This window comes from Neovison vison, chromosome 1 (assembly GCF_020171115.1).
Source record: "Neovison vison isolate M4711 chromosome 1, ASM_NN_V1, whole genome shotgun sequence".
In the NCBI taxonomy this organism is placed as follows: domain Eukaryota; kingdom Metazoa; phylum Chordata; class Mammalia; order Carnivora; family Mustelidae; genus Neogale; species Neogale vison.
Window position 1 is genome coordinate 308,706,375 of NC_058091.1, and position 121,896 is coordinate 308,828,270.

General features: G+C 49.2%; 1 protein-coding gene across 1 annotated transcript; it reads left to right on the plus strand.

The window, feature by feature from the left end:
* The first annotated feature begins 54,956 nt into the window (after positions 1-54,956).
* Positions 54,957-120,207, plus strand: LOC122895945 (death associated protein). The gene is made up of 4 exons (XM_044233810.1): positions 54,957-55,126; positions 66,043-66,139; positions 116,684-116,726; positions 118,256-120,207. The coding sequence occupies exons 1-4, from the start codon at positions 55,072-55,074 to the stop codon at positions 118,367-118,369; spliced, it is 309 nt and encodes a 102-aa protein (XP_044089745.1). The 5' UTR covers positions 54,957-55,071; the 3' UTR covers positions 118,370-120,207.
* Positions 120,208-121,896: the final 1,689 nt, after the last annotated feature.

Sequence of the window (121,896 nt, forward strand, 5' to 3'; positions counted from 1 at the left end):
ATGCTAGTGCCCCCACCTTTGTCTCTGGCTCCACAAACCTTTCTCCTGCCTCTCCCCATGGCTGACAGGAGCCCTGTTAATGTGCACTTGGCACTATTCCCAAATTCATGGACAGCATAGCGATTCAGAGCATGGACTCCGGAATAGAATGTGAGAGCTCGAATCTTGGATCCACTTCTTACCAGCTGCTACTGAACCCCTGTGCCTCAGTCGGCCCATCTGTGAACCAAGGGAAAAAATAATGCCTGCTCGGTGAAGTCCTTGTGTGGGTTAAAGGAGCAAATACTCAAGAAGTGCTTAGTCACAGGGTAGCCATCGCTACATTACCTATGTAAGTCTACGTTAGCCATCACTGATTCATACAGAGCAACGGGACAACATCAGCCTTCTGGTCCAGTTTAATCTCCCTGGGCTGGCAACTAAGCCTTCACCATCTGCCCTCTCTTCTGGTCCCAACCCCTCAAACTCCCACACGAGTACATCTTCAGCCTCAGTGAACTGCCCAGCCAAGGGTCATGTCCTTGAAAGCAGGTTAGGTTCCAAAAAGCATCTATTCCTAAATCCATCAGTCTCCAGGAGCTGGGTGATCCGAGCGGATGGCTGTCGTGTCAACAGCTAAAGACCAGAGGAGCAGAGGCATTTTTCTGGATTCAACTTTGTGCACTCTGTAAAAATGCAAGAGTGGAAAGCTTACAGCTGGGGCACCTGAGACTCCCTGAGGAGCTCAAGGCCAGAGCTCTGTGAGCAGTGGGTCCTGGCCCACACTGCCATCTCCCCTCACTCAGATAATTCACACGTAGATAATATTCCCATGGTTTCTTGTTTATGTCAGCATTTATTATTTGTTTTATGTTACTGTTACCCAATTCAAGCAAAGAGCACATTTTCTAGAAGCTTCCCTAATTCCTCCATTCACTCACTCACTTGCTCACCAGTTCGTGAGATCCTGCGCTAGATTCTGGGGACAAGGAGGGGAAAGAGACGATTCTCATCTTCCAAGCATTTCCAGGCTGACTGGGCTGCCCCCTCCCTTCGGGGTTCTGGAAGCAGAATTTAAGGATCCATCCGCCCTACCAAGCTGTGAGTGCCTTCAGGTGTTGACATGCGCGACTTGACTTTATCAACAGGCATCGAGTTATCCTAGTTAACAGTTCTTCAGCACCAACACATGACACTTCCTCTGCTTTATGTGCGATGTTTTATGTAGCCGTCCTGACAATCCTATGCAAGAGGCACTATTACGATGCTCCTTTTACAGATGAGGCAACTGAGTCACAGAGCACTTAGTTAACCTCCTTAGGAAGACAGAGAATATAGACCCAGGGTTTGAGTGAAAGTCTTTCCAGTTCCAGAGTGAAGAGATCATCGAGACCAGGGTGTCTCAGCCTCAGCACCACTGGCATTTTGAGCTGGCTCCTGCTTTCTTGTGGGGGCTGCCCTGGGCACCGTAGGATATCAAACAGCATTCCTGTCCTTGGACCCCCACATCCAAGGGTGCAGGACTACGCAATCATGGCAGAAATGTCTCCAGACGTTGCTAATCATCTGCTGAAGGTAGAGGGGGCCAAAACAAAAGCCCCTTGATTGAGAACCACCACTCCAGAGTATTTTCCTATATCCCCAAACTAAAGGCTACAGCTCTGTCCTTGAATCCATGAAAGCGCCATCAGGAGATGGGCTCAGGGGTGAGGACTGCAGCTTTGTGGTGTCCACGGGACTCTGAGCTCTCTCTCCACCTCCATCCGGTAGGCTTGAAAGGAAAGTGGATCAGACATCATCTGATGATTCTACCAACTCTGAAATCATGTGATGCTCTTACAACATGGAAATAACCTGGAGGGCGGAGATCCAGAAGCGGAGTGTGTCTCTGAAGCACGAATTGCAGCTGCCTGCTCCACCATGCCCCTGGTTTGACAGACTCATCAAAATGGCCCCATAATGGGAGCCCCTGGAACAAACCGTCAGTGAAGCAGCTTGTTCATCCTCTCATTTGTACCCCAGTGAAGAGGCCGGCTACTCCCTAGCACCCTGTCAATTTACTCAGTACACTGCAACACCCAGAGGAACAGAGAGCAATAAACAGTATTATAGCACTCAATTATACTCGGAGGAGGCAGAGGATAACTAGAGAATTCTAAAACAGAACCTTTCTCCTTTGCCCGAAAGGATGGGCTATCTCGTTGTTTTTTTTTTAACAACATGAAATCTTTAAAGAAAAGAAATAGCTTGTTTTCTAAAATAAAATCTGTGTTAAATTTAAGTGTTTTTCCACAGACCTTTGAGGTTCTCAGAGCAGGAACACATAGGACCCTGTTCTGTGTCTATCTAGTATTTATACAGCGCTTTTTAATGGGTGACCTTGTTTTTTTACCTACATTTTAACTTCCCAGCACTGAGTTGAACAGAAATATCTGAGCTATTATCACTCTTCGGTGAAGAGCCTGAGGCCCGGAGAGTGTATACGCACTGCCTCCCGTCGCATGATAAAACAGTGCCAAGGGGACAGCCACCTCGGGACCCGGACAGAGGCATCCATCACTTGACAAAGAGTGTGCGTTGGCCTAAGAAGGGGTCTTCTCCATGTGCTCTGTGGTGCCCAGGTCTGCATTCAGTCGATGCCCTATTTCGAGACTGCTTCTCAACACAGACAGAGTTGGGTGTGGGGGAAGTGGTGGATTCTGGCTGAGTTTGAACAATGGGACCTAACAGAACACGTTAGAAAGAAGAAAGATAGGAAACATGGGGAAGATAGGCAGAACACAACCGTCCAGACAAAATCGGAATTAAAGAAAAAAAGAAATTCTAGCTACAACGAATATCCCCCAAATATCAACTCCAGACCAGAGTGAGAACACTGAAATCATGAAAGTTTGCAAATAGGGCCACAGTAAGCCCCGAGCAGACTTGTAGATGGTGCAGGGTCCCGGGGAGGATTCTCGGGAAGCAGTAGCTGAGGGACAGCTGGTAAGTCATTACCCACCACCCTTCCATCCCTGCAAGGGGGCCCACCCTCTGTGCAAAGCTTTGGCAGGGAATGTGGCCCCTGGTGTTCACTTTGCCCTCACGAACATTGGAAACGACATATTGCAGTGAAAAGGGCACAGGACTGCCAGTTAAGGTTGCTGCTCTCTGGTGTACTTTGCCATTGACCGGCCTGATGACCCTAGGCAAAGCATTGACCTCTGGGGGCACTTGAACCTCGCTTGTAAAATGACTGTATTGAACCAGCTGGCCTTTAAGGTCACTTTTTGCCTTAAACATCAATAAGGCAGCCAGGTGAAGAGAAGAGAGAGATGGATCCTTGAAGTTTGACTGAGATCCCTATCACCTCCACTTTTTCTTTGCTCCCCCTTTCTGTCCAAGCAGTGCCTCATTCTCCCCCAAATGATGGATCTGATTACAACATTTGTACCTTAGCGTGACACCTTTTATACCAACCCATGGTCTCCCGTTATACTTCAGTAACAAGTCGTTGTGTCTACTCTAATCGAGACAAATGGAGTTTCAGCTGAAGCTAAGAGTGGAGATTTGATGTGCAAAAAGAATAGTCTTCCAACACTTATTAAGCCGTGTCCTTGGACAACCTGGCTAGTCAGTTCAGAAAGTCAGAAAGTGTTTGGGTCAGAAGAGGGAATGTGGAACATTGCCCTTTTTCCCTACCCCCCTGCCCTCCCTTTCTCTGAATCCCCCTTCCCACCCAAAGGCTTGGGAGGGCGGGACATGTGGGTGCAGTTCTGGGCATGTGAAGAATCTCGTGTGGACCCTGAGCCTGCAAAGTCCACCATCCCTGGGGTCCACCCATCTGGGAGACTCGTGTGCTTTTCCATACACGCAGGAGCTAGACACATGTAGAACGTTCCCCTGCAGACAAGTGAACTTGCTGCACGGTAAATCTAATGCACCACACCCATATTTGGGCTTCATGATAACTGGGAATAAGCAGTAAGAACTCCACGAGTTTAGTTGCGTGAGTTTTGGTTAGACTGGGGCTTGCTTTGCTGGCTTTCCAGTCACTGGACTCCCACACCCCCAAACACACTCAGGGGACTTGCCTCCGTGCAGCAGGCAAGTCCTTCTGGAAATCTGCTCCATGAGATGATCCAGGTTCTCCCGGCAAGTCCCACCCTCCACCTGCCGGATCTCCGGAACCCCTCCCACGTGCTCCCTGTCCATCCTGTCGCCTGGAGGGTCCCTCATCACCACCTAAGCTGGAGGCTCCCCCACCCGCAGCGAGTGCGGGCTGTGATTACCAGGTGAAGAGGAAGGAAACAAGGAAGCTCAAGAGAGAGAAGGGAAGACCCCAACATTCAGAGACACAAGGTTCAGAGACACAGGCGCTCTCATTTTCTCTGATCTCTCCAAGGCCACTCCACTTCTCAGTTTATTTTACATCTCTCACTTTTCTTCTGAATACACTGGTTAAAAGTAAACGGAGGAAATCCCTAAAACAGAAACACATGAGTAACAAGAGCATGAACCTGATCCTCTAACTCCAGCATCTGATGATTCCTGTGAACACTGTCCCCAACCGCAGTCTCTTCTAGATGCAGTGGTTCAGCCTCACCGTGACGTTTAAAGCCCCTCACACTGGGTATGTTTCCAATGTCCATGAGCACGAGTAGGAAAGAAAAGGGATACAAGTTCACGGCCCAGATCAAGGGAGGTTGATCTGCAGGAAAACCATTAAGTCAAAAGAGAGAGAGAGAGAGAGAAGGAAGCTGAAATTTCAGGAGGAGGTGCTCTCCACGAAAGAATCGAGCAACAGAGCATTGACTCCCTTGTTCTGCCTCATTTCGAGAACTACAGTAATCCATGAGCCTGTGGACACGGCAGGTTGTATGCCCAGAAATCTTATCAATAAACAACAACCAAGGCTTCCTCGAAACACCAGTTTCTCCCTTCTACTAGAAATAGAATGTCTAGGGTCCCCTGTTTTCCAGCAGGAGAGAAGGGAAAGAGAGAGGAGGAGAACATGAATATTCACGCCACTTGGCCCCCCAGTGGGACGCCATAAAATGCAGCAAAAATATTGACTCCGTGTATTAGTCAAGGAGAGGAGCAGCCCACAAGCAGTTTCCCAGATAAGAGGTAGTTACGGTTACTGCGCTCTGGGAAGCAGGAGTGGAGGGGAAGGGTCGCTTCAGACAACTGCCGTGTAAGGAAAACAACAGCCTAGTCAAGTGGTAGCAGCTCCCTCACAGTTTAAAAACAGATGGGCCTTGCTACCCTGGAAGGAAGAATTTTTAGCCACACCGCAATTTGGAGAGTCTGTCATCTCCTTTACTGAGTCGTTAAAACTCTGAGAAGCTTCAAGAATGATAAAATTGTGCTCCAGGAACTTGGGTGCTCTGTGTCTCATGCTGTTAGTCCTAGAAAACCTTCATCACTTTCAAATCATGGTACAGAGAACAGACATTTGTGTATTTGCAAACTTTGAACAGGATTTTGGCTGAAGTAATTTTAGGATCTTTTTTTATTTTTTGTGTGATCCAGTATCTAGGATGCTCACTACCTGGTTAACGTGCCAGGGTTAGACCCTCGAATCTTACGTGTGTGCGGGCGCGTGTGAATTCCCAGTGCGAAATGTAGATTTCCTTCCCCCCACAGACAGGGCGAGCTGCCAGACCCAGTATGTCCAAAACCTTCCCCGTTTTAGCACTGGGAAGTTCCAGTTTCCTGGAAAATTTCTCAGTGCTAGGCAAACCAGGATGGATAGTTACCTTAGCCACAGGAGCCTTAGGCTCAACCCTTCAGACGCTGCCATAAGTGGTAGTAGAGTCTTTTTCCAGCTTTACCAAGATACAATTGACGTAAGTATTGATTTGATACATTTATACATGGCAATGTGATTACCACTGCAGGCTTATCTAATACCTCTATCTTATCACATAATTGCTAGTTCTTTTATGCAGTCAGAACATCTAAGATAGACTCTCTTAGCAACTTTCAAATATATAAACACAGTATCCCCATCTATAATCACAATGCTGTGCATTAGATCTTTAGAACTTATGCATCTTCTAACTGAAAGTTTGTACTTTGGGCCAACATCTCCCTATTTCCTCCACCTCTGGTAACCATCATTTCTACTCCCTGTTTCTATAAGTTTGGCTTTTTAAAATCCCATATGTAATCATCTTTCTCTGACATTTCACTTAGCACAAAGCCATCCATGACCATCTATGTTGCTCTTAAAAAATTAAAAATAGAATGACCATACAATCCATCAATCCCACATCTGGGTATACCCCAAAGGAAGTGAAGCCAAGATCTTGAAGAGATGCCTACACCTCCATGTCTGTCACACCATCGTTCACAATAGAGCCTTTTTTCTTGATAGAAGTGTCTGGCACCTTAAGGAAGCCATGCAAACCCATTTATCCCCTGTTCCTGACATAAGAATTTTGCTTACTTTCCATTTGGAGCTGGAAGCCAAACCACTGAAGAGAGAATACATAGTCCATAAACCAGTCCCACAAACAAACTTGGAATTAACAAGGCTTCTGAATGTTCCTTCATCACAGGTCCTGTAGGATGTTTAAGAGGCATGACCATAACATTTTTTTAAAAGGTGGAGGCAGCCCTGACTAGTTCAGAAGACCTAGGTTCCTGTCCTGCTGCTGCTCGGATGCACTGCCTAACCTTGAGAAGCCTTGAAAAACTTCACCTATGTGGTTGACTAGCCAACTGGTTGACCAGCCAACTGATAGGTTGGGTTGGGGTTCTTTTTCCAAGAGTCCAAGTCTTTGTATCATCCCCTCCCAGATGCATGCTGTTAACCCTGCTCCTCTCTAATAACCTTCCTAATCTTGTGTGTCTCAGATACTGGGCAACATGAGTCAATAATCTAGAGCTTCAATAGGACATTTTTCTTCAGGCTAGGGATATGATAAGATTAGTGAACAACAGTTTTCTAGAATAGTTACTCCCTGATAGGATTATGCCCAAACTCTGCCCAAACTCTGAAACCCTTTTAGAATTCCTACCACAGGGAAGTAAGTTACTAAATGAGACTACACTTTTATGTTAAGTAACTCATGAAAAGAGAACAATACAGCATCATTTGATCAAACTAATAGGTAAGATGCCTTTACAGGATAGAAGAAACTATGCTACGATTTTCTTTTTAAGATTTTATTTACTTATTTGAGAGAGGTAACGAGAGAGAGAGGGAGAGCATGAGCTGGGTGAAGGGTAGAGGGAGAAGCCGACTCCCTGCTTAGCAGGGAGCCCGATGCAAGGCTCAATCCCCGGGCCTCCAGGATCATGACCTGAGCTGAAGGCAGATATTTAATCGACTGAGCCACCCAGGCACCCCACTATGCTACAGGTTTTAACCTGTCTCCTTTAAATAGAGAGATCTCATGTATTTTATCAAAATGTTATGTGCTTCTTCCCATTAATATGTGATTCTCGGTTTTTGGTTGTTACTCCCATAATGGCATTTACTTAAAAAGTAAGATCTTTTCATACCCACATAGCCCTAATAAGATAATAAGACAACACTGCATCCATTGTGGCTCATTATGAAAGTTGCAGAGCCTAACACAGCAAAGCTTTGTCCCAGACTTAAGGAACAAATTTGTCTCCCTCATCTTCACCTTTTAACCCTGTAAGGCACCGTCAACAAGCCCAATTCTTTATACGCTCACATTTTTTTTTTGTGCTAAAGGGGGAGGAGGTCAGTAAAAATTAATTAAAAGAGTTGCTTGAGCAGAAAAAAGAAATTTACCGAGCAATTTCCCACTTCTCGGTGAAAAGCTCATCCCAGGCAACAGTGTCTCCTGAGCAAGTGGCTTTATTTGTGATTTCACAGTAGGATATTTCTTAGCTCCCTCATCCCATCTGCATCCATTTCACAATGACTGAACAAATGCAATTAGCTTGCAGTGAGCCAAGTAATGGTTTTCTTAAAGGACTGGGAACACTTTCTTAGACTAATATGTCTAAGGACGTCTGCCACAGCTGCTTCCAGACAGGCTCCCATCAGCAGCAACCACATGTGTTTCTCTAGTGCACCAAGGCAGGCGTTTTCTTATAAGAAAACAATGCCAGGACGTTGAAGAGCCAGAGGAGAGCGTGAATGGGGAGATGAGGGCCTCACTGCCATTTCTAGCTTGGGAGCTCTACCTGGAAAGAAAAGCAGCTAACATTCCTGGCATTCCTGCTCAGTGCTGGGTAGAGCCCGAAGGTCTTTATGTGCATTACGAAGCATTTACGTGCATTCCAGAACTTGAGTTCCGTCACAGTGGAGGCGTCATCTGTCTTGCTCACCGCTATATCCCTAGCACACAGGGGAGGCGTGCAAAGCAGAGAGAGTCAATTATCATATGGTTTCACTCATTTGTGGAGCATAACCAATAGCATGGAGGACAAGGGGCGTTAGAGAGGAGTAGGGAATTTGGGTAAATTGGAAGGGGAGGTGAACCATGAGAGACTATGGACTCTGAAAAACAATCTGAGGGGTTTGAAGGGGCGGGGGGGTGGGAGGTTGGGGCACCAGGTGGTGGGTATTATAGAGGGCACAGCTTGCATGGAGCACTGGGTGTGGTGAAAAAACAATGACTACTGTTTTTCTGAAAATAAATAAGTTGGGAAAAAAAAAATACTTGTTTGGGGAAGCGACCTGATGACCCTGTGGAGTCATCTCTCTCCATCCTTGGGTCCAGTAGAATCCAAAGTATTTTCTCCCTGCTGGGTGGTCCTAGAAACCACCTGGCTTCTCAGGAGTCATCATACCTGGGAATCCCCTGGAAACTTGAAGGAAGACTTTCAGAGTTAGGGAAGTGTGGAAATGTGTTCATGAGTACATTTCATTCAATACAGAGTCCATAAGCGGATAGTCCATGAAGGACCACTTACAGATAGAGTATTTGAATGGGACTATCAGTGTCCTCTAGAAATGGCCCTCTCTTTGTATGGGTTAAATTAGCTAACACCAATCTCTAGAGTAACCCGTCATCTAGAATTCTTCAGCCATAGCTCTTCAATCTTGGTCTTTAATAACGCATGCTTGAGAGCCTACTGTGGGTGCATAAGACACTGTGCTAGGGATGGTGGGAATTCCAAGCTGAGACAGACACTGCTGCGGTTGATGAGCTGGTCGGCATCAAGATTCCCGTATTCAAGGGACACCTGGGCGGCTCAGTCAGTTGAGCCTCCAACTCAGTTTCAGTTCTGGGACAGAATCCCATGTCAGGCTCCCTGCTCAACAGGGAGTCTGCTTATCTTTCTCTCCATTTCCCCTTGGTCTCCCAACTTTCTTTCTGAAATAAAAAAATAAATGTTTTTTAAAAAGACTTCTGCATTCCAGCCACTGATAATCGTATTTCAATAAATCTAAGAAACATCGACTGTAAGACATAGTCTCATTACAGAGATGGCATTTTCAACTCTTCTGCATCTCGTTCTCCTCTGCTCTGTCTTCTGTCACTACACTGCCACTGACACACACAGAGGATCAGGATAGGAAATCTGAAAGTGCTTGCTGGCTCAGGGCAGCCCTGGGGCTCCTCTCACTGGAAAGGATAATGTAGTGCGAACCCCATTAAACCCTTCATCCCAAGCCTCATGATCCTTCTAGTACCACAATCTATTATGTCACTTTCATTTAAATACTCAGTTTGCACACACACACAATTTAATTTGAATGGGAATTGACAGTAAAAATACATTTTTAATGACAAAGTGAAATGATATGAGAATTGGAAAAAAACAAATTCTTATGCTTGTATACTCTTTGGTAGATCCAGATCTAAATTCAATTGCTACACATTAAAAAATTAAATTTTTTTCATAATCAATGCGAAACTATTTGGCAGACTCAATTCTGCATGCTTCAAGTGTATCTCCAACTAGTTACTATAACACTCATATCTTCAGACTTATTTCAAAATGTGGAGCCAATATTGCTTTTATTTTTGGAGCCAAGAGGAACTTGAGCAAACAACTTACTTTAAAAAAAAAAAAACAAAAAAACAAAAAAAAAACTTAAGGACGCCTGGGTGGCTCAGTCCTCAGTCAGTTAAGTGTCTGCGTTTGGCTCAGGTCATGATCCCAGGATTCAGGGACTGAGCCCCACGTTGGTCTCCTTGCTCAGTGGGGAACCTGCTTCTCCCTCCTCCTCTCCCTCTACTCCTCCCCCTGCTCCTTCTCTCTCTCTCACTCTCTATCAATGAAATAAATAAAAAAATATTTTTTTAAAACTTAAAAGTAATCGTAAAAAAATCATTTCTATCTTTTTTGGTTTGGGGGAAGAGGAATGAAAATTCGCCATTACTAAGTAGATATTTCCATACAAGTAAATCAAGACTTCCTGATTGTAATGACTTCTAATGCCAAATCTTGGAGAATTTCTAAGGTATGGAAACTTGATGAGTAAAAAAACCATAGTTCCCTGGAAGACTTCCTGTTTGGTAGACTTACCAGAGCAAAGACACTCAAATAAGGAAGCAAATGGTATAAGTATGAATCCCTTGAACCATCAGCTTCCCAAAGGGAAGGGATGGATACCAGATTTCACCACACTCAGCAAGTAACAAGCTCTTTTTTTTTTTTTAGATTTTATTTATTTATTTGAAAGACAGAGATGACAAGTAGGCAGAGAGGCAGGCAGAGAGAGAGAGGAGGAAGCAGGCTCCCTGCTGAGCAGAGAGCCTGATGTGGGGCTCTATTGCAGGACCCTGGGATCAAGACCTGAGCCGAAGGCAGAGTCTTTAACCCACTGAGCCACCCAGGCGCCCCAAGTAACAAGCTCTTAATAAATGTTTATTCATTGAGGGGCGCCTGGGTGGCTCAGTTGGTTAAGAGGCTGCCTTCGGCTCAGGTTGTGGTCCCAGGGTCCTGGGATCCAGCCCCACATGGGGCTCCCTGCTCAGAGGGAAGCCTGCTTCTCCCTCTCCGACTCCCCATGCTTGTGTTCCCTCTCTCACTGAGTCTCTCTCTGTCAAATGAATAAATAAAAATCTTTATAAAAAATTTTAAAAATGTTTATTCCTCGACTAGACAGAGATACGGATGATCGGATGACTTGCAAGACCATGGAAGAAGCAGCTACGGTAAGCAAAGGACTCCAGGCCTATAGGACATTAATTAACAGCTCTAAGAAACCAGTGTGAAGACTCACTTAAAAGGACACACTATCTGAGAAAAAGTTAGAAAAGATGGAGATTATTGTTTGTTTCCAGCAGAGGTCACAGATGTATTCTAATCTGTAAAGCTAGAGAAATTGTGCATGTTTCCACAGAACAGGAGGCAAACTCCACCAGAGTCCAGATGGACTTTTTAAACTGGAATATTTTATGAGCTATGGAGCCCAGGTACAGTTCTGTTGGCTTCCCACTTCCCACTGTGGACTTCACAAGACCTAAATAGAGCTCCTGTGGATTACTTAAAAAATTGAACAACTTCCTTAAAAAACTGAATGACTCTATGAATCATTTCTTGGAGATTGTGCAATTTCCAGGCAGAATGCAGGGGCAGCAGACCTCAACCCTTGCATGTTCAGTCTATACCCAGAGCCGGTTCTCTAAAGCATAATGCTTTCTGGAGTCTCCAGCAGGAAGGCCAGGGGAAGGGCTGACAGATTTATGTCCTGAAAACCACTGGTACAGTGGCCGAAGGCAAACAGAGTGGTCATTTGGTCCAACACTTGCCTTGTCACATCTTCTTATCAAAGCGAGAGGGCAGATTCTGATATCTTTGAACATCTTTGCCCACTGTGATGGAAGCTCTTCCCCGCAGCCCCAGTGAGGTGTTGGGAGGCAAAGGCAGCCCAGGGAACCTCTTGCTTTGACTTGGGCTCTGCCCCAGCAGCTCCAGTGGCTGCACAACTGCTGAGCTGGTTTTTACTTGGACTCAGGTGTCCCTGGCAACGTTGTCGGTTGGGCAGGGATTGCTGAATCTTCATTCCTGGCAATGAGGTGAGACATAGCAGGTGCACAGCTGGGTTTTCGGGTCCCAAGTTGGGTTTGCGGAGGCTTAGGCTTGGGAAGTGGGGGAGTCATCTTTTCATGTACTAACTGAGTAGTCAAGCTGGAAGTCAAAATCTATAAAATCGAAGAGGAAATCCTATATTTTGTCTGTTTCCAGTTCTTAGATGAGGCTCTTCTTTAAAACAAAAAAAAATGGCAATTTTCTTTTAGTGATTATATGAAACAAGTGAGAACCTCCTCCCAAATAAAATTCACTGGATTTAAATAATTTAAATACAAATCTGTCTTCTCTTTATAGCTCTCTATAAACATCGTGTGAGTAGAGACTTGTCTTCCCCCTCATTTATGTCTCCGAGCGGAATTTATGGTGCCATACACAGGGCAGGAAGTGAAAAAAGACTTTTGGAAGGAGTGAAAGAACCCAGACTTAACACCACTTCACTCTCCATCAAGCAAAAATATGCAGGCCTGAAAGGAGGCATTAATGGGATGTTTAGAATAAAAACATAGCAACTAAAATATTTGGAAGGAAATACCCCTGGTAGAGACAGCAAGGACTTCCGAGTGAGAGCAGCTGGTTTCACATCCTGGCTCTACCACCTTCTCCCTGTGTGACCATCAGGAAATTAGCACATTTCTGGGGCCTGAATCACTGACTTTGCACGGAGGTTACAATCCTGTGAAAAACGTAAGTCCGATTAATGTCACCCCTCTGCTCTAAGACCTCCCTCCAACAGCTTCCCATCTCATGCCAAGCAAAAACCAATGTCCCTATGAGAATGTTCTTCCCACCCTGGCCTCAACCTTTCCTTCATGGAGGAGCAGAACGAAGATGGAGCTTATGTATTTTGTTGACTTATGTCATTTATTTTCTGTCTTCCTCCTACAATGTAAGCTCAGTGAGGACTGAGAATTCACACTTTATCCACAGCAGTTTGAATGGTTCCTGGAACTCAAAAAATATTTGTTAAATGAAGAGATGAGTTTCTAGCACAATATCTGGCACGTGGGAGCTGCTGACTAAAGGGAGATTTTTCACCATTATTCTTACCATCAAGCATCTGCAGGATAAGCTAAGTTATGTACTGTGTGCTCTACATTACACACAAAAAGCAGCCTTTCTAGGAACAAAGCCTTAAACATGTACAGTAAAAAGTTTTCATATAATATTTTTAAGACCTCATTTCCTGGGTGGGAATTTATTTATTTATTTTTTATTTAGTCCTAATTACACTCCAGTGTGTTCGCCAGTGGAATTATAAAGGAGAAAATGGGGAAAATAAAAGCATAAAACCAAAAGGGAGATAGAGAGAGAACAATAAAAGGAATCAGAGACACGGGCTGAAGAGTAAAGAGGGGCTGTGAGAGAAACCTGTGAGGGTTTGTGCAGGAAAAGCATTTCTGGATGCATGTTATTGTGTAAGAAAATGGGGCAAAGGACAGAGAGAAGGAAGAACCATTGGAGAAGAGCCATCAAGGAAGTGGGGGAAAAAACCACATTTCTGCAATGCCCAAGCCAACTTTATAACGTCAAGATGCCAGTTTTGAACACTTAAAAAGGTATATTTTCTTTCTTTGCAGATTTTTCCTGGTTGCCAACAAGTTGTGGGAGTTATTTTAATTCCATTTACATACTTCATTTGAGTCGCCCTCTCTCAGGGGTTTGGATTTCAAATATTTCCTCAGAGTGGTTAATATAAAAAAAGTTCACTTCATAATTACATATCTGGAAAACTGAAAAGAATCAAAGGAAAAGCTACTGTGACAATTAGAGATTTTGTAAAATAGTGGTTTTGTTTAATTAACAAAGGAAAATAAATACCCATTGCATATAAGCAAACACTAGTACGAAGATATAAAAGAAGACCCCATTCATGATAGCAAAAAGAGAAGAAAATATTTAGGCATAAATCTAGCCAAAGAATGTCCTAAACCCGTGTGAAGAAGACTAGAAAACACTCCTAAAAGACACCAAAAAATAGTGCCAAACAAATGGGAAGACATTCTACATGCTTGGATAGAAGATTTGGCATCAAAAAAGATACCAGTTGTCATTCAAATAATGTATAAATTTAATGTGGTTTAAATATGAAAAATTATCAGATTTTTTTCCTCTGGAGAGAGAAGTTGATTCTAGAATAATGAAGAAGCAAGCAGAACACTCTGAGAAAGAACAGGAATGGGGGAGGGGAGGGTGGGTCTATCCAATCTTAAAACACACTATGAAGCTTCTATGATTTAACAGCCATTCTAGGGGCGCCTGGGTGGCTCAGTTGGCTGAGGGACCAGCTCTTGATTTTGGCTCAGGTCATGATCTTGGGGTCCTGGGATTGAGCCCCGTGTCTGGCTCTGCGCTCAGCTCAGGGTTTCCTTGTCCCTCTCCCTCTGCTCCTCCTCCACTTGCCCTCCCTCTCTTAAATAAGTAAATAAATAATAAATAAAGGACTTCTATTGGTGCTGGAATAAATATTATGACGCAGGATAGAAAATCCAGCAACGGACACACATGAATATGAAAACTTAGTATACAATAAAGACAACATCTTAAGACAGTAGGAAAAAGATGGGCTTTTTCATAAATGGTGTTGGGATAACTGCAGAGCCATCTGGGGGAGAAAATTTTCTACTTACGCTGTACACCAGGATAAATTGCAAATGGTGTTTATTTAAATGTTAAAAAAAATAAAACACAGATCTCTAGAAGAAAAGATGGGTGAATTCCTTTTTAACCCCAGAGTGAATAAAACTTTTTAAATTATGATTTAAAATCCAGAAGCAATAAGTGAACAGACTGATTCATCTGATTAAAAAAGGAAAAACTTTTTATATCAAAAAAAAAAGCATAAGCCAAGTGGAAAGACAAATGATACACACAAAGATACATTAGAGAGTCAGTAAGTCTAATGCATAAAGAGGTTCTAAAAACAAGTGGAGGGAGGCCAACAACTCTACCAAAAAGTATTCTAGGTGTATAAATAGATAGTTTGTGGAAAAATAAATGTGACTGACTCTTAGACAAAAGGATGTTCAATCTTGCTTATAATAAGGGAAATGCAAATTGAAATTATACAGAAATACCTTTGGATTTAAACACATCGGATATGGTTACATCTATATGTTCATAACGACACTTACCGGCAAAAAGTCTTCCCTGTTCCTCCCTAGAGGATGCCTGAGAAGCAACTCATTCTGGAAAATACACAAGCGAAGAGAAAGAATCAAGCATTTATCCTGCCTTTCCTAAGTGGACTGTCATTCAATATAATCAAAGAACTGATAAAGGGAATTTTCTCTTTACAGAACCATCCCAACTAACACATGAAGAATGATGGAACTGAAATACCACTCTTTTGCAACCCCTAATGAATTAATGTATTGGCAAAATTCCCAAACCGGACAATCTGTGCTTCTCCTTTACCCGACCTATCCCACTCTTAGGATCTAGCCCAATGATACCCTGACAAAAATTTGAAAACTCTATTTATTCATTTCAGCACTATTTGTGAGAATGCGCAAAACTTGGAGGATCTCAATTGTCCATCAGTTAGATGCAAAGTGAATTAACCAGGTAGATCTATAAAGCTTTAGGATACTCTGCAGTATTAAAAAAAATTTTTTTAAATGAGGAAGATTTCCATTCTGAAGTGATCTCCAGGATGTATGATCAAATGGAAATGCAAGGTGGAGAATAGTAAATATGATACTCTAAGAAAAAAGGGTACTATAAATATATATATAGGAATTCACTTAAAATTTTAAAAAATTATGGTTGCCTGTAGAAGGAAGAGGACAGACGGGATAGAGATTAACGCTAGACTTCTCTGACTAAATCTTATTGTTAGACTTAAGAGCATAGTTACAAAATAAAATTAACTTAACAATTCCTAAGAATCAAATCAAAAATAAAGTGAACCAAATAAACTTAAATGACGCTGGGTAGATAGTATAACCACATAAAGGAACTATTCCATATGCTGTTAAAAATATTCCCAGCTGTACAATCCAGTGACAACTCTCTAAGGCAAAAATAACTCCAAACAAATCTTAAAGTATTTTCAGGAAATAAATTGCTCCTGCAAATGCTGATGTTGTGATTTGAAATGTGTATGTGTGTGCTATGGGATAATGCAAATGACTAATTGCATTGGTGTCACTGAGATCCTGAAATTTAGCATCGAAGAATAGATCTGAATGTAAGATTGATGAGGCTAATGAAAAACATCATGGCCCTAAACTTGAATTGGAAGTTTCAGCGTGAACTCTGGATAGAGTTTATCTTAAACAGCAAATAAGCACACAGAATATTTCCTATCTCTGTGTACTGCAAGTCTCAGAATCAGTGACCTGCCCAACAGCAGTAAGAATCTCCAGCACCCAGATTTTGGTCTTGACATCAATTTTCCCTCGCAAGAGAAGAAGTGCCCCTTGGAAAATGGGCTTTTATAGGTACAGAGCAGAATTGTATGAGATGAGTCCGAACATCTTATCGTACCAGGAAAGCAAGGAAGCTATTAAGAACTGCTAGGGTTCTAGCAAAATAACTTGGGGTCCAAGTGGAAACAACCCAAATGTCCATCAAGGGCTGAGTAGGTAAATGAAATGTGGATATCCAGAGAAGGAAATATTATTGAGCAATAAAAGGAAACAAACTATAGAAACCTGTTACAGCATAAATGAACTTTGAAAACATTTTGCCAAGTAGAAGAGTCCAGGCACCAAAGACCACATACCGTATCATTCTGTCTGTACGAACTGTCCAAACTAGGCTTATCCATAGAGGCTAAAAGTCAAACGTGGTCGCCTAGATCTGGGGGTGTGAGGGAGGAGGACACGGGTGGAGGGAAATTGGGAGTGATTGCCAGTGGATACACGGCTTCCTTCTGGAGACGACAAAAATGTTCTAAACTGGATTGTAACCATGGCTGTGCAACTCTGAATATACTAAAAACCATTGAGTTATAACCTTTAAATGGATAAATTGTACAGCATGTAAATTATATATCTCAATAAAGCTATTTTAAAAATTCAGGGACCAACCTGGTCAAAGACAACCAAATTCAATTTTCAATAAGGACAATCAATACATTGGAATAAAACATGTGAAATGCAGTTAAACCCATTAGTTCATAATGAAATTTTTTTTTAAAGTGTTGACTGACTTTGAAAATAACGTCCAGGAACTCATTATTATTAAAATCAGTAAGTAAAGAGAAAAAAATCAAGCATTTATCCTTCCCTTCCTAAATGAACAGTCCCTCGGGGTTATTAAATCAGTGATAAGTAGTAACTTTTACTTTATAGAAATCATCCAGCTAATAAATGAAGAGTGAAGAGTGAGACCCTCACCCTTTCGCAGGCTCTAATAAAGTAATGGGTTTCGTTAATTGAGGGCTGTTTCACACAGCCCTCCAGCTGTACTTGTTGTCAAAGAAAAAAGCACGAAGACTCTCCCCCCCTCCCCGTGTCCAGCACCAGAAGGAGCCGGGGAACTTTTCTTACTTCCGGTGCAAAAGAGCTCACGGACCCAGCACACAGGCGCAAACTTGCCAAATAAACCAAATCTGAATCTGGCCCTCCGCCCTCCTACCACTTCACAGGAAGGACGGCAGACAGAGGGACCTGTTCAATGTCCCAGGGAGGATGAGTCCCCAAACGCCAGACTGCTGGAGAACCTACAGGATAAATGCTCAGTGGCACTGGCGAAGAACTGCAAGGAAACCCTGCAGATTGACACAGACGTAGGAGAGATACCACCCCTGTGTCTTGTTAGCATCCTGACTGAAACGAACAAGAAACACACATCTGTAATGCATACGGGGCTGGGCAACTGCAGGGAGCACAACCTAGGAATGTAATGGTCCTAAGTCATTCCTGATACAAAGTCATTCCTGTTACTTTTGTTCAGGGGTGATGATACATGACGTACAATACACACGTATATACTTTACCTATTTTAAACACCTAACACGTAATTGAAGTTGGGAGGCCAGCTCTGTTATAGCTGTGAGCACCTTTGTACCACATTGACCCATCTCCGATGGTGGCCTTTCCCTTGCTTGCCCCCACATGCTCCATCCACTACGGTCTCCTTTTCACCAAATAGGAACCGAGAAAGGCCCCCTCAAAGAGAATCTTTTCTCTGCAAAAATCAGACCCCCAAGACTGTCTGCAATCAGAAATGCTGCTCCTTTTGCTCCTGAAAGAAGAGGGAAGCCGTTTCTACCTGATCAACATCAAATAAGGAGCCCATGAGAATCTGCTTGTGCCCACTGTGCCCAAGAACTTCCCTCAGAACCTCCGAGGTGGCCGTGGTTACCGGGGTCCCATGTTTATGAACTGAGCAAAGCCCATAAGAAAGCTTTCATCATGGATCCCCATGACAGCTGCCAACAACTTCCTCTGTTACCACCCTGGGATCTGGCAAAGACAGAAGCCAGAGGGAGAGCCAGGGCGCAAGCAACAGGTGGGACTGGGGAGCTGGGCAGCTCTACCCACAGAGGGAGAGATCTGGTGCCTTGGTACTCAGAGTCCAGTTGAGGCCAGCCCTCTCCATCCCACTGCTAACGTTGATCCTCAACTTTCCACCTTTTTGTCTCCACAATGATACTGTTTCTCCCCAGACCCAGATTTTCATTGTCCCTTCCCATCAGAGCAGGAGCACCAGACTGCTTTGTGATCCCCTCAGCTGGCCCAAGGAACCCTGGGGAGTCCGAAAAGCCCTGTCCTCTCTTCCCACCTTTGCCCCCCCATCCCCCACCCACTGACCCACAAACACAGCCCCACACTTCTTCTTAGTCACCTGGTATCCTTGGAGAGAAAACTGCTCTTCCAAACCAAACCCATGCTAAGATTTGTGTGTTTAACAGCTGATTGTGCTTTTTTAGAATCACCCACAGAGGCCACTGCATTTGCAGAGCAGGTGCCGGGGGGAACCAGTGGGCACAACTGAAAGGACCCACCTCTGGAGCTCGCTTTCCGGGCTCCGTGTGGGGTAGGGCCGGGAGGGGGGGGCGGCTGCCCAGATCCTACTTACTGGCAGGCGATGCACCCACCCCCTGCTGCTGAAAAAATGCTGGCCAGTGTTTTGTGTTTTTCCCTTTCCTGGAAAAATAGTCCTGTGTTGAACTCCTAACCTCAGGAGCTTATATTGTGACTTTATAGGAAATGGGGTCCTTACAGAGGTAATCCAGTTAAAACGACGTCACTAGGGTGGCCCCAATCCCATACGACTGGTGTCCTCTGGAGAGGGGGGATCTGGGCACAGACACACAGAGAGGGAAGAGGACATGAGGAAAAGCAGGGGAAGACAGTGGCGTGCAAGCCGCTGACAAATCCTGGAAGAGATCTAGATCCTGCCTCACTGTCCTCAGAAGAGACCAATCCCGCAGATACCTTGGTTTAGACTCCTGGCCTCCAGAACCGGGAGACAATAAATGTCTGCTGTTTGAGCCCTCTGGTCTCTTTGATGAAAATGCTAGCAAACAAACAGAGAGAGTAACTCGCTCCTGCCTCTTCTCCTGAGGATCCCTGTGGTCTGAGCGGATGTTCCCCACCACTGCCCCCCTCAAGACTGGTGATCAGTGACCAAAGATGGAAATACGAGAGGCTGGCCTTCTTGCCTCAGAAGAAGCCAACTGGGAGGCATGACTCAGGCTCTAGAGCCTTCCACTGGATCAGGTTGAAGCTGGCCTCCAGTGGAGGAGGGAGCCTGACTTTACACTTAGCAATGAAGTTAGAGTGTCTGGGTGTGTGGAGATCTTTCTGGCCGCCACCGCCACCTCATCTGCCACCTCGACCTCACCACCGAGGCAGGTCCGGACTCCACCCCGCCCAGCCCCCCACCCTCCATCTCCTTGTCTCCAGCTTGACTTTCTTCCTCCCAGAAACCTCATGGCTTTGACAGTTGGGACACGGGTGCACCCCAGACATCCAACACCACTGGGCATGTTCCAAGGACACAAAGCGGCCCCCCCCCACCCATTCCACTGAGCTGCAAAGCAGAACACCAGGGACATCGGCCCACATGATTCCCCACTGAATTGTCACACTGCTGCTAGCCTCCCTCCCCATGTACTCCGCTCCTGCGTGCATTTTAATATGCACCGCGTCGGGGATGCCCGGGGATCATGGCAGAAGCTGTTCAAGTCCTTGTCTTCAAGCCTCACTAATGAGATGGATGAAGGAAGAAAGCAAAAAAGAAAAGGAAAGGAGAAAAAGTCTTACTGCTTTAAGATTCACTAGGGTAAGACATCCACCCATTTTCCCACTAGATTTCTCGTGGCTAACAGCTTCATCTCCCAGTTTTCGCTTGCAACGAGAAGAAGGTATTTTTTTCTCACTTTGCCAGTGTTTGGGGGGTGGGGGGGGAACTCTTGTGTTTTGGCTTCCTTTTTTTTTTTTAACATTGATTGGGTTCCTCACTCCAGTAGAGCCCTAATAGCACACAGGAAGGAGAGATTATATAAATCACTTCACTTTGATGGTGGTTTAGCAGGTCCAGGCAAACCCACGCTTACAATTTATAAATGGTTTCCACATGTTTGCGCAGTGGACGATTGTGAGGGTGTAGGATCTCTCTTGGAAGCCTGCTTCCCGCTGAATACCACTGTGCACGTTTTAGCAACACATCTCAAAGGCAAGTCAATTCCAGAGTACAAAGATTCTAGAAGCTCCTCCGTCTAGCCAGCTTTCCAAAGCAAAGTTACTGGGGAGTTGTTTCTAGAGATCAAATGTTTTCCTTTCAGGAAACATTCCAGAATATTCCTCCAAACTTCTATCTTAAGTCGTCTCTGTTTTAAAACACAGCTGCAATATTAGGAGAAGGAACTCAGTCCTTTTACTGTCCGGGTTTCTCTGTACCAGGATTTCACTTCTTCCTCTGGGTCATCCCCAAATTGACACCATTTTAATCCGTCTTTTTTATTTCTTATTTTTTTATATACATGGTTTTCATGTTTGTGCCCTAATTTTGATCCAGTTTTTTAATCTGGCCTGTCACTGTAATTCCGCTCATACTTGTGGAAATATGCTACTTGTCTAACCATCCTAGATTGGAGACTGCAGATGAGCAGGATGGAGAACCGACACCCAACAATTTTACAGTCAAATAGGAGGTAAATCAAAAACCACCTCAGTAGAATGTGGGGCAGAATACAATGCCACATTTGCTCCCACATTTGCAAAGTGATGTAGAGGTGGATAAGAGAGACCCACTAGAGACACTGAGGCTGGGCTTGAGGAATAGTCATGATTTCAACAGTTAGAAATGGGAGGGACGTGCTTGGAAAATTCAAACATATTTTCTATGGAGGGACAACCGTGCAAATAGAGTAGGGGACACAGGCCGTGTCCACTGGTTGGAAGCCAATCCAGTATGAGCAAAGCATGGAGGATGGATGGAAACCAGTGAAGACAGCCAAGATAGGTCAGCGCTGGCTCATAAGACCCCTTAAAGGCGTGGGAGAAGAATTTTACTTTAATGTTAAGAAACTAGAAACTATTAGAAAACTTTTTGAACAAGTGAGGGACTTGATTATATGTACTCTGTGCTCCTTTTTTGGACTTCTGTAGGCTCAAGTAACAGAAGCTTTCTCACATTCTGGAGGCCTGGTGATTAAGCTATGGGCAGAGTTGGTTTCTCCTGAGGTCTCCCTCCTTGGTTTTTCTCCAGCCACAGACGGACATCTTCTCCCTGTGTCTCTTCACATGTTCTTCCCTGTGTGTACCTCTCTGTGTCCTACTCTACTCTTCTCATAAGGACACCAGATCTGTCAGATTAAGATCACCCCAACAGCCTCAGTTTAACTTAACCACCTCTTTCAAGGCCTTATTTTCAAACACAGTCACATCCTAAGGACACTAGGGGTTGGGGCTTCAGCATGTGAATGGCGGTGGGGCACAATTCAGCCCATGACACAGTCTATGTAAAAAATTCCCTTAAAGAGGATGGAGACAAAACAGAGCACGGAGGCCGTGGAGCACGGGAGGCTGCAGGGAGTTGGCACAATGTGTCCGTGAGGAACAATGAGTGGACCAAGGGGTAGGACTTGGGGAAGTTCTGTGAAAACCTATTGTTGGGGAGGGTGGTAAGGAAGCAAAGATAACCCCATGAACCACTATGAGTAGATCTGAACCTGGCATGGACCCTCGCATATAATAGCTCATCAGTAAGTAGGAAGAAAAGAAGGAAGGAGGGAAGGAGGGAAGAAAGGAAGGAAGATGAGGAGGGAGGGAGAGAGGAAAGGATGGATGGAGGGAGGGTGGTGGAAGGGAGGGAATAGAATAGTGAGAGAAGATTTGGGCAAAAACTAGGGTGGAAGGCAAACTTACTTTTAACAATACTTCTGTTTTGCTTGGATTTTATAAAAATTATGTGTACCATCCAAAAAATCAAAACCAAAAATTTTTAAAAATCAATAATTGTGAAACTTCAAAGGATTTTCCATTAATCGTGAAACTTCAAAGGATTTCCCATCGTTGGCTGGCTTTCCATATTACTGGACTCTCTCCCCGACATCCAGGCATGTACGTCTGCTGAGGATGCCATCCCAGAAAACAACCCAGGGAAGAAATCATAGTGGTGAAAGGTGAGGTCAACTTGCAGAAGAAGAAGTTGAAATTGACCAGAACCACAACAAAACACTTATTTGGACAGAGCAATGGCTATAAGGAAGGTGAATCCTGAGCTCTCCCAAGGAGATTCAGTTACTAAACGTCCTTCCATCTCTCCCTCCCAAAAAAACTCATTACAAGGGGGCTTTGGGCAGATGGGATGGCATGACACCCCTCCAGTTGTTAGCCCTCTCCCAGTGTAGAGTAACTGCCAGACACACGTGTTAGTGGTCACTGTGGCACTGAGAGCATCCTATCTGTCATGGATCACACTTGAAGGAACCTTGTCCATGGGTCACATGGACCAAAAGGGTACAGCTCTCCCTGGCTGATGCCCCCAGAAGCTCCTCCCCTCCTTCCTGGCCATCAGAATCTCAACTGTGTTGAGGAGTTAGAAGGCCCTGTGCTTCTAAGGACCAGGTTCTCTCTCCAGTTCCATGGTAAATCTTGATTGGTCTACCATTTTATACCCCTTGTAGGTGACTGCTTCTGGTATGGAAGGGGTGCAGTCATAGCCAAGTGCCATGAGAGAGGGAATCTGCTGGGAAATACCTGGGAAATTATTCACTGTTCATAAAAAAGGACACAGCTGCCATCCATGTGGCATGGCTGGAACTGCAGCAGCCTTCTTTGAACTGTGAAGGAAGGCAGCCTAACAGGACAAGCCAAGCCACCAAGGAAAGCAGGGAGAGCAGGCGGGGTGAACTGAGCCCAGCTGATTTTGTTGTTAGTTTATTCATGGCTTCCAGCCCAAAGGACCCTAGTCTGTATAACGTCTTTGGTCCATGTGGAAGGGTTTGGCTCCTCTTCACGGGGCGCATCTGTTTCCTTCACCCAGATTAGAAGCAGAGTCTAGAGGTCCCCAGGGCCGGGCTCCATACACCAGCAGTCACCTATCCCGGAAACAGCTTCCTCTTGGAAGAACCTGGGGAAACAAGTACAAATTCCTGGTAACCAAAGCTCACACATTTCATGCTGACTCCCTCCCAAGTTGGGCCTTCTGTTCTGGAGTGACTCCCATTGCTTTTCCCTGGACTCCTTCCAAAGATTTCGGCATCCTGGTGCTCGTGTTTCTAAACCCCAATGCAGAATTCCAACTGTGGGCTCATCAGCTTTCTCCAGACTATGTTCTTAGTGTCTGCCAGGCTTCTTTTCTGATATAAGTCACAATGTTTTTCCTACTTTATCTGCCGATAAAGAAGCAATTCGGCCTCTCCACCCTGCAACCCTGGGCTTTCTGCCAGGCTCCCCAGATCCAAGATCCCTGCCGGACCTGAAATAGTCGCCATTGTAACTGTGCCTTACAACGCACAACACAGTTCTTAATAGTTTACAAAGCATTTCCACACGTGTTGTCTAATTTAATCCCTGCAGTGAAGGATGACATAAGGAGAGCAGACAGAATTATTCCTAGTTTATGGAAAGAGAAACACGTTTAGAGAGGATGACCGGTTGGGCCAAGGTGAACTGGCAGATAGCTGGCACAGGGAGGATCCGAATCCAGCTAGACTGAGTATCTCTGCGTCTGACCCAACTCTGTTCCACAGATATTACTCAGTCTTCCCTCAACCGTGAGGATGAGGACTATGTCACACCACACTTAAAAGACAGAGAAGGAGGTTCAACTGATGCCAAACGCCAGTGCTTGGAAACGAGTCACCTTTCACTTTGTGTTTGTCATGTAAATGCAACGTGGTCCCAGGAATTTGATAGACTCTGCTCTTTCCTCTACTAGGAAGAAGGTCTTTGGTGTTTTTCTTGGGTGCTACACAGGGAAATGAAAGGCAGGAAGTGGAGGATGGTCATTGTGTATGAAGCTGGTGCTTGGCGCAGAGAGCTGGGGTAAACGGCCACCGGACAGGAGAGTCACATAGGAAGGAGGGCTCATGCGGAGCTCCCGGGACTTCCTTGGTGAGCTGATATGAACTGAAAATATCAGCAACATGTACCAAACACTTATGATCCAAGTGTATCAGTAAGTTATTGATGAGTAACAAAATGCCCCCAAAGTCCAGTGCCTTAAAACTACAACCATTTATCATTTCTGAGTTAGCTGTGTGGTTCCAGGGATCTGGGGCAGGCTGTTGTCAGCCTGGCATGCTCATGAGTCTGTGATCAGTGGGTAGGGTGGCTGGGGACGGGCTGTTCTGGGATGGCTTTGGCTGGGACAGTCCTCCAACAGGCTAGCCTAGGCATGTCCTTATGGCAAAACAGAGTAGCATGAAAAGGGAGCAGAAGGACCCAATGTCTCTGTCACCCTGTCACATCCACTGTGTCTCTGGGTCAAGTCACATCATAAGGCAGCCCACAGGCAGGGGTGGGGGAATAGATGTCACACCTTGATAAGCAGTCGCTTAACAAAGGGCTTGGGGAAAAGGAGCGGTAAGGAAATGAGGCCCATTCCATGCATTGAATTTTGAAAGCTGAGATAAAAACCATTTACAAGTTTGTCTTAATTCTACCATGTGCAAAATAACTAGAGGTTGGTCCCATGACCTGTTAATGCACACAGAGTAGGACCACTAGAAAAGCATCATTTGAGACATGGCTGGTGACTGCGAAGTCAAGGGGATATATTTGCGTGAGAGAGAAAGGCAGTCCATGAACCTAGAAATTAAAGAGCAGACCAAGATCAATGGCTTTGGTCAAGGTCAGGGCTATCAGCACCTGGGGACAATGCCATTTGAGAGGTTTTAAACACTCACATATCCAGTAGTCTGTCCTCACCATTTGAAGATGGCTTTACACACATTGTTGCATGTAATTCCCACAACATCTAAAAGTAAGGACTATTCTGTGATTTACTGAGTTTTATTCAGCATACTTTTGAGAACTCTGATGGAGGGAGCAGATGTCAGGTACATCTGAGATGCGTTGCACAAGAAAACTTTTTTAACTGGAGCAAAGAGAAAAGGAAGCTCTCTTCTACACTTTGTGTTCCACAAAAAACATCATTATCTCCAACCAGGCCCCTCAGAGCTATAGAATATTTTAAGGCTTGACATTCCTCTGTTCAAAGCTAAAATCAACCATTAGAAAAATATAATATCTGAAACTTAGTATTCTAAATATATTTTTGTAATTATCTAAATACCGATAGTCAAATCTTCATGGAATGCTAAAGATCAGACTCAATGTGACATCCATTAACAGTGAACAAGTGGGCCAAAAATGGACATCTCTCAATACTAAAAATCAAAAATTTATGAAATTCATAAACTTATAAAATTTTAGCATATTTGTTTTTACTAGCAAGCAGTAAGATGACAGTCATGCTCAAACTAACAGGAAATTCCAGTTAAGAAAAGGAACACAACCTTAGGCCCTATTTGATCCTGGCTAGGGTCAGAGTCATTAGAACGGCATCAAGGATATTGGCCGGTAATTCTCTGCTTCCGGGGAAATAAGCCAATGAAGGCAGCCGGACCGATGAGCTGGCAAGCTTGTTGCTGTACATGCCTGCTTTGCCTTCTTCATCTGTCACCACACATTCGGAGCATCTATTTTCTGCAGAACATGGCCTCAGAGGTAAAAATATCTTGCTGGCCCCTGCCATAGCTGTGTGAAGTCTAGGCTCTCTGGGGAGGACAAGAGGCTCGTGCCCCAGCAGTCACTAGTTTTGGGGTCACGTCAACTACGCCCGCATTTACGTGGCTTCTGCAGCCCCATCAAGCACCAGGCTATTTCTGCATTTCTTCTCAGGCATTCCTATGGCTCTTCTGCAGAGACAATCCCCTGTCACCTTGCAAGGGCTTCCATGCACCCACCCTCCACCCCGAGCAGAGCCCACTCTGTACTTTCAGGTAGAGGAGAGGGTGCAAGATGGGCCTTTGCTGAGCTGCCGGAGCACATTCTACCTTGGGCAGATCTCTGCACTCCCTTGGCTGTAGTTTCCCCCACAGTAGAACATGGCCTGGATGAAGGGATAGACAACGTCCTGCAGCTTTGTCTGTCAAGTCTCAACAAGGGGCCAACTCCCACCAAAGCTGGGGGCATGGGGTGGAGCTAGAGGCAAAGGCCGCACAGTGAAGCAGACCTTTGCATAACGAATTCCACACCAAGACCCTCATGTTGGCCTGGAAGGAAGGATTCTGATGGTTGGGCTTGACGTACAAAATGGGCTGAAGGGAGAACCATGTCTAAGATCACAGAAACCTGCAAATAAGCTAAAAAAAAAAAAAAATTGCTTCTGGCCCCCAGACAAAATAGAAATGTGACTTGAACTTTGGCTTTCACCTCTGCTTCTGCTACTTTCTGGCTGTGAGATTTGGGGCAAGTTACTTCATGTCTTGGGACCTCAGTCTGCCCAACAGGGAAATGGGACCTACCCCAGTGGATCCCTGTGTAAAGACTGTAGAGCAAAGAGCCAAACCATAAGCACATGGAGGGGCTGGAGCAAGCCAGCCTCGGGGCATGAGAAGAAGCCCCAGCTCCTACCCACATCTCTAACTCTGGGTGGTCACTCAGGCCTAATAGACTAAACAGTAGCTACAGTGGCCAGAAAACGACCAAGAACTGCACAAGGCCACAGGTTCCTGGGTTCCGTCTTAGTTTTCACTGGGGAGGAAGAGGAAGCCCAGATGGAAGGTTTTAGACAAGGCCCAAGGCTCTGACATATGGACAGCCCACAAACTCCCCATCTTGCCAAGTAAACAGGCAGCATTAGCACTCCCGCTTCTCCTCCTCCACCAACCTCCCCATTGGTCACCATTTCCTGAATGTTAAGTTTAACAGACAGGAAAGAGCAATAGGCAAGAGAAGGGGAAGAATGGGATGGGAGTTGCCCCCATCCCAGATTCTCCTAGAGAGCCATTCCTCACTCCCACAAAGCCATGTACTGCCCTGAGCAGCTATTTGCCTTGGCTAATGAATGCCCAACCCCATCCAATGGGGGCTGCTTTGTAAGCTTGCTGGCAGGAGCTGTAGGACACAGGTACACACACATACACACACACACACACACAAATACACACTCGTGCACACACACGGTCAATCAAACACACATGCATGAATGCACACATATGCACACATGCACACACACAGACACACACACACAGAGGCTCACACACAGGTACAGCAACAACTTCCAGGTGACTGATGGAGGAGGTGGCAGTAGGAGTGCCCAGCTTACTCATCTGCTGATAAAGCCGAGACCAGTTTCTTCGACAGTGACTTTCCTTCCTGCTTTTCTTTTTAATATAACTCATTTATGATTAGTATCATTGTGACAAAAATATTTCTGAAGGAAGCAAAACATTTCAATCTAAGCCTACAGTTACTAAATTTTATTAATATTCATTTGAATAACAACTAAAAAAAATTTTTTATTTTTTTGTTTCAACTTTTTATTTAAATTTCAGATAGTTAACATATAGCAGAATGTTAGTTTCAGGAGTAGAATGCAGTGACTCGTCACTTACATACAACACCCAGTGCTCATCACAAGCGCCCACCTGAACGCCCATCACCCATCCAGCCCATCCCCCACCCACCTCCCTCCAGCAACCCTCAGTGTGTTCTCTTATTAATAGTGTCTCGTGGTTTGTTTCCTTTTCTGTTTATGACTTCTTTTATTTTTCCTTCCCTTACCTTTGTTCATCTGTTTTGTTTCTTAAATTCCACATATAAGTGAAATCGTATGTTATTTGTCTTTCCCTGACTGACTTATTTCGCTTAGCATTATACTCTTTAGCTCTGTCCATGTTATTGCAAATGGCAAGATTTCATTCTTTTTTATGACTGAATAATAGTCCATTTTATATGTACACCATATCTTCTTCATCCATTCATCAGTTGATGGACATTTGAACTCTTTCCATAATTTGGCTATTGTTGATAATGCTGCTATAAACATCAGGGTGCATATGCCCCCTTTAAATCATAAAGGGGAACCCTCTTATACTGTTGGTGGGAACACAATCTGGTATAGCTACTCTGGAGAACAGTATGGAGGTTCCTCAAAAAGAGCTACTCTACCACCCAGCAATTGCGCTACTAGGTATTTACCCAGAGGATACAAAAATACAGATTTGAAGGGGTACATGCACTGTGATGTTTATAGCAATATTATTTATGAATAGCGAAAGTCTGATTTTTCCTTGCCAAGTTGGATGCCTTTTATTTCTTTTGTTGTCTGATTGCTAAGGTTAGGACTTCCAGTACAATATGAAACAGTAATGGTGAGAGTGGACATTCCTGTCTTGTTCCCAACCATAGAGAAAAAGCTGTCACATAGAGGAAGATATTAGCTGTTAGTCTTTCATATATGGCCTTTGAGGGATGTTTTCTCTATCGCTAGTTTGCTGAGGGTTTTTATCAAGAAATGACGCTGTACTTTGCCAAATGCTTTTTCTGCATCTCTTGAGAGAATCATATGGCTCTTATCCTTTGTTTTATTAATGTGGTTTATCACATTGATTGATTTGTAAATTTTAAGCTACACTTGCATCCCAGGAATAAATTCCGCTTGATTGTGATGCATGATTCTTTTAATGTATTGTTGTATTAGATTTGCTAGAATTTTGTTAAGAATTTTTGTATTCGGGCGCCTGGGTGGCTCAGTGGTTAAGCCGCTGCCTTCGGCTCAGGTCATGATCTCAGAGTCCTGGGATCGAGTCCCGCATGGGGCTCTCTGCTCAGCAGGGAGCCTGCTTCCCTCTCTCTCTCTCTGCCTGCCTCTCTACTTGTAATTTCTCTCTGTCAAATAAATAAATAAAATCTTTAAAAAAAAAAGTAATCTTTAAAAAAAAAAAAAAGAATTTTTGTATTCATGTTCATCAAGGATATTGGCCTGTAATTCTTTTTAGTGGGGTCTTTATCTGGTTTTGGAATCAAGGTAATGATGGCCTTATAGAAAGAGTTTGGAAGTTTTCCTTCCATTTCTATTCTTTTGGAATAGCCTTGAGAATAGATATGAACTCTTCTTTAAATGTTTGGTAGAATCCCTCTGGGAAGCCATCTGGCCCTGGACTTTTGCTTTTTGGGAGATTTTTGATTACTGACTCAATTTGTTTGATGATTATGGGTCTGTTCAAATTTTCTATTTCTTCCTGTTTCAGTTTTGGTAGTTCATGTTTCTAGGAATTTATCCATCTCTTCCAGATTGCCCAATTTGTTGGCATATAATTTTTCATAATATACCCTTATAATTATTTGTATTTCTGTGGTGTTGATTGTGATCACTCCTCTCTCATCTGTAATTTTATTTATCTAGGTTCTTTCTCTTTTTGATGAATCTAGCTAGGGATTTACCAGTTTTATTAATTCTTTCAAAGAACCAATTCCTAGTTTCATTGATCTATTCTACTGGAGGGTTTTTGTTGTTGTTGTTTTTACATCATTTATTTCTACTCCAATCTTTATTATTTTCCTTCTTCTGCTGGCTTCAGGCTACATTTGCTGTTCCTTTTCTACCTCCTTTAGGTGTAAATTTAGATTGTATATTTGAGATTTTTCTTGCTTCTTGAGGTAGGTCCATATTGCTATATACTTCCTTCTTATGACCACTTTTGCTGCATCCCAAAGGTTTTGGACCATTTTGGCTTTCACCCTCATTTGTTTCCATGTACTTTTTAAAAAATTTTTTCTTTAATTTCCTAGTTAACCCATCCATTATGGTTTTTTTTTTAAGATTTTATTTATTGATTTAAGAAAGAGAGAGAGAGAGAGAAAGCACAAGTGGGAGGGGCCGGGTAGAGAAGCAGGTGCCAGCTGAGCATGAAGCTCGATGTGGGGTTCCATCCCAGGACCCTGAGATCATGACCTGAGCCAAAGTCAGACACTTACCTGACTGAGTCACCCACGCTCCCTTCCCCTGACCCAATCATTCTTTAGTAGAATATTCTTAAACCTCCATGTATTTGTGGTCTTTCCAAATCTTTTCTTGTGGTTGGCTTCACATTTCACAACGTTGTGGTTGGAAAATACACATAGTATGAACTCAATCTTTTTGCACTTATTGAGACCTGATTTGTGACCCAGTATTCTGGAGAATTTCCCATGTGCACTTGAAAAGAATGTGTATTCTGCTCCTTTAGGATGAAATGATCTGAATATATCTGTTAAGTCCATCTGGTCTTGTGTGTCATTCAAAGCCGTTGTTTCCTGGTTGATTATTTCCTTAGGTGATCTGTCCATTTCAGTGAGTGGGGTATTAAAGTCCCCTAATATTATTGTATTATTATTATTATCAATGAGTTCCTTTATTTTTGGTATTAATTGCTTTATATATTTGGGTGCTTGCAAGTTAGGGGCATAAATATTTGCAATTGTTAGATCTTCTTGTTGGATAGTCCTATTTATCATGATACAGTACCCTTCTTCATCTCTTGTTACTGTCTTTGGTTTAAAATCTAATTCATCTGATGTAAGTATGGCCATTCTGGCTTTCTTTTGACATCCATTGGCGTAATAGGTGGTTCTCCATCCCCTCACTTTCAATCTACAGGTGTCTTTAGGTCTAAAATGAGTCTCTTATAGGCCTGGACAATATTTATAATGTGTCTTCAAGGGTTTGTCACCAAGATTCAACAGCCATAGGCACTGGAGAACCACAAAAATTTAAGAATAGGATCTCAGGGTGGGAAAGGGGCAGGGAGAAGGCCCTGGTTTGTAGGATGTGTCAATTTCCGTGGTGTAAATACTTCTTCGAGCCTGGTTTCAAGCTACCAACATGACATTGCTGAAAGCCAGGTTGGGAGAGACAAGAGTATGAGCAGCTCTAATAGACTCCCGTCAGCCACTCAGCTGCTAGGGAAGCAACAGTATGAATCACAGGAACAACTTACCTTCCCAAAGACCATAACACCAAACTCTAAGAAGCAACAGAAACAGATCACCTTCCCAAATACAGGCCAAACTTTATTTGTTCATTTGACAATACTTACTCAAGCTAACTCAATATTATGGAGAAATATTAGGGGGAAAAATAAAAACTTCCTTTCAGGGTTTGGCAAAATGTATAGTTAACAAATGCAGGACATTTTTCTGTCCAGAGATTAGCAGAATAAGTATTACTGGGTAAGCTCCAGGAGCCAACAACTTCTACGGAAATTTTTTTGGTCTGTTTGGGTTTGGTTTAAATAACTTCAAACAGCACATAAAGTCAGAAAAGAAGAACTGACTGGAAGTGCACCCCAATCTAAGTGAGGCCAGTGTGGAAGGATCCTCTGCCTTATGTATGTAGTTTTCTTGAGGGATGAGGGGTCCTCAGAATGCTTGGGAATGACGACTGGGGTGAGCAGACACAAACGCCCACCTTCCCAAGAAACCTCCAAGTCCTCCTGCAAGGACGCCATTGTTCTGCAAATCCTCGTCAAACAACTTCTTTTCATTCCTCTGCTTTAGCTCAGTTGTTTGCTGCCCACATTTTTATTCCGTTTTCTGAATATAAACCTGAGATGACTCCCAATGCAAACAGAGAAGCTTCTGTTACAGTCCATTTGAAAAACTGCCCACTGGAATAGAGAAAGAGAAAACACATTTTCGTATTTATCCAAAAGCAATGGAGCCTCAAACAATAAGTCAAGATTATAATATTCTTGAGGGAGGCAAAATTCTCAATGCCAATATAAACTGTACAATTGGTTATCTCTATACCATTAAAGTGTCCCAGCCGAATGAACTAGATACACTCTGGATGGCCAGGATCCTTTACAGAATAGCAATCAGAACAAAGGCAAAAGAGAGATAAAAATAGAACACTTCCCCATGACAGCAATCTCCAAGCAGAAAGCTCTAAACCTATTAGGAGTGTGAGTTTAACATCTCATCCTCAGGAGTTTATTAATGAATCTGTGTGACTATGAGAGCCTGGATCTGTGATGTTTCAAGACTTACGCCAGCACACCAGAAAGGTGAACTTGGAGCCACGTTACCACTGCAGGTATGTGCAGGAGGGAGAACCAGACCCTCGTCCTTCTGGCTTCAGGATAAATTCTCCTTCTACCAGATTAGGAGGGCATGGGGAGACTACATAACAAAGCATTCTTTCCATAGCCCCTCTTTAAGAAATAAAATTCCCCTTATGAATTTGAAAAATACAAGCTTCTCGTTTTGTGCCCTCTCTAGAAACTTGTATGCTAAGTGAACTGAGGTGCACCTGCTTTTTGGGGTAACTGGGAGTAGAAAAGAAGTAGAAGAAGATACAGCCTAGTGTTCACCAGAAGGCTGAGGCCTAAGAGCCCTGGAGTTTATCTTTCTCCCAACATTTTGGAGCTCTGCAACCCTGGGCAAGTTACTTAACCTCTCTGAATCTCAGTTGGCCTCATCTAAAAAATGGGGATAAGAAGAAGTATCATTGCATGTAATAGGCATCACCCCATTGAACGTGTTCAGTGAGAGAAACCGGGCATGTGCGAAAGACTCAGAGGTTGTCAGGTATCATTTCTGCTCTTCATTGATCCTCATATGCACATTTTCCCACGTTTTAACATTTCTTCAGTGCATGTGACAGTCTACAGCATCCCAGATTGTGTCAGATTTTAATGGCACATCTTACAGTCAATGGATTGCTTTGATGAAATATGGCGTTGTAATTATCAATACTATTATCGCCAGAGATTTGACCATAAAATAATAATGAGACGGCTTCCACGAGCTGTGGACAATAAGCAGCCTTATTATTTTATAATAGCATAGCAGATTTCCCAGCTAGAAGACTCTCCTGGGGACAGCTGTACAATGGCTAAGATGGATGAATGTTGCCTTCTAGCAGTAACAGACTTTCAATAGATCTGTCTGACTTTAAGCAAGCTCAAGATACAAAAATCAACCTTTCTATTGAAAAACTAATTAGAAGGTAATACTATAAAATAGAAGAATACGAAAAGTACCCATTGGGACAGTGTTTCTCAACCTTTTTTTCCATATCCCACAATGAGCCTTTTAAAATGTTTTAAGACATTTTTACCCAAATCCCTCTCCCAATGAAATTTTAATATTAAAGACATATTGTATATTTATTCATGTATTGAATGTATATCTATGCTTTACACATAAAAATCTACATAAACACTGAATAAAGGAGTCTGATTTTCACGCTCTCTTGAGTACAATGTTGCTCCATTGAGAATGCATGCTTTAGAGACAGCTCTTAAAGGACCTTTGAAATCCTGTATGATGGGAAGGTTTCATTTGCGCTCAATTTTTCCATGATGCATCAACTCTGGAAAAGAAGAAACACAAGTAGCCCGTTTGCTAAAATGTCCACAGCGGGGTTCCTACTCCGCAGTCATTGCTCTCTCGAGTCACTGTCTCTCGTACGGTTCTTTAGACCGTGTTACCCAAACACACCAGGACGGTGGCACACGTATGAGAGAGATTTGACTATTTATAACTGAAGAAAACTTGCCTCCAAGTCAAGTAGACTTCTTTAAATGTACACGAGTGTTTATCTGCCCCGTGACAAACAGGCCTGGGCGAGAAGCATTTCATTCAAATAACAGTTAGTGGAATTATCTCTACAAGAGTTCTCAGTATTTTTTTTTTTTTCTTATTTCACAGTTATTTCTCTAGTAGCTGACATCAGCATCCTGGTCAACAATTTTCCTGAATGTTCTCTACAGGTTAGCCCCAAGGGCAGGATTCTCTGCATTACTCATCTCCTTGCCCCTGGGCAGGCTAAAGTTTCTTGGACCCCAGAGGAAGAACACTTGAAACAGCACAAATAACTGCTTCCTGCTTTCCACTTCCTGCTTCCCATTTCCTACTTCCTGCTTCCTGCTTTAGTTTTGGCCAGAAGTCCAAAGCAGCAGGAATGATGGACTCCAGGCACCTCTGCCTCAGAGTAGGTAGAAAACCCAGGCAGAGGCCTGGACAGAAGGTTCACAGGCAATGAGCTCTGGAGAGCTGGAACTCTCTACCCAGGGGGAGGGAAGAACAGGGGCTAAAGGAAAGTTAATAAAGGGAACCCCAGCTTCTGTGATGGCAACAAAGGGAGGGAGCCAGTGGGGGAAAGCCAGGAAGGAGGCGGCCAGCTCACAGGGCAGAGCTCCAAGGAAATGGTAGCTTCGGTCCTGGGCTGCAGCAGAGGGAGCCACCCCCAGCCCATGCTTGGGGACATGTGTGCAGAAACTTAGAGGCAGCAGCAGTGGCCCACAATTGAACCTGACCCCATCCAGAGGCCACTCAGGAGCAGCCTGGGAGGTTCCTTTGAGGACTGCTCCAACCCAGGGTAAGATTTCAGAGGGACCTGAGGCTGTGCTCAGAGCAACTCCATACCCTCCCCCCATTGTCCAAGAGATAGGCCGATCCTTCTGCTAATGCCTGTTTAACGAGGCCAAGGCCTTCCACTTCACAAATGAGATCGTTTACCTAAAAATGTGGAAGGAGGATGTTAAGGAAGGGAGGGAGGGAGGGAGCAAGGAGGGAGCAAGGGCTCGAAGGGGAAAATGGGCCTCACCGAGGAGATGAAGGGCAGAGAAACAGGAAGGAGGACCCCTCGCTCAACGCCCCGGCTTCTCCAGGCCCCACTTTGCTTCCACTGACGCTCACGTGACAGAGGTGTTTTCAAACAGGTCATTTCATACCCAGTGTCCACAATCACGCACAACTCAACAAGAAGAACACTGGCAAGAACCACTTGTAATTTTCTTTTTCTTTTTTTTTTTTTTTTAAAGATTTTATTTATTTGATAGAGAGAGAGGGGGAAGGAAGCAGGCTCCCTGCGGAGCAGAGAGCCCAATGCGGGGCTCCATCCCAGGACCCTGGGATCATGACCTGAGCCGAAGGCAGAGGCTTTAACCCACTGAGCCACCCAGGCGCCCCCCACTTGTAATTTTCAATTGGCTGAGTGCATTTTTAATTACTTCTAATTCCACTATTGGGGTAAATTCAAAATTTACTTTGCACGATCTTTACCTGGCAAATGATGGGAGGTGACATAGGTGACCCAGGGGGGACATAAAGGTGTGTCAAGAGAATGTAGCTCTGCTACTGGCGCATAAGCCAGAAACTGGAAAGATTAGTGTTGGAGGAACCTGGGAGGAGGAGGTTCACGCGCACACATGCACACGCAGATATACACTCATGTACAGACACATGCACGTGTGCACATACCTTGTTGTCCTGTCCACTTTCAACACGGCTGTTATCCCAACCTAACATACTTCGTTGGTTTTCTTCCTCGCCACCAGGTGACCCACCATTAGAACGTCCCTGAGAGCAGGAACCTTGTCTGTCTTGTTCAGCCCTAGGATCCCCAGGATCTAGAACAATGCCTGGAACCAGAGCCCATCCCTGTCAGTGAGGGAGGAAGAGAGGAAGGGAAGGCTTAGCGGTCAGGCACCTGTCCCATAATAAACACGGAGACCAGCCAGGCTGTACAGCCACAATCAACGTGGTGATGTCAACCTCTTGGTTGCAGAAAATCTGAAGCGACCGAGGAAACTCAAGCGCCACACGGGAGAGCAGGGAAAACTTGGCTTTATTAATGCCAGCGGGCTCAGCGGGATTCCTTCCCGAAGGCTGAGCACAGGACAGGGTTAGGAGTGAGTTTTTATGGTTACGGGTAATGGGGGATGGTAATGGGGTGTTTTCATGCTTAACCAGTCTCTCAAGGCCAAATGGCCCTTTCATGGGGCAGTATAATGTTTGTGGAGGTGTCTCAAGAGAGTGTTAAATCACCCCGGGGATGGATTCTTTTTCTTCTTTTATTCAAACAGGACAGGCACCTGGTCTTTTTCTTCTGTCTCAGCAGGAGCCATGACTTCTTATCTTATCTTAGCCAAATGGGATGGCTATTTGGTCTTTTCTTGGCCTTAGCAGGAGCAAAGGGGAGCCAGGGACGGAAAGGGGCTGGAGCCGGAGTCGCTATCCGCCTCATCTTTAGTCGTTCAGGAAACCACCAGTCTGGGACAATGACCATCTCTCAAACTCTGAAGTTATCTAAAGGGCAACTACAGGAGCTAAAGTAAGACAGGAAGACGGAGAAGAGGAAAGTCCTTCCTGGTTTCAGATACACAGGAGACTCGCAGTCATGGAGGGAGGGAGAAAACCAGCACACCATGGACCAAGCCTCGCTGCTGGCTTGCTCGCCATGAGAGGCCTATCTAAGGGGGGGCGGGGGGATGTTTGATATTGGCACAGCCCCATGAGTTGGAAACGTGGAGAACGGTCCTAACAGTAGGGCCTTTGCTCTGTCCCGAGCACTAGGGTTTGCAAGTTTTGGTTTCTAACTTTGCCCTGGTCTAGAGAGTGGGAATGTACTCTTTCAGCTGATAGGAAGTGGGCACTGAGTTCTGGCTTACAGTGCGTGCTTCGCCTCTATTCCGATACACTTCCACAGAAGGGACAGAAACAGCGTGTCATCTGCCTTGAGAAGACACTAAACCCATGTAGCTGGGAGATTTTTGTGTACGATGAGCATGAACCAACATTTGGAGTATGACTGCGTCCAAACCCAGTTCCAGTCTACCCTGCAGACAACATTTGAAGGTGCATCAGCAAACCGGAGAGGTCCGAGGACGTGCAGCCACCGTGGTCAGAGGACTCGGGGTGTGTCACCCAGGAAAGAACAGGGTGTGTACCCTGCAATAGTGAACACTTGGAAGGGCCTAGAACCTTCTACAAGCTTCTGACAAAGAAGAGGAATACTGTCGATCTGCCCCCAAAAAAGGACAAAGGAATGAGACCAAGGGCATAGAGGAGCAAATACTGGCTCAAAGCAGAGACTTGGGGGCGCCTGGGTGGCTCAGTGGTTTAAGCCTATGCCTTCGGCTCAGGTCATGATCTCAGGGCCCTGGGATCAAGCCCCGCATCTGGCTCTCCAGAGAGCCTGCTTTCCCCTCTCTCTGCCTGCTTGTGATCTCTCTCTCTCTGTCAAATAAATAAATAAAATCTTTAAAAAAAAAAAAAAAAAAAAGCAGAGACTTGGGCAACAGTTAGAACCTCTGACAACCGAACATACAGCAGAAGAAAAGCATGCAGTGTGACATCATTCCTCCGCTGCCGTCTGCTGCTGGTGGGGCCTTGGGCCAGTTAGCTAGTTTCCATAAGGCTCAATTTCATTGTCTCCAAATTGGGAAACATAACAACGTCTTTAAAGTCAGCCATGAAGTTTAAGATTAAATACTGGGTGTTATACACAACTGATAAGTTATTGAACCCTACATCTGAAACTAGTGATGGCTAATGAGTATGTTGGCTAATTGAATTTAGATAAATAAATAAATAGTATATGTAAAGCACCTAGTATAGATCGTAAGCACCCCAAAACATTAGCTCTGATCGTGTTGGTATCATGGGACGTTCACAGCATAGTCATCTGTTATGGGAAGGGGCACTGCTATGGGTCGAATTGTGTCTCCCGGAAAAGGTTATGCTGGTATTTCAGACCGGGACTTTATTTGGAGACAGGGTCTTCACATAAGTAATCTGATTAAACTAAGGTCATGAGGCTGACCAATCGAATACGACCCACGCCCTTATCAAAAGGGAAATGTGGACACAGACACACATAAATGGAAGACGGGCTTGCAGAGACGCGGGGAGAAGATGGCCTTTGCCAGCCACAGAGAGTAGCCTGGAGCAGACTCTCCCTTCCCACCGCCGACTTCCAGCCTCCGGAACTGGGAGGCAATAAATGTCTGTGGTTTAAGCCCTTGGTCTGCAGTTCTTTGTTCCTGAGGGGCTAGGAAACGGAAACAGGTCCCCACTCACCCAACAGGAGAAAGCGGGGGGAGTGAACAGGGGAGGGGGTATGACCAGTATTGTTACATTGTAATACAATATAACAGTATTGTGTTATAAATACAGACTCCTGGGCCCCACCACCAGACACTTTGATTCCATTAGATCCAGACAGGACCCCAAATCTTCATTTTGGAAAATAGGCCCAAGGTACAGTGAGCAGAGGCTTGGTTTAGAGCCTCTGGCTGGACAAGCCTCAAAGTTTTCTTCAGCTCTGTCTGCCATCCACAAGAGGCAAAGCAGGACAAGGAAAGGTGTGTGTGTGTCCATGTGTCCACGCCTGTGTCCTAAGCACATGTCCATATTCAGAAAGGAGCCTCATTTCCAGAGTCCACAAATGTAAGTGAGAAAAGGTAAAGAATATAAATCCAATGGATTTGTCTTTGCCCAAATTGGCTTCCATCCAGACCCCAGTAGCCGTAGCAGCGGTCCTGCCTCTGCCGTGGTCACGGTTCCCTCTGGCAGGCTTCCGGCATCCCCGGACGCCGCTGCCACCTAATCCAGAGCAGCCATGAGGCCCCAGGGCAGCCGCAGAACAGGACCAGCCCCAGAAGGACCAGCCCGGGCAGCCACAGGCGGTCAGCGCCGGCCGCTCACCCCTCCTCTGCCGGACCACGACGGGTCCTGGGAGCGGCCAGAGCGCCCAGGCTGGCCCGCAGCATGCCTACGGGTCCAAGTGCAGATTCTTACCAAGTCCAGATTGTATTTGTGATATGCCATGTTCATGTTCAAAGAAGGAACTAGTAGCTTTGTATAAACTGAGACTTTTCTGGCGTCTTGGTTTAGATACATATTGGGCAGTTCGGATACATCAAAACCATTTTCGCTCGGGAGCTGTGGCATCAGCTCTGGGCGTGAAGATCGGTGGACACCCTCCTGCACGGGCTGGCCGGCCCCAGAGCAGCAGGCTAACCTACACCAGGACACGAAGGCTACTAGATGGGGACATCTGAACCCATGGAAAATAGCAGTGCACGTGGAAGGAGCACTCATTTACCTGCTGTATCGCACGGGCGGGGGCTTCTGCGACGTGTCCTGCATAACCGACCACCGGCACGTAGGCAGTCAGGCTAAAGCATGTTGTCCCTGAGACTCGTGCTACAGGAGGGACCTCAGGAGCCCAGTTAGTTGACATTAGCGGGCCTCTGAGTCATGAATGGCCTTTCTGATCTGGATGCCAAGAGCTGTGATCTCGCCTACCGGGCCTCCAGCTCCAGCCCAGCCTGGAGGAATGGAATCCGGGAGAGAAGGCAAACACTCAAGGCGTGATAACATAGGAATGCAGCTCGCTCCAAACTGCGCGTCAGCACGCAATTGTTTAACCTCAGACCCGGTCATTTGCAGTATGAAAAAGACCCACACGGAGATGGTCAGGAGACGGTCCGTTGGAAGTCTCACCTGAGGGGAAGCTGTTCCAACCAGGTTCTGAATCGAGACTCTAGCCTGGCTGTCTCTTGGGGGGGGGGGGTGTCCCCACAGCTAATAAGGGGCTTCCCACTGGCTTTCCCCGCTGATGAGGTTGGATGCTGTAAGCCCCTGATCTGCTGTAACTCTTAATCTTCACTGCTCACGGTTGCCCTCATTGATGCTAGACTGCCCTTTTCTTCTGTCTCCATGAGATTTTTATAACATCAATAATGTGATCTTCCTCTTCGAAACTGAGAGTAGGGCTGCCGTGAATCTTATCTTCACAACACCTGTGTAATGTTTTCCAATTTCATTTAACTTAAATAGAGCAGACTGAAAAAGTTACATCCGCCCAAAGTTGTATCATTTCCTAATTCAGCTCTGGTGTTCCTTTCCCGGTAATAGTTACCTATAGCTGCGTCACAAGTTACCCCCAAAATGTAGTGGCTTCAAACAACAAGCATTTGCTATCTCCCTGTCTCTGTGGGTGGGGATCCAAGGTGGTGAAGCTGGGCTCCTGCCGCTCAGCGTCTCTCAGGAGGCTACAGGCAAGCTGTGGGACGGGGCTGGGCTCTCGTCTGGGGTGGGGGCCCTGATTCAGCTTCCAGGTCACTCATGTGGTTGTTGGCAGGGCCCAGTCTCTTGCCTACGGGCCTCCTCACAGGACTGCTTCACGGGCCGGCTCTCCCAGAGGTAAGCAAACCAGGGGAGCAAGAGAGAATGGGAAACAGAAGCCACGTCCTCCTCCGTTCTACCAGAAACTCTTCCTTACAGCTCACATCACCGTGTCACAGGTAGGAAAGATGGCACTCCCTCGAAGGATCTGGGTCATATTTCTAAACACAAAAGAAATAAAGGCTTAAAATAAATCATGGAAAATCCTAAAGCAGTCCATTATCAAAATATTTACTGGGTGGCAAATCTCTTTGCTTCTACGTCCCCCCCGCCCCCGCACTCTATAGGGTCAGCAAACTTACTGCAAAGGATCAGACAGTAAATATTTTTCGGCTTAGAAGGCCCTATGACCTCTGCCACAGCCACTCAACCTTGCCATTATAGCACAAAAGTAGCATTAAGCAATTTGTAAGCAAACGGGCCAGGCTGTGTTCTGATAAAACTTTATTCATACAACAGACATCAGGCAAAATTGTACTCACAGGTTGTAGTTTACCAAGTGTGCAGCAGAAAATAGCCTGCGGTCTATTTGAGAATAAAACAGAAATTAGCAACAAAAAGGAGAACTAACATGTTACTATTTCTGACAAAGGCATTCAGGTGACACATGTATGAAATGCTTCATCATAAACACATGGAAATAATATTGAGTCCATATAGGCAATCACCATCCAGGTAGAGAACGTGTGACCTGCAAACTCTCTTGTCATCTAGAATATTAGCAGTTGTGCGGCTGTTGAGTCAATGGGGTGAGACGGAGGTTTCTTTAACCATCTTAATGAACTTCTACCTAATCCCCTGGAACAGCACTTCCATTCATTTCTTTTGTTTAATGACACAACAAAAGAACATGGGGCTGGCCATGAACATCCCATCTGTGAGGCGGATACAGATAATCTAAATGGAAGGAAAAGCTCATAAACATAATTTCTGACTCTGAAGTGAAGATGGAGAAAGAGCCTTCCTCTTCAAGTCAAGTTCTTCAAGTCTGAGCATCTGGAAACCAGAGTCAGACCAGCCACAAGTTCAAGGGAGTCAGATGCCATTTTTTCTGCCTGTAATTGATTCACGTTCCTAGAGAAATGCCGAGCAGTGGGCCGAGGGCTCCCAGCTCGTACCTTCTATTTCATCATTGTCTCTGCATTTCAGAAATCCCAAACATATAAACTCCATGTGCCCCCGGGCTCAGGGTTTTTTCCTCTTCAGAGGAGGACGAGAATGGGCAAGAGTCAGCAGCACCACGGGGTATTGGTACCGCGGGGAAGAAGGGGCGGCATCTGCACACCCTTCTTGGGCCTCGCACAGCACTCAGTCCCCCTGGGATGATCAGCATGCATTGCTACCAGCAATCAGTCAGCATCTTCTCCTCAACAGTGATCAAAAATTAATTTAAAGAGATTTAATTTTAAAAGGAACATTGATGTGGTGTTCATAAATCCATGAGCTAAATATTAGCCCCCCCAAGTGTTATAAACTCAGTTAATGCTCCTTTGTGCCGTGAACACCGTTCTTAATCATAATGCCATTCGAGATGGCTTCTCTTAAAATGCCTCGGCCAATGCATCTCAGTGTGCGATGCTCCCTTCCTAAGTGATCCCATGAAAAAATAGGCAGAGGACAAGAATGTGACAGCTGCTGCTGGACTTTGACTACCCGGTAGGTTGTGTATGGCTCCTTAAAATCAGAGGGGAAAATCATATGTTGGGTGATTCTCAAGCTTTAGCTCGAATCAGGATCCCCTGGGAGGCTCACTAAAGCACAGGTTGCTGGGCCTCAACCAAGTCTCTGACCCGAGTATATTTTGCAGGGGGGGCGGGGCATGGGAACGCGCACTTCTTCACAAGGCTTCGGGGAATGCCGATGTCTCTGAACAGGGACCACACTTGGGGAACCACTGCTCTAGAGAAGGAGTCTGCAGACCTTCTGAAAGAGCCAAATAATGAATATTGAGGCTTTGCAGCCAGACCATATCTGAACTTTGCCACTGTAGTAGGAAAGTGGCCGTAGATGGTACACAAACAAATGCAGGTGGTTTTGTTTCAGTTAGACTTATTGTACAAAACGGCTGGGGTTGGTCTGTTGGCCACAGCTGGCCCATCCCTGCTGCAGAGCATGAAGGACTCCTACCACCAGACGTGCCCTAGATCCCAGGGCACAAACAATGCCTGAAAGGGGTAAGGGGAACACCAAGATAATCTCTCCCATCCTACATTTCTTCCTGAAGGATCTTACCCACAGAGGAACAGAGAACCAGAAATGATATGACACCTGAATTTTGTCTTTTAAAATGTGTCTCAAGGACCTCTATGAAATATTTGTTCAGAAACAGCCCAGGATATTGACATTGCAAAGCTTCAGAAACTGGAGAGTTGTTCGGCATTTCAGCCTGTTTTAGAGGAGAACAAGGAAGCCTACCTCCGCTGATTGTCGCTATGCACCATTTCAGCCTCTAATAGACTACAGTGTAAGCTCTGAGAAAGCTGAGACCTTATCTCCAATTTCTAGAAAAGTACCTGGTATCAGGTAGGGCTTCAAAAATGGTTGTTGAGGGGCGCCTGGGTGGCTCAGTGGGTTAAGCCTTTGCCTTTGGCTCAGGTCATGATCCCAGGGTCCTGGGATCGAGCCCCATATTGGGTTCTCTGCTCAGTGAGGAGCCTGCTTCCTTCCCCCTCTCTCTGCCTGTCTCTCTGCCTACTTATGATCTCTTTCTCTGTGTCAAATAAATAAATAAAATCTTTAAAAAATAGTTATTGAGTGAAATAAAGTCTATAAAAGCAATAAATCACTTCCTAGTCTTGAGATTTCTAGATGGACCCTCAGAGTCTGGTAGCCAACAGTGCTTCCCCTGGGATGGTAGGAAAAAGACAGGGACCCTAGGAAGGATCTGTCTCCCAGGATGAACACATGCATTGATGATAAGGGCAGGGCTCCTTTCTGTCTCTCAGCTACCTCAGCAGACCCAGCTTGCTCCCTAGAGTCTCAAGGAACACTCAGTTCTCCAGCCACCTCAGTGAAAGTTGGAGAAGTTGGAAATGAAGCCCAGGGAGACTGGGATAAAAGCAGAGAGCCTAGGGAGGTTGATGGATAGAGCCTGCAATGAACGTTTGATGAGATGGGACAGGCTTCAGTATCAGAGGTAAACAGCAAGGGAGAGGGTGGGGAGTGGGGGAGGGAGAAAGGGATGGAGAGTGAGACTTCTTGTTGTATAAAGAATCCATTAGAGGCAGTGCTTTGAATTTATGTGCAATTCTTAAGTGTGCAAGGAAGAAACACTAGACCCCAGGGTCTGAGAATCTTCTGACAAGCAAAAGATTTTATGTAAGATACATATATTCTATGGTCGTTGGTTAAACTGGTACAAGGCCACTGAGGTCATTTTGCAGCTGGAGTCACTAACTGTAGGCATAATAATGCTATACCCAGCAAGCGGTAGCTTTAGAACCTGATGCGATTCTTGCTGTTACGGAAGGCATGGGGCTAAAGGGTTACAGTCACAATGAATAAACAATGGAAAACAGGAGCATTCCTATCTCTTGACATCAAATTCCAGGAAAAACCTGTCAGAGAGGATCAGTAACATTTTACAAGAGGTAGCAAAGCATAGTCAAACCTAATGCTACTTAAGTTCTTCTCAGCCTGGTTAGTCAGTTAACAGGGCTCCTCATTTAGCTGGCTGCGTTGGAAATGCTCTATCCCCTTCACCTTATTTAACAATACCCAGAAAGGTCTTTGAAAACATAGCATCTGAGTTAAAGTAGCTTGAGACCAAAGGATGTTTCTTGTTCTCTGAATCAGGTCTCCAATGGAGATGGAAAATAAAACAGTTGTAGCTCAGGGTAGGAGTCAAGGTTCTCCAGAGAAACAGAACAGTAGGATGTCTCACTGTCTCTCCACAGACAGATGACAGATAGATGGATAGACAGATGACAGATCGAGACAGAGAGAAACAGAAAGACAGAGAGGCAGAGATTTATTTTAAGGAGCTGGCACGTGCAGTCATGGTGACTGACGAGTCCAAAATCTGTAGGCTAGGCCAGCACGCTAGAGACCCAGGGACGAGTTGCAGATTGAGTTGGAAGGTGGTATGTTGGCAAAATTCCCTCTTCCTCCTGGGAGATCAGTCTTATTTCTATTAAAGCTTCGACTAGTTGGATGAGGCCCACCCACATCATGGAGGGTGATCTGCTTTACTCAGTTTACGGAGTTAAATGGTAGTCTCCTCTAATAACACCTTCAGGGCACCTGGGTGGGTCAGCTGGTTAACTGTCTGCATGTCTAACTGTCATGCTCAGGTCATGATATTGGAGTCCTGGGATCGAGCCCCATGTCGGGCTCCCTGCTCAGTGGGAAGTCTGCTTCTCCCTCTAGCTCTGCCCTTCTCCTCACCCCCACTCGTGTGTGCTCACTCTCTCTCTCTCCCCCTCTCTCTCTCTCAAATAAATAAAATCTTTTTAAAAAGATAAAATAAAATGAAAAACCACCTTCACAGAAACATCAAGAATCACGTTTGACCAAGTATCTGGGTGCGGCGGCCTCGCCAAGTCAACACACAAAATGCACCCTCACACGGAGACGTCCTCCGACAGCAGGCCAAAGAGGTTAGCCCTGGGTGGGTCCGGAGCTCCCCTGCTGGGCCTCCTTCCCGAAGCCACTGGTACCCTCTCCTTAGTCCCATGAGCTCTACCATATCCCACATGTGTTCCAGTAACTCTTCAGACTAGGTTGTCCCGAGGAGAGGAGGGGAGAGGAGAGGGGAGGAAGGGAGAATCACATCCTCAGCTGACGAAGAGCAAAAAATAAACCAAACGCGCCCAAGCCCGGTCCAGCGTGTTACTCTCTGCTATTTGTGGGTGTGACGTCACATCATGCTTCACCTTTTCCACGGACCATCAAGGAATAGCCCAAGGGTAGCGTTTCTTACCCAAACACGCCGTGGCTCTGTTAAGAGGATGAGTAGTTGCGCTGTAAGTCTTAACCGAGCTACCCAAACTCGTGTATTTCCTTTTATCTTTTCCATGGTCAAAGGCACTTTGTTAATTTACGTCAGTAAAAAGGCCTGAATGGTACCCCAGAGGGTCCCTCCAAGCCAGAAGGATGGACTTGAGATTCGTTCCTATCTGGATTAATCGCAGTTGTATTTCCCCAGTTCGGAGCTTTTCCTAAAAATCGAGCAAGATCAGAACTGGCTTTTCTGAAAACAGGGGGAGAAGCAGGGCGCCCACCGAAATCCTGATTTACAGCCTGCTGCAGCCTGCGAAGTCACACACAGACACTTGAGCCTGAATGAAAGAATTGATCAATTTTCTTAAATCATTTCACTGAGAAGAAAGATGGCTTAAAAAGAAACCCGGGTAATTTCAGCAGGGAAATAGGCTCTAAGAGCATTAGCGAATTTATCTGCCATCTCTAACTTGAGAAGAGTGAGAGAGAATAAAACTGACTCCCTCTCACTAGTACGCGAGTGAGAGAGAGAGAGAGAGAGAGAAAGAGAAGTGGTCAAAGGTATCTTCCAGAATCATGGACCTGCGTTTGTTTATTGATACCGGCTCATCACTTGAAGGTTACGACACGAAAAACTTAGCCCCTCTTCACGCTGATTCCTAAGAGCTGAAATCACCAATAAATTAACTTAAAACCATAAAATAACCATACTAAAGCCCTTTCTATCCACAACGTAATCCAGGTGAACATCCGCTGTGGTAAGTCACATTGATAACACGTGCCTTTGAAATTATGTGACAAAAATGACACCTCACTTCTACGGCGTTCCTTCTAAAAACCCATTACCCCTATTTAACAATGAGGGAAACATTAGACAAACATAAACTGAGGGACAGTGTACCTAATGAGAGAGTTCAGAAGAATCCTGATCTATTTTTTTCTGGAAGTCTGATGTCAGCTGTGGCCCACGTGAAGGCTGACAGGATTATTGAGAAGTGGTGGCATGCTTTCTCCTTTGGACACTGCTCTGTCATTTAGGTTTTCTAAAGCACATTAATTTTTTTATTTATTTATTTTAGAGATTTTATTTATTTATTTGACAGAGAGAGAGAGACAACAAGAGAGGGAACATACAGGGGAGGAGGGTGGAGAGGGAGAAGCAGGCTTCCCACCAAGCAGGGAGCCCAATGTGGGGCTCGATCCAACAACCCTGGGATCATGACCTGACCAAAGGCAGACGCTTAATGGCTGAGCCACTGTTAAGCAAAATTGGGCTTCCCCTAATTTTATTTTTTTAAATGTATTCATAAAAAGTGATCCTCACATGAAAGTCCTCCTTCTACTATGTAGTAGTCAAAACATCTACGCCTGCTGAGGTAAGTCACAACACGCAGTTTTGAAGGGAAAGAAACGGCCACCAGGCTCTTGAGATCATTTGCCATTCCTCACTTAAAAACCTGTCAGTTGCCAAGATGCCCTTCAACGGATGAATGGATAAGGAAGATGTGGTCCATATACACTATGGAGTATTATGCCTCCATCAGAAAGGACGAATATCCAACTTTTGTAGCAACATGGACGGGACTGGAAGAGATTATGCTGAGTGAAATCAGTCAAGCAGAGAGAGTCAATTATCATATGGTTTCACTCATTTGTGGAGCATAACAAATAGCATGGAGGACAAGGGGCATTAGAGAGTAGTAGGGAATTTGGGTAAATTGGAAGGGGAGGTGAACCATGAGAGACTATGGACTCTGAAAAACAGTCTGAGGGGTTTGAAGTGGCGGGGGGGGTGGGAGGTTGGGGTACCAGGTGGTGGGTATTATAGAGGGCACAGCTTGCATGGAGCACTGGGTGTGGTGAAAAAATAATGAATACTGTTTTTCTGAAAATAAATAAATTGGGAAAAAAAAAAAAACCTGTCAGTTGTTTTTTCTGTTTCTGTGAGAAATGTCATTTGAATTTTGACGTGGATTGCATTCAATCTATAGATAGCTCTGGATTATGGGTGGATGTTGGGGGACATTTTGACTATAGTAATTCTTCCAATCTATGAATATGGGTTATCTTTTCATTTGTTTGTGTCCTTAATTTCTTTTTTTTTTTTTAAGATTTTATTTATTTATTTGACAGAGAGAGCAGGCACAAGCAGGGGGAGCGGGAGAGGGAGAAGCAGGCTCCCCACCAAGTAGGGAGCCTGATGGGGGGCTCGATCCCAGGACCCTGGAATCACAACCTGAGCTGAAGGCAGACACTTAACCAACTGAGCCACCCAAACATCCTGGTGTCTTTCATTTCTTTTGTCGAAGTCTTGGAGTTTTTATTGTACAGAACTTTCACTTCCTTAGTTAGATTTGCCCCGGATGTTATTGTGAATGGGACAGTTCTTGAGGGCATTGTGCTATGGGAGATAAATCATCCAAAGACAAACACTGTGTGATACCACTTATATGTGGAACCTAAAAGAACTGAATCATAGAAACAGAGAGTAGATTGGTGGTTACTAGGAGCTAGGGGTTGGGGGAATTGGGGAGATGTTTAGGAGTATAAACTTGCACCTGGTAGACAAATACATTCCGGAGAGCTAATGCATAGCACCGCGATTATAGTCAATAATATTATATTGTAAATCTCATGTTGCTAAGAGACTAGGTCTTAAATGTTCCCAAAGCACACACAAAAAAAGGATAATTATGTGCCCTGATAGAGATGTTAGCTAATGCTGAGATGGTGATCATATTGGAATATATAAATGTATCAAATGTATCAAATCAACATCATACTGGTACAATGTTATCTGTCTACGTCTTTTGAAAAGCTTTTTTTTGTGCAAACAGCTTTTTTGAAAACTAGTGTCTATAAGACTATCAACATTCTAAGATTGCTCAAACTGCCTTTTTGAAGGCAAGCGGCACAGCAGGCGGGCTTTGTGGATCTGGAAGCAGCTGCAGTAAGCAGGGAAGCCCAGACAGTGGGGGCTCCGTCTGTCATTCAGGAAGCCGATCCCCACCACCTTCCCGTCTGACCTGGCTGGCCCAGGACCTGGGAATCAGCCCAGAAGAGGGAACCCCTGAGTGTCCACCTACTGATCCGGACCACCCCTGGGGGATGCCAGATGGCATTGCAGTCCAAGCCTATTGTAGGGCTGACGTCCCCACTTACGACAGAGTGATGGTTGGCTTTTCTTTTTAACCCAAATGCTTTTTTTATCCTTACTCTTAAATCAGTATGTGTCTAAACAAAGATTTCGAACAGCAAACTTCAACATGTGGACCAGGGACCTCTGGAGGCTCCCTATACCCATTCAGAAGAACTGTGAGGTCAAAACTGTTTGGTTTTTTGTTTTTGTTTTTGTTTTGTTTTTATGATACTGAAATGCTTTATGCTTTTTTGCAATTTCATTCCCTCTTGAAAGTACAAGGAAGCGTTCCAGAGGCTACAGGATGTGATACTGCAGGAGACTGAATGCAAGAAACAGAGATGAGAATTCCACTGTCTTCTCTTCAGCCAGACCTTAATCTGGGACCTGTCGGTCTTCCATTACCTTCCCATGCCCATCCCGCCCTCAAGTCGGACTGGGGGAATCACTGTTTTGGGCACTTGGACCACTGTCTCCCAAGCTTCTCCTCTGTTCTTCCTCCATGAGGCATGTCCTCCTGCCTCCTGCCCCCTGGAAAGTCATCCTGCTCAACCTGCCAAGATCAACTCCGTGTCCCCTATCCCTTGAAAACAGCTCTTTACCAGCATTCCTACCCATCCACAAACCAGTAGGAACCTCGTATTGTTCCAGAATATTTCTCCCATCATGTTCTGTCTTGTGTACGTATACCTTGAATATTCATCATGTTCTGTCATGTATATTTTGCCGTTTCTCTAACATCTCTAACAAGTAGGGTGCTTTCGGTAGACTTGTATTTAGTTCCTTAAAGTTTACCCAGCAACTCCAACATGCTATCATATACACCTCTTGTAAAACTTCTAGAAAGGTGCATTATTACTCCCATTTTTTAAGAGGAGGGAGGCATCAAGACTCAGAGAGGACGGCATTTCCCCAGTGTCAAACACTGGTGTGATCAGGCTGGGTCTCAAACCTTGGTCTGGTCGCCCGAGTCCAGCCCTCCATCACCTGCAGATTCCCCTTCCCAGACTGATCCTACATGGAAAGTCTGAGCAGAGGCTCACGGCTGAAAGGCAGAAGCAGCCCCTCAAGGTCCTGTTTGTCCTTCACTTTAGCTTTCTACAAATGACACACTCACCCTTGAAGAAATTTCTATACTTTTTTAATGGGAAGAGGGTAAAATAATGTCCTAGTACCACTGAATTCTGGATAGATTAAGAAAAAGAAAGAAACAAAGAAAGAAAGAAAGAAAACTAAGCAATATATGTCGTTCTCCAATTTCAGAGTCCCTTGAGATGATTTTATCTTGCTGAAAGCCTCTTCATTCTTGATCTTTGTCATGTTTATTTTTTATATGTAGAGAAATTCATATACCCTTGTAAGAATTTTATATAAGGTGATAAATGCTAAGACTAATATTGAATAACTATTTGAATCCCCGAGTAAGATTCGTATTATTGCCTCCACTGTGGAGCAATAATCCCAGAATGTGGAAGTAGCTTTGCACAAGGTCAAATCATGACTCCAGATTTGACCAGAAATGAAATTATCCCTGCTTCCCCCCATGGCTCTCCACTAAAACACATTTCTCATAAACAGCTCCTACAGCATCTGTGTTCCATGGGAAATCAGCATTCATGGCCGTAACCTTCTCATCTTTTTGCCTTTTCTATCTCTCACTTCCAAATACAGATAAGAAGAATATGTTGCCAAGATTCAGGCTGGTTGTTTTTCCTCCAAATAACCTTAGCGAAAAGGTAACCTCCCATGTGACCAAAATTGATCTTCATGTCCTTTATTGGCTATTGAATTACTTTTGAAAAATGCCCCAAAGTGCTTCTAGATTATCCTGTGACTGACTGACAAGTCAAAGCCCAATGAAATCCCAAAGGATTCCCGTGTGTGTGTGTGTGACACATGACATTCTATTATTTTTATTTGTCTCTAGGATATGCATATTCTCCTCAAGTACTGTACATGTATGTGTGGGTGTCTCATAAATTATCTTTAAACTAATATTGTTTAAAAACTCCATAATAGGGACACCTGGGTGGCTCAGTGATTTAAGCCTCTGCCTTTGGCTCAGGTCATGATCTCAGGGTCCTCGGATTGAGTCCCACATCAGTCTCTCTGCTCAGCGGGGAGGCTGCTTCCCCCTCTCTCTCTCTGCCTGCCTCCCTGCCTACTTGCGATCACTCTCTCTGTCAAATAAATAAATAAAATCTTTTTTTAAAAAAAACCCTCCATAATAAAATAAAAAATCTCTTGGATGTTACAAAGTCAAGAAGACTGCCCTCCCTTTCTGAGCAAAATCAACAACAGAAGAGCAATTCTGTGTAGTGAGTCATAAAAATCCTCATCCGTCAGACAAAGACCACAAGAAGACAGAACTTATGGGCCAGTCTGGAATACGGAGGGAACATTCATCAAACTGATTGATAGGTGGGGTTCTTTCAATACACCCCAGGACAATTCATGTATTTCCTGAGTGCTAATGAAAACTCCCTTTGCAGTAGTAACGCTACATGCAGCAGGATGTTACGGTTTACAGAGCAGGACGGCGGCAAGCACAGGGTTCTCTCAGGTCTCCCCACACCCGCCACGGGTCGCTGTGCTTGGCCTTTCACAGGCTGGGTTTCTCCATCAGTGAGGACAGAGAAGCCCTTGGGTCTCAAGATCTTGTGGGCACTTAATGTGACCACAAAGAGTGATGCAGCTTGTAGGCAGCACTTAATCCTGAACTCACATCAGGAAATGGGGACGTGAGAGTTCACATCTCTGATGTGTCCTGCAGATGAGGAGACAGGCTCAGAGAGTCAGTGCTGTGGCCCAGAGTACAACATACATACACGGAGGAGACGATGTGCACTTTCTGTTCCTTCCTTGAATACTTTTCCCAGTGCTTAAGTATTCACATTCAGAAGTATCTCACATTCAGCACCATTGGTAAAATAAGTGAAACTGCCTTGCTCTCAGAATTAGAGTGAACTTCAAATAAGATTAGTCACTTGGCAATTCTAATAAAACCTGGGTGTGCATGGTGACATGGGAACCTTCCCATGGATGTTACCTGGCATTTTTCCTCAGCATGTGGGACTGGTGGGGCTTAACTCACCCACACGTACACATACACACACACATACACATGTGCATCCACAACCATGTGTACGGTGAAAGTAAATGTTAGAAAGGATATGTGGCCATCTGTATTGATGGTACCCTACATATTGGGTATATTTTCATTCTCTGCATAGTCCTAATTTGCTGCTCTTCATTTTGGTAACAGCTGTGAGAAATTAAATGTATCCAGGCTCTGGAATTATGGGGGGGAACACACACTGAATGCTTTTTGGTTTTAGATGCTGCCCATGCAGTGGGCAAAGTGGACAAGGTCTCTCCCCTCGTGGGGCTGACGCTCAACCGGTGTTATAGTCAGGAGAGACAGAGAGCTAATGCCCAGAAGATGGAAGAGGAATTTTGGATGAGGACAAAGTGCTGTGATCACGAGGGTTGAGAGTCGAGTACCTGGGTTGGCTTCTTCAGATCTGGTGGGCAGGGTAGGCCCTGTAGAAAACGTGACTCCAAATAAAAAGGAGCGAGTTGTGCAAGGATCTGAGAGAGGTGGTTCCTGGTGGAGCGAACAGCTAATGGTAAGACCCAGAGGGAAGTATTGGCTTGGCACATTAAAGGAGTATCAGAAAGGCCAGGGTGGCCAGAGGGGGCAAGAAACATGAGCTCCTAGAGGTGGGCATGGCCCCCATTTTGCAGGGCCTGGGAGACCATGTGTTGGGGGCTGCATTTGGCTACATCTAAAGACACCAACCAAGGAGACTTGATCTAATAGGGGTTTGTCTTCCACACAACAGAATAGTCTATAAGTGGGGTCCATTGCTCTGCAGAGCCTCCATGGGACCTCACATCCCACAGGCCACACGCCTCTGATCGTCATTTGGCATGCAGAGCTTTACTCGTCTCCTGCTTGCAATGTGATTCCTCTGCCTTCCATGTTCTGTCTGAATTCAAGGCAATATGAACAGTGAAGTCAATGAGAGGAAGGGTAGTCTGCATATCAAGCACGCAAAAAAAAAAAAATTTTTTTTAATTTTATTTGTTTTAAGGGGGACCAGAGAGAGAGAGAGAATCTCAAGCAGACTCTGTGCTGAGTGCATAGTCCCGACCCAGGGCTCGATCCCAGGACCCTGAGATTGTGACCGGAGCCAAAATCAAGAGTTAGACACTCAACCAACTGAACCACCCAGAAATTTTGCCAGAAATCTCCCAACAAATTCTCACTTACATTCCAGTGGTAGAATTTGCCCCCAACCCCCAGCTACAAGGGAGGTTGGGAAGCATGGGTGGTTTTCCCAAGGCAAGTTGCTTACACAACCACACCTTCTTCAGTAGCAATGCTATTGATTAGGGAGTTACCCCACACTGTAGTTCGGGTGCTATTCTAGGTGTGAAAGTATTGTGAGGTAGGTGGGTGAATCAGGAATTCTGCTTTCAACAAGTCAAACTAGACCTGATGATTATACCAGAGTGTTCCAATCAGTGTAGACCCAGAACAGGCCTTAGGCAAAGAAATGGATCCTCTGAGGCCTCAGGGCAGCCCAGCGGGGCCAGCAAGGCCCACGGGTAGCTTGACTTCCTCCTCAGAAGGCTCCTTCTTTTACCCAAGGATTCCCTAGGAACGCCACATGTCACAGGAGAGAAAATGTTATCATTCTCAACGTGCGCCTGTATATATCACTAAAGGCAAAAATGCTGCCAATTAAACTATAACAAAATGTTTCAAACCTAGAAATGGTATACTTCTTAGAAATGGTTCTTTTAGACTTAGTAAAACATGAGTTTTAAATGATACAGCACTCATTACACACATAAAAAAGAAAATATTCACACAATTAATTGGTTAGGTATCCTTAAAGGGACTTTCCATTCAGAATCCAAATCAGTAGCGTCCATGGATTTTCTCACTCTGTTCCACTAAGCGTGTTAGTGATGCAGCATGTCTTAAAAAGAGTGCTCTGCTATTTATTTTAGATTTTTTTCTAAGCTGCTGACACCTGTCTGTGAGTTTTGATGTGAATGAGTGTAAGGGAATGACAAGTATATCATGACTGTCATCTGGCCAACAGCTATCTTGCTATTAATGCTGTTGAAACGTGGGGAGAAAGCCTGGAGACAGGGGCAGAACGTGCACTTCTAGGCATGCTGCGATGCGGAGTTGGGCAGTGCTGCGATAGACATCCAGAGGGAGGCAGTCTGAAGCTTAGTGAAGGCGCAAGGGTAAAGAAATGGGTTTGCAGATTTGGTATTTATAAGCATATGGGTGACGGCCATACCCATGGGCCTGCAGGGGACCACTGAAGCCAAGTTCAGAGAAGAAGGCTGGTGCTGAGCCTTATAATACCCAAGTGTTTATGATCAAGAAGAAAAGCCAACACACCCCACAGAGTTAGCAGCCAACCACCCGCCAGAACACTGAATGTCAAGGCAGGGATGTGGCATCCCTAAAGCTAAGGAGGTAGAGGGTCGTCTAGGTCAAGTGCTGCGGAGAGGTCAAGAAGGCTGAGAGTGAAAGAGTGACCACTGGACCAGTCAGCATTGAGGTCGTTAAGTAACCTGGGCAAAAGAAAAGTCCCTGTTTGGCGGCAGCCTCTGGGCAGCTGGGGGATCACCAGACGGATTGGACTGAGGGATAAGAGTGGGTGAGGTGCTCAACCTCTTTCATCAGTTGTATCGTCAAAAGTAGATGTAGAGCCAAGAGAGATGGTGGTGTTTCCTTCTCTAAAGACACTGGGCATGTCTGATGCTAACTTGGCAAGGAGGGATTGATGGTGCCGGAGGGGAGATCTGATCCTTGCAAAGCACTTGAGAAGGCGGGAGGATGCGAACCAGGACAGGAGAGCGAGGGATCAGCTTTGGACAGAATCAAGAGATCCATCGCAACAAGAAGACGGCACCCAGGAGGCACGGATGCTACAGCCCAAGAACTCCTGGCTTCACAGCGCTGTCTTTCTCACGGGGCGGCGGGGATGGGGGGGTGGGGAGCAGTCCCATTTGCAACGTCTTTTAACAAATGCCTGCAATCTTGAGACTCCTGGTCGGTCCCACCTGGGGTCTCATTTCCGCACGTGATTAGTCGCTCCCAGCTCGGACGAAGGCATCTGGCAGACTGGCCGGTCCCAGATCACATACACCTGCCCCCGACGGCGCCCCACCGCCGACCCCGTCCATCAGGCGGGTCGGTGGAGCACAGCTCCGGGAAGGTGCCACCCTCCAGCTGGGCCATTTCAACCTCCGCCAGCAACCCTTGCCAGTACCAGCCCCGCCTCCTTCACCACAAACACAGCCCTCGCCCTCGTTCCTCCTCCCGCGCCCGGGGCCACCGCTTCCAACGTGGCGCTGCCCACTGCGCAAGCTCAGCACACTGCAAGCGCAGGGAGCCGGCGGGGCGGGGCCAGGCTCAGTGACGACAACGCGCAGCCGCGGGTGGGCGGGACGCGCCACGTCGGCGCGCGCCGGCCGCGCCCCCTCCCGGGGGCCGCAGTCACCGCCCCCGTGCGCGGCCCCGTCGCCTCCCGCGCGCGCCTCCCCGGCAGTCCGGCGCTCCGGCTCGCGCGCTCCTGTCGCCCGGCCCGCTGGCCCGCTGTCTCCGTCGTCGCCGTCCCAGCCCCTCGGACACGCGGTCGCATCATGTCTTCGCCTCCCGAGGGGAAGCTAGAGACGAAAGCCGGACACCCGCCCGCCGGTACTGACTCGTTCCCACTTTCTGTCCTGCCTCGGGGCGCGAGGGCGGGCTCGAACCCGCGGGCGCGGGCGCGGGGCGCGGAGGGGGCGGCGGGCTCTGGGGGCCGCTCGGGGGCTCTGCGGCCCATCTCGGCCCGCGCTGCCTGGACCCCGGGCGCGCAGGGTCCGCAGCCTCGCCCGCCTGGGGTAGTTTGGTGCAGGTCGGCGCGACGGGAAGCAGCCCGCGTGCCCGACTTCCCCAAAAGTTTGCGCCCCGCGCGCGCTCTGGTCGCCAGCTGTCCTGGGGAACGAGCCGCCGGAGCGACGACAGTCCGCGCTCGAAGTGTCGTGGGGATGACGGAGGTGGGCTGGCCGCGTTTCGTCCCCACGAGAGAACCAGAGGCGCAGACATAGTTTTTATCCTTAATCCCTCGCTGCGGCGTCCCCCCTGGCTTGACCCTCTTTGGCGTTCAGCTTCTCTTAAGTGTTTTTTCCGTGAGCTCTTTTTTTTTTTTTCCTTCAAGTCCTAGACTTCGCAGCCAAGGAAGTCAAACCCAGGAAAGAGCCATTTTTCTTAAAAATGTACCCGAGTCTCAGCAGGCTGTGTGTCCGGGCCGCCTCCTCTCCGAGCGCGGCTCCGTTCGTTCTCGCTCCGTGCGAGCCCCGCGATGTCTGCTCCTCCGCGGAGGCAGGACAGTCCCTCCACACGGAAGGACCCTGCTGGGGACGCAGAGGCCACCCGCCGCGGTCAGTCACGGGTGCAGCCCCCCGCCGCAGTCCCTCGGTGCGGGGGCTTCTTTCAAGGGTCTTGGTTGCACGGCGAGTGCTGCGGTCGGTCTCCCAGGAACAAGCCCCGTGAAAACGTGGCTGCTTTGGGGGCCGTCTGCGCCCCTTCTTCTTTTTTTTTTTTTTAAGATTTTATGTATTTATATGACAGACAGAGATCACAGTAGGCAGAGAGGCAGGCAGAGAGAGAGAGAGAAAGGAAAGCAGGCTCCCTGCTGAGCAGAGCGATCACCTGAGCCAAAGTCAGGGGCTTTAACCCCCTGAGCCACCCAGGCGCCCCCCACCCCGCCCCCGTCTGCGCCCCTTCTTGTTACACAGGAGGGCGCGATCGCCCTCTGCCCTCTCCACCATAGTAACTAAAGCAACGCAACCAACTCTGCCTCAACAGGGACAGCAAAGCAGCTTTTAAATTAGTTGCATTCCGGAGTCGGTGGTACTTTTTCACGGGTGCAGGAGGCTGTCCGCAGGCGTGAGTGGCACAGGGAAGAAGGCCGACTGGTGTGGAAGGGGCTGGCAGGGAGGGCATGGGATTTGCGAAGACAGCTCTGCTGTGCTTTGGGGCTCTTTGCGTTGCTTTAGTTACCAAAAAAGGGAGAGAAGCTCAGGGATTTCTTTTAAAGATAACTCTGACCTTTAGTTCTACCGCTATTGATCCACACCCAGCTGCCCGCTGACCTGGGCCATCCGGCGGAAGGAAACACCTCTAGTCACACTCCACGGCCTTGGACTACGTGGCAGGAGTCTGCCATGACTCCCCTGTCCCTGGCTGTTGAGTGGCATTAAAGGTGGAGGCATACCAAATCAGAGTCGCCGTAATAAAACTGCGTGGAGAGACACATCCATGTGCGATGGCTATCCAGATGAGACTTTTAAGATCAGAGGTATAAACTGTACATATTAACTCCCTGGGAGAAAACTCATAAAGGACCCAGATTGCCTTTGAATTGTAACAGCCAGGCTTTGTGAATTACAGATTAAATAGCTTATTTATGCCATGAGGATCAAGGAACCAACTTATTTGTGCTGGTGAGCAATGAACTTGGGTTCTAAGTTTTGAGGCCCATGTCTTCGCTGGGGCTCAGTTTTGTTATTCTTTCAAACGGGAGGTTTGGCCCAGCTGGCCTTCCTCCGGGAAAGACTCAGGACCAGCTCCAAAAGGGTGTTTAATCCCACAGATGAACTCCTCAAGTGACTTCAGTACAGGCCCCCTAGCCTGTGGGGCCCCATCAGGCAGATGCTACATGGGGATCTGTCACTACACAGGGATCTGTCACCGGCATCCTGACAAGACCAGTCCCTCTTGGCCAGAGTTGGAGGAAGGGCCTGGCATCCTGGCCCAGGGGTACAGGTTGGAAAGAGGCCCCTTTGCTGCTTGAAGCATTTTGCTTCCCAGCACTGCCCCTCAGTGCATTTCCCTGTATCATAGAGGCTCCAGCAGGAGAGCTCAGGGTGCCTGTGCCGACTCTGGCATGGCCAGCGAGGAGGCAGTTCTGCGGAGTAGATGTTATTAAAAAATAAACCAAAAAACGACAACCCACTATAATAAAGAATAATCTTTTAAAGGTAGCCAAAAGCAAAAGTTCGTAAATCAAAATTAGCAGCTTTAAAAACTTTGGGAACCCTTTCATTAAGTGCTTAAGCTGGGCAACAAAGACTTGTGCTTAAATCCTCAATTGGAAACAATAAAATGCTCTCTCGTAACCATCTTCATGTCCTTTGATGTTTTCGCCTTCCTGCTGTCTGAGGCGCCCTCCTGTGCATTCCCACAGCATCCTATTGCCTTATTATCACACTTAACCTCCACCTATTTGCCTCTCTTCTCCTTGATTCTGGGCTGAGTCTTCTTTTTTTTTTTTTTGAAAGATTTTATTTATTTGAAAGAAAACATGCACACATGGAGCAGGGGGTGGGAGCCGGGGTAGGAGCAGAGGGAGAGGGAAAGGCAGACTCTGCACTCAGAGCCTGCGGGGTCCGCCCGTCCCTCCACTTCTGAGCCCTGTCCAGTGTGTACTAGTGACGCAAGGGGCTCTTGGCCAGTTCAGGTAGCATGTTAGTGGTGGAAGCAGTAACTAACGGGTGCTAGGTGTTGCAGCGGTCTGGTGTTTCCCTCCACCCTTCTAGACTCATGGCAGATTAACCAGAGAAAAACAGAAGTTTAGTAACATGTGGGCCTCCTGTCTTCATGGGAGAAGCAGAGGGAAACTGAGTAACTCCCTGACGTGGCCCAGGCCACCACCTTGAGTACCAGCTTGAGCTAAAGGGGCCGGAGGCTCTCCCTCACCCCGCAGGGCACTGTCATCGGGGCTCTCAGTAAAAGTCCTGACGTCTTCATGACTTGAGACTCCTCCACTGCTCTGCACTACAAAGCATCCTTGGAGAAATGGCTGAGAGGGCCATTTCAGATTAGCAAAGTGAGAATTTGCGAGCAACTGGTTCTGTTCCGTCAAGTAATAGGACCGGGACGCCTGGGCAGCGTGGGGAACGGAACTGTGAGCCACGCTGTTCCTCGTGCCTGCCTGTCTTCAGGAGTTTGGTGACGACGTGGATAAAGTCTGTTAAATACATTTTGCTGGCCCCGTTCCCCTCCGTTTCCCAGGGTAGCCAAAACCATATGTCAGTAAAGTTCTCCTAAGTCTAATGTGGTAGCTCTGCGCATTACTAATTTTACATATGGTTCCCTTTCAAAAGTAGACTTTCTGTTCCTTCCAGAACTGAGTCAAGTGGAAATATAAACACAATTGTGTTTAGTTAAAGTGAAATGGAAAACAGATTACTTTTTCAGTAACTTCAGGATCATTAAATTCTCTGTTACATTAATCATTCAAACTTGAGTTAAGGATCCATTTAAAAGGTTGTGGGTGATAATTCTCCCTAAATCGTCTCCTGCAGGATGGTTTTCAGATTGTCTAGGCCACTCTCTGGCCAGCAGTGGACGACTAATGTGTCTTTTATCATGGTAACCGTTCAGTCACAGATTTGCTAAGCACGGTCCCTCCATCCAGTCACTGACTAATGCTTACAGAGTATGGGAAACTCGGCTTTTGCTCCCGACATGCCAAGAAAAAAAAAAAAAAAAAAGACCCTTCTGGTCACTGCATTTTTTTCAAAAAGTTCCCGTCAGGGTGGAACGCAGCATTTCTAAAACATAGTTTAGATTTTTCATTCTTCCGTGCTTGGTGTTGTCCTCCTTCCTGCGCTCTGTCCTCTCCACACGATGCCCCGTGCATTTTTTCGTGATTTGGGGGATGCTTTCCACTTCCCAGTGTGGGGAGTCTTTCCGTTTATGTAGGGAGCACTCACGATTGTGTCGAGTGCTGTGTTGGTTACAGTCACTTCCAAGTACAAAGCACTAGTCACAGTTAGCTGGGTGAGTCCAGTGGGGCTCACTGTTGTTTACAGACGACCAGAACCTCACGGGCTGGGCTGAACGAGGGCAGGTGTGTTTCCTTTCCCGGGAGCCTTCCTGCAAGGAACAGTGCAGAGGCCAAGGCCCGCCATTGCGTGGCCTGTGTGCAGGGGACGGTGAGTGGGGGCTTATGGGGACACCTGTGGCCTACATCTGTCACTGCATCGCTTACCTGTGGCTGCTGTAGGCACCGCACAAGAAACTTAGAGCCTCAAAATAACACAACTGTCCTTTCTCTTCATCTGGGAGGTGAGACCTGCCAGTAACACGCGGTCGCTCTTCTCCGGAAAGAACGAGGGTGGCGCACGCCTGCTGGCCGTGCGGCGGCTCCTGCGGCCGGTGCTTCGGGGTCAGAAGCCCCAGGGGGAGCCTGCTTGTCCCCCAGCCCAACCTGCAGCTGTGGATCTTTCCAGCCTGCTCCTGAGCGCCACAGAGCTTACAGCTAGACACCCTGACACCGAGGGGATGCCCCAGCCGCAGGAGGACACGTCAGCTGCCTCCCCAGTACTCCTCACCTGGCAAAGGCCGACCACGCAGGAGGCTTCCTCCCTCCCTTCACCCCGCAGGCAGGAAGCCGTTGTGCAGAGCTTTGAATGTCAAACTCCTCCTCTCCCTCTCCTGGGGGACGTAGTCACCAGAGCCTGCCCTTGGCCGTCACTCTGTGTTTCTCGGAGGGGCGATGATGCTATCGGTTTCCCGGAAGGTCCAAGCCAGGAAAGGCCTGCAGGGTGTGACGAAGGGTGCAGGCGGCCAGGGTCCGATCCAGCTCCGGGCTGGCTGCTTGTGCGGCTCCGACCCGGTGGCCTGCCCTCTTCACCCCGCGGGATCCTCTCCCTAGAGTCACGTGCTGGGCGGTGAGGAAGGGGCCTGCACGTAGCAGTGCTGTGTCGAAGCATTATCCAGAATCTGTGATTCTCCAGAAGCGTCCATCCTTGGCTGGCGGTACACTGACGACAGTCCTAGGGGTGCTTAACCGGCCCACGTAGGGCCACAGGGAGAGCAGTTTCCCGGGGTCTCACTCCCCTCCGTCCCCACAGGTCCCTGCTGCCATCCCCGTTTTACATCCCAGGAGACGGTCCAGAGGGACATGAAAGCACCAAGGACACAGACTGTGGAGGTCTAAGTCCTAGATGCTAATTGTTAAAACCATTTAATACGAGTAGCGAACAGTCGAGAATTTGCCAGTTGCCAGGTGCTGGGCCTGGTGGGAAGCGTTGCCCATGTGCTAACTCATTTGGTCCTTGGCAAACCCCTGGCGGGGAGAGCGCGGTCACCCTTTCTTCACAGATGGAGCACCGGAGGCACAGAGGGCACCAGCAACGTGCCCAGCCGTACACGTGCACACACACACACACACACACACACAGCCACACATGCACATGGCAGGCAGAGCTAGGCTTTGAGCCCGGGCGTCTGCCTCCGGGACCCATGTCCCCGTCGCCTGCAGAGCATTTCTGCTAATACTGGGTCCGGCGTTTGGTACCCTTTTCAGTTCAGAGCTCTTCTTTGAGTAACAACCACTACACCAACAATCCGAGTTCTTTTTTTTCTCCTAATGTCTCGTAAAAATACTTACATTTGCAAGTCATTCTGCTAAGATTTTTGCAGAAATAACTCTGCCTTTGTGTTTTTCACAAGGGAGAGTCCCTCTGACGGGTAAAACAATCAACGATGAATATGTTGCCCTCATACATTGTGGCAGTGTTGCAAGTTCAGATGAACCCGTCTCGGCATTGAGTTATTACTGTTATTGCCACTTTTTATTGCAGCATTAATCACCACACACACTGTGAGGGATTGATGAAGTTAATTCTTTTTATAAGCCAAATTAAATGAAGCACTAATGGGGGGGCGGTGACTAAACCTTGGCATGTGTAGTCAGTTGGGGGGGGCTGGGCTCAGGCTTACTTCAAATGTCACCTTGACCTTCATCATCGGTCTTTGTAGTTAGTGACATGGCTCTTTTCCCCTTCAGCCCCTTTACAGGGCATGTCTGTGAGTTGTTTTAAAGTTTGAGGTCTGCCAAGTTGAGAAGATTCAGACATCCTCTTTTATTTTTTTTTTTAAAGAGTTTATTTATTTATTTGACAGAGATCACAAGTAGGAGAGACGCAGGCAGAGAGAGAGGGGGAAGCAGGCTCCCCACTAAGCAGAGAGCTAGATGCGGGGCTCGATCCCAGGACCCTGAAATCATGACCTGAGCTGAAGGCAGAGGCTTTAACCCACTGAGCCACCCAGGCGCCCCTGGACATCCTCTTTTAAAGGATATTCGTCTGCTCTGGCTGCTGTAACAAAATCCGCCAGCTGGGGGGCTTAAACCACAGAAATCTGCAGTTCTAGAGGCTGGGGGACTAAGATCAGGGTGCCCACAAGTCCGGTTTCTCCTCTGTCTGCAAATACAGTCACAGTCTGAGGTTATAGTGGTGAGGGCTTCAACCCATGAGTTTTTGGAACACAACTCAGCCCATAGCAGTGCCTCTAACCAGTTCTTAATGGGTGTGCGGGAAGGGTAGCAGGGATGGGAGGAAATGAAGTTTTTTAAAAAAGTGTAAGGGACAATTCTTCCAGCCCCCTCCTTCGGCCAGAGACACACTTACATTTCAAAAGAGTAGAAAATTATCTTAACATAGCTACAGAATTTTATTTCCGTTTCTGTTTCTTGAGGTTTGACTGACTACCCAACCGGAAATACCTTGATAAGCCACCTGCAATGGTGTTTTTGTTTTCTTTCCTTTTAAAAAACATCTGAGCCCAGAGGGAGGGAAATCCCTAGGAACCACACTGGAAGAAACTGAAATTCAGTACTGTTAGCACAGAGCGCAGGCCCACAGGAGGCAGGGAGTGACCTGGTTTCTCTTCCTCCTCATGTAAGGACACCAGTAGATTGGGTTAGGGCCCACCCCAACTGGCTTCATTTAACCCAAGACCCCATGGTACAGCGTGGGGCTCAGAGGCCAAGCCTCTGGAGCAAAGGCCAAGCATCTGCGCCCAGCAATACAGTGAGATGACGGAACTCTGATCTCTTTCCACCTGGGCTCCGGGCAGCGGGACGAGAAAGTCTCCCTAAGACTTTGTCAACGCAGGGCTCCCTTTACGTGGGCTGTGGGTTCAAATATATACTGCTTCTCAGGTCCTGTTCTGAGAAATCGGACATAAAAAGGATTTCCGGGTGCCTCTACTCCTGGTTTGACAGAAGTATGTCGAGCATCTCTCCAAAGGGAGGCCCCAGAGGATCCCTGCAGAGAGAGCCTTACCGAAGGAAAGCTCAGAATCTGTAGTCACCACCACGAGAGGGAGACTCAGCAGACAAAAGCAAGCAGTGGGACTCCCAGGGACCTCAGATCATAAAATAATCAAGTGTACAACTACATTCAACGGATGAATGGATAAGGAAGATGTGGTCCATATACACTATGGAGTATGATGCCTCCATCAGAAAGGATGAATCCCCAACTTTTGTAGCAACATGGACGGGACTGGAAGAGATTATGCTGAGTGAAGTAAGTCAAGCAGAGAGAGTCAATTATCATATGGTTTCACTTATTTGTGGAGCATAACAAATAGCATGGAGGACAAGGGGCATTAGAGAGGAGTAGGGAATTTGGGTAAATTGGAAGGGGAGGTGAACCATGAGAGACTATGGGCCTGAAAAACAATCTGAGGGGTTGGAAGTGGCGGGGGGGGGGGGAGGTTGGGGTACCAGGTGGTGGGTATTATAGAGGGCACGGCTTGCATGGAGCACTGGGTGTGGTGAAAAAATAATGAATACTGTTTTTCTGAAAATAAATAAATTGAAAGAAAAAAAAATGTACAACTACAAAACAAGTATGCCTAAAATGATTAAATATGGAAAAGAATTAAAACCATGAAGAATGACTAAGGCCCTATCAAATAAAGATGAGGTGAATCTGACAGGGAAATAAAAGCTCCAGAAATGGAAAATAAAATGATGTAAAATAAAAATCAATAGATGGGATAAAAAGCAGATTTGGGGAAGAATTAACCAAACAGGATTATATTTCCCTCTTTCCGAAGCAGGGAGGTCCCCTTCAAAAGAATTAGTGGTGGCAACAGATAACATGGTTTTCCAGAGTCCTTTTCGTCACCTGTCCTCTGCCTTGGATTTTTGCAGCAGCCTGCTGCTAGGGACCATTAGCCACGCGATGGGCGCCATCCGCTTCCTGAAGGCAGGGCCCCGCAGACCTTCCCTGGGAAATTGAAAAACTGACAACCTCGAGTTGAGTGAGCCTCAGGGCGTTTTTCACCTTCTCCCTCCTTTTGCATCAGAAGGAGACTCGTCCTGGACTTTTCTTAATGCGGCAGGGTCCAACCCAATTTGTCACAGCAGAGGACGTGGCCTGAGGGGGCTGGCAGGCCGCGTGATCGGAGCTGTGCTGTGGCACCTGGCGGGTAGCTGACCCGGGGAGGGAGGATACCACGAACCGGGGGGCCGGTGCATGCAGTTCTCGCAGCTCTGCTTTTCACCTGTGCCCAGAAGCTTCCAACACCTCTGTCTTAGTCCCTGTAACACAGTACCACAGACAGGTGGTTTGTAAAGACCAGAGATTTCTCATACTTCTGGAGGGTAGAAGTCCAAGGTCCAGGCACCAGCAGATTTGGTACCCAGTGAGGGCCCGCTGCCTGGTTCACAGACAGCTGTCTTTTTTCCACGTCCTTACCTGGGGGAGAGGACAAGGTGCCTCTGGGGGGCTGGGGGTGCGGAGGGAGGGGTCTCTTTTTTACAAGGGCCCTAATCCCATTCAGGAGAGCTCTACCCTCATGACCTAATCACCTTCCAAAGGCCTCACCTCCAAATACCATCAGGGGGTCGACAGCTTTTCTTACCTAAAGATCTTCGGGGCTGTATTGCTGTATTGCCCCATCAGAAGCATCATCGGTGTTTGAGAAAAGGTCACAGGGCACTTACCCCTTTCTGCGGATGAAGCAGCGAGGCTTTGAGGGACTGAACGGTCTGAGACCTATAGCTGAGGACGTGTTGTAGCTGACCGAGCCCAAAGCCCATGCTGGGGACAGTCACATGAAGCTGGCTTTTTGATACAAGGCCAGCATTTCCAAACTCTATTCTGTGGAACACTGAAGTCGTAAAAGATAATAACCAGCATTACTGTGGTGGGGGGAGTTGTGGGGTCAGATGAGTTTGGGAAAGGCGGCACGCTCGGTGTCCCCCATAAAGCTTACGAGGCATGCTAGAGGCCAAGGAAATATGTCTTGAGGACACCCATATAATGTGTTCAACTGCACATTTCCAACACTAAGAGATCCTCGAATTCCCATTTTAGGGGGGCGGGGGTTGGTTAGTTTTATTGCAAAGCAGTATTAACATATTAGCCATCAAGAAAACACAAACCACAGTAAGATAATATTCCACTCCCACTACAGTGGCCGTAATTTGAAAGTTGGACAACAGCTAACGTTGGCAAGCATGGGGAGAAATTGGAATGCTCGAACGGATTGGAATGTAAAATGATCCTGTGGCTTTGGAAAGGCATTCGGCAGCTCCCCAGAAGGATAGAGTTACCGTGTAACCCAGCTCCCACTCCTAGGTCTATACCTAAGGAAATGAACGTGTATGTCCATGTATCCACATAAAAACTTGTACACAAGTTCTTCACAGCTGCCCTATGCATAATAGTCAAAAGGTGGAAACAGCCTCAATGTCCATCCACAGACAAAGGGGTAAATAAAACATGGTCTGTCCATGCAGTAGACTGTGATTGTGCCATGAGAAGGAATGTTTGAAGGCCTGTCCCCTGGGTAAAACTTGGAAACATGCAGAGTGAAAGAAGGGGGTCGAATACGCAGAACGGGGCGCCTGGGTGGCTCAGTGGGTTAAGCCTCTGCCTTCGGCTCAGGTCCTGATCCCAGGGTCCTGGGATAGAGCCCGCATCAGGCTCTCTGCTCAGCGGGGAGCCTGCTTCCCCCTCTCTCTCTGCCTGCGTCTCTGCCTACTTGTCTGTCAAATAAATAAGTAAAATCTTTAAACTAAAAATGAATATGCAGAACAGGCCAGCCCGGAGGAGGGGTTGCCAGGAGCTGGGGGAGGGGCTGGGGAGCGACCGTTCACGGGGGTGGGGTTTCTGTCTGGGCTCATGGCAGTGGGCTCGAACTAATTGAGGTGATGGTTGTGATGACGGTTGCACAGCCCGAGTACGTTCAGAGCCTAGCTCTGCACTCCCTAAATGAGTGACTCTTATTGTATGTGAATTACATGTCCCTAAGGCCATGTTTAAAAGTTAACACGTGCCAACCCTGAGGCTTGCCAACACAGTTTGGGAAAGGCTGCCACAGACGTCCCTGGCTGCCATCTCAGTGGGCTCTGGGACTGTCCTGTGCCCCCCGGGGGGCTGTATTGCCCCATCAGAAGCATCATCGGTGTTTGAGAAAAGGTCACAGGGCAGGTATTAAGGGGGACCCCGTCGTATCGAAAACCTAAAGCAAGGAGCCACTTTGTCCACGTGGTTGGTACTGCTCTTAGGAAGTCCTTGTAAGAAACAAACAGAGCCAGCAGGAGCCTTACGAGGTTTCTAAGTGGGTCTGGAGTAAAAGTTCGCGTTGACTGCCACATCCTACCAAATGTCCCTCAACAACAGGAACCTCTGTGGTGCATCCCTGTCGCTGCTGGCTTATCTGGACCAGCTCATGGCCCCGGGTCCACTGAAAGCCTCCGGGGTTGTTTCCCTGGTCCCCTGCCAGGTCCGCCACACCCCCCTCTGTTTTCGTTGCAGTGAAAGCTGGCGGAATGCGCATTGTGCAGAAACACCCGCATTCGGGAGACACCAAAGAAGAGAAAGACAAGGACGACCAGGAGTGGGAAAGCCCCAGGTGAGAAGGCGGCGCGCTCCGGTTGTTCTCCAGACAGCCGTGACTTGCTTAAACATTAACGTTTGTTCTCTTCTCTGGGCTTCTGATAACCTCTCACGTCGTGGGGCCCAGCACTGTGTGTTTTTCCTTTCCTAATCAGTGAGGCTCTGTCCCCCCAGACAGGAGACAGGCTCCTGGAGCACCTGCCGTCCCTCCGTGTGCAGTGGCCTCGACTTCCACGACAGTACTGAAATCACCTTGAGACCTTCGAACGTGCCATTCTAGTTGATTCTCTGGGGTGGGCGTGGCACCTTGCAGCCAAGAGAGAGAACTGTTGGTTTAAAAACGTGCACACATGTCTGGACTCTTCCATTCGGCACCCAAATCCAAACCAGCAAGGCCACGCCCTTATGAGTGCCCAGGTGTCCTTAAATGACATCTCTGTCCCTGGCTCCCCTGGTCCCTGACAGCTCGTCTGTCTGACGTGCCCTGGCTGTTTACGCCCTGTTATCCTCAGAGCTTCTGGTGCCGGGTTTGGGTCCAGAACCTCCGTACACATCCATTTCCTTCCACCCGTCGTAGGTAAATGCGTACCCCTCTGTCTGAGCTTGCCACGGAGAAGGTGACCGCTGAGCTCTCTGCCTTCCACCTTGTCCCGAGAGTGTCTCCACCAGAGGAGGAAGCTAAGTGCGGGAAGGGTGTGGAAACCAGCTAACCTGTGTTTCTGTGGGCCAGGGGCATTATTTTGCATTATTTTGCTTCAGTCCAATAGCCCTGAACAGTAGGTAGTGTTCTCCCCAACTTTTGCAAGGGAAACTGAGTCTGCAGGGGCTATACACTTGCTCACACCAAGTGCCTTGCAAGTGAATGGATCGGGAAATTAAACCAGGGTCTAACAGGGTCCAAAGAGGCCCGGCTTCCAAGAAAGAGTAGCTCCCAAGCAGGTGTGTCCCGTAAAAGGACATGAGTGTCCCTGTGTGTATGTACCACTGAGTGTTTTCTGTAGACTCTTAAAGGAGGTAAGTTCTAGTGCGGTCACCTGAGGGGCAAGGAAAATTGGGGACAAAGTCTTTTCTGAGTGGTTATTGCCCATTTAAAATCACGAGATCCTCACTGTGGTTTGGCGCAAGTTCTGCTTTGAAAAGAAGGCGGCATTTAAGAGAAGATTCTGAAATTCCCTTTCCCACCGGCTGTTTGCACACAGCATCTGTACAGAACAGAACAGTATCTGTAGCCCTTCTAGAGGTCCGCAGTCCCATACCTGAAAACCTTGGGACCCAGTTTATTTCAGATTTGGGACATTTGGGGGAAGGGGCTTATGAGAATTAAAGAGCGCGCATTCCATCCAGCGCCCGTAGTGGGGCCTCGGGCGTCTTACTTGATCTGTGTGTGATGTTCACAGCAAGGGAGGTAGGTTCTTCACTCTTACAGGCGTGGGCCGGTTCAGGTTGACTTTCGCCTCCATACAGGTTGTAAGGAAGTTTTCAGTTTTTAGAAAATTCTTGATCTCAGTATCAAGCTTAAGAGAGTATGGGCCTGTGTCATTCCCCCTGCTGGAGAACCTGGGAGGTCCCATCTGCGGATCCCATGCTTCCATGGGGAGAAAGAGAACAAGAGAGAGAGAGAGAGAGAGCAAGAGAGAGAGAGAGAGAGAGAGAGCCTTGCCTGCGGAGTTAACGGAACACACTCGTCTGTGTGAGTTTAAGTGGAGTAAGGTAGGGCGAGCTCTTGCCCTCTGAAGCACAGTGTCAATACGGTGAGAGATAATTTATTAGCGTGTTTAGAAATAAAGACAAAACAGCCCACTCGTTTTCTTTCTATTGATTTTTTTTTCATGAGGTGAAATACAGCCTTTATCCGAGACATGCAATTTGAATAAATATTTCAGAGGATGAGCGATTACAAGACAAAGGAGAAGGCTCCCCAGCTCTCCGGATCTCGGCGTCTTCTCACCTCTAAAGATCTGTTCTCTGTGGAACCAGGAACTCTGTAGCAGGCTGACTGCAGGGTAGGGTTTGCGTAGCACACGAGCAAGGGGTTTCTCCCTGCAGCCGAGTGGCTGTAATGTGTTCCTTGTGAGTGTGTCAGCGGCTGTCTTGTGACTTCAGCCTTGCTCTTGACCGCTGTGTCTTGGACCGCTGGACGCACCGTAGACAGATGGGGTGAGCCTCTGAGCACTCTGAAGCTGTGGACAGGTGTGGCCAGCGTGTCTCCTTCCAGACCTGCACCCGGCCAGTATCTGGGTGAGAGATCACCTGCTCCCCGGTGGCCTCCTCGTCCATTTGGCGAGCGGGCTGGATCAGTCTAGCTGTCCTCGCCGGTCTTCTAGAGTGTGGTACCTCTGGCCTCGTTCTCTATGCTCTGTCCGTATCAGCTCAGCGGGTCCTTGTACCTTCTCGGTGTGCTGCCCGCGCTCTCTGAGTTGGTTATTGGTTATGATCCCCATTCCAGGTTACTGCTCCCTCTTCAGCAGCTCAGAAAGGTTCAAGGACTTATCCAAGGTCACACAGCCAGTGAGGGGCAGGGCCAGCGCTCCAGCAGAGCCCAGAGTCCTCACTATTCACCGCACGGCCGTGCTGCCCCAGGACGCACTTGGTTTGCCGCGGGCGCTTACTGAGTTTCTCACGTCCGGTTCGGAGCTCACGCCACCCCAGGTCCGTATCGCTGGGCCCGTAATCGAGATGAAGAAACCGGAGTTTAGGGAGGTTGCCTGGCCCCATGATATGTAGCCGGTTCGTGGAGGCCGGGGTTCAGCCCCCGTTTTGTCTTGACTTGGAGACATGTGCCCCGACTAGGGTACGGGCTCCCCTGACGTGACACAAAATACACCGCGTGTGGACAGGCGTAGCATGTCGATCCAGATCCCTCTATGAATTAAACTTGTTGGCTCTGGATCGCCCGTAACCTTTTCCATATCCTCAGGCCTGTGAATGTCCGCGCGGCTTTGCTGTCAGTAGATGGTATGAGCGTCGTCGTACAAGGTTGTGGAGGATGGGGATGTCTTTACATATAAAATGGCCTGTTTCTTTGCAGAATTTGCCACACATTTAATGACTTGCTTGGAAATGTCATGGGATGTGACTTCACCATCCACATTGCCCTAATCCTAAAGTTTTACTATTTTTCATGTTTTGATCCAAGTGTCCCCTGGATAAGTGTAAAGTCTCAGATGCCAGCTTCCTCCTTAGGTCCGCATTTGCAAGACTCTTTGCTTTCCTTCCCAGATTTCTAGAACTGGCTTTACATTCACTGACTCATCTCTGGTGACTTCCTTCCTCATTAGTCTAAAAACCAAATCCTGATTACAGAGAAAATGAACAGCTAGAGCCTTACTACGTGACAAAACAAAAAAACACAACCTTTACTCGGAATGATTTTTTTCCCTGCAAATATTTGTGCTACTTAATTTTCCAGAGATTTACAAATCATTTCCTAGGCTGCCAAATTGTTTGGAGATGCTACATTTTAAAAAGGAGGGAGAAAAGGAAGTAGAAGAAATTTTAAAATGTTACCCAAGAATTCCCGTCGAGCTGAGCGGTAGTCCGATGCTCTTCATCTCCAAGAAGAGGACTGGGCTTCGTTATGATTCCCCAGGACTCCCTGAGTGGCTGCTGGTTGCTGTGCACTGGGGCTGGTGGGAAAGCCGTGGAAGGACCGGGGATAGGGATGGCAAGGTACAGAGTCTGCAGTCCTTCTAGAGTGTGGCTCCCTTTTCAGCTCTGACTTAGAACCTCATGTACCAGGACGCCTGGAGGGCTCAGTAGTTCACCTGCCTTCGGCTCAGGTGGGGAGCCTGCTTCTCCCTCGCTTTCCGTCCCGCCCCCGGCTTGTGCACTCTCTTTCCCTCTCTCTCTCTCTTGCTCACACTCTTTCAAATAAATAAATAAAATCTTTAAAAAGAAGAAGAAGAAGAAGGACCTCACATACCCAGAAAATGAACAATTCAAATTATCCAGCATGTGGGAGAAACCCCAAATGGACTCCGAACAGTAACAGACGAGCTTAATTATGACACAGATGATTACTGTAACGCATTGCAAGGACCGGGGTAGACAACACCTTACCCAAATAATTTTTGAAAACAGTGTGTTGACCGGAGACTCTAAGACTAATGGCAAAAGACTGTCCAAAAATGCTGTATACTCTGGTTAGCCGATGTGTTTCTTCCAGGGGCTTGAGTTAGCAATTCTGAAATGACTTTGTGTGTACACTGGGTTCAACAACTATGTGAATGGGTGGTGGGTAATGGGAGCCAAGTTTCTCACGGCCCAAGAGCAGTTACAGCTAGACAGGAGGAAGACCGGAACGGGCTTCGTGGTGCTGGATCACAATCGGTGTTTGTCTGAACGCAGCTTTAAGTGGCGGATGGATGGAGAGTAGCTACATGCAGACGTGTAAGTCCGTGCAGGGATGAGGTGGATGGGGCGGCCGGCGCACATCCCGGGACGCCCTTGCTGTGTTCACCGAAAGAGCCGAAACACCCGTGAGGACCCGTGTAAGTTACGTGTAACCCATGTGAGTTACCGTGTAAGCATGAGCATCCCTAGAGCCCAGATCCTTGATTCTAAACACTTTTCTCCCCATCGAGGAAACCAGGATTCCTTGGAGAAGCGGCAAATTCCAGGGCTGGGACAGGAGAGATCTAGATGAGCCTGGGACAGCTCGTAGTGCCGAATATGAGGAAATGTGCTGTAAAGGATGGGGCTTGTCCGAGCAACAGAGAGGCTGAGCCGTAGGAGCTCCGAACGGCCAACACCAAAGCAGTTTGCAATGTAATGATAGTATTGAATTCTAACTCTTAGAGTGAAGTAAACATTCATGAGGGCATCCTGATATAAGCAACTGAATGATTGAATGAGGAGAAGGGGCAGCTCTTTGCAGAAGATGTGTCCTTTTCTGTGAGATGTGTGGAGATGCCAGTGAGCTAGGGGTGCTGAGCGCCCACCAACCCCCAGCACCTGTTCTGGTCTGGGTGCCCTGTGTTGGTGGGCGGGGCCGTGACCCAAACGTTGGGCTGCAGCAGGACACAGGCCCCTGCCCCAGGCCCAAGGCCGACGAGTGTTGATGTGGTGGGGCATCCAGTGATGTGGAATGTCCTTGGGAAGGGGCTAAGTGGTTGTCACCTGCTTATGGACAAATGCCTCCTCCAGGGAGAGGCCATTCTGAAGGCGCCGTCAGAGCCTGGAGCAGAACGCCTGAGAGGCACGATGCTGTGGTGGAGGGAATAGCGGGGAACGGCCCTGACTGCCTTGGGGAGGGAAATAGGGGAGATTCTAGGTGCCGTCGGCCACCTCTCACTGTCGGGTTTGCCCCCGTGAGACTCGTAGCTCCGTGTTCTCTGTCTGCAGGCAGCATGCGGCACTGATGAAAGGCTCGCGTTCATACACCAGCAAGGGAGTGATGAAAGAGATTGTTCTGCCAGAGGCAGCTAGGGCGGCAGAAAGGTGGCAGAGTGGGGGCTGGTCCCCACATCCCTGCGTTCACGGAGCCTACAGCCTGTCCCGATGTCTGCTCTCTTCCCTCCCTCCCTCCTTGAAGGCTTGGAAGAGCCCACGCTCATGGCCCCCTGGGTTAGAGCAGGCGGAACACCTGTGGGCTGGCTGCCTCCCTTAAGAGGCAGGGCGTTCATTTGCTAGGACTGCCAGAACCAAGTCCACAAACAGAAACAGTCTCTCGCAGTTCTGGAGGCCGACGTTCGAGAGGAAGGTGTCAGCAGGGCTGTGCTCCCTCTGAAGCAACAGGGAAGGATGGATCCCAGGCCTCTGACCCAGCACCTGGTGCTCCTTAGCTGGGGACAGCATGACGGCGATCTTCGTATGGCTTCCCCTGTGTCCCCTGTCTTGTGAGGATACCAGTCCTGTTGGATCAGGAACCCATCCTACTCCAGGGCGACCTCATCTTAACTAATTACACCTGCAATAACCCCATTTCCAAATAAGGTTACATCTTGAGGTACTGAGGGTTGGGACTTTAAGTTAGAAATTTTGGGGGACACAGTTCAACCCATAATAAGCAGGCAGCATATCATGCCTTAGGCATCATTTGACAGTGCCCAGCTTCACCAACGATGTACCAACAATAACGGCAGCATACTAATTTATTGAGCATGACAATTACAAGGCGAGTGTCTCTTTTCTCCGTGCCAGCCTGCACCGTTGCCCAAGTTGAGCACTGCAGCAGTATTCCTGCCCAACTGGGCAGACACCCTGATCCAGGGATGTGGGGCCCATACGTCGGTCACACAACCCATCAATTTGGGGCCTGCACCCGCAGTATATGTATATTCATTTTTAAATGTATACATGGGTACTCTACTAATGTTTTATAAATTATAAACCGGATCCAAAATGAGTATTTGTGTATTAGATAAATAAACAATATGTTCAAAGTCTTGCTATCGCTGTGACTTTGTATTAACATAAGCTAGTATCTCAGGGTCCAAATACCCTTCAGGTGAGCTTTCTCATTAGTGATTCACGATATAAATCTAACTTTCTAATGGCTTTCTTGGTGATTTTGGGATTTGTGGGGGAGGGCCGCATCTTGTCACATCTGATTAGACCATTTGGTGTTTGTAACATGGCTCATGAGGCCTTTACACGAGGAGGAGAAGGGTGAGCTCTTTTCTGTTATTACTGTTCACTTGGGCTTCTGTGGGTAGGGGCTCCGCCGCTGGAATTCTTCTGTGGGGAGCTTTTTAAGCCATCACATTAAGTTCATTTTGTAAAAGTTAGGTTAAATTCATTCCTAATACATTTGAGCACAGTTCTGGGTGTGGATATATCGAGGATGACACTAGAGAATTGAACTCGTTACCCCGTTAGCTGGTGTCCTGTATCTTGGAAGATGCTAGAAGCCGCTGAAGAGGCACAGGGTATGTGGGAGGGGCCCCCACTCCTTCCTCCAGAGCCCTGAGGACTGTGAGGCCCCAGCAGAGCAGCCACATAGTAAATAGTGCAAAAGCGTAATTCATTTTGTTTGGGGTTTTTTCAGATAAAAAATAAACATAAATAGAAGAGATGTGCGTGCTTACCACATTTTCCTGACAACACTGAGGCCCTGTGTTAAGCACAAAAGATGGCCTTTGTCGCTGATGGATTCGGGGCGGCCCCCCCATACCGGTTTTCCTGTTACGTGTGGTATGAATGAAACATTCCCTCCAAAAGCTGCAGCTTCGTGTGCATTCGGGCAAGCCACAGGAAAGCAGCTGCATACACGAGGAAGATCGTGGAATCACCGGACGGACCCAGAGCTTGATGTGTGTGACCCAAACGCTTTGTGTCCTAGAACTCTCGGGCATCAGCCTCACCAGGAACTCAGTCTCTGAGTCCTCTTTTCACGCGGACAGGCACTAGCGGAACGCCTGAGTCTGGCAGGTCGTGAATCAAAGCCTCCCTGCCCCGCTGAGGTTTGGAGCATATGGGAGTCCATATGTCACGGGAGCTTGGCTGGACTCCTGCAGTTTGGGGACGAGAAGGAAGGTGCTCGAGGCCCGGCTTTCCTCCAGCGCCTGGTGCTGCCGGTGATGCACTCGTGGGTGATGCTTCCACGGCTCCCGCCCGTGCAGAAACCAGGTGTGATGGATTCGCTTCCCGGCGCCCCGATCCTGCTCCCTCTCCCTCCACGGGCCTCCAGCTCCTTACGAGGCTGTCATGCCCCCCGCCACGCTGGAGGAGCGCTTCTTATCAGATGGAAGGAGGGAAGCAAGGAAGTCAAGCTATCAATTTCCCCTCCAGACACCGCTCCGTGCATCAGCGCCGGAGTCAGCCTCTCGGAACGGATGACTCTCTTGTTTTTATGGTATTACTCAAAGGGTTGCGCTGTTTATCAGGAGTGTTTTCTTATTACATAAACATATGAACTGAATTTAAATCAACTCTCCAGTGCTTGGGTTCTGTAGGATGAAAGATGTAACGATAACTTCATAGAATAAGGTTACACGTAAGAATAACTGTATAGAAACAAGAGATCTTTATTGAGCTTATTACGTTATAATGATTACGCTTAAAATTCTTAAGCCTTCTGTTTACATCAACTCTGTTGACATCAACTCTCTCAAACGCACAGCACCAGAAAATACATCAGAGAATCAGTAATAAACAGCTTAGACTTTGATTCTTTAAAGGCAAAAGAGTTAACCAACTTTATTAACTTAATTACTTCTTACTTCCCAGCTAGAAAAAGAGGTCAGTGAGGTGAGGTCAGCGTGGAGGAAGAAAATTCTTTATATTTGTGGACTTCTTTGGGTTTTTTTTGGTGATTTACTTTGGTTTTTGGCTGTGTACACCCTCTAAGGTGTTAGTGTAAAATGAATGTGGACTGGAATCATAGGGATGGTGTTCTAATACGGAAATTCTCAGATTTGTCAGAGTTAGAGCTGGACATGACCTGATAGGTCACCTAATCTAGGGAAGAGGTCAGGTTTGAGTAAAGATCTACAAGGGTCTAGATACCAAAAGCAAGACATCTGTGGGATAGAGACTCATAAAGTTTTTTATGTTAAAAAGAAGCCCATGCCATCTTCTGGGTATATGTCCAAAAGAGTTGAAAACAAGGTCTCAAAGAGATATTTGCACACTCAGGTTCACAACAGGAGTATTCCCAATATCCAACAAATGAAAGCGACCCAGATGTCCATCGACAGATGAATGGAGAAACAGAATGTGGTCTGTCCGTACAGTGGATTACTACACAACCTTAAAAAGGGACAGAAGTCCTGTCCCACACTACAACATGGAGGAACCTGGAGGGCATAACGCTAAGTGAAATAAACCAGCCACAAAAACAAAACTGCATAGACGAAACTATGTGGTTCCACTTGTACGCGGTGTCTAATGCAGGCAGATGCACAGAGATGGTAAAGACAACAGAGTTGCAGGGCTGGGGGAAGAGGAAAAAGGGAGTTGCTGTTCAGTGGGCATAGAGTTTTGGTTCTGGAAGATGGAAAGGTTGTGGAGGTTCTGTTTCACAGAAGTATAGATATCCTGAACACCATTGAACTGTGCATCTAAGAATGGTGAAGACAGTCAGTTTTATCATGTATGTTTTTTACCACAATAACGTAAACAATGAATCTTGGAATGCTGCATCAAAAACTAATGATGTCTTTTATGGTGATTAACATAATACAATTAAAAAAATATATAGAACAAACAAAACATTTAGACCTCGGTGCTGCGGAAAGCAGTCTGGTGGCCCCTCAGAAGATTAAATGTGGCCGTGCCATCTTACCCGGCAGTTCTCCCCGGGAGAACTGAAACAGGTGTTCACATGGAAGGTGTTCACACGGAAAGGAGGACATGAACGTTCATCACATCATTATTACCACAGTCAAAGAGGAGAAACAACCCAGATGTCTGCCAGATGAGGAATGGATAAAGGAAATGTGGCCTGGCCATACTGTGGAATATTATTCAGCCGTAAAGAGGAGCAAAGTGCTGACACATGTTACAACACTGAGTGAACCTTGGAAGCACGATGCTGAGTGAAAGAAGTCAGACACAAAAAAACACAGATTCTGTGATTCCATCCATTTCTATGACATGTCCAGAATAAGCAGATCCCAAGAGACAGAAGCAGATTCCTGGTGGCCAGGGGCTGGGGAATGGAGGGGGCAGGAGGTAGTGCCTGCCTAATGGGTATGGGCTTTCTTTAGGGGATGGTGAACATGTCCTGAAATTAGAAAGGAATAATGGCATGACATAGTCAGTGGATCAGACAAACCACTGAATTGTACATCAAAATGGTTAAAATGGTGAATTTTGTAATACGTGAATGTTGTCTCACTTATGGAAAAAAAAAAATAGTCCCCACACAGGAAAGGTTGGGAACCAGGACTGAAATCCAACTCCCACGTTTTTGTAGCTGGGAATGTGGAGAAGTGATGAGTCAAGGAGCCCGCAGGAGGGCCATGCCTGTGATATTTGTGGGACACCCGGATGCTTCTGGGGGAGCTGGGGAGGGAGGCATTATGGGATGCTTTCCCCTGCAAGCAGCAGCAGCAAATCCAGCTCAGACCGGATCGGGCAGCTAGAACACACGTGATCTCCTGTGAAGAGAGCCCGGGGGTGGGGGTTGGCTGCAGGTTGGGGAGAGGGCCCCCGGGCTCTTCTGTGCCCCATCTCATTGCTCCACCTTCCTCCTGGAACAGCATCTCTCATGGGAGCGGGGAGATGTCTGCACATCCAGATGTGAATGCTGGACCTGCTGTGGCCAGCACACAGGCAAACAGGTGCCTCAGGTCTACACAGAAGAGGAGGGAAGTCCAGGGAAGCTGGCAGAACCTGAGGTCAGGACCTTAGCCTAGAGCCTGGAGGACAAGGCAGCAGGGTCCTAGGCCAACAAGGCTGGTGGCAGGAGGTCAGAGCTAGGACCAGAGTCTGAGTGAGGACTGGCACCCAGCCAGTCCCCAGAGCTGTCAGTAGAGCCTCCTCTTATAGCCACATCCAATCCTCAGAGCTTGTGTCTTTGAACCCGGAAGTTGGCACTAGTCGTGGATATACACATTTAGAATAAAACCTGAGGGATTTGTGAATAATCTACAGGCGCCATCCAGACCACCAGAGGACACTGGCTAAATTACTAGAGTCGCACTGGCCCTTATTCTTCTAGCAGATTTCTGTGAGGCAGAGGATTTGTGTGCAGTTGTTTTTCAAAATGGCAGCCGGGAGCTGGTTTCCCAGTGCACACACATCCAAGTAGTGCACTTTCCCGCCGGCAGCGTTCATTTGTGCACTGGGTACCTGTAAGTTCCTGCTGTGTGCCAGGTTGGGATACATCAGTGAACAAGGCAGAACCCTCTTCTCACAGAGCTCACATTCAAGTGGGAGTGCCAGACGATTTGCACACACACAGTTGAGCAGCAACTACAGCAGGTGGAGTCACCAGTGCTGGGAAGAAAAAGCAGAAGGAGGGCCTCAAGCATCCTTCATCCCCTAGAAAAATTGCACATGGAGGACAGCTCAGGGGATGTTCTCGGCCACCATTAATGGCAGCCAGAGCCCTCTCAGAATCAGTGGGCTCGAGGTGTTCACAGAGAGGAGAGAGGACGTGGAGGCCAACACTGTCTCACTGTCCCAGGACCCAGCTGCTCAGACTGTCCCCGTGAGCTCATGAGTGGGTCTGAGCTCATTCACTCCCCTGCTCATCGCCAAGATACCAGGCACTGTTGTCATGGCATTTCTGGAAGGATGAGTTTTTCTCCTAAGGGGAAACCAGAGCAGGATCTTGATGGAAATTGGTTCAAGAATTATGGTCGAAGGGAAGCAAGGGCAAAAAATGAAGGGACTTCATCAAGATCAAAAGCTTTTGCACAGCAAAGGAAACAGTTAACAAAACCAAAAGACAACTGACAGAATGGGAGAAGATATTTGCAAATGACATATCAGATAAAGGGCTTGTATCCAAAATCTTTAAAAAGCTTAGCAAACTCAACACCCAAAGAACAAATAATCCAATCAAGAAATGGGCAGAGGACATGAACAGACATTTCTGCAAAGAAGACACCAGATGGCCAACAGACACTTGAAAAAGTGCTCCATATCACTAGGCATCAGGGAAATACAAATCAAAACCACAATGAGATACCACCTCACACCAGTCAGAAAGGCTAAAATTAACAAGTCAGGAAATGACAGATGCTGGCAAGGATGCAGAGAAAGGGGAACCCTCCTACACTGTTGGTGGGAATGCAAGCTGGTGCAACCACTCTGGAAAACAGTATGGAGGTTCCTCAAAAAGTTTAAAATAGAGCTACCCTACGACCCAGCAATTGCACTACTGGGTATTTACCCTAAAGATACAAACGTAGTGATCCAAAGGGGCACGTGCACCCGAATGTTTATAGCAGCAATGTCCACAATAGCCAAACTATGGAAAGAACCTAGATGTCCATTAACAGATGAATGGATAAAGAAGATGGAATACTATGCAGCCATCAAAAGAAATGAAATCTTGCCATTTGCGATGATGTGGATGGAACTAGAGGGTATTATGCTTGGCAAAATAAGTCAGTCGGAGAAAGACAACTATCATATGATCTTCCTGATATGAGAAAGTGGAGATGCAAAGTGGGGGGTTTTGTGGGTAGGAAGGGAGGGAGACAAACCATAAGAGACTCTTAATCTCACAAAGCAAACTGAGGGTTGCTGGGGGAGGGGAAGAGGGAGAGGGTGGTGGAGTTATGGACATTGGAGAGGGTATGTGCTATGGTGAGTGCTGTGAAGTGTGTAAACCTGGCGATTCACAGACCTGTACCCTGGGGGCTAATAATACATTATATGTTTATTTAAAAATTTTTTTTAATTTTTTTAAAGAATTATGGTCGAGCTTGAGGTTAAGGATTTTGCAAATAAGGCACAGTGGTGGGTTGTTGGGTGTGCTGGTGGAGAGGTGACGTTCTGTGGCCTCCCTGGCTTTCTGCAAAGTATACCCTTCCCCAGGATAACTCTATAGCACTGGAGAAAAGAATGTGTCTGGCGTAGTCCCAGAATGTGTCCAAAAGCGAGACTGCCACCACTGACTTATTCTAGATAACTTTGAATACGTATGTCAGGACGAAAGCTGAGAGCTGGGTGAGCAAAGATGATAAATGACATCTATTACGGTTCCGTCGTAGAGCGGGTTCTCGAAGCGCGATGACAGTGGGATCTAAAGCGTCTTCGGCCAGTCTGACTAAATTTAGAGGAGTAATTGCTGTTTTCTTTTTTGGGGGGTGTCGTGGGAGGTGGGAAATGAAGGGAAGAACAGCTAGGATGACAGAGTAGGAACACGACGTTCTGACGTGGGCGCCTCCTTCCCAAGAGGACAGTTGAGTGTGAAGTGGAAGTTTGGTTCTAGAAGTACTAATCCGTTCCACGGATGGAACAACAGCCTTTTCTCCTGCGTAGCTTGACCTCTGCTGCTGAGCTCAGCTCTTCGCACACGAGGATTCTGGAGGAAGTGGACACGATGGGGTGTCTGGGACCTTCGAAGCCCCCCCCTTTGCGGGGAGAGGGTGTTTCTGCAAGTTGACAGAAAAACTAGGACTGTTAACCACATGCATGCTGTTCAATTAACAGGGAAGAGATGATATTCTTTGAACCTAGAAGCACATACAGAAATGTGATAAGCAGAAATACGGGGAGTCTGAGTCGGGGGGACAATGTAAATGAGCATTTGGAGAAAGATAAAGGAAGTGATGAGCTGGCCGATGCTGGAGGGAGGGCTGGGCTGGCGCGCGCTCTCCCCCTACCCCCCCCCACCCCCGCTTCGTCCTCTTGGCACCCCTCTCTCTCACACGGACTTGGGCACAAGGGCTCCGTCTCTCCAAGGCAGCGTCAAGGCGTGCCGGGGCGCGCATGCCCAGTGCTGTGGGCCATGGCCCTGGACTTCTGTCTTCGGGCAAGATATGTTTCTCCTGAGTTGCCACTAATTGGAACCTGCAGGTGTGGTGGTGATACCCATTTACCATTTACTGGGCTCACGGCAGATCAGGGAAACCTTGAACATTCGTAAATCAGTGACACTAGACACCAGTGTCACTGTTTCAATTTCTTGACCGCAGAATCTTCCACTCCGTACATCATCTCTTTCTATCTCATGTCCCTGAGGTGCTGGAAAACAAGGCAAAGCTCTTCATTGTCTTTTTTGCCAGTCCCTTGGGCTAAGTCTGAATTTGCTCCCCGGCGTTTTAAGGGTGTGGGAGGCGGCGGATTTCTGGACTCTCGATTCTGTCCCATTGGTCTGTGTATGTTCTTAATGTCGGTACCATACTGTTCCGATGACCGTAGCTTTGTAATGTGGCTTGAAGTCAGGAAGAGTGATGGCTCCAGCTTTGTTCTTCCTTAGGTCAGTTTCGCTCTTTAGGATCTCTGTGGGTCCATGCCAAGTTTAGGATCATGTTTTTCTGTTCCTGCGAAAAGTGCCGTTGGAATTTCAATAAGGATTGCATTGAACCTGTGGATTGCTCTGAGCAGTCTGGACATTTTAACAGTATTACTTCTTCCAATCCATGGGCACAGGCTATCTTTCCATTTATTTGTATCTTTAGTTTATCAACTTTTCATACTTTTCCCTGTAAAGATCTTTAACCTCCTTGGCTAAATGTATTCCTAAGTATTTTATTTTTGATGCTTTTGTAAGGGGGGATTTTTTAAAAATTTCTTTTTCAGATAGTTTGCTGTTTGTGTCTAGAAAAGTAATCCATTTCTGCATGTTGATTTTGTATCCTGCAACCTTACTGAATTTGTTTATTAGTTCCAACAGTTTTTGGTAAAGCCTTTCGTATTTCTTAGGATCATATCTGTATACATCCTTGCTGACTTACATGCCTGTTATTTGTGTTTCGTGACTAATTAATTGCTCTGGCTAGGACTTCCAGTACTGTTGACTAGGAATTTTGAGAGTGGGCGTCCTTGTCTTGCTTCTGATCTTAGCAGGAAAGCCTTTAGTCTTTCACTGTTGAATATTATGTTAGCTGTGGAATTGGAATCATCCCAGAGTTCTGTGTCTGGGAGGGGGGGCATGCATGCACGTGCACGTACGTGTACACACACTCACACGCACACACACACACACACACACAGTGGCAGGCTACCTGGTTAAATGACAAGTGAGATAAAAGCTCCGACCCTTTCCAGTTCCTGATTTAACAGGGGGATGGAAGTACACAGGGAGAAGTACATAGAGTGATGTGATTGCCCGGTGGCGCTCCGCTAAGCAGAAGTGGCAGGGTCTGCGCGGCAGTCAGCAGGGTCCGGGTCTCCCAAGCCCCCAGCCAGTGCTCGTCCCATCCCACAGCCTGTCTCTCCCAGTGCCCAAGGAGTGAGCAGAGCCCCTCCAGCTTCAGTGTGTTGCACATCACCCAGGCGGTGGGGGGGTGGGGGGGGGGACAGCTGAGACTCCATTTCTCAGAGGCTCCCAGGACTTGGCCCTGCGTGCTCCCACCACACTGAGTACAGAGACTCTGTCCCAGGCTCTGTAATGCTAGTGATGTCCATGTGCTTTTCAGAAATGTATCAACACTATGTAAAATGTAGAGAATGTTACATGAATAATTGACCCTTTAGCTCTCTATAAACTTAACTTCCTAATTGACCCCATATTGTCAGTACTCGAGGGAGGAGAAGGGAGACTGTAAAAGTGAGACCTGTGTATAGGACTTTTTTATGGGACTTTAATCTATTTGGAATGAGAGCGCCATTCCACCTGTTGAGTCTCTGATCTGTCTCGCCCTAATTGGGCCTTGGGGAGGAAGATGCTCAGGTGATTGGCCCCGGCTGTCAAACAATGATCAGCATCGTTCAGAAAGTCTCCTGCCAGATCAAGTCTAACAGCCAGAGGCTTGTAACAGGTACAAGCCACGTTAGACCAGGTGCTTTATATCCTTAGTCTTACTTTGTCCTCACCGCCTACAAAGGGAGGCAGTGGTCCCTCATTTTAAGGATGAGGAAGTCTGCCAAGAAAGTCTGATGCCATGCCTGGTGTCCTTCCCGTAGGAAGTGACACAAGGAAGATTTGAACCCAAATCTGTCTGATTCCAGAGACTGGCCACTCTGTGGCCCACTGCTTACATTGCAGCAACCAGCCCTCTTTTCCCGAAGAGTTTGGGAGGGAGTACTGAAATGACAGCCTAAAAGGTTACTTTGAATTTTAAAGTTCAGAGATGTAAACTGTAGCCTGAGGGTTATCTTGCTGGACACTGGTTTCCATCCAAGCTCCTTTAAGATGGAAGAGTTCTTGTCATTTCTTTTTCCTTCGAGCCCCAGCTCAGGCTTTGCTCTTGTCCAAGCCCAGTGCCGGGCTGTCCACGGGGGCATCCCCCACTCCCTCGGGTGGCAGGATGGTGGCTCTGCTCCTGCAAGTGCTGACATCTGTGTGATGGGACCCGCAGAGCTGGGAGCCTGACCGCTGGCCTTGGAACGGAGACTCGGAGCACGAGGATTGGGTCCACCTCGATGTCGCAGGCCATAGAGTGCAGACTCCTAAAGTCAGCAAAGAAAGGAAATCAGACCCGAAAAGCTCAAATCAGAGGAAGTTGGCATCGAGATAAAACCGATGACTCATGGCTACTGAATTCATTATGACTTTAAGTGGAAAAAAGAAATAAAAAGTCTTAAATGGGTGGTGCCGCATGGGCCCAGAAAAAAATACTGATGAAGAATGGGAGGGTCTGTTTTCATCTTGCCAGAAGTCCGGAATGTGATTATAGATAGAAACGAAGGCAAACCCTTTCCAGCTCTGGCAAGGCTGAGCCTGTGGGGTGGATTTCCACGAGAAATGCCTTCGTTGCCTCTGTTGGGTCCGCAGGGACCCCGAAGCCAATAGTCTGGGAAGAAGGAGGCTCAGGGCAGCAAGAGTCCATGGACCCTCCAGCATCTTCTGGGCACCGGGAGCTCGAGACTGTGCCGGTCTGGCTGTGGTCCCTGAATGGGAGATGTTGGAAACCCACACCCGCAGGGGCAGGGAGGGGGTGTGCCGTGAGCATGAGGGCTCCTCCCTCTGAGTCACTGAGCCGGCCTCCCTTAGGCGACAACAGAACCAGGAAAGAGAAATGTTTCCACCCAAAGCTTGAGCTTGATCCAACTCAGCCGGGCTTTTTATCTGGTAGTTTATCTGTTGGCCTTGGTAGCTTTCTTTTTTAATCTTGGGCGGTATTTAGGACTGTGACACCAAGCAGACTGTGACACCTACACCAAACACAAGTGTAGGGACATGGAGTCCCCTAGGCTCAGCCTTCCACTGTCTGCCTGAAATGGACATGAAGCAGCTTGGCCGGGAAAAGCCTCCTGCTAGGGATGGAGCTGGGGCTCCCTGAGTCCTGGCCCAGGGCTCCTGGTGGTCCCAGGCACAGCACTCCCCTTCGGGACCTGGCTCTTATCTGTAGCGTGACATTTATAGATAAGTCTTTTCTCTAATGGGACCTTGATGATGAAAACCGAATGAGGGAGAATGAGTATCTGTAGGCTTTGGAGATAATGAAAAGCACACGTGAATTGGTAACAGTCGTGGGCTTATGGAATTCCTGTTACGTGGCTGGGACCTCACTGGACAATGGAGGAGACGAGGAAACACAAGTCAGCCCTCGAGACCCCTAGGCAGGTGGACCTGCCCTCAGTGAGGCCCATCTGCACTCTGTTGGTGGTAGCGTGGCTCCTGGGTAGGTAATGACTCATTTCAGACTTCAACAGGATTAAAGGTGCTGCGCCTGTAAATCTTTTTAGAGTTTTTACTAAGAATTACTGTATGACATTTTTAGGACAGCACAAGGAAATGGACTGCGGTGCGCTGTGGTTCGTGGAAAAAAAATCTCTTGGGTTTTCTTTTGTACTCTCTGGGTTTTTTTCCTGCACCCAAACAATGCATCCTTTGTATTTCAGTATTTGCTTCAGTAATCTTCCAAATGAACACCCTGGAAATGCACTCAGATAACACACAGTCCCGACAAAGATGCAGAGCAAGAGGGACGAGTCTCCTTTTCCTATTTCCTTGGGAGCTCTGTCGCTGCTGAAGGTGTCACAGTATAATGAGGAGAAAGATAATGGCATACAATAAAATGGATGGCCAACTCAGACCAAGATTTTTAATGAGGAAGGAGCTTGGTTTCGCACATTTATTCTTTACCTTCGTGTCTGGCCCAGAGCCCGCCATGTAAGCTCTCCTTGCGAAGAGCCGTGTGTGAATTAGGGACGGTAGCATGCTGTGCTTTTCTTTACTAAAATTGCTTGAGAACTGCTTTGTTTTATTTCTTGCCTGGGTATTCTTAATGATCATTCCTATATGTGCCTCCATTCATCATCTGTTCGTTCTTCCCAAGAGTCCCCAGGACACGGGCTTCACAGGACTCGCGTTAGGAGGCCCCAGAGGCACCAAGTATCATTTCCAGCGTTCCGTAGCCACGGGCTTGTTCTTACGAAACACCAGGATGCGGGAGAAGGACCCAGGCGGGAGACCTGAGCTGGGCCAGCTGCACTGCTCCCTAGCTGAGCGAGCTTCACAACTCAAATTGTATCTCTAGGAGAGGAGATCCATACATACGTAGAAGGGTGACTGAATTCTTTTCCATAGTTTTTAACATTTTTGTCTTCTGGTTGCATCTAATGGGCTATTAGTACTCTATCTTCCCTCTCCTCTTGGCTTAAGAGTTGGTGTCCATAAATGCTGTCTTCAAGGGGCTGAGAGTTTAGCTTGCTTTCTTTCGTAAAATGCTTACCCTTTCAAGGGGACCGTGGCGGTGGAGGCCGGCGAGGCTGCGGGTATGTACAGTGTATCTGTCTGTGTGTCTTGGGCATTGATGTTTGATCAAGGGACATGGCTCTGAAGGATGACCATGCCTTGTAATGGCCAGGACTTTGTCGCCCCAATGGCCAGAAGCATGAAGATATGCAAAGAGGATTTTTCGGAACGTTGATGACTGGGTGTCTTGTCTCGCAGCTTGTGATAGCTACTCAGTTCTGTGGGCTTTCTAACCGCAGCGTAAAGGGCGGTGGGGGATAGTCACTGCAGGAAGGAATCACCATGAGCCTTAGCTGCTGGGTGGCGGCCGGAAGCAGAGTACCGCTGTGTGGGGGTTAAGTGTCGCCATGTAGATGTCAACATCTTCCCAGTGGCTTTCCTTAGGGTGACCGGGGCACCCTCTTGGCCTCTGGGCCTGGTGGGGTGTGGCAGCCAGCAGCGGGTGCCCTGGCAGCAGGGCCCGGGTTTAGAGCTGACAGCTGCTTGTGCGAGGGATGGGGGAGGGAGCAGAAAAGATTTCTTGCTGCTGTCCGGGGACATACAGGCTTCAGAAGCAGTTTACTTGGCGCAGTTGGTGTGTTCTGAAACATTCATCATAAATCACCATTTCTCTTAATCAAACTTGATTTCCCTATGGACATGACTTCGGGACGCTTTGAGCCCCATTTGCCCTGACTCTCCGCTGACGGCACTCGCTTTCTCCTGCTCCCGTTCACGCTGTCGTCTCCGAAAACTGAATGGCCGGTAAGGACGCTGGGACGCCGCGCTCGCGAGAACCGGCCACAGCTGGCGGGCAGAGGGGCGCGGTCACTGTGGGGTGGGCGCGGAGTGGAGCGGGTGGAAATGACGGAGAGCGACCCCCGCCGTCTTGCATCCTCCGCCGGAGGAATGAACAGCCGTGTTCATCTCTGCTGAATCCAGGCCCGCTGCCCCCGCAAGAGCATTCCTGTCGGGTCCGATTTGGGATCAGGCAGTTAATCCTTGCATGCGACACACTGACGTGTAAGGTGATCAGCACCTCGGCGCAGCCCCACAGTTAGAATTTCGCTGGAGTTTTCGCAGCCGGCCGGGGGCTCGGAAGATGGATGGGACGGAGAGAGCCCCTCCTCCAGCAGCCTGCCCTGTTCCTTTCCCGGCCTGTTAGCCTGGAAACCTTCGTTAACGCAGTTACCTGCTGGCGGGTGTGTAAATTCCCAGCATTTTCCTTCTGCCCGCTCCCCAGATGAACTCTGGGGAATTGCTCCGGAGGGGCGCCCTTCACCCAGCACCCGCTTTATTCGCCGGTCCTCGGGCGCTGCGTGTCAGCCCACAAGTCCGGCAAACAAGCGTCAGCTGCCGGACTTTGTCAGACTCAGAGGCTGTAGCTCTGGGAACCCACAAACTCGTGGGGCTTGTGCCCCAGGTCCCGGAGAGTGGAACAGGGCCCGGGCTCAGCCGGCCGAGCGCCCCCTGCAGGCGGGAGGAGACATTAGCAGCACTTGGAGGGGTTCCGGGGGAGTTACTCCTGATGGCTTTAGAGCCCTTCCAGTGCCTTCCAATGCTCTGTCCTGTTGGATGCAGCAGCATCCTTCTACGGAGCAAACCGGGGACACCAGGCAGGCTACGGTGGCTTAAGTCTCTGCAGCCTTTGCCACTGAGCCGCCCCCTCTCTCACAGCCCCATGGCCAGCTCAGCTCCCAAGCTTGCCATTCCCTTCACTACTGGTGTGAGCTAAGGCTGCACTGCAGGAAGTCCCCGCAAGGGGGGGGGATCCCTGGCCCCCCACTGGGAGATCCCATAGTCTGTGGCTTCACTGGGAAAGAGCCCCAGGCTTAGTTGGGGTGATTCAGCTGCCCGTGCACTGCTGCCGGTCCCCGCTACCGTTTTCGTTCTCACAGCGAGAACACACATGGGCAGACCCCTGAAATTTCACGTCCTTCAAGGAACGTTCCTGACGCTCAGCCCTCGGACCTCGGTGCTGTTTCCTGTCCCCCACTGGGGAACATTCATATCCTCCGCCCGAGCCCTGATTATGGCTGCCCTCTGGACGGCTCGCCTCAGCTTGGCTGCCTGCCCCGAGCTGCCCCCTGGCTGGGGACCAGCCCTGGAGGGTGGCGGGCTTCAGCTCACCTCTGCAGTGGCACAGAGCACAGGGAACTCAGTTTGGGGTAGAAAACTTGGGTTTCCCTTAGCTTTGTGACCCGCTGCCTGTGTGATTGTGGAAAACGTACTTAAATTCTTAGAGCCTTGGCTCCTTGGGGATAAAATGGGGGTAAAAATGATGACACACACCCCCCCCCCGCCTTCACAGGGTGAAAAGACGCTAGCTCTCACATGACAAGGCACTTTTTGAGTGACGGCTACTGGTTGATCATTGGGAAAGCCAAGGGCTGCTTCAGCCAAGATTTCGAGGCTCATTTATAGACCCTCACGCTTACCTGGCCCTGGCCGGGGGCTCCTGGGGGCCTTGTGGGCTCCTCCTCTGTGTCGCCCCACCCGGTCCCACTGCATCGGACCTTGCTTGCAGACCTCTCCCCCCACGTTTCCCTGAACCCCGGGCCCAAGCAGTCCCTGTCCGCTCGCTCACTGGAGCCGGACCGGGCCTTCAGGACCCACGTGAGCTCTTCCACAGAGCTTTCCCTCATGGCCGCAGCCCCCGGGGACTGCCCCCCCCCTGACTTCTTGACACATGAGCACCATGTGCTTCTGCTTCAGTCTGCTGGGGCTGACACAGTGCCCCTGGCGCGGGGCTCCAACAACTCTGACGCCAATCGTGTCAGAGTTCAAGAGGCTGGAAGTCCCAGATCAAGGTGTCAGCAGGGCTGGTTTCCCTCGAGGCCCCTCTCCTTGGCTTGCGGATGGCTGTCTTCCCCTTCTGTCTCCCCACGGTCTTCCCTCTGTGCATGCCTATGTCCAAGTAGTTCTCGCTTCTGAAATCAGCCCTGGTGGATTAAGACTCACCCTAATGATCTCATTTTAACCAGCGGGTCTCTGGAAACACCCTGTCTCCCAACATGGTCATATTCTCACATTCTGAGGTCCTGGGGTTAGGACTGAGGGACACCAGTCATATTCTGAGGTCCTGGGGTTAGGACTGGGGGACACTGTGCAGCCGGCAACAGCCCCTCCCTTAGCATGTGTGGTCGTCACCCGCCGCGTCCTTCCTGCCTGCCCATGCTCTGTGTTTCCTGCAGACCGTCTTCTCATGAGGGAGCATCAGGGCCTGGATCACTCCCGCAGCCCTGCAGGGCTTGAGGCGTCACCCAGAGTATAGCGTGAGAAACCTGTAAACAGGGACCTCACCCCAAATCAGCTACAAAAGAATTAATCCGGGAAGAGAGGGCCTAACCGCTGTAGGGCAGGGCAGGGAGAAGCGCCAAGAATAAAGAAGGGAAAGTGCCGTAGGGGAGCTAAGGATTTGCAGTGCTGAAGGAAACCGCAGGAGGAGGCCAAGTCCCTCCTCCAGAGCCCCCATTTCTAAAGAAAGAAGGCTTCAGGCCTCAGCTGGGTGGGAGGCTGGCCGTGTAGCCAGCCAGCTGGGAGCCGGGAGTGTCGTTGGGCCCCCGGACGGATCCCTCGGCCCCGCCTGACCTCACCTTTCCCCGTACAGCGAACAGAGAGTCTAAGCCCTCACGCTCCCCCATTCCAGAACCTAGAAGTGTGTACCCCCAGCAGGGATTACGTCATGTTTGACAATTTCAAATACTTAAAGACGTCGCGCTTTACATCCTTCCCATTTAAGTGAAAGCTCACAATTGTTATTAGCTCCACTCGATTTTTTCCTCTGTCCCTTGTTTCCTCATTCGGCGTGGGCCCAGGGTTAGCTCGTCCCCACTCACAGATTTTCTGCCCACGCCTCCACCGCTAAGCTCCTGTCCAGCTCTGTAGTCCTCGCCACCGCCCCCGGTTCGCCGCCAGCTGGGCATCTCCGTTTGGATGTCCGAGACCAACGAAATTCCATCGGCCCGTCCCCTTCCTGCACCGGAAAGCCCAAGAGGGTGGCTTTATTATTGCCGCTGCCCTGCGCCCAGCATGAACACAGAGCGTAGGCTGCACTCACCTCCACTCTGTGCCCATAAGCAAGAGTCTGGATGTTTCTAGAGAAAAATCACACAGCCTAGGTGACTTGACCCACTCCTGATTTCATGGCAGAGCTCAGTGTGGTTCACAGTCTGAGTCCCCCCAGAGGGTGAGAGCCCCCCCAGGAAAGGCGGACCTCTGCCTCCTGTGCATTCCTCCCTCCTGGGCACTGGTGCAGAGGGGCACCTGGCGACCCCATCTCCCTCTTCAGACCAGCTCCTGCTCACCTCTGTGCCTGGGGTGGGTGGGGCGCCCCTGCTTCTACCCCTTAAGGCCACAGAGTGTTGAGGTTGTGTTTTTAAGATCTCTCCCCCTCCTCAAATACTCAGTGTGCTGAGCTGCGGAGGGAAGTCTGGAGAGCGACGTTGCGGGCGTTGCGGGCGTTGCAGGCAGTCAGTCCCTGCGGAGGCGCGGCGGCTGGGACAGGCTGAGCGTGTGCAGGAAGGTAGCCGAGTCTGGGCTCTAAGCCTGGGGCTAAGCTGACCCTGGGCATTTTCCCCAGCAGGCGGAGTGGGAGGGCACCATCTGCCATGTCTCTGACCCGCCAGGGGCAGAGCCCTATGGCTGTCAAGGGCCCCCCATCACCTCCAGGGGACAGTGCACATTCCTTGACCAAAGTGTCCCTCCATGTGGCCTTCCCGTGTTCCCTCCACCTGCACTTGCCACTGCCCCTGACTGCCAGGTCGTGGTCTTGCTTCCCTCCCCCCACCCCCTCCACTCTCTCCCAAGCATCCCCACCCCCACGAGGCTTTAAGACCTGAAGTAAAAGTCAGCTTGATCTCACCAAGAACCTCCTGTCACCTGTGAACCCCTTAGCAGACACCCGTGACTCAGGGTTCTGTGTTGGGGCTGTGGGGACCGGTTTCCTGGAAGCATCTTGGTGCCCTGAGTGGCGTTTAGGATCGGGGGAGGGGCAGTTAAACCTGGTTCGGCCAGGGTCACCCTGTGGCTTTGGCCACGTACCTGTGGCGTCCTGAGCCTCAGTTTCCCATCTTGGAGAAGGGGCAGCAACACCTCGTTCAGAGGACTTTTTAGAGGATTTCATGTCCTAGAGGCTGGGGAAAGGGTTCCACGTGGTGCTGGCCAGTCGCAGCACTCGGGAAATACCAATATGCTTTGCTCCCCCTAAGACCTCTGACTGAATTGTTCTAGATGGGCATAAGGCATAGTTTTTGCACTGTGTGTGTGTGTGTGTGAATGCAAATTAAAAACTGTTTCCTTGCCTGTCTGAATTGCCTCAGCATATGGTCATGAGTTTTCCCGAGGTTGTTTCTTTTTTTTTTTTTTTTAAGATTTTATTTATTTGACAGAGAGAGGGGTCACAAGTAGGCAGAGAGGCAGGCAGAGAGATGGGGGGAAGCAGGCTCCCCACTGAGCAGAGACCCCGATGCGGGGCTTGATCCCAAGACCCTGGGATCATGACATGACCTGAGCTGAAGGCAGAGGTTTTTAACCCACTGAGCCACCCAGGCGCCCCCCACCCCCAGCTTGTTTCTGAAGGCGGACGTGAGCAGGTCTCCGGGGCTGGGCCTCCCATGCCCCTCCCACCTTCAGGCACAGCCTTGAGTCCTGCCAGCGCCTCTTGGGGGAGGGGGTTGAGACTCAGCTCGCCAGCGTGCCCCCCCCAGGTTCAGATTGAGTAGGTCTGGGGGGTCCCTCAGAGCATGCATTTCCGGTCAACGCTCAGACACACCGACGCCTCTGGGTAGGGACCACACTGGGAACCCCGGCCCTCCAGGACGCCAGCAGCACATCTATGCATTGTCTGGAGACACCACTGTTCCCTTTTGAGGGCCTCACCTGGGACTTGTCACAAGTAGCTAAATGTCAGCTGATGTCGTCAGCCACGTCGTCAGCGGCAGTGTGAGCTCTGGAACAGTGCAGGCCTCCTTGTTCAAAGCCTACTTCCTAGCGTGCCCGTCCGATAAATACTCCGATCACGAGTCCCATGGTCGGAGAGGTCAGGCTGTCATTCTCCTGTGGTCCCCGACTGGGAACCTATGACCTGGCTGGAGAGGGCCACGCGACCCCACATGCTCCCCTGTGCACCGCGCCGTGGCCCGTCTGTGAAGACAGCTGGCCTGCGGGATGGGAGAGGAAACCTTCCCCAGTGGTGGGATTTCTCGAGCACATTTGCTCTTTACCCCTTCCTCTCTGGGCGTACATCCTGTGTGGCTCTTCAGCCTCGAGCAGCCGTTACTCTGTCTTAACCAGACTGTTGTGGGAGCTCATGAAACTAGGCTTTGCTCATCGGTCCTCCCCCGTGATTTGCCAACTTCAGAGACACATGTGTGCACAGTCTGAGTAGCAAACCTAAGGAAACTCACTCGTCTGTGTTAATTCTAGCAAGTGGTCGTGTGATCGGTTTTTTAAATTTCCAAATTATAAAACATTTATTTAAAAAAACAGGGTATTGTTACTTTCGTCATCATCCCATAACTCAGACGTGTCTAATTAGTGCTGCCAGTAAATTCTCGTCGCAGAGGCATGACTTAATGCCCAGTTATTGGTGTATAAGTTTTCACTGTAGGGTGTTTTGGGTTTCTTCCCAAAATCTTATTTGCTTAAGGGGTTAATATTCTTCCTGCCATCTCGTCTCTGTTGCCTGTGTGTCTGCCCCCTTTCTTCTGATGAACACAGATGTCCCCTTGTGAAGCCCAACTACTGGGAAAACCACACACACGAACACACACAAGCAGCCCCAGCACCCACCAGCCGCTGCCCTGCATCTGTGGTCAGAGCCTTAGCTGTTTGTCTCGAAACCCTGTTCCTTCAGCTGACCCGTAACACGAGGGCAGCCTGTGTGAGCCTTCCACTCACTGGTTACAGTGACAGGGAAAAATGGAAGCATGGGGGGCTTTATCATTTAATGCATTTCATCAGAGAAAACTGTTTTCCAAACCGTGGGTGAATCATGAAATCAGGTCATTAGGTGGAGACCAGCATTTTTTTTTTTTTTTATGGACTAGGATTGAGCAGAAAAGATCAGAGTGTGTTCCAGGCTGTAAGCGTCAGACTCCGTGTTTTATGTATGTGTGTCTGTCCGTGCACTGGGTCACAGCGTTAAAAGACGCAAGTTTTTATTGTGGGTCATGGTCAAAATACGGGACAGCCGTTTGAAAGAACACAGCTCAAGCGGCTCCGGATAGAGGACGGTGACTAACGTAAGATGACACGTGTCCTCCTCAGTGTCACGCTGGGGCCCCCACGCCCTGCATCCTCTCTGGGCTTTGGCGGTGCCACGCCTTGTGACCCACCTGCTGCAAGAGCCCCAGCAGCTCCAAGCTGGTTGCTTGCGTGGAATTCCTTCCCACCGTGGAAGGCTGGTTCGTGCTTTGGGGCAGCGTCCAGCTCTCAGGACCCGAGAAGACAGAGCCGCCTGCAATCCTCTTTCCCTGGCCCCGCCCACCCCGTGTGTGGCGCTCCCCTGGACCTGGACCCCCCTCCCTCGGGGAAGTGCTCTCCTTTCGGAGCTTTGCCGAAATGTCACCGGCTTCCAAACCAGCGCCCCCTGCTGTTCACATTCCTGTGGCGCCTTGTCCTTCCCCGCCCGGCTCTGCCTGAATCAATGTAGGCCTCCAAGTCCACGTTGTCTGCTCCGCGTTGGCCCCCACCTTCCTCAGAAGACGTGCGCAGCCCGGCCCACTGCTCGGGCCCATCGCTGGCTTCCCTTTAAAGCCCCTTTGACTTCTCTGTGTAGGTTTCGGACTTAGCCTACCCCTTTGCATCTTACAGTTGTGGGAATCCCCATCAGGAAAAGAGAAATCGTGTGGTCGAGGTTCCGTGGTTAGGGGAAGACGGGGTGGTTTGCACCCTGTCGTTGCCGAAGAAAGACCAGAATACCGTCCGTGCGCGGGGTTCCTGACCTTGCGGTGCTTTTCCCCACACCTGCCCTGTGACCTTCAGTGTGGGGCTGATGTCACACAGCCGGCCGCCTCTTAGATGCAATTTAATGTACTAAATTCGGATAAGTACCTCGTGCTCCTGGAGGCTGTTCTCAGGTTGGAAAAAATACTTTTAATTTTCTGGATAAAATTCTCTGATGGTTTTGTCTCCCAAACTATTAAAACAAATTCTTCTTGGAAAAAATGTTTTTTTATCTGCCTAGTCCTTGATTAGTAAAGTCAGTCTTAACCAGCCTGTCTGACTTTCTTATAAACCCAGCAATGTTTGGGTGAATTCACACAGTTGTGCCTTAGCCGCAAAAGGCCTCCAGGGTGTTCAGGGTTTAGGCTCCGAAAGGCACCGGCTGCCGTTAGGGGCCCACGCTCCTGAGCTGGGATCCGGGCTCCCTCTCTTACTGGCTGTGTCGCCGTGGGCAGGTCGCTAACCTCCCTGTGCCTTGGTGTCCTCACCTGTAAACTTCGACTGAGGACAGCACTTACCTGAGCAGCTGTCGTGAAGATGACTTCAGTCGCTGCGTTGACGGCACCTGGAGGCGTAGAGCAAGAGAGAAATATTAGCTCTCGCCAGTAGTAGTCCGTTATGACTCAGCCTCTCATTTTACAGTCAAAACCCTGGAACTAAGGTAACCTCACCGGCTGTAAGTGGCTAGAATGTTGAAGGCCCAGCGTGTCTGCAAGTTCCATGCAGTTGCTGATGCCGAGCTCCAGCTCCCAGGGCGCCATCCGGGATGACTGGCTACTCCTCGTCCCCCTCACGATGCACGTCTCAGAAATGCTTTGTTTTCAGGGAGCTCACGGGATTTCAAGGCCAATCGTTGCCCTAACTATGTCACTTGGGGCTGGCTCCCGAAACGGATCTGCCACCAAGGGCGCTATGGCCAGCTCGCTCTCCCACCTGACCAAGGATTTCAGGACTTCTGGAATTTCCTAACATGTGCGTCTATTGAAGAACTGCAGAGGGGAGTCAGAGCGCAGAGGTCTGACGTCCCCTGACTTTTAAGTCTGCCTTCCCATCCCCTTGCTCATAAGAAGCTGTACTGAGTTGGACAGGAAAATCGGAGGAGAGCAGAAAGCGTTTTTAGACCGAAGCGGAGTTCTCCTGACTTCACTAAGAATGCCCGCTGTCCACCAGGTTTGCACAGACTGTGCAGGCCGGCGAGGGCATCGGCCCTGGAGGTGGCGCTCTCGTCCCACCAGCGATGACGAGGCGCGGGGCCCCCTCTCAGACAGCAGTGGCGCGTGCTCAGCCTCGCCCGTCCAGGGACCCACGACCCGTGGCTCGGAGGGAGCCGGCGCTGGTGCTGGAGGAAAGGGAGGAGGACGGAGAACTAGGTTCCTCGGACAGGGTCTCCTGATCATCCTGAGGGGTTCCGTTGCAGCCTTTGAGGTAAAACACTTTCCCAAATGGATAAGCTGCTCTCGACTCTGCGTCAAATCTAAATTCAACAGCAGAACGGGCCTTTAATCAGTGTTCCAGAATGCGCTAGTCTGCCCCCGAAGGGTTCCAGACTCGAATGCATCCAGGAAACACGGGTTCAGTGAAGTAATCCTCTTTCTGTAAGTTGTCTCCGGGCCCTAGTATCTCAAGGGCAGCTAATTCCCAGGAACAGGATACAGGAATGATGGAGCCAGAACTCGGTCAACCAAGGTCACGCAAATCACGCTGCAGGACTGGAGACGGGCTGATGAGACGCGGGACCACAGTCCTGAGGGCTGTGCGTGTGGCAGGTGTCAGGGGAACAGTTTGCCAGAGAATTTGAGGACCCAGGTTCTTGTCCCAGCACCCCAGCCCCCTGACCATGGGGGGACGTGGCCGGCTCTGCCTCTCTGCTACTTTCTCGTGTGAAATCAGGAGGCCAGAGTTTCCCCTGTGCCGGCTGCCCTGCACACCCCGCAGTGAAGACGCTGGGATGCAGGCAGAATGGGTTCTGTGATCAGCAAAAGGCCTGCAGGTAGAAGTCGGAGTGTTTGTACACCATTCCCTCCGCCAGGAAAGCCCTGCGGGAGCTGACCCACTGTGGGGAAGTCTCTGCTTGCGTTTGTTTTCTGCCTGGCGGAAGGTTTTGCTTCCGCGCGTGGACCATGCTTGCTCTGTAGAGATAAATGTATAGAGCTGCCCACAGCTGCTCTGTGCCATCCGGAGTAAGGCCTGTAATGTTTCTTACCCCTTGACAGATGCGCTGTCTTGTTTCTTCCAAATCCATTTCTCTTTCTTGGTGCTGGAAGGAGCGGTAGCCAGAGCTCGGTGGGAAGCCCTCATCAGAAAGTGGCCAGGTGTCCTCCGGACAGGCAAAATGCACAGTCCAGAGGCCTCGGGAAACTGCAAAGGTTTTCTGTCTTCATGCTAAAACTCCTACAGTGGCAAAAATTGAAGTGACAAGAAGCTATTTATAGTCCTTATTTATCCTACTTCGTGTAACAAGCATACATTTTGCTGTAGAAGATATTAATAGGTTTAAATACGGGTGTTGCCTCCGAGCCCTCTGGGAGTGGTCATTATACAGGATCTTTATAACATGTTGTCTTTATAAAATTTGCAGGGGGACTTTGAATTCTGAACCCTGTCTGGCCCCAAGGGTTCCAGGTAAGAGGTCAGGAGCTATCATGGAAACTGAGGCACAGAAGCACATTGGAAGACGAATGGCACTCTCGCCGGCCAGGGGTTTGAGGGGCAGGTCACACTGTTGCTGGTTGGAGGTGACAGGCAGCCACACCCGAAGGAATGCCCGTCACCATCGTAGCCCCGGCGAGATGCCTTCCTCCTCCCTCCTGTGGCTTCCCTCCTGAAGCCGTAGACCAGGTGGTGCCAGGCCTTGGAACAGGGTGGTGGGGACCCAGCTGGGGATCGGGGCCACCGGGAAGAAGGCTCCTTGGGACCCGCTCACCCAGGCTGTTCAGTGAAGAAGCAGTTGGCACACGCCCCGGGAAGCTGGCTACCGCCAAAGGCCAGTAGTATTTCCCGAGCCCCAGAAATCTCGGTGCACCCGTCCATTATAAATTATTGAATTAACACTGCATATTTATAGCAGCTTCTTGATAGTTGAATAATTTACTCATCCCTTATGGAGCCTTTGGTAGATTTCTTTCAATTGGTGGGAAAGAAGAGTCCTTTTAGAGCTGACTTCACTGGGCTCCTCCCTCGGTGATGCTTCTGGAACACAGCAGATCTCCCCGACCACCTGGAGGGCAGCGCTTACCTCCCTCTGCCTGCCCCTGGGGCTGCCACACTGCAGAAGCCGGCCAGCCGGGCTCCTCCCAGTGCCGAGACGCGGGTCACTGGCATCAAGCATCCAACACTTGGGTTACATGGTTACAAGGGCGTGACATCACAAATACTGTTTCTAAGGGGAAAAAAATTCTTTCCTTGTGCAAAGACATGCCCACTCTGCACACGAAGCCCTCTCCTTCGTGAGGTGCGAGCTGCTACCCTACAGTGGACAGAGCCCCCATGCCCCTAATGCCCATCAGTGCTTGGTGATGACAGGAAGTCAGTAGAAGCCAGCTGTGTGTCCTACTACAGACTCAAGGGTGAGAAAACCTCGTCGCTGGGGGACAGCTGTCGGGAAGGGAGAAGGCCCTGGGTCCTCCAGGCATTCGAGAAGCCAGCTGTGGAGGCAGAGCCGGCCAGACTGTCCATGTTGAGGGGAAGGATGGGGGTCACACATCTTTATCTTCTCCAAGCTCCTGAGACAGCGCCTGGGACAGTAGAGTCACTAGGGCATGGAGCTGGGCTTTTGCCAGGAGTGAAGTCACACTTCATAAAGAAGACGCTGGTTTCTTTCCACGCTCTGCTGCCTTTGAGCCTAGGCCTCAGTCTGGTCACATGTTCATTCTGAACCATTCTCGATTTTTAGGGAAGTATGGCAGGAGTCCTACAAAGAAATCGAGGCTTTGTTGCCAGGAATCACCTTATAGGAAGATGGTGGGCATTTTCTGATAATTTCCTAATTCAGACTCCCGAAAATGGACGGACCCTGTGAGGAGGACGTACACTCCCTCCTCCTCATCCTGCCCCAGCACGCTGCTGGCTGAAGATTCAGCAGATGGTCCCATCCCTGTTCTCAGGTCTGGCGTGCAGTGATCTGAAGAAGTGCCTCTTGGCCCGAGCGCTTTCTTACTAGGGAGAAAACCGCGTACAAGCTCGAGATTACTCCGGCCCACTTGCTCAGGAACCCCAGGTTTCCGACCCATCAGCTGCTGGTCTGACGCAGCTACCTTGGGAGGTAACAAAAATAAAGCCACCTGCTCTCTAATCGCTCCCTTGCGAGCCTTGGAGGCTGTCCCCGCACCAGGAGCTCCGCGCGTTTCCGAGACGGGAGCAGCCAACAGCCACAGTTAATCCGCCCGGTTCACGCGCTCCTGCAGACCCGGCCGGCCACGCGTGGGGCACGAACGGCATCCGCCAGGCTCTGTGTGCACTGGCCACTGCAGGCGCTGTGATCAACGAAGCCCACCACCGTCCTCGACCTCGAAGGGGAGCTGGGGGTGCGAGAGCCTGGGCTGCACAGAGCAGTGGGCAGTCTTTGTGGGAACACAACTGAGAACCTGCTACGGCCAGTGGATCGCGGAGGGCAAGGGAGAGAGAACGTGGGAGCAGGACCTTGAGGCAGTATTTACCAGCAGGCTCAGTGTCAAGATCATACAGGCAGGGGCAGCTGGGCGGCTCGGTTGGTAGGATCCCCGGATCCCAGGATCCCAGGATCGAGTCCCGTGTCGGGCTCCCTGCCCAGTGGGAAGCCTGCTTCTCCTTCTTCCTCTGCCTGCCACTTACCCTGCTGGTGCTCTCTCTCTTTTTTTAAAAAAGATTATTTTTAATTTATTTGACAGAAAGAGACACAGTGAGAGAGGGAACACGAGCAGGGGGAGTGAGAGAGGGAGAAGCAGGCTTCCTGCTGAGCAGGGAGGCCTATGCCGGGCTTGAACCCGGGACCTTGGGATCATACCTGAGCTGAAGACAAGATGCTTAACGACTGAGCCACCCAGGAGCCCCAAAAAATCTTTAAAAAAGAAAAAAAAAAGAGTGACAATGCAGCATGTTTGGACGGGTGTTTTGAGGGTGCAAGTGGTGCTCCCTATACTTACATTAGGACGGGGGCGGAGCCAGACAGCCAGCCCAGAAGGCAGGGACTCACACACACACACACACACACACACACACACACACACACACACACACACGAGCATCCCAGTGATAACCGGGCGGATTCCATCTCCCCTCTACTGGTCAAGAAGGAGACAGCAGGCGGTTAGCTGCCCTTTTTTTTTCCTAGAAAAGGATAGGAAGGCAAACATCATGCCACCTGCCTCTGTGTCATTTTTGAAGACTGCATTGCAGAAAATGTTTGTACTTATGTCACCGAGAGTGGCTCAGGACTGTCTCACAGCCGCGTTAGTGCACCACAAAGATGCTGTCTTTTCCTTTCCACCCAGCTCAGCACTCTTTCGAGGCAAATGCGGAGGGAAAGGGACGAACTATATCTTGAGCTGGAGAAGAACTCGCCTTTGTGGTTCTTTACACCCGATGGAACTTCCTTCTTTAAGGTGGTGCTCCAAGTTAGTGCTCCCACTCCCTCTGCACCTGCCTTTGTGAAACAGGCACCGTCGATGCAAATGGTTTTGATCTGGGTGCTTCGCTCACTGCCACGTATCTCATTTAAAATACTGCACTTTTGTTTCCTTGGCTGCTTTAGGTCCCTGCCATGCCTCCACTCACCCCGGCGGGCTCCCTGCTCTGCCTGGGTGTCACCTTTCCTTGGGGTCCTTCCATTTGGTTTCCAGGGTGACGGCTTGATCATCAGATGCTTCCCTGAGGCCCTGGAGCAGTGCGAACACACGGGATTTCCACCCGCTACCCCAGGGGCCACAAAGTTTCTGTAATACTCCTGCTTTCAAATATTCTCTCCCACTGTCCACACAAGGATTTCCATTCATCAGGCAGTATGTTCTGGTTTTGGATACCAAAATGCAAAGCAAGTGGGTTATCCTGCCTATAGAATAAGGGCCCTGGGTTCACTGGCAAAGAGGTCAAGTCTGGAGTTGCAGTCCATTGTGCAGACCTGGGGGCCCTCATGCATTTGGGTCCCTTCTGTGTCTGAGTACCCAGCCCTGTGGCTGGCACCAGTGGTTGCTCAGAAAATGCTTCTTCAGTGCAGCGGCCCAGGCACGGGAGCGTGGAGAGACCCGCGGTCACAGACCCGCCATGCCCCTGGCTTCTGCGTGGTCTCTGACCCCAGCTGCGTCCAGTTGAGTTCCCTAGACAGAACTGACTCTTCAACTGAAATGTCTACCTCTCTCAACCCTAACAAACTCCCCTTCCTGCGGGGCCAGCAGGGTTAGAGGAGAAAGAGAGAAAGGCCCCACCTTCCTTTTCCCAGCCTCGTTTGCACTGCGTTCTAGACCTTTTACGTTTGTTGTGATCCGCCGCTGTCAGTGACCCCCACTGCCATTGACCCGGAAGTGCTAACGCTGCTGTGAACCAGAACCAGGCTGCTCCTACACTCTGCCTCACTCCCTCAGCAGAGGTGAGCCTCATGTGGGGATTTACTTGCCCGACCGTGGTGGGAGAAGGCAGGCTCTGGGATGAGGCTCTGTTCAGGCATGCCATCTCCAAGCGAGCCTTATAAACTCTAAGTTCCCCTTTGATCCCCTGCACTTCCCTCTACCCCCTCGAAACACGTCACATCCAGCCTGAGCAGGGATTATTTCCTGTCTCGGCGGGGGCCTCCCTCTTTAGGGCTATGGCCATGGCACCGTGTCTCCTTGGTCCCCATCCTGACCCCACCTGGCCACATCCATACCGTCGTCCTCAAGCCCAGCCTCGGCTTGCCAGGAGCCGTCCTCCAGGCACCGGGATTGCTCCTCCGCTCTTGCTTACACGTGGGATAGCAGCCACCCTGGCCTCCGTCCCCGCTGTCATGTGGCCTAGAAAGACCCGCTTGGGTCCCCACACTAACCTAGTAATGGCTCCCTCCTTGAGGCACTCCTTGTGTGCACAGTGCGCCAACCGGGGGGAGCTCACTAGACCTTCCCCCAATTCCCATGAGCTCTGGAGGGGGTAGTTAGCCCCTTATTTCCGGTAAGGAAACTGAGTCTCAGGTGCCTGCTGCCCCCGGCTGTCAGTTCGGATGTGGGCTTTCCCTCTGCCGCCCAGTTCTCTCTCCGCCCCTTGGAGCCCCCTCGCCGTCCAGTTACCTGCTTCACTTTTTACGACGAGGCACGGTGAGCGTGTCGTTGGTGGGGAAAGCAGGTTCTCTGGCTGTCTCCGTGGAAGGAAAGGAAGCAGGGGCTCAGAGGGAGCATTTGGGAGGAGGAGGTGGTAAGGGGAGCTTTGGGCAGGGGGCCCAGGGCAGCACACGTTGGCCGCTGGCTCTGTCTTGAGCCCCAGCTCTTCTTTCGCCGCCTGAAGCCCTTATTCACCAAGTTCAGGGAGTTTCTCTGACTCCCCTCGTGTCCTCGGGAGCAGCCCCAGGGGCCTCGGCATCCTTGACAGAGATCAGCCCATGGAAGTTCTTCCCGTCGTTAAGGACAAGGACACGCTCTGTTTTCTTCTGGTTGCCACAGAGACCCGCCGCCTTGAAACAGGGATGCCTCGTTTCTGGAAAACCACTATGATCTGTGTCCCACTTTAGCTTCTGACAAACCTCACAGGCGTGCCCCGTGGGCCTCTTGATGACGTTCAGGGGGCCCTGGGTCCAGCGCTCTGTCGTCTTTCATCTCTAGCCAGACCCTCGTGCGGAGTTCTGGACAACAGAGGCGCCCCAAAGTCTCGTTAGTGGAAAAGAGATGGTGACGGGGAGCGGCGAGCCCCGGGTCTCCCCCGGCAACTGGACAGCAGGAAGCGGGAGGTGTGCCAGATAGAAAACTTGGCGCTGCCTCATTTTGAGGCATGCTTGGTGCTTTCAGACATCTGTCTGTTGCGGGAGTGAACAGGTGATGCCGACAGATAAACCTTAGGGCCCCGAATCTATTAATTTTCCCAGGTAGGGACCTGGTTGCCAAGACCAGAGCCATGAAGAGTCATGACTCTTCGTGTTGGGGAATGAATGAGGACTTGAGTCACGGCCCAGAGGGCTTTTCTCCTGCCTGGAGGGACTCTGTGTTGGGCCATGGCACAGTCCATCCCTCTTGCACGGCCGAGCCGTTTGGGTATTTCTGGAGCATCTGCTCTAAACAGATGCTCGGGGGGGGGGGGTTCTTGGATTGAATGCACTCCCTCCCTCCCTGGCTTGTAAGAGTAAAGCCGAATTAGAGGTGGGTTTAGGTTTCTGTGCACTTGACCTTGCTCCTCTTTATCTGTTAATTCCTGAAAATGCATGAGCGCGTGCTGCGACCCGAAGAGGGACCAAGAGCTAGTGTTTTCAGCGCTGCCGTTGCAGATCTGGAGACCTTTGAAGGCAGCAGCTTATCGCGTCCGCCCGGCTGGCAGGGCTGGGACTGCCGCTCGCGGCTTACCAAATCCCTCCCTGCCAGGAGTTTGGGGGTGGATTAAGGATATAATTACAGGCGAATCCAGCAACAGAGCAATCCAAAAGCTCTTGTCCATCATGCTGTGTACTTGACTTTAACCTAAGCCGTGCTCAGTCCTCCCACGGCGTGTTTTGACTTTTGCTAGATGCAAAGCTCTCGTGGCCGACAGTCTCCCGAGAGCAAGTGAAATCTGGCGTCTCTCCTCTCTTATTGTTGGGTTCTCCACGAAAAACCGCCTGGCGCTGGCTGGCCCCGTGCGGGGTCGACCACCTGTGCATCTGGAGATGGAAGGAGACCCAGGCCAGATGCGTTGTTGGCGCCTGTGTTTGATTTAACGTCCGTGTTACTTCATTCTGATGGAAGTTCTGTGAGCAGTTGTCAGATTTTCTTCTTACACGGTCATTTTCCTATTTAAAGCTGTAGCCGCTCTAGAAAATACATACTTTGTGCTTTGAACCAGGGACACCCTCCTCCCAAGCTCATATCATCGTGAACATGACCCATGACCCTGAAACAGCCGACTAGGTCTGATTTCCCTCTACAGGCAGTAAGTACTTTAACTCGAGCCGCCGCCTGCTCTGCACGGACTGCCCCTGTCGTTGATTTCACATACTTACGAGTGACGGGTCACCCCTGCAGACCGCACCCGACAGTGTAGCTTTGGAGCTAACCCACAGACAAACCTTGTTTTCCAGTATCCCTTACATTACCACGTGGTAAAACAGATTTTTTTTTTTTAATTTTAAAATTTAGCCATTGCCTTTAATGGTAATCTACATTCTTCCTAAGACGTATCTTCCCTAGAACGTTTAGTGACATGAAGGAGTCAGTCTCATTTTTTGTTTTGTTTTTCCCCCTTCCCTGTATTGTTTGAACAACACAGGGTGCTGGGAGTGGGGCCGGCAGGGGCTCAAATTCTTCGGCACTGGGACCTTTTCTCTCTGTAAAAACCCTCCAGTCCTACCCCTCACGGCACCGTATGTGCTCAGAACAAGGAATGAGAAAACAAGGTTCAAAGAAGCTCTGAGAAACCCTAGAACTTTCTATTACGGGGGGGAGGGGCAGGGGAGGGAGAAGGAAAGAATTTTTAAAAGACAACTTTAGAAAACAAAATAGCAACGAGGGGGACCGTCTTTATATAGGAAATCAATTCAGTGTCTTTTGCCCCTAAACATAATTTTGTCGGTGGAGGCAGCCCCCTGCGCACAGTGTAGGTACGTTATTCTGCTCCAAATAGCAGCTGTTCTGTCCACCCATGACACGGGGGGACGCGGAGGCTCGGAGGGGCTGCTCACCTCAGGGGAGATTGGAACCCAGAGCTGTTTGTCTCCAAAGCCCGGGGGCCCCCAGATGCTCCAGGACACCCTGCTCGCGTTGCTTCTGGATCTTCCCAGAGCTCTATGCAGACACGAGGTGGGCTTTCTCCACCGTGCAGGTGCCCAGCACCGGCCAGCGCCCGTGCATACCCGGCAGGAAGCGTGGCCCGGGTTTCTGTCATCCAGTGTGGTCGCCCCTCTGTTGCCATGAACGCAGAGACCGTCTCTGGCCAGGACGACTCCTATATGTTAAGACCGTACGATGCAAGCTAACAGTCAGAGTAGCTGTTGCCTTTGCCTGCAGGGAAGAGGGCCAAGGGGGAAGGATGAAGGGAAGAAAAGGGAAAGGTCATAAGCCACACCAGGAGGTCTCTGTATGGAACAAGCACTAAGCTTAGAGGAGCTTTCTGGAAATACGGGTCGAGGGGGCAAGTGGCATTTCCAGGCCCTGGAAGACCGTCCGCAGCTCTCGCCAGGGGCCTCCGTGTCGGTGGGACACATGGTTTATGCAGAAGCTGCACTGGCCCTGCTCTCGGGATTTGGGGGGTCCCCACCTCCTCACACTAGACTAACAGCGGGGCAGAGTGCTGGCGTCTGGGCCAGCGGTGAGCCGTGTACGCGTGGGTGCCCGCTGGAGAAGCCTGTCGAGAAGCCCTCCCACGTGGGGACTGGACCCCACTCGTCTCCAGGACAGACTCTGAGGAGCAGGCCGGACGCTGGGCCTGTCCCAAGGCCTGAACCAGGAGGGGAGAGGACCCCATTGCTGACCCCAAGCCTCCGTCCTCGCCTTGAAAGTGAGGAGGCAGGTTAAGGACCTCTGCTCAGGCCCCTTTAAAAATGATTTTACAAACTCCATATACCATACTGGGGAGGAACTGGCTTCCAGATGATTTTCTCTCCGATTGAGCATTTTATTGAAAGCACAGGGGTTAAAAAGAAAGAAAGAAAGCCCAGGGGTTGTGTTTTATTTGCCCTTAGTCAGACTCACAGGACGGGGGGACACACCTGTCCTGAGGTGCCAGTGACCCTGGCCCACCAGGGACACCCAGCCTCCAGCCGCCCCGTGCACCGGGCACCTGCCAAAGCTCGGCCGCCCGACTGGCAGCAGCTGAGAGGACCCGCAGCGCCATCTTGTGGGAATGTTCTGGGCCCCACGCTCCGGCTGCCGGTAGCCAACGCGTCTGTGAGGAACAACGTGACAAAGGAATGTCTGGGTGCAGTCAAGTGAGCGGTTTCCCTGCGGTCACCAGCCACGCTAATTGTTATTTTGGTGTCTAGAAAATTAATAACCCAAATAAATGAACAGCCAGCCAGGAAGATATGTCAAGAAAAAGTAGCTAGGGAGGATTTGTTTTCCGTCTGTTTACAGGACGTACATACACGTCACCGCAGGTGGGAATCTGTTTTTCTGTAAACGCCGTGAAAACATGAATCCGTGGATTTAGAGCAAAGTCAAAAGACAGTGACAGAATCTGCTTCCAGATGCCTAAAGAGCTCTACCCTCTCACCAGGAGGGCCTGTCCCCCGAGCCGGGCTGCACCCCACGTCACCCCACCTCCGTCGTTGCAGAAGACCAAGAAGAGGGCCCCTTGGACCTCACCCCCTTTGTGACTTCGTGCCGGCAAAAGCACATCGAACTGTGCCCCTTCCTTCTGCTCACTGAAGCCCAGCACGTGTCCTTCCCTTTACACCTGCGGGCCCCAACTTGGACATTGCCTTGGCAGGGTCTGCATTGACCCCCCCACACCCCACCCGCCGTTTGGAGAGACCCTGTTGGACGTTCTCCCGGAGCTGGCCCCCAGGTCTAATTCTGGGCTTGCACCCGGCCTCCTGGGCTGGGTCACCCCCTGAGGGGGCAGCCGTGTTCTCGCTCTGGCCTCAGGCAGGGCTTAGTGAAGCCCTCACAGCCCGTGTTTCCATTTGCAGGGCTGCGTCTGGAGAGATCCTGTTTCTTCCTCCCCCTCGGACCATGCACGACACCCCTGAAAGGCTTTGTGGTCTGGGACCAGCTCGGTGCCCCTTGTGATGGGCGGCAGGTTACATGGGGCAGTGCTTCTGTCACGTGGCCTCATGGGGAGGGAGGCCTCGTGGAAATGTTAGCTGCTTGTGAGAAAATGAAATCGAGACTTTGACACAGGCTTTTGGGCCCGAGAGTTTATGTGAGCACCGCTCGCTGACTCACCAGATGATCTGACAGTTAGGGAGATTTGGGGGGGTGCAGGGAATCCCCTCCTGAGCACACACTTGCTTTCTTACCAGGAAGGGGGGGGGTCACCCGATGACACCCTCCCAGTCCTGACGGCGCCTTTTCTGGGTGGCGGCCGGCCTCCGCCAGCCCCTGCCAGCGTCCCAGCCAGGCCTCCGTCCATCCTCGCCTCCTGGGCTGGGGCCAGGAGCTGTGGGTGCAGGAGGGGCTGGCGGCCCCAGCACAAGCACTTGGAACCCCTTCCTCCCCAGCCTTGTCCCGCAGAGATGCCAGCCTCCACTGGAAGCACTGGTGACCCCATCATGGTCCCTGGCTGCCTTGTCGCGACCGTTCCCTCCTGGCTTCCGTGGGCTGAGAAGCTAAACAAGCCGTCCGGGGCGTGTCAGCATGGAAACGGAATAGTTGAAGGGCAGGACTAGAGAGTTGTCTTACTCTAGAGGAACTAGAGCGTTTTTCTCTGAGCCCAGCGTACGGGCTGGGGGTGTCTGAGTTATCACAGGCCGTTCCACTCACTTCGGGAGCCCTCGGGTCCCAGACAAGGCCGGTGCTCTTCTACGGGGCGGATGAAATAGAACTGAACCAGGTGTGACTTGGCAGTGGGAACCAAAGGCAGGGTTTAGAGGGAGGGGGGAAGTCAGGGGGAGGGATGTGTCACTGTCTCAACACGTGACATTGGCAGAGAGTCTGAGCGCCGTGCGGGGTCGGGTCCGTAGCCGTCCCATAGTCCGGAGGAGGACGCTAACCCCAGAGCCCTCTGACATCATCCACCAAACCGGTCATGGGCGGAGCCAGGAGGCAAACACAGACATCGGGGTTCAGAACCCATGCTTGGCTGGGCCCACCTGCCCCTCTCCTCCTGGCCGCCTTCATGGACCGTGTCAACTGTGTTCTGGCTTGAGAGTTTGAAACCTTCACTGGGGCAGAGCCAGCAATGACCCAGCAAAGAGCATCGAGCTGAGAGCGAGGGGGCCCGCGCCCCTCCCGGCTCTGCCTCTAGGACCGCAAACAACTTTCAGCCTGTTGCATCTGCCATTGCTTCATCCGTAGAATAAAGACGACCCCTACAGAAGAGAATCAGATGAGTTCATTTATGGGAATGTGCTCTGTACCCTAGTGAGGGGCTATGGACATAAATGATAGTTTTCAAGGAAAATAAAAATCCGTTATCAACTCAGAAAGTAAATGCTGAGGCAGATGTGAATCTGTTCAAATCTGTCTGGTTAAGTAAGGGACTCTGTGACTTCAGTGAGCTTACTTACTTTAAAAATCTGCATCTCTAAATTGTACATAAAAGACAGTCTGAAAATAGAGGCCACCAAGTGGCCCACTTCTCAGCCCTAAAAGGAGGGCATTAGGCTAGTGCTGTGGCCTGCCTTTGTTCCAAGTCTGGCTCTGAGCACTTTTCTGCTGGGCAACCTTCAGGCAAATTACTTACCCTCTCTGATTTACCATTACTTCATTTATAAAGTGGACATAATCCTACTTCACAAGTTTGAGGGGGTTAGTACAATAATTCTAGGTAAAGCACCCAACTCCGTGCCTGGTCCCTGGTAAGTGATGCTTACACAGAGGGCTGTTATCATCTGAGGCCGTTCCCATCCTTTTGCGAAATTAAGAAACAATGCGTTCAAGGCCGCATGGCTCCATCTCCGTATGAACACCTCCCTCTGATATTTTCAGAGTGCATTTTCGTGAAGAGGAGAAAGTATTTGCAGAGGGTAATTTGGTGGACTTCCGGGAACTCAGGTCAAAAGCACCCCCCAAATCTCCCTAACAGAATCAGAAAGTGATTCTGTTAACTAAAACTTTCCAGTAATGTCTTTGCTGCCGTGTTGACTACTTGCAGTGGGATGGGGTGACTTGATTGGATTCCCAGTCCTACTGATCACTGTGTGTGTGTGTGTGTGTGTGTGTGTGTGTGTGTCCGTCCGGCGTGCTCCTACACAGCAGCTCAGAACCCTGATCTCTGTGAGACGCTCGGGAAGGCAGAGGCCCACGGCTCCGGTGGCCTTGAACTCCTCCTCCCATTCCTAGAAGCCTGTTTTTGGATGAGTGGAACGGCTCTCCACCCCCTGACGCGAGGGAAAAGCAGGAAGAGAAAGGACCCCATAGAACCAGCTGGGAAAGCAGGGTTGATACAAACACACGCTGACCCTGTTTCCTGTCGCTCGCAGTCCTGGGAAGGGGAGCACTTCGGTCCCTGCCAGGGAGCCCAGAATCCTGTCCCCAGGCTTAGCTTTGAGCAAGAACAGTCTTCACCGTCCTGGACCAGGTCGGGTGCTGCACAGCCCTGGGCTGCTGGGGCACATGTGGACGGTGCTTGCCATTCTGGGCAAAACTCTAGAAACTACACTGGAATCGGGGTGGGAGGAGGGCCCCAGAAAGTGAGCGAATTTGCGGTCAGGTTCCGGAGTCCAGGAAGGGGGTGTCCCGGAGGCCTCTGGTAGCTTCCGCAAACATCGCAGTCCTGTCCCACAAGAGGGACTTAGAAGAGGCCATCATCTTAGGTTGGAGCCCCTGGGCAAAATGCCAGGGGTTGGAGACAGCGCAGAGGCCACCCTGAGGGCCCTGGAGGTCCTCACCTGCCGGGGCCACCACAGCACAGGCCAGGGCAGCCGTCCCCATGAAGGGAAACTGGACCAAGACGTGGCTAGGCTCCTTCACAGCCCAGCAGCCGAGCTGCACCCCCCCAGAGCTGGGCAGAAAATGGCCCGTCGTTGGGGACCCGCACTGTGACGGTCCAGGTAGGGAGACCTCAGGACATCAAGGGACCTTGATGGTTTTTCTGTTGATCCCATGTTGGCCTACTAGTCACTTGGGTAGGTTGAGTTAAATTAAAAACACTGATATTTATTTCACTAGTTGCTATTTTCGATTTGAGAAGAGTTTTAAGAATGTGAATTGTTTTCTCAGCCCTGGGGACTTTTTTTTTTTTTTTTAAAGATGAGCTCACCGGGGCTCCTGGGTGGCTCAGTCTGTTGAGCATCCAACTCTTGGTTTCGGCTCAGGTCATGATCTTGGTGTCGTGGGTTCAAGTCCTGAGTCGGGCTCGGCGCCCATCAGGGAGTCTGCTTGAGATTCCTTCCCTCTGCCTCTACTCCTGTTCTCACTCTCGATCTCTATAATAAATAAATCTTTTAAAAAATAAATGAAATAAAGATGAGACCAGCAAACCCAGTGCCGAGAGCTGTCTCCATTCCACTGGGTCACTCATTCCCTAAGCATTTGATCCCGCCTGTCTGGAATGCCAGGAAAGCATAAACGTTATCCATCAAAGAAACTTAGAGAATAAATACTAAGAAAATGTAGTTCGGGCCAGAGGACCCTGCTGCAGCTGTGAGGTCCCGAACCGGGGAGCCTGGAGCGCTCCGTGCCTCAGACACTCGGCCGCGGCCTGGGGCAGGTGTGACAGGTGCGGGGCTGCGGACGTGTGAAGAAGCCCTTGCTGGGGCACTAACCCCCACTGATTCCGCCTCGCTGCTGTCCCTTGCAGTTTAGAGAAGTGCGGGTTTTCGAAACTGGAGAAGCCTGAGGAAGTGGGGAGGGCAGGGCTGCTGTTTTCCCGATTCTGTTTCCTGAGAGACAGGAGTGTTGGATCTTCAACACAACATCTGTCAGAGCAATTTCCGTCGGAATAATTAAATCCTCAAAGCCACGATCACAGTTTATAGAATCTTGGAAATGTAGGTTATGCTTTGCGCGGAACCCTAACGCAGTCTAAAATCTGTGTTTCTGCAACACAGCTCGGTAAGCAGGCTTGTCGCCGCGGTTCTCGTTTGAGTGTCTGTCGCGGCTGCCGGAGCTGGAGGAGGTCGGGCGGGGTTTCTGCTCGACAGACATAACAGACGGTTCCCAGCGTGAGGGGCTGTGCGCGGCAGGGGGAGAAGGGCACGGAACGAGGGGCGCTTCGGCCAAGCCTGATGAAAGCCCCACCCCCACGCGGCCTGGGCCGAACAAGAGCCCCGTGCAGATCCGCGTCCCTCGGAGACGAGAGGTCGGCCTTCCGTCACCTTGTCACTGACGGCTCCCCTGATGTCCTCGCAGCCGACGGTAGGCTTTTCCCTTTCAGAGGGGAGAGCACTTGGGGGGGGGGGACGTGGTGTCTTAAAGACCGTGGCCGATGATCAGTGCGCACTGATACGTTCTATTCCCTGCTGCAAGGAAGCTCTTTTTCCCCCCAAGACTTTATTTATTTGAGAGAGAGAGAGTTCATAAGTATAGGAGCAGTGGGGAGGAAGGAGGGGGGAAGCAGACCCCCGCTGAGCAGGGATCCGGATGCGGAGCTTGATCCCAGGACCCTAGGACCATGACCTGAGCCGAAGGCAGACGCTTCACTGACTGAGCCACCCAGGCGCCCCAAGGAACCTTATTCTTAAAATTCAGTTGCTAAGTCTAAACAATGACAATATAGCACATTTCACACATTGAGATGCCTGCTATCAAAACGCCCCGGACGATGATAAGAATGGGCGACGTGTCAGAAATGGGACCCCGTGCTTTGCTGATGGGAATCTCAAATGGTGGAGCTTCCGTGGCAAACCATTCGGTGGTTCCTCAGACTTGAATGTGGGCTTACCGACCACAGGACCCAGGGGTCCCCTTGTGAGTGAATACATGAGAGACTTGACAGCAGGGACACAAACGGGTCCTGTGACATCAGTGTCCACCGTGTCGTTTGTCACAGCGGCCAAAAGGTGGAAAGAACCCATGTGTCCATCAGCGACAAGTGGATAAAAAGAATGTGGCCTACCCCTATAACGGCACATAATTCAACCTGAGAAAGAAGGGAATTTTTTTTTTTTTGCAAAGATTTTTTTTTTATTTATTTATTTGTCAGAGAGCGAGCACAAGTAGGCAGAGAGGCAGGCAGAGGGAGAAGCAGGCTCCCCGCTGAGAAAGGAGCCCGACGTGGGACTCCATCCCAGGATCCTGGGACTGTGACCTTAGCCGAAGGCAGACGCTTGACCGACTGAGCCACCCAGGTGCCCCAACAGAAGGGAGTTCTGACGTACGCTACAGCATGGGTGAAGCTTGTGTTTTAAAGGAAATAAGCAAGATTCCATTCACCTGAGGTCTGAGGTGCCCAAGTAGTCCAGTTATTAGGACAGAAGGAAGAACGGCAGTTGCCAGCGGCTGAGGAGAGGCCTGGGGGCTGCAGGAGAGGCTGGAGGAGGGGGTCCTGGGGGCACCGGCGTTGCCGTGTAATTGTTTCTCCTAAGGTTGCTGAGAAGCCCTGCAGACGGACAGCGGCGCTGGCTGATAACATCGTGCGTGTACTTGCCGCCACCTGGTCCGCCACCGGGCAGTTACAGATCGCGGAAGTGGTGATGGTGCCGTCAGGCCCCCGACTCTCGGTTGCAGCTCGAGGCCCCCTCTCGGGGTCATGAGATCGAGCCCCACGTTGGGCTCCGTGCTCAGCGCAGAGTCTGCTTGAGACTCCCTCTCCCTCTCCCCCTCCCCGCTCATGCTTGCTTGCTCTCTCTTCTCGCTCTCAAATAGATAAAAATCTTTAAAAAATAAATAAATAAAAACGGTGAAAATGGTCAAGGGTTTTTTGGATTAGTTGCTGAGCTAGCTCGGGTTTTAGAGCAAACCTGGCAAGGAGGGGAGGAGGCGCTCCAATCTTCGGAGCACCGCTGTCGGGGGGCGGGCGGGAGGAGCTAGCGGACGCCCAGTTCTCTCCCGGCCAGCTAAGAGCTCGCCCGTTCCGCACAGTCCTTGAACGCATTCTGGTTTTTTAATACTTTTTCTCCAAATTTTTATTTAAATTCTAGTTAACATATAGAGTTACATTGGTGTCCGAGGCAGAGGTCCGTGGTTCGGCACTTCGTGTAACAGCCAGCGCTCATCACAAGCACCTTCCTGAACGCCCGTGTAGCCCGTCCCCCAGCCAGCTCCCCTCCGGCAACCCTCCGTTCGTTCCCTGCCATTAAGAGTCTTTTTATGGTTTACTTGCTTCTTTCTTTCCCTTTGCTCTATGTTCATCTGTTTTGTTTCCTAAATTCCACATATGAGTGAAATCACGTGGTATTTGTCTTTCTCTGACTTATTTCACTTAACATAATACCCTCTGGCTCTAGCCACGTCACTGCATATGGCAAGATTTCATTCTTTTTTTATGGCTGAGTAATATTCCATTATATATATAGAGAGAGAGAGAGAGAGAAAGAGAGAGAGACCACATCTTCTTTATCCATTCATCATTCAATGGACACTTGGGCTCTTTCCATAGTTTGGCTGTCGCTGGTAATATTGCTATAAACAGCGCATCAGGATGTGTGTACCCCCTTCAAATTGGTATTTTTGTGTCCTTTGGGTAAATACCTACTCATGCAATTGCTGAATCCTACGGTAGCTCTATTTTTGACTTTCTGAGGAACCCGCATGCTGTTCTCCAGAGTGGCTGCACCAGCTTGCATTCCCACCAACCGTGGAAACAGGTTCCCCTTTCTCCGCATCCCTGCCAACATCTTTTGTTTCCTGTGTGGTTAATATTAGCCGTTCTGAGAGGTGTGAGATGGTATCTTATTGTGGTTTTGATTTGCATTTCCCTGATGATGAGTCATGTTCGGTATCTTTTCATGTGTCTGCTAGTCATCTGAAGGTCTTCTTTGGGAAAATGACTATTCATGTCTTCTGCCCATTTCTTTTTTTTTTCTTTTTTTTTTTTAATTTTTTTTAATTTTTTTTTTTTTTAAGATTTTATTTTATTTATTTGAGAGAGAGAGACAGTGAGAGAGAGCATGAGCGAGGAGAAGGTCAGAGGGAGAAGCAGACTCCCCATGGAGCTGGGAGCCTGATGTGGGACTCGATCCCGGGACTCCAGGATCACGCCCTGAGCCGGAGGCAGTCGTTTAACCAACTGCGCCACCCAGGCGTCCCTCTTCTGCCCATTTCTTAACTCGATTATTTGAGTTTTGGGTGTTGACTTTGGTAAGTTCTTCATGGATTTTGGATACTAACCCTTTATCAGATATGTCATTTGCAGATATCTTCTCCCATTCCACAAACTGCCTTTTAGTTTTGCCGGCTGTTTCCTTTGCTGCGCAGAAGCTTTTTATCTTAATGAAGTCCCCATGGTTCCTTTTTGCCTTTGTGTGCCTTGCCCCCATTGGCATGTCTAGGAAGAAGCTGCTGTGGCTAAGGTCAGAGAGTTTGCTGCCTGTGTTCTCCTCTAGGATTTTGATGGTTTCTTGTCTCACATTTAGGCCCTTCCTCCATTTTGAATTTATTTTTGTGTATGCTGTGAGGAAGCGGTCTAGTTTCATTCTTCATGCGGCCATCCATTTTCCCAACTCCATTTGTTGAAGTGACTGTCTTTTTTCCATTGGGTATTCTTTCCTGCTTTGTCAAAGATTAGAGAACTCTATATTTGTGAGTCCATTTCTGGGCTTTCTACTCTGTTCCACTGGTCTATTTGTCTGTTTTTGAGACAGTACCGTACTGTCTTGGTGACTGCAGCTTGTCATAGAGCTTAAAATTCAGAATCGTGATGTCTCCAGCTCCGCTTTTCTTTTTCAGGATGCTTTGGCTATTGGGGTCTTTTGTGGTTCCATACAAATATTAGGATTGTTTGTTCTAGCTCTGTGAAAAATGCTGATGGTATTTTGATAGGGATTGCTTTAAATGTGTAGATTGCTTTGGGTAGTATAGACTTTTTAACACTGTTTATTCTTCTAGTCCATTTCTTCGTGTCCTCTCCAATTTCTTTCATAAATGTTGTATAGTTTTCAGGGTACAGATCTTTTACTCCTTTGGTTAGGTTTACTTCTAGGTATCTTACTGGTTTTGGTACAGTTGTAAGTGGGATTGATTCTTGATTTCTTTTTCTGCTGCTCCATTATTGGTGTATAGAAATGCAGCAGGTTTCTGTACATTGATTTTAAATCTTGCAACTTTGCTAAATTCCTGTATTAGTTACAGCAATTTTAGTCTTTCAGGTTTTCTATGTAGAGTATCATGTCATCTGGATATAATGGAAGTTTGACTTCTTCCTTGCTGATCTGGATTCCTTTTATTTCTTTCTGTTATCTCATTGATGAGACTAGGACTTCCAGTACTACGTTAAATCGTACAGGTGAGCATGGACATCCCTGTCTTGTTCCTGATCTTGGGGGACAGGCTCTCAGTTTTTCCCCATTGAGGATGTTGTCAACTGTGGGTCTTTCGTGTATGACCCTTATGATGTTTAGATACGTTCCCTCTATCCCTGTGTTGTTGAGGGTTTTTATCAAAATGGGTGCTGTAATTTGTCAGATGCTTTTTCTGCATCTCTTGGGAGGATCATGTGGTTCTTATCCTTGCCTTTATTAATGTGGTGTATCACGTTGATTGATTTGTGAATATTAAACCACCCCGGGAGCCCAGGAATAATCCCACTTGATCTGAATTTTTTTTTTTAATTAGAAAGTGCAATCTTAAAGCAAGAACCTCCCCCAAAATGTGTTGGATCTACAGGGCCTTATCCTTACTCCTTTCAGTGTCATTTTTGTTTTTTGTGGGGTTTGTTTTTTTGTTTTTTTGTTTGTGTTCATTTTGTTTTGTTTTGTTTTGTTTTGTTTTGCCTGCACCTATAGATGGAGGCCCTGGAGAACGGGGATGCGGGTCAAGTCCTTGAGACCTTTACTGTCGCTCCCATCCCCCAGCTTAACTGGACAGCATATGCATTGTTTTGGTTGGCTCCTGAAGTCTGCTGTGACCTGAAGGCCGCTTACTGCGCCTGCTCCTGGGTCCAGAATCGGCCCTCTGCAGTACGCAAAAGGCTACTTTGTGTCCCTTTGACCAAGGATGAGTCACAAACACCATACCTGGTAGCAGGGATGGGGCCTGCCATGGCCAAGAAATGGGGTAGGTGTGGCCTCAGTGGCTCCCTGGGCCGCACCCCATCCCTGCACGGGTCCCTTGATGCCCCACTGGGGCATCAAGGTGAGGGTCCAGCTGTGCGCCCATCCGTGAACACGTGGTATGGGCAGGCACCAATAAAGCACTATGTACTTTCTCATACAACATCAAGAACAAAGATGGGATAAGAGGTTATTTGGACTTTTAATCCCTATTTAGTATTTACTTATTTTTTAATATTTATACTAATACGATATTTTAGTACTTACTTCTGTCATTTGTATTATTTCCCACATCTGTATTCCTTTTCCGAGGGACCATGGGACACACGCGCCCTGTGCATATATCTGCAGGGTTTGCCCCAGGAGCTTTGCCGTGTGTCCCTCTTCTCACCGCTAACCAAGAAGTGGTTCATGAATTCCGGGAGAAGGTGTCAGAAACCTCCCCCACCACCATCTCAAACCTAAGGAGCCCCTTTGGACAGAATACACGGGCCATGGAACATCTGGTTCAGAGCCCCAGCACCCAGCTTTCCGCCACCCACCGCCCCAGCGGGTGTCAGACCATATGTCTGTACTCTGAACCCAACTTGCTTTTCACCAAAACGCTTTTCCATTATAAGCAGGATCCAGCAAGCCGTGAAAACCCAAAAGCTTAAGGCTTGTATGTCAAAGCGTAGGTTCCTCAGGAGGACGGGGTCAGTGAGGGGAGGACCATCCTGCAGCCCTGTCCCTGCGGGGAGCCTTAAGTTCTGCACCCAGAGTCCCCGGACACCTCTCAGGGAATGAGCCGGGCTGGGCGGGAGCATTCTCATCTTAGCGTCTCCTTCAGCCCCCAGAGTCTCCACAGCCGCCCCAGCGGTCGTGTGGTGAGGTGTCCTTGAGAGGCTCGTGTCGGCGGGAGGCTCTGGGAGTTGGATTCTAGTGGCCGTCCCCCTGCACATGCATTCTGTGGCGCTGGGGCTGGGCCCGGGTCAGTAATGGCCTCTGATCGTGACCATTTGCACACATTTCCCAAGACCTTCTGAAAGCGAGGCCTGGAACCCACATTCATGTTTAATGTGGGAGGGGCCCAGGGCCTAACCTGGACGGAAATAACCAGGCTTTGAAGGGTCACCTGTGAGGAGGAGGCGGCGGCCACGGGCTGGAAGTGTGGGACCCGATAGGGCTCCTGGGGTCTGGGAACCGTTCCTCCCTGCACACGGAGGGGAGCGGGTGCTGCCCCAGCCCCCTGAGAACCAGATTCCTGGAAGTCAGAAGCAGGGGCTGCCGACCAGTGGGGTTAGGTGCACGGGGGAGCGGCAGGAAGGGCGCTGGGGGCCCGAGGGGTTCAGGACGCAGGTCTGCGGCAGGCTGGCCTCTGCTCCTCCCTGCCCGCTGTCGGCCGCCCCCTTTCTCCAGAGCCGGACGCCGCCTCTCCCAGGTTTGCTCGCTCTCTGCCGGTTGGGCCGCCGTATTCCCACAGTCCAGTTCTCCGTGAAAAATGTGCGTTTGTGTGTTTCCTACACACAGCCAATAGCGATTTTAACATTGTTTTTGCTTATCTGCTTTTCAGCAATGAAGGTGTACATACGTGTATACAGAGACCCCAGGAGGGGAAGCAAGCATGCGTGTTTTACATATATAATGGCTCAGGCTTCCTGGGACACCTTTTAGGGTTCCCTTTGGGCAGGGAGTCACTGGACTGTTACTTTGTCTAGATTCACTCTCTGTGGGTGACTTTCTTATCAAGTACTTGCTGGGGGTGGTGGAGGTGTGGGGGGCTGTCTTTACTGCCTTTGAATGCCTTGACTCAGGTTACAAAACTGAAAACTGGACACGATCCAAGCAATCATGCCGTCTGGGCACAAAACGATGGCCTGGAAGGAGATGCCACATAATCAGTCCACAAAACAGAGCCCTCCCTACTTCAGGCTTTTCCTAGATTTTTAAAGGAGCATGCAAAATCTAAGAAAGTCTTGGGGTACCATTTCCATAGTCCTCTCTAAAACATTCGTGAAATGTTAGAATCCGGAACACGGTTCCGCAGCTTGGGATGCGAAACCCTTGGACGTGAACACCCTGGGGGTGGTCAGGAGCCCTCGCAGCAGGAAGTGTCTGGATCGCAAAGGCTTCCAAATCTACCACGTGGGGGACTTACCCTCGAGCTGAACCTACTCATCTCTGACCGGCTATTGCGCTATTGACCTTGTAGCCAAATCATATTTGTAATTGAAGAAAAAAAATCCAACCCAGTTCACCGCGCGACAAAAGCAAAAATAAAACCAGTCATGTAGGGACATCTTTCTACTGCTTAGTAAGACTTGAAGTTTCTTAATCTCCCAGAGTAACAGAAATCACTTGGGAGAATTTCGGGTATTTTAGCGAAACTGTTGGGGAGATAAACAGTGAACTTAGTGAATCCTGGGGCGTTTGCCCGGAGCAAAACAAAGCTAAGACCAGTGGTTTCCCTCCCTGATGCCCAGCAGCAGAGCAGAGCAGCAGAGCAGGTGGGAGGGGGCTGGGCAGCAGCGGGGACGGATTCCCCGCCCCCCATCTGCCCAGCAGCACTGGCCTTGACCACAACCTAATGCCTCCTGGAGCTGCCCCCCCACCCCGTGGCCCTCTCCCTGCCAGGCTGGCCTTGTATTATTCACCTGTCGCTCCTAGGTCCCCTTAGCTCTGGTGGGGGTGTTTCACAGGGGTGTGCGTCTGCGTACCCCCCGGATCGGTGTTCTGATGTTCTTAAATGGTGCACACGCAGCCATTTGAAAACACGCAGAGTAGAGCGTACACGAACGTGAAAGTGTGCCCAGCATCTCCTAAATGCACTAAACAGTACGACTCTACTGTAAGAAAAACGTTTGATGTGAAAACAAGTGCGTCCGTCTGTCCAGAGATAGGCTGGACAGAGAACCGTGTATTAACTGATTATTTCCATGTGGTGCCATGACAGCTGACTTGACCATGTTTGCACTTCTGTGCTTTCCGGCAAGGGACGCGTGTGACTTGGGCCCTTTCTCCCACCTCCCGGGGAGCTTGACACGCAGGTAGCTCCATAGGATTTCAGGTGATAAGAAATGACAGTAGCCTCACGAGGACCCTACATTTTTAATACCTGGCTCTCCTAAGGGCCAGCAGCTTTGAACCGACCCAGGGTTTTCCCCCTATTAGAAGCTGCCGGAAGCCATGGCGAGGGCAGGGACGAGAATCTGGCCTCCCTGTTCTGCCCAGTGCGACCTCACGTCTTCCCTGCTTCGGGAGGCATCCTTGTCCATAATCTCGTGAAACAAAAACTGCTCTAACAGCCACTGTTTGAGGATGACACCCCTCCCCCCGCCAAAAACACAAAGAAAACACAGACTCACCAGCTGCCTGCTAGTCCCTGGCTCCTGCCTGAACTCACCTCAGGAGATGGACCCCACTGGTCCAGGGGAGAAGAAATAATTCAGAAGAGGAGGTTTGCTCCCCTTCCTCCATCCCTGTTATGCCCCCCCAGACCTGCCTCCCCCATGCTCCCTCTGCCTGCCTCCTTGTGCTGCTGTTCCCTGACGTCGCCTTTTCCCTTTTTGTCTTTGCAGCCCGCCCAAGCCGACCGTGTTCATCTCTGGTGTCATTGCCCGGGTAAGAGCCCTTCTGGCAAACCCTTGGCGTGGGATTGGATTCCTCCCGTCCTGTCTGGGACCCAGGGGCCCCCGTGCTGTGTCGCGTCTGTCGCGAGCGCCCGTGTGGAACGGTGACCGCATGACGTGCTGCCAGGAGCCGGAGCTGCCGGGCACCCCCAAGCCCGCAGTTTCTGGGTGACCTGTGAGCTCAGCATGTTTCTGCATCTTTAAATGGTTAAAAACTCAAAATGAGAAGTATAGGTTGTGACACGAGAAAATTACATGCAGTTCACATCCCGGTGTCCACAGGTGAGGTCTTAGCGCACCAGCCTCGGCTGCTCGGGCCGGTGTGTCTGTGGCTGCTTCCCTGCCACCGCGGCAGAGAGTGACCCACAGAGCTTGCGACCCGGCCTGTCACAGATAATGCTCGCCGACCCCTGGACTAAACTCACGGGTGTTTGCCACGCCCTTTACCTTTTAGGAGCCCCTTTTTCTGGAGAGACCCAACTTCTTTTTTTTTTTTTTTCCAAGATTTATTTATTTATGTATTTAGAGAGCGCGCACGAGCACAACGAGAAGGGCCGGCAGAGACAGACTCTCAAGCCAACTCTGCTGAGTGCGGAGCCCGGGGTGGGGCTCGATCTCACGACCCTGAGATCAGGACCTGCCAAAACCAAGATTCAGATGCTTGGCCGACGGCACCACCCAGGCACCCCCTACAACATAGATTTTTTTTAACGCCCGTCAGCAAACGTGCCTTTGAGGGAGGCCCTGGGTGCGTCCGCCCACAGCCCTGGGGCTCTCGGTACAATCGCGCCCCCAGCGTGTGATGAGTTAGACCCTGCAGTTGCTCAGAACAGCTCGCCCCAGGGCCCCGGGGACAGACGGGTGGCACACCTGCTACATGAGAGAAAACTGCACGGCAGCCCGAGTCCAAAGTCAGCCCAGGGTGGCGTGACTCGGCCGCAGCACGCCGCGGCTCCAGCCAGCTCGCGGCGGCCCGGCCTGGCCCCCACCACACTTGCATGGTGGCCCTGGAAGGCACTTCTCCCGACAGATCCCGGCGCCGCCTTTGCAACTGGAGGGGGTTGGCTCTGGCGTCACTTCCCAGCTTTCCACCCCACCGTGGGTGTCTCCTTCCCCGGGGCCCTGACTCGGCTGTGACGGCAAAGTAGAATCGAAGACTAGAGTTGGCTCTGTCTTGCCAGAAGGGTTGGAAGGTCGCGAGGTCAGCTCCGGCAGAGGAAGGCCACCCAAGCCCAGCTTAGTTCTGAGGGAGCCCCATGGTGACCTGAGCTCAAGACGAGGGGGCAGCGACCGTGAGCCTTCTCCCCCTCAGGGTGGTGCCCGAGCCTCGTGCCCCCTTCTGCTCCCCAGAGAGCTTCTGGACCCCGGAAGTGCCAGGAGACCTCCTGCTGCCCGCCGGCAGGTCCCCCCTGTCATCAGCCACCCTGCAGGGAAGCTGGTAGACTTGGCGTTGGGGGGCCTCACTGTCACCCCGCCCCAGTGTCTGCTCTGGGTGAGTGCATGCCTTCTGTCTCCTGACAGGGCGACAAGGACTTCCCTCCGGCGGCCGCGCAGGTGGCTCACCAGAAGCCCCACGCCTCCATAGACAAGCACCCGTCCCCGAGAACCCAGCACATCCAGCAGCCTCGCAAGTGAGCGGCGGGACCCAGCGCGTCCAGCAGCAGTGCCTCAGTTTCCCAATCTTTCGTGTTTCCTCAGCAGAGAAAACCAGCATTTTCTTCAAAAATACTGCTCCTCTGGGAAATCTAAGACCAAGCCAAGTGCCCCTGCCTTTGCCTTAAATTTCTGTATCTGAAACTACAAAGGATCTGACCCCCCAGCCTTGTGTCCACAGAGGCCCTGATTGGTGGCCTTTGGTTTCCCTGTAAGGGCCAGAAGCCGAACTTGCCCAGACCTAAGCCAGGGAAGTTTCCAGAGCTCAGTTTTACGTCTCTGTCAGCAGTCATCGAAGGCCCTGCGTGTGGTCCCAAAAACAAGAGGGCACACATTTGGGGAGGACGGGATAGATAAAGGCCAGAGGAAACGTGGCGCACATCATGCCGTTCAGTAACAGGACACTGTGCCTTCACAGCTAGGGGAGACCGGGACAGTAATGAGGGGGTGGGTTGCAGGAAGGCAGGGCAGGGAAGGTTTTTGGTGGAAGTGACACCAGCATCCCGGGACTCCCCTCCCCCTGACAGGGGTCACTGCACGGGGCGAGGGTGGGGGTGTACCAGGTGGTCCTGGGAAGCGAAAGAGAGGCGCCCATCATTGAAAGGCTCTTGAGCCTCAGGAGCCGCCTCCTGGAAAATTGGAATCCAGGCAGTCTGCCGGGAAGAAGCATCTCCGGGAGGAGATCGCAGTGTGCGTCCGGAGTCTGGCGCTGCCTCCTGACGCAGACAGCCTCCAGCGGGGCCATCAGGCAGAGCTGCGGGGTTCAGAATCCCGTCTAGAGCTGCTCCTGAGTTCTAGAAGTGACCACCGAACAGACACAAGGCTAGTTCTGGAACACTAAAGCAAGGGCATTTGCTCAGCGAAAGACCGGACGAGAACCTGTCCGTTGTCTCCTCCGAGAAAGGTGGAAACTCCGTGTTCCATTTCAGCTAGGAAAACCCCGTCCATCCAGCTGCCCCGAAATCCTTCTGCGCAAGCGCAGGTCTGCCCGGGTCCGCGACCACCTGGGCAAGTCCGATTGTCCTACGCTTTCAGCCCATCCTTCCTGCCCGGAGCTGCCCTAGACTGCGCCCCGGCTCACGGCTGGAGAGTGCTTTTACTTTTCTGAAAATCCAAAGGGCTGCCCTCCTCAGACGTAGCCGTCTTCCAGAGCAGGTGCTTCTGGAGCAGGTAGGGCTCCCACGTCCCACTGGCCAACAGCCCGACCTGCTGCGGGTCAGCAGCGTGAGTCCCGCCGGGCCGCCTCACGTCCTGATCAAAACCGCGTCTGCCCACCGGTAAAAACGATGCAGACCTCATCAGAGCCACCTCTCGCCCTTCCCGGAGGGAGCAGCACAGCGCTGCTTCACATACTAAAGGCGGTGTTTGCTTTCCCTTCTCATTGATTCTCTGGGAGCAGGGTCGAACCATCAAGGCACCCTGTGGTCACACCCGGGATTCCTTAAATGGGGAGACATTGGTATGACCAGGCTACCTGGCTTGCAGAGATGCGAACTGGGGGTGGGGGAACAGCGTGCCCTGGGAGCACAGCAAGCCAGCAGCCGCCCCCAGCTACCTCCTGGAGCTAGGTCAGGCCTGTGCAGATCACCATACCCTCCCCTAGGAAATTCAGAAATTCAGATGCGTCCTTGTTACTTTCTGGTTTTGCAACCCAGAGCTCTGCGCTGTTTCCCAAGGTACATGGTTCACATCCTTTCGCTGCTTCGGACATGTGTCCCTGCTCTCTAAATCCTTACGTGCAAAATATTTTCCTGAATGAGTTCATCTGTTGTGAACCTTGAGAATAATAATGATTGTAATAAAACTTGCATTTCTTCTCATGGCATGTGTTTTCTTATATTTCAGAGATTTTTCTTTTACATTTTACAGGGGCTCCCAGGTGGTCTCAGTAGAGTCACAAGCCTGCCTGTGCGGTGGGTATTTTCACACATTGTCGCCCGGCCACAGAGTCGAGCTGCCGGACACCTGACACTTTGAGTCTCATCATCTACTTTGAAAATGTCTTAAAATGGAAGAGCTTAATGTGGCTGATTAAAACCTATTACTTGTGCCCAGCAGCTGGCCCTACGCTAGATAGGCACTTTGGGACAGACTTAAGAAGGAATTAGTAGTAAGCCCAGGAGTGCGGCAAGCAGCTTTTGATGGAAAACACATTTGCTTTTATCCAAAGCTGCCCAGGAGCCCTAGGGCTGGGAGGAGAAGGTAAGTACAACTGTCAGACCTCGAGATCCAGCCAGATTGTAGGCTCGGACTAGGAGGGTCCCTTGAGGTTTCCCCCACAGGGACTCCCTGGTCGACTGAGGACCTGGGTGTGGGGGGAGTGACAAGGGTGGGTGACAAGCCAGAGTCAGCATCTCCCAACAAACCTGGACATTCCTCATCCCTGGTGTCCTCTCTGGGGCCACTGTTTGTGCAAGTACATTGGCGGTACTCTGCTGAATCCTAAACGAGGGTCTGTCATTTTTAGTACCACTGGGTAGAGAGTCAGTTTCCATAAATAAATGCTGGAGGCCAGAAATGCCAAACATGCAACCAATGTGGAGAAGAATTGCCCCAAGAGCTTTATTATTTATATGATGGTCACCTGCATTGTTCCCCCACTGTTGCCGTAATAAAGGAAAGTGGCCAGCTTACACCAGTGGAAATGTATTCTTTCATGGTTCTGGAGTCTAGAGGCTTGCAATCAAAGTATCAGCGGGGCCCTGCTCTCTGGGAAGGCTCTGGATGAGGCTCACACCCTTCTTCTGATGGCTGCTGGCATTCCTCGGTGTTTACTGATGGCTGCAAGATAAATCCAACAGCTGTCTTTGCATGCATCTGTGTCCACCTCCTCTTCTTCATCTAAGGACACCCTCATTGGACTAGTGCTCACCCTAATCCCCTATGACCTCACGTTAAGGAATTAGATCTACAAAGATCCTATTTCCAAATAAGGCCACGTTCACAGAGAGCGGAGATTAGGACCTGATGTGTCATTTGGGGAAATGTAATTCAACCCAGAGCATCAATGATGTGCTGAAAAGCCAAGAACCTCCTTCCCTGCTTACCCTGTTTCACTCACTGTTTGTTCTGAAAGTCGCTTTTCTGAATAAACCTGGCTGTAAGAATGCTTTCCTGGCTGCAGATTAGTGGGAACGGCCACAGCCTTGCAGGAGATGGGGAGACATGTGGGAGAGATTTGGGCATGCTTGGGGCCTCCAGCCAGGTGTCTGTCCCCTGTCCCTGAAGCTTGTGAGGCTGCAGCTCTCAGCTGTACCTGTTTTCATCCAGAGTCACACATTTCTAGACCCCACCTTTCTGTAAGAGTTCTTTCGGTGACGATGGTCCCATTTTACAGATGGAAAGACTAAAACCAAGTGCCCGGTGGCAGAAGTTGCTATCAGCAAACGTTTGTCCAAGGGGATCTACAGGTAGCCCATAAGCACGTGAAAAGATGCTCAGTATTCTCAGTCACTAGACAAATGTCAATCACAATCACTTCCCACCCACTACGATGGCTAAAATCAGAA

What these genes read in the sequence shown, in the direction of transcription:
- LOC122895945 (XM_044233810.1), top strand. Translation starts at nt 55,072, where the DNA reads ATGTCTTCGCCTCCCGAGGGGAAGCTAGAGACGAAAGCCGGACACCCG. An exon ending in AGCCGGACACCCGCCCGCCG is followed by an intron (nt 55,127 to 66,042) that starts GTACTGACTCGT and finishes TTTTCGTTGCAG; the next exon opens with TGAAAGCTGGCGGAATGCGC. An exon ending in CAGGAGTGGGAAAGCCCCAG is followed by an intron (nt 66,140 to 116,683) that starts GTGAGAAGGCGG and finishes TTGTCTTTGCAG; the next exon opens with CCCGCCCAAGCCGACCGTGT.